General features: G+C 45.2%; 2 protein-coding genes across 5 annotated transcripts; one reads left to right on the top strand and one right to left on the bottom strand.

Moving 5' to 3' along the window:
* The first annotated feature begins 37,340 nt into the window (after positions 1-37,340).
* Positions 37,341-122,636, top strand: CNOT6 (CCR4-NOT transcription complex subunit 6). Of its 4 annotated transcripts, XM_008015550.3 has the most exons (13): positions 37,362-37,443; positions 38,309-38,413; positions 71,490-71,603; positions 93,916-94,102; positions 97,635-97,720; positions 109,155-109,259; positions 109,341-109,409; positions 110,481-110,638; positions 111,755-111,909; positions 112,507-112,661; positions 113,738-113,968; positions 116,413-116,615; positions 119,437-122,636. In XM_008015550.3, exons 3-13 carry the CDS (start codon positions 71,492-71,494, stop codon positions 119,647-119,649), a joined length of 1,674 nt encoding a protein of 557 aa, XP_008013741.1. In that variant the 5' UTR covers positions 37,362-37,443; positions 38,309-38,413; positions 71,490-71,491; the 3' UTR covers positions 119,650-122,636. The 4 variants fall into 4 exon arrangements, with proteins under 4 accessions (XP_008013742.1, XP_008013740.1, XP_008013741.1 ...); XM_008015551.3 differs by lacking the exon at positions 38,309-38,413 and having other exon boundaries at positions 37,341-37,443; positions 109,155-109,244; XM_008015549.3 differs by lacking the exon at positions 38,309-38,413 and having other exon boundaries at positions 37,341-37,443.
* A 12,920-nt stretch (positions 122,637-135,556) lies between these two features.
* On the bottom strand, positions 135,557-137,167 carry SCGB3A1 (secretoglobin family 3A member 1). The gene is made up of 3 exons (XM_008015552.3): positions 136,909-137,167; positions 136,059-136,327; positions 135,557-135,718 (listed from the first exon to the last, which is right to left on the bottom strand). The coding sequence occupies exons 1-3, from the start codon at positions 137,063-137,065 to the stop codon at positions 135,695-135,697; spliced, it is 450 nt and encodes a 149-aa protein (XP_008013743.2). The 5' UTR covers positions 137,066-137,167; the 3' UTR covers positions 135,557-135,694.
* Positions 137,168-142,601: the final 5,434 nt, after the last annotated feature.

The following is a 142,601-nucleotide window of genomic DNA, read 5'->3' as shown; positions in this document are numbered from 1 at the left end:
AAGCTAGTACCAGGCACGAGGGTCGCCTATCCAGACACGAGCAGAGCAGGAAGCCTCACGAGAGAGTTCCTCAAGAAGTTAAATCTGCAAAGGCAGCTAATGTGTTTTTATGCAACTGAAAGTAGATTTATCTAACCAGGGAAACGTTCGGGGATAAAATTAGTGATAATTGGCCCGGTGCGGTGGCTCACACCTGCAATCCCAGCACTTTGTGAGGCTGAGGCAGGTGGATCTCCTGAGGTCAGGAGTTTGAGACCAGCCTGGCCAACGGGGTGAAACCCTGTATCTATTAAAAATACAAAAATTAGCCAGGCGTCGTGGCGAGTACTGGTAATACCAGCTACAGAGAAGGCTGAGGCAGGAGAATCACTTGAACCCGGGAGGTGGAGGCTGCAGTGAGCCCAGATGGCACCACTGCACTCCAGCCTGGGCAACAGAGTGAGACTCCATCTCAAAAAAAAAAAAAAAAAATTAGAGATAAGTACATAGAGAAATAGATGACAGTCATTGCCTCTAGTACAAACAAAAGCTGTTCTAGGACATGGAAAGTAATTACAGTACCACATGGTTCAGCTGTGAATAGCATTTACATATTCACAATGCCATTACAATCTAGCCAAAATGCCATTAAAACTGCATATTCTTGGGAAGATGAGAGATTAAACGTGGGTGTGGGGGTTAGGGACAGAGAGGGAAGGAAAGAGCCTAATTTTCATCTTGGATTGTGGAAACACAATAAATGCAGCTTAAAATGAAACAATCAAGAACGAGAATAGAAGCTGCTATTTAGAGATATGGAAGTTAATGTCTAAAGAATCAAACAGAAGAATAGGAAATGAAGAGACTGCTGTTCTTGGTATAATTCTTCAACATTTTGTTTTAATTTTTAAGGATTACTTCCAAAGGGTAGGTTCTAAAAAGTGAAAGTATTGGACTAATTATGTACCCTTTTTGTTGTTGCTGTTGTTGTTTTTTGAGACGGAGTCTCGCTCTGTCGTCCATGCTGCAGTGCAGTGGCACAGTCTCAGCTCACTGCAAGCTCCACCTCCGGGGTTCACGTCGTTCTCCTGCCTCAGCCTCCGGAGTAGCTGGGACTACAGGCGCCCGCCACCATGCCCGGCTAATTTTTTGTATTTTTAGTAGAGATGGGGTTTCACCGTGTTAGCCAGGATGGTCTCGATTTTCTGACCTCGTGATCCACCCGCCTTTGCCTCCCAAAGTGCTGGGATTACAGGCGTGAGACCCCACGCTCGGCATTTTTGTTTGTTTTTAGAGACAGGGTATTACTCTGTCACCTAGATCGGAGTCCAGTGGTGGAATCACGGCTCGCTGCACTCTCAAACTCCTGGGCTCAAGCAATCCTCCTGCCTCAGCCTCCCAAATAGCTGGGGCTACAGGCGTGCATCACCATACCTGGCTAATTTTTTTGTATTTTTTTGTAGAGACAGGGTCTCACTGAGGCAGGGAACCTAAGGCCAATTTGTGCTGACTTCCTAGAATTGAATCAAAATGAAAACCCCAACTTTCCACACCCAAGTAACAAAAGGATCAGAGGCTACTCCCTTTGCAACTGCCTCCACCTTTCTGTGAGGCAGATGAAAAATGGAAAGTGCCTCTGATTGATCCCTTTCTGCAACCAATCAGACTGGTCATGGGCCCAGTCTTCAATTGCATAGGGTAAAACTTTGTAACTTAACTTCAGCCTCTGATTGGTCCCCTCCTGTAACCAATCAGACATTTGCACAGGGTATAACTCTGTAACTTCACTTCAGCCTGGGTTGCCTTTTGCAACTAGTCAGACTGGTCAGGGGCTACTCCTTCATTTACATAAGGTATAACCAAGTAACCAATGGGAAACCTCTAAAGGGTATTTAAACCCCAGAAAATTCTGTCACCAGGACTCTTGAGCCACTTACTGGAACCCACTCCCACTCTGTGCTTTCATTCAATAAATCTGAGCTTAATTCTTTCATTGCTTTGTGCATTTTGTCCAATTTCACGTTGAAAACACCAAGAACCTGGACAACTCGTAGTCAAGACCCTTCACCGGTAACATAACTATATTGCCCAGGCTGGTCTTGAGCCCCTCCTGAAGCAATCCTCCAGCATTGGCCTCCCAAAGTGTTGGGCTTACAGATGGGAGTTACTGCACCCGGGCTGGTGTACTGTTTAAAAGTTTTTGCCACATTTCAACCTATCCTCCTTTACAGAGTTGTATCAGGTCTGTTCCATGGGTAATCTGCTCTAATTTGGACTTCCATCCTACTTTCTGACTGTTAAATTAGGCTCTAGCCAGGCACTGAACATCTCTGATACAAAGGCCTGATATTTGACTGTGGGTTGCAGGACCCCAGGGAAGAGAGGGGGCCCTTTCAGAGGCCACCGGGGTAGGTTTCTGGGGAAGGTGACATTAAAGCTAGAGCTTAAAGAAGGAAGAGTTTTACATGTGTGGAGGGAAGGGAAGGGCTTTCTGGTAGGAAATGAGAGAAAACTGTTCTGTGGTTTTGTTTGTTTTTGTTTTGAAATACAGACAAGGTCTCACCTGTTGCCCAGGCCAGAGTGCAGTGGCATTCATAGGTGACGAAGTGCTAGCAGCCCTCACTCTCAGCGCCTCCTCAGCCTCAGCGTCCACTCTGGAGGCACTTGAGGGGCCCTTCAGCCCGCCAGGCACCGTGGGAGCCCCTCTCTGGGATGGCTGGGACCGGAGCCTCCTCCCTCTGCTTGCAGGGAGGTGCGGAGGGAGAGGCGCGGGTGGAAACCGGGGCTGGGCTCGCTGGCCAGTGTGAGTCTCGGCGGGCCCTGCACACGCAGCGGCCGGCCAGCACCGCCGGCCCAGGGCAGTGAGGGGCTTAGCACCTGGACCAGCAGCTGTGGCGGTTGTGCCGGGTCCCCCTGCAGTGCTGGCCTGCCGGCGCTGCACTCAAATTCTCGCGTGGTTTGGCTGCCTCCAGGCGGTGCAGGGTTCAGGACCAGCAGCCCGCCATGTCTGAGCTCCTCCCCCTGCGGTGGGCTCCCGCGAGGCCTGAGCCTCCCCGATCGGGGCTGCCCCTGCTCCGTGGCACCTGGTCCCATCCACAGCCCAAGGGCTGAGGAGTGCAGGCACCGCTCAGGACTGCCAGGCAGCTCCACCTGCAGCCCCTGTACAGAATCCACTGGGTGAAGCCAGCTGGGCTCCTGAACTGGATGGGGACTTGGAGAACTTTTATATCTAGCCAGAGGATTGTATGTGCACCAATCAGCACTCTGTATCTAGCTATCCTAGTGGAGACTTGGAGGACTAGCACTCTGTGACTCTGTGTCTAGCTCAGGGTTTGTAAATGTACCAATCAGCACTCTGTGTCTAGCTCAAGGTTTGTAAATGCACCAATTGGTACTCTGCATCTAGCTAACTCTGTGTCTAGCTAACTAGCACTCTGTGACTCTGTGTCTAGCTCAAGAAATGTAAACGTACCAATCAGCACTGTCAAAACAGACCAATCAGCTCTCTGTAAAATGGACCAGTCAGCAGGATGTGGGTGGGGCCAGATAAGGGAATAAAAGCAGGCCACCCTAGCAAGGAGTGGCAACCTGCTGGGGTCTGCTTACTGCATGTGGTCTTCGCTGTTTGCAATAAATCTTCCTGCTGCTCACTCTGCGTGCGTGTCGTATTTATGAGCTGTAACACTCACCGTGAAGGTCTGCAGCTACACTCCTGAAGTTAGTGAGACCATGAAACCACCAGAAGGAAGAAACTCCAGACACGTGTGAGCATCAGAAGAAACAAACTCCAGACACACCATCTTTAAGAACTGTGACACGGCGAGGGTACGTGGCTTCATTATTGAAGTCAGCAAGGCCAAGAACCCACCAATTCCGGACACAATGGGACTTCAAGTCCCAACCCCCCACTGGGGAGCTCTTTCCCCTTTCTCCACCATCCCAGGAGAGAAGCTAGTGGGGCCCTGGGGAAGACATGTGGTCAGTAAAGAGAAGCATGGTGGCTTTGCCTATGGGAGGCGATGGATGGCCACCAAGCTGGCCCCAGCAGGAGTCGGTGGTGAAGCACAAGGACTTTCAGCCCCATGCTGTGTCTCAGGCCTGTCTCTCTCATGGGCAGGGAACCGCTGCTTGTGACCTGACTGGGTAAGAGATCATAGTGGGGAGACATTCCCTTAGGACTTGGAGCGGCCAAGATGGAGAATCCTGAGGTGAGGCGAGCGAGCCCTGAGCACCTGGGGGAGCAGAGGCCACCTGGGTCTGCAGAGCGTGGGTGGCACCCACAGCAGATCAGTGACATTGTTCTCCGTTCTCTGCCCCTCTTGCTCCTGGCAGTGAGCTGGGCTTTCACCTCTGCTCTTCTGATGAGGGTGCAGAGGGGATCAGTCCTCCCTGACCCATCCTCAGGTGCTCAGTTCCTTGGTGATGTGGTTTTTGTCCCTTATTCACAGTGGTGTCCTGCACACACACTGCTGCCCACTCAGGCTGGAGAGAGGCTGTGGGCCTCACCCGTCTCTTCCCCGGACTCACAGGGCCTCAGGGCCAGACCTTCAGAGGAAGGAATTGCTCCGAATGTAAACAGCTCCCAGGAGACTGATTCTCAGAGGGACCCTAAGCTTGCCAGCAAAGAATGGCCTCCCAGTGGTGCCCAGGCCTCAATAGCACCCAAGTGCCAAGGAACCTTCTGGAAGTCCCAGGTTCCTGGGCCTGGGAATGTGCATCCCCAGCCATCCCCTCCTGCTTTGGGAGAGTGGGATCATGTTTTTCCAGGCGCAGCATCATGGGGAGCCACAGCCACTCTCCGGGAGCCACATAGCCCCTGCTGCCCCAGCGGTGGTTCACCAAGCTCCTGGGCTCCGCAGGCCATGTGTGGGGTGGGGGCCTGCTCAGCCCTGGAGGCTGCATATTCTGAGAGCAGTCTTTTCCCAGGAGCCCAACCATGAGTGTCTGTGGAAATAAAGGACGCTCCAGGTGAGGCTGGGTCTCCCCAGGGAGGGACAGTGGTCAGCTGAACAATGGTCCCACAGACATCAGTTCTAATCCCTGCAGCATGCAAACCTTGCCTTATATGGCATAAAGGAGCTCTGCAGGTGTGATCAAGGTGAGGATTTTTTTTTGAGACGGAGTCTCGCTCTGTCGCCCAGGCTGGAGTGAAGTGCTGTGATCTCAGCTCACTGCAAGCTCTGCCTCCCGGGTTCAAGCGATTGTCCTGCCTCAGCCTCCCAAGTAGCTGGGACTACAGGCACCCGCCACCACGCCCTGCTAAATATTTTTTGTATTTTTAGTAGAGATGGGGTTTCACCGTGGTAGCCAGGATGGTCTCGATCTCCTGACCTCATGATCCGCCTGCCTCAGCTTCCCAAAGTGCTGGGATTACAGGCCCCGGCCAGGAATTTTTTTGAGATGGAGTCTTACTCCCTTGCCCAGGTTGGAGTGAAGTAGCACGATCTCAGCTCACTGCAAACTCCACCTCCTGGATTCAAGGGATTCTCCAGCTTCACCTTCCCGAGAAGCTGGGATTACAGGCACCACCACGACTGGCTAATTTTTGTATTTTTAGTAGAGATAGGATTTCACCATGTTGGCCAGTCTGATCTCAAACTCCTGGCCTCAGTGATCCACCCGCCTTGGCTTCCCAAAGTGCTGGGATTGCAGGTGTGAGCCACTGTACTTGGCCAAGTTAAGGAACTTGGGATGGAAAGGTTGTCCTCGGTTAGCCAGGTGGGCCCTAAATGTAATCACAAGTGTCCTTACGAGAGGGAGGAAGAGAGACTATACACAGAAGAGAAGGTGGAAGAGAGATTACACAGAAGAGAACTCGATGTGACCAGGGAGGCAGAGACTGGAGGATGTGGCCATAAGCCAAGGAATGCTGGCAGCCCTTAGGAGCTGGCAGAGGCCAGGAGCAGATTCTCCTCTGGAGCCTCCAGAGGGAACCAGCCCTGCTGACACCTTGACTTTACCCCATACAACTGACTTTAGACTTGTGGCCTCCAGAACTGTAGAGAATAAACTTGTGTTAGCCACCAAGTTGTGGTAACTTGTTGCATCAGCCATGGGGCATCTCCTCCCCGTGGAAGCCGCAGCCTGGTGGAGAGGCCTAGCAGGGTCTGTCGGAGTTATCTGGGGTTTGAGCACAAAGTCAGTAGCCTTGGAAGCTGCTCTTCTCTCTCTACACGGGTTGTAGCCACGTCTGCTCAATGTGGTTTCAGTTCTCTGACAAGCCAGGGCTTCCCAGCCTGCCCCAGAGCAGGCCTTGCCTGCTGATGCAGCTGGGGCCCCGTCTGCAGCCCAGTCCAGCCCAGCCTGAGGGATTACTGAGAAGTCCAGGTGAGCTGGAGATGTGAGGTGGGGCTCACAGCTGGTGCCCAGCTTCCTCCAGCTCCTCCCACCCAGGCCCATCCTGCTGCTGCACCTTTCAGGGTCTCCACATCTGTCCCTAGACAGACTCTGTCCTTTCTGCAGGAGAGGGTAGAAACAGACCCTCACTGCAGGGTGATCAGTCCCAGCACAGCCTGGGCAGAGCAGGCTTCGAAGCCTTTGGCAGGATGCTGGGCGCCTGGTGTGAGGACCAGGCCTGCCTCCCCTTATCCTCGTGGGGTCTGGAGGGCAAGATCAGACCTGGGTCTAACCCAGGTCCCACGCCCCCCACCTCACAGGGGTGGGCACGGGTCTGAGGTTTGTTGAACAAACGACTCGCACAGCCCCCGACAAAGCTGGCTTCCTCAGAAAAGTATCAGAGCCCTCTTCCCAGGCCCCCTCCTGTCTCCAGCTCACTCCCAGCTGCAAATCTCAGCATTAGGTGTGAGGTGGAGGCTCTGGGATCTTGACTCTGGAAGACTCCCTGGCCCTTCCCAGCACCTGTCTTCTGTGCCTCAGGTCCCATCAACAACGTGGTCTTGACTCAGGCCCCCGACTCTCCCTGCCCCCGCCCCATGCACCTCCGAGGCCACCCTCTGTCCACCCTGCGTCCACCTGGAGCCCCCCATGGCCTCCTGCTGCTGCACTCCATCAGGACATCATGCTCCGGCCTCAGACTGCTGGGCTCTGAGCCTCGCTGGACTCTGCTTGGTGGGGATGGAAACCCAGTGAAAATGGGATCTGAGACAAAGGACGCCATGTGTAGACGCTGGGCATCCCTGGCCAGGGCCCCGTCCCCAACCCCAGGTGTGTGCCTCCCCTGCTCCACCACCTCCCCCAGCTCAGCTGCAGTTCGTGTTGGCTTCACCCTCGCAGGCCCCAGCACTGCTGACTTCCATGCACCCAGCTCAATAAACCTGAAGAAAACAGTCCCTCCAAAAGTCCCTGAATGGTGTCTGTCATCCTGGGTTGAACTCGTGCCCACCTCAGCAGTAGGAATTTTGTCAGGGAATGGAATGCTATGGGTCAGCCTTCAGGCCTCAGCCCCAGGCCTCGTGTGGGGCATAGAAAGGGCCATCTCGCTGGAACCCCATCTACTGAGAGTGGGACAGGAGAGAGCCCTAAGGGAGCCACCATAAGAGGGAGTGGCTACTCACCAAAGATGCCCACATCTGCGGTGTCTCCTGCAGTGCCCCTAGTGAGAGGTAAAGCCAGCCGGACTTCCTGGGTCGAGTGGGGACTTGGAGAACTTTTCTGTCTTACAAGGGGATTGTAAAATGCACCAATCAGCACTCTGTAGCTAGGATTGTAAAACACACCCATCAGTGCTCTGTGGCTAGCTAGAGGTTTGTAAAATGTGCCAATCAGCGCTCTGTAAAAATGCACCAATCAGCGCTTTGTGGCTGGCTAGAGGTTTGTAAAACGGACCAATCAGCGCCCTGTAAAATGGACCAATCAGCAGGACTTGGGCAGGGACACATAAGGGAATAAAAATGCTGGCCACCGCCCCCCACCCCTGGCCAGTAGCAGCAATTCCCTAGGGCCCCGTTCCACGCTGTGGAAGTTTTGTTGTTTCACTCTTCACAATAAATCTTGCTGTTGCTCAGTCTTTGGGTCTGTGCCACCTTTGAGAGCTGTAACACTTAGTGCGAAGGGCCGCAGCTTCATTCTTGAAGTCAATGAGACTAGGAACCGATCGGAAGGAAAAGCTCTGGACACACCACCTTTAAGAGCTTTAACACTCAACGCGAAGGTCCACAGCTTCATTCTTGAAGTCAGCGAGACTACGAACCCACCGGAAGGGACGAACTCCGGACACACTAGGTGCACCCCACTTCCCTGCTGCTGACAGGCTGCTCGCCCTGGCACCGGTGCTTCTGGCCACTGAGCGTGCCGTGTGGTCCTCTCTGCCCTATGGAGCCTGCTGGCCGGCCCAGCATCATGGCCTCGGCCCTTTGTAGGGACCAGACTGATTCCTGCCAGGAAACCCCCCTCACCTTCCCCCCCCAGAAATGACAGGGACAGGCAGCAGGGGAGTGAAGACACGTCTGCCACATAACACCCTGGAGAACCGTGTCAACCTCTGTAACCTCAGTTTCCTCATCTGCAAACTGACCTGCCCGGGCTAGGGGGAGGCTAAAAGGCCCTGTCCAAACGCGAGCTGGCCCACAGTCCAGGCAGTTGCTGTACGCGGCTGAGTCAAGAGAAGGTACCTTGGACTGGAGTGTGTCCTCAGTTCAGTAGCTCCAGGTTGGACTTGTCCATGCTAACCCGATGGTCACCTGGTAACGTTCAGTGAGGTTCACGCCCTCCAGGAAAGCTATCAGCACAGGGCACTCTGGGGACTGTGGATTGGGGCTCCGGGGTCGGGGGAGACCTGTCCAAAACTGGCTCAGGCTAGGAGCTGCAGGTCTGGCAGGCACAGCACCTTCCCCCACGGCTACTGGCTCCCTCTCCCCAGACAACACCCGTCCAGAGCCCAGTGGCTGCAGACAGCCTGCACAAAGACGCCACTATGCAGAGTCCTCTCTGCCTTGCCTCGTTCCCCAGGCAGAGTAGGGGTGCAGCATTTTCCATGGCTGCCCAGTACTCAGTTCAAGCTTCTGTATTCTGAGCTTCAGGCCTAATGCACTTCCACGGTTCCCAGACCTGTCCCTCAGCCACGCCACAGGCCCGTGTGGTTGCTCCCAGGTATGCCTGCCTGACCCTGTCCAGAAAATGAGTGGTCTAGCGCTCAGCCAGGCTTCCATTCTGTGCACAGGGAGCAGAGGGGGGGCTCATGGCAGTCCCCAAGCACTGGGCACTTGGCCAGAAACAAAGGGGAGACACTACGCTCAGCAAAGCATGAATCTATAAAAGAAGTCTGAGGCTGGGCGCGGTGGCTCACGTCTGTAATCTCAACACTTTGGGAGGCCAGGAGTGCAAGACCAGCCTGGCCAATATGGCAAACCCCGTCTCTACTAAAAATACAAAAATTAGCTGGGTTTAGTGGCATGCATCTGTAATTCCAGCTACTTGGGAGGCTGAGGTGGGAGGATGGTTTGAGCCTGTGAGGCAGAGGTTGCAGTGAGCTGAGATTGTGCCACTGCACTCCAGCCTGGGTGACAAGAGCAAGATTCTGTCTCAAAAATAAAATTTTAGAAGTTCTGCAATTCTGCATAAAGATCAATGCTACTCATTCCTGGGGGCTGGGGTCACCAGGGAGGCTTCCTGGAGGAGGAAGCAGGGCTGAGGAATGGGTGGCAGCAGACAGTATTTGTGGGTGAGGCCATGGTGCTGCTGGGGAGGCAGGGTGCGGCAGCTTGGGCTGGGGCCAGCGATGAGCTAGGAATTCCCCAGGGCTTTCCAGAAGCCAGAAGGCCGGGGTGGAGTGGGTTGTTCCTCTTGTCTTGTCCTCCTACCCTGGCCACAGCTGGGAAGCCCTGGGCAGGTGCCCGTGGACAGCTAGCACGCTCAGCCTTTGGTGGAGAACTGAGGTGAGCTGGGAGGACTAACGGGGGGAGGAGAGGTGTCCTGGGGCCCCAGGGTGAGGCCCTGCTTTGCACTCAAGATAAGAACCCAGGGCTCTAAGGGGAGGTGGTGAGGAAGGGAGCCGCCCGTCCCGCTGTATTCAAGGAGAGACACATCTGGGGTCAAATTAGAGCTGATGGGGACTGTGTTTTGGTCCTGAGTCAGCCCCGGGAGGTCCCCTCTTCTCCCTGGTCCAGAAGGTCTGAAGCAGGAAGGTGGAAAAACATTTCACATGCTCAGGGAGGAAATGTCTTCACCCCAGTTTACAGATGAGGAAACGGGCTCAGAGCGTGGCTAAAGCGCCCCAAGGGCCAGGCAGGCAGGTCAGGGTGCCCAGAGTTGCTGGCCGCTGATTCTGGCCTAGGTGGAGGAGGGGCTGACGGCCTGTGATGGGACAGGGACAGTTGTGATTACTGGCCTGTAGAATGGGGGGCTTGAAAGTCAGGAAGGCCACCGGAGTCGGGACAGAGAAGCCGTGGCTTAAAAGTGTCCCCTAGAGTTCCTGTACTGGCAGCTTAGTCCTCAGTGCAATAGCACTGAGAGGTGGGACCGTTAAGAGGTGATGAGTTGACAGGGCTGGGCCCTCCCGGGTCCATCAATGCCATCATCATGGGAGCAGGTTTGTTATCAAAGTGAGTTCAGTCCCTTCGTGCTGTGTCTGGAGCACACACACCCCGTCCTTCCACTTACTACCATAGGATGACACGTCAGCAGGGCCCTCACCAGATGCTGGCCACTTGATCTCAGACTTCCTGGCCTCCTGCGCTGCTAGCCTAATACATTTCTCTTCGTTGTAAATTACTCAGACTGTGATATTCTATGATAGCAACAGAAAACTGACGAAGATGCAAGCCGAAGTGAGCTCAGATGGGAACGGGGCCCAGTGTGAGTCAGGATATGGGCTGGCCCAGGGCGCAGAGGTCAGGAGCAGGACATCGGGGCCAGAGCTCAGGGTTACCTGGACTCTGTCAGAGGCCTCTGGGGTCTGCTGGATCTAGCCTCGCCACGCTGGTGTTTGAGGCCCTCTGCACTCCCATCCTGACCCCTGCTGTCATCCCACAGCCCCCTGCAGCCAGGTTGGTCTCTTTCATCTCCTGTGCACACGCTTCAGTCTCATCTCTCGCCCTTGACTCTGCCCAAAATAGTCTGTACTTACAAAGAGCCTGCCCCTCTTTCCAGCTTTATCTCAGGAAGGACCTTCAGGAAGCTTTTCCCAACCACTTCAGCCCCAGGGACCTGAGATTTCTCTGGATTCTGGAATGCACTGGCCAGCCACTCAACACCAGAGAGAACATGCGTGTCTGGTCCCGCTGTCCTCACCGCAGGAAGCTGATAGTTGTGGGGAGAGACGGACAGTAACCAGGGCAATGAGCCGATGCATCGCTGCAGCGCAGGTCCCTTGTGGGGGATGGTGCTGAGAATGGAAATGACACGCAAGGCCTCCTGAGGTGGGGAGGAAGGGAAGGAGCCCACTATGGAGATCTGGGGCACACAGGAAGTCCCGGGGCTGAAAAGAGCCGGCCTGGCTGGAAGCAGGTCATGGGGGAGGCTGGTGCCAGAGCCACGGGGAGAGACCCAGGCAGAGCTGGAGAGGTTGTGGCAGCAACACTGTCCTGGTGACAAGTTTGGGCTCTGTTCTGAGAGCAATGGGAAGCCACCAGAGATGCCCACATGGAAATATGTGGGAATGGATTCGCATTTTGGGACAGTCCCTCTGACTGCGGTGGTTAGAGGAGATTGTAGAGGTCAGTGCTGGATCCTGGGACAGCCCTTTGTGTCATCTGATTCAAGATGATATAGTTGGACCAGGGTGGTGGCAGTGGAATGAAGAGAAGTGGATGGATTTGGGGCACAGAATCAATGAGGCTTGGGGAAAAGGGTGACCACCCAGGATTCTGGCAGAAGCGAGCAGGTGTGGTGTGCAGTTCCCTGGTGGGGATACCTCAGACAGCAGCGACTTAGGCTGTGGGAAGAAGGCCATGCGTGCCGCTGGGGACTGCAAGCCAGTGAAGCACTGTGTGGAGGTGTCAGGTGGACAAGTTGTCACAAGGGCCAGGCAACTCTGAGGAGGGCCCTGGGCAGACCACACTAACCATGGAGTCACGGAGCTGAGCTCAGATCCACTCCGTCCATATCACTGGCCATCTGGGCACTGTCACTGCTACCCCACTTCCCAGAGAGATTTCACCTGCACTCAGGACTCCAGCCATCACAGGTGTGCCCCCAGCTCCCACTCCTGCACCTCCTGCAAGACCCTGCCCTCCCCTAGCTTCAGGCACATGCCCAGCTCCTCCCAAACACTGCACCTGGTCACCTCAGGCTCCCTCCAACTCTGGAGACTCCAGTGGAACTCAGATACCTCCCCTCCCCACCGCCCCTGGCCTTCTCCTGCTGCTCCTCCTCCTCCATCCTCTGCCATGGGTGATGTCACTGTTGCCCACTCACAACAGCCAGCATCTTAGTTGGTACTCTAGACCAGGGCTTTGCACGCTCTAGACCAGGGCTTTGCACGCTCTAGACCAGGGCTTTGCATGCTCTAGACCAGGGCTTTTGCACACTTCAAGCCACGTGCAAATCACTTGGAGGTCTTGTTAAAATGCAAGCTCTCATTCAGCAAACCTGGGAGGCCCGAGATTCTGGATTTCTTTCTCCTTTCTTCTCTATTTTTTTTCCCTTCTTTCCTTCCTTTCTTCTTTCTTCCTTGCTTCCTTCCCTCACTTCCTTCCTTCCCCCTTCCCTCCCTTCTTTCTTCCTTGCTTCCTTCCCTCACTTCCTTCCTTCCTTCCTTTTTCCTTCTTCCTCCCTTCCTCCCTCTTTCTTTTTCTCTTTCTTTCTCCTCCCTCTTTCCCTCCCTTCTTTTCTTTTAGAGACAGGGTCTCACTGAACACAAACTCCTGGGATCAAGTGATCCTCCTGCTTCAGCCTCCTATGTAGTTGGGGCTACAGACTGGATTTTGCATTTGCAAGAAGCCCAGCTACTGCTGCTGCTGGCCCTGAACCACAGTTGGAGGAGTGAGGCTTTTCTAGACCCATCCCTCTCCTCCCCGCCCCACACATCCTGAAAGCTTCTCGAGTCTTCCTCTCCTCCTTCCTTCTACCACCTGAGCTCAGGTCCCTTCATCTCTGACCTGGACCATAGCACCTCCTGGCACGCCTGCCTTTGCTTTCTGCTGCTGAGGGGTGTTCCGCGGTAGCAGTCACTTATCCAGTGGCGTTTCCCCGCAGGCTGCAGGGTCCAGGCCTCTCCTCATCGCAGATGCTGTGCAGGGATGGGGCTGGAGGATGTGCACAGAAGCGTCATGGAGGGACAGCCAAGATTAAAGTCAGGACGTGGGCTCCATCAGGGGCCATCCTATCAATCCCGGAGGCTCATTCACTCATGGAGGTCCTGTGCCAAAGCCAGGAGAGCCAAGGGCAAGAACCCATGACTCCAGAGAGCACCCTTGCCTGGCGCTCTAGATCAGCCTGTCTCAAGAGGCCGGGCACGGTGGTTCATGCCGGTAATCTCAGCACTTGGGAGGCCAAGGTGGGAGGATCATTTGAGGTCAGGCATTCAAGACCAGCCTCAGCAACACAGCAAGATCCCCATCTCTATAAAAAACAGTGGATCATAGATTTTCATAGTGTAGACTAAAACCACTTGCTAAAATACACGTTTTAGTCCCAACCCCGGAAATTGTGATTCTGTGTTCCTGGCAGAGCCATCATTTTAAAAGTAAAAACAAAACAAGCAAAACCTAAGTAGGAGATGCAGACGCCACCCAAGTCTGAGCCTGGCTGTGCTTCCTCACCGATGCCGATGGCACCACCTGGTGGCCATCATGTATATGACACCACCTTCCTGGAGGGGCGTTCTTGCATTTGGGATACGGTTGCTGCACACAGCATCTCTTCTAATCTTCCCAACTCTGCAAGAGTGATCCTCATCCCCATTTCACTGATGGAGAAGCTGAGACTCAGAGTAGAGGTGACGTCTCTAAAACCCCACTTGTGGGAAGTGGAAGAGTCTGAACCCTAGCCCTGTTGTCTGTCCTATGGCTTGTACATCTGGCTGGTAGTCAAAATCATCCAGGGAGCCTTTTTAAACTGGAGGTGAAGCCTTCAGGATCATCCGTACGCACGCGGCTCCTTGCCTTCCCACATGAGGAAGAGCTCGAAATCGCCAAAGGCAGGAAGACACTCGCCACCCAGGACAAAGTGTAGGGCACTGGGGTCTCAGGGAAAAGGCTGGGGCTATGGGGCACCTGAAGCTCAGGGAAGCTTCTGTTTACTAACCAGATATTTCAGCATTTTAACAACCGGTGTGTGTGTGTGTGTGTGTGTATGATTGTGTGTATATACATACACACACACAAAATCTTACAAGTGTGGGAATAGAATAGGGAGTAACAGCAACACAACCTTGGAAAATCTTGGAAGCTGAAAAGCAGATACTTTTTTTTTCTTTGAGACGGAGTTTTTTTGCTCTTGTTGCCCAGGCTGGAGTGCAATGGTGCGATCTCAGCTCAATGCAACCTCCATCTCCCAGGTTCAAGCGATTCTTCTGCCTCAGCCTTCCCAAGTAGCTGGGATTGTAGGCATGCGCCACCAAGCCCGGCTAATTTTGTATTTTTAGTAGAGATGGGGTTTCTCTGTGTGGGTCAGGCTGGTCTCGAACTCCTGACCTCAGGCGATCCGCCCACCTCGGTCTCCCAAAGTGCTGGGATTACAGGCGTGAGCCACTGCGCCCGGCCGAAAAGCAGAAACTTGAGTGGCAACTGACTTAGCAGTGTGCCTTGGTTGAGCGCCTATGGTTTTCTCAAAATACTGTTCAAATGACAGCAAAGGAATACAGGCCCTATGGGCCCCAAGCACAAAGGAGGGGACACTGATGGTTCACCGATAAAGGTTTCTGCAAAGAAGCAGAAAGTGGGTGAATTGCAGCTGGCAGCAACCCCTGGGGTCCTTAAGGCCACCCAGCCAGGGGCAGTTCAGGCGCCCTCCCAGCTGCCTTGCGGGGCCCAGCAGTGCCAGGCTGGCTAAGGCCAGGAGAAGTGTCTCTGCCCAGTACACTCCTGGTCTTGAGAGACAGTCAGCACTGTGGTGATGGCTGTCAGTGAACAAGTCCTGCCCCCAATATCCCAGTAGTTTCGTTTTTTTTTTTTTTTTGAGACAGAGTCTCGCTTTTTCGCCCAGGCTGGAGTGCAGTGGCCGGATCTCAGCTCACTGCAAGCTCCGTCTCCCGGTTCCCGCCATTCTCCCGCCTCAGCCTCCCGAGTAGCTGGGACTACAGGCGCCGCCACCGCGCCCGGCTAGTTTTTTGTATTTTTAGTAGAGACGGGGTTTCACCGTGTTAGCCAGGATGGTCTCGATCTCCTGACCTCATGATCTGCACGCCTCGGCCTCCCAAAGTGCTGGGATTACAGGCGGGAGCCCCCGCACCTGGCCCGGAAAATTACTTTTAACTTCACCTGGCTTCTGTTTACAGATGCTTATTTGGAAAATGAGGATAACAGTAGGAGAACCTACCACACAGGTTTGTGATGATTAAATGGATTCATAAATGTAGCCTTTAGAATAGTGCAGCGGTTCTCAGTTGGGCCTGATTTTACACCCAGAGGGCAGCTGGCAATGTCTGGAGACATTTTTGTTGAAATGACTGGCGCAGATGCTACCGGTGTCCAGTGGGGTAGAAGCCAGGGACGCTGCTAAGCCTCCTGCAATGCACAGGACATCCCCCCAGAGAACTGCCCAACCCAAATGTCAATAGGCCATGGTTGAGAAACCCCGAACAGTGCATGGCACAAAATATGAACTCAACCAATATTTGTTATTTTTTAAGAGCTGCAGTGAAAACTATTTTCCTTATCTTCGATGTACAAGTGTGAGAGTCTCTCACAGAAACTATCACTCCCTTCAAATACTCATGGAACATTTATCAAAATTGTTTTATTCAGCCACAAAGAACACCTGAGTAAATTCTAAAATGTAGAAATCGTACAGAATATTTTCTCACCATGAAGCAATAACTGAGAAATTAACTACCAACGGGAGCTTCTTCCTGCTCCACCCCACCCTCCCTTCACCTATCCAGAATTCCAAAGCCATCTGGAGGGTTTACAATTTCATAAGTAACTGTTTGTTAGAGAAGAAACACAAAGTGAAATATTAATTTATAAAGCAATATAAATAAGAATGTTATATGTTAAGAGCCACTGAGTACAAGGGAAAACTCAGGAAAATAGTCCTACGAAATTTTATAAAATAAAGAAAATTGAAAACAAATCAGCTAAGCACTTACTTCTAGAAAGTAAATGAATAATAAAATAAATACCAAGAGAGTGGGAGGAAATTCATAAAAATAAAAAAGAAATTAATGAAATAGAAAAGTAGGCTGGGCGGGTGGCTCACGCCTGTAATCCCAGCACTTTGGGAGGCTGAAGCAGGCATATCACCTGAGGTCAGAGGTTCAAGACCAGCCTGGCCAACATGGTGAAACCCTGTCTCTACTAAAAATACAAAACTTAGCCAGGCATGGTAGCGGGTGCCTGTAATCCAGCTACTTGGGAAGCTGAGGCAGAGAATTGCCTGGACCCGGGAGGCAGAGTTTACAGTGAGCCGAGATTGTGCTACTGCATTCCAGCTTGGGTGACAGAGTGAGACTCCGTCTCAAAATAATAAATAAATAAAATTAAAACTTAGCTGGGTGTGGTGGTGCACACCTGTAGTCCCAGTGATTCAGGAGGCTGAGGTGGGAGGGCCACTTGAGCCTGGGAGGTCAAGGCTATAGTGAGCCATGACTGCAGCCACTGTACTCCAGTCTGGGTGTGAGACCCTGAAAAAAAAAGGAAAGAAAGAAAGAAATACAAAAGTAGCATCCATAAATGAGTGCTTTCTAAAATGCCAATAAAATACACCAGCAAAATACTTATGTTAAGGAAAGCTCTGGCTGGGCATGGTGGCGCACACCTGTAATCCTGGCACTTTGGGAGGCTGAGGAGGGAGGATTACTTGAGGCCAGGAGTTCAGGACCAACCTGGCCAACACAGCGAGACCTCATCTCCATTAAAAAAAAAATTTGAGAGAGAAGAATTTTTTAAAGCTAATTAAAAGGATATAGTAACATAGACAAAACTCTGCCAAGTCTAACTTTAAGGGGGAAAAATAAGCAACAGATATGGGCAATGTTAGGAATGAGGAAAGAGATATAACCACAGATATACAGGAAATTAAAAACTGTAAGAAAGAACTGTTTAATATGACATATTATCTACAGCCTCTCATCCCCAAAACTCCATGAAAACTACAGTAAAGGAGTGGGGATACGCAAAGAAACCCACAAAACAAACTAGGGAGAAGAGAGGGGGAATGACAATAAAGTTTTGGAAGATGAAAAGTGGATATTTGAGTCGTAACTGACTTAAGAGTTCAGACAACGTAAACTAATCCAGAAGAGAGGAAAGCTGAGAAACAGGATGAAAATCTCAAAACCCAGCCCCTGCACCACAGCGTGGGCCCTACGATCCATCGGGATCAGCAAAGCAACAGTCCTGGCCACCCAGCCCTCACTCCACACACAGTCCTGGCCACCCCAGCCCTCACTCCACACACAGTCCTGGCCACCCAGCCCTCACTCCACACACAGGCCCTGGCCACCCCAGCCCTCACTCCACACACAGTCCTGGCCACGCAGCTCTCACTCCACACACAGGCCCTGGCCACCCAGCCCTCACTCCACACACAGGCCCTGGCCACCCAGCCCTCACTCCACACACAGTCCTGGCCACCCCAGCCCTCACTCCACACACAGTCCTGGCCACCCAGCCCTCACTCCACACACAGTCCTGGCCACCCCAGCCCTCACTCCACACACAGTCCTGGCCACCCAGCCCTCACTCCACACACAGTCCTGGCCACCCGGCTCTCACTCCACACACAGTCCTGGCCACCCAGCTCTCACTCCACACACCCTAGCACGGTGCCACCTGCCCTCGGCAGCAGCAAAGCCTGGGAGTGTCCCACACCCTGCTTTACCACCAAAGCTCTGGTGGGCTCTGCAGTGGCAGCATCTGCAAAGCCTCATGTGTCCCTGCCCCCTACCCAGTGGCGTCTGCTCCTTTTTCCCATGCAAGTCATCTAGCAGCACCAGGCCAACCAGCAGGGACCGAAAGGGTACCCCAGTGGCACCAGAACAAAGCACAGGAGACTAACATTGCGAGGGCTCAGAAAACTAAACTGCCGTCAGAACTGAAGCCCACAAGTAGACAGAACCTACATGCTAACCCGGGCAACTGACCGCTGAAACAGAAGACTGAAACAGGATTGAGGATCCCAGATCCCGCACAGTGGCTCAGGCCTGTAGTCCCAGCGCTTTAGAAGGCCAAGGTGGGCAGATCACGTGAGCCCAGGAATTTGAGACCAGCTTGGGTCACATAGCAAAAACCCCATCTCTACAAAAAAATACAAAAACAGGCTGGGCATTGTGGTGTGCGCCTGTAGTCCCAGCTACTTGGGAGACTGAGTGGGAGAATCCCTTGAGCCTGGGAGGCAAAGGTTGCAGTGAGCCAAGATTGTGCTACTGCACTCCAGCCTGGGCGACAGAGCCAGACCCTGTCTCAAAAACAAAAACAAACAAACAAGAAAACAAACAAACAAAAAACCCAGCCATGCGCAGTGGCTCACTCCTGTAATCCCAGCACTTTGGGAGGCAAAGGCAGGTGGATTACAAGGTCAGAAATTCGAGACCAGCCTGGCCAACATGGTGAAACCCTGCCTCTACTCAAGATACAAAAATTAGCTGGGCGTGGTGGGGTGCACCTGTAATTCCAGCTACTCAGGAGTCTGAGGCAGGAGAATCGCTTGGACCCAGAGGTGGAGGTTGCAGTGAGCCGAGATTGCACCACTGCACTCCAGCCTGGCGACAGAGCAAGACTCTGTCTCAAAAAAAAAACAAAAAACAAAAAACAAAAAAACGTATTCAAAGACATCGTGGCTGAAAATTTTTCATACCTGGCAAAAGATATAAACCTACAGATTCCAGAATTGGGGAGACCACAAACATATTATTTTATTAATGTTATTACTATATTATTATAGTTTTCAGAAGTTTAATTATGATGTGTCTTGGTGTGGATTTCTTTGGAGAAAGGATCCCAGAGTGCTGGGATTACAGATGTGAGCCACCATGCCCAGCTGGTTTTTTTTGTTGTTGTCTGTTTGTTTTTGAGATGGATTCTCACCTTGTAGCCCAGGCTGGAGTGCAGTGGTGCGATCTCAGTTCACTGCAATCTCTACCTCCTGCGATTCTCCTTCCTTGGCCTCCTGAGTAACTGAGATTACAGGCGTGTGCCACTATGCCTGGCTAATTTTTTGTATCTTTAGTACAGACAGGGTTTCAACATGTCGGCCAGGCTGGTCTCGAACTCCTGACCTCGCGATCCACCTGCTTTGGCCTCCCAGAGTGCTGGGATTACAGGTGTGAGCCACTGCACCTGGCCGCTTGTATCTTTTTGAGAGTGGCTCAGCATAATGTTCTTGCAGTTCGTCCCCGTTGCTGTGCGTCTTGATAGCTCCTTTCTCTTTATTTGCTGAGTGTGCTTCACGGTTTGGATGCATCACAGTCTGTTTAAGCATTTGTCTGTTGAAAGACATCTGAGTAGTTTCTAGTTTAGGGATATTATGAATGAAACTGCTATAAACATTCATGTACAATTTTCTCCACGAAAATAAGTTTTCACTTCTCTGTGACAAAGGCCAAAGAATATAATTACTGAGTTTTATGGTAACTCCATTCTTAGTTTTGAAAGCAATTGCCAATTTGTTTTCCAGATTGGCTGTATCATTTTACATTCTCACTGGCAATGTAGGAGTTAAACTGTTTCTTTGCATCCTTGCCAGCATTTGGTGTCATCGCTATTGTTTATTTTGGTCATTCTAATAGGTATATAGTGATATCTCATTGTGGTTTTAATTGGTATCTTTCTACTGACTAATGATGCTGAACTTTTTTTTTGTTTTGAGACGGAGTCTCGCTCCGTTGCCCAGGCTGGAGCTCAGTGGCACAATCTCGGCTCACTGTAAGCTCCGCCTCCCGGGTTCACGCCATTCTCCTGCCTCAGCCTCCCAAGTTAGCTGGGACTACAGGTGCCGCCACCACATCTGGCTAATTTTTTGTATTTTTAGTAGGGACGGGGTTTCACCATGTTAGCCAGGATGGTCTCGATCTCCTGACCTTGTGATCCACCTGCCTTGTCCTCCCAAAGTGCTGGGATTACAGATGTGAACCACTGTGCCCGGCTGACGCTGAACTTTTTTTCTTTATTCTTTTTTTTTTTTTTTTTTTTTTTGAGAGAGTCACCAACTTCCGCCTCCCAAGTTCAAGCGATTCTCCTGCCTCAGCCTCCCAAGTAGCTGGGACTACAGGCGCGTGCCAAAAAAAAAAAAAAAAATTTTTTTTTTGTGTTTTTAGTAGAGACGGGGTTTCACCATGTTGGCCAGGATGGTCTCCATCTCTTGACCTCATGATCCACCTGCCTCAGCCTCCCAAAGTGCTGGGATTACAGGTGTAAGCCACTGTGCCCAGCCAACGCCCAACTTTTTTTAGGTGTTTATTTGGCATCTGTATGCCCTCTTTGATGAAATTCCTGTATATACCTTTTGCATATTTTCTGATTAGATTGTTGGTTTTTTTAATGCTGAGGTCTGAGAGTTCTTTATTTTATTTATTTGAAATGGAGTCTCGCTCTGTTGCCCAGGCTGGAATGCAGTGGCACGATCTTAGTTCTCTGCAACCTCCGCCTCCCGGGTTCAAGCAATTCTCCCTCCTCAGCCTCCTGAGTAGCTGGGATGATAGGCACGCACCACTATACCTGGCTAATTTTTGTATTTTTAGTAGAGATGGGGTTTCGCCATGTTGGCCAGGCTGGTGTTAAACTCCTGACTCAGGTGATCCGCCCACCACAGCTTCACACAGTGTTAGGATTACAGAGTCCTTTATATATTTTAGATACAATTCCTTTGTCAGATATGTGACTTGCAAACATCAACTCCCAGTCTATAATTTGTCCTTTCAGACTCCTAATAGTCCTTCATTGAGCAAAAGTTAATTTTTATGAAGTCCAATTAATTGACGTTTCCTTTTATGGATGGTGCTTCTGGTGTCAAGTCTAAGAACTCTGCCTAGACTGGGTCCTCAAGATTTTCTCCTATTTTTTTTTTTTTCTAGATGTCCTGTAATTTTACGTTTAAGTCCAAGGTCCATTATAAGTTAAAAACTGTAGAAGATGGGAAGATTAGTTCAGGATTTTTTTTGTGGGATTTTTGCAAGATGAATGTATAATTGCTCCAGCACCATCTATTGAAAAGGTGACCCCTTTCTCCATTGAATTACTTTCTCCCTTCATCAAAAATTAATTGAGTAGGCCGGGTGAGGTGGGTTACGCCTGTAATCCGAGCACTTTGGGAGGTTGAGGCAAGACAATTGCTTGAGGCCAGGAGTTTGAGACCAGCCTGGCCCACATGGCAAAACTCCATCCCTACTAAAAATACAATTAGCTGGGCATGGTGGCATGCACTGGTAGTCCCAGCTACTGCGGCTGGGGAAGGGAGGCTGAGGTGGGAGGATCACTTGAGCTTCCCCGAAAGGTGGAGGTTATAGTGAGCCAAGACTGTACTCCAGCCTGGGCGACAGAGCGAGATCCTGTCTCAACAACAACAAAAAATGAATTGGGTATATTTGTATAAATCTGTTTCTGGGTTATCTGTCTCACTGATCAACGTGACGCGTCTCTCTTCCAGTACCACACTGTTTTAATTACCGCGGCTAACAGTAAAGACTTGGCATCTGCAAGAGTGATTACTCCCACTTTATTCCGTTTAAATATTGTTTGGCTATTCTACAGCCTTTCCTTTCCCATAGAAATTTTGGAACAAGTTTTTATCTATTTAGAAAATCTTGCTGAGATTTTAGTAGAAATTTTGGTACACCTATAGACCAATTTTGGGGAGAATTTACGTCTTTACTATGTTAAGTGTTTAGTCTTTCAAATTTTGTTGCTGTTGTTGTTGAGACGAGGTCTCCCTATGTTGCTCAGGCTGGCCTCGAACTCCTGGGCTCAGGCAATCATCCTGCCTTAGCCTCCTGAGTAGCAGGGTTACAGGTGCGCACCACCTTGCCCTATATCTTTGCTTAAGCCCAATAGTTTGGGACCAGCCTGGGCAACATAGCAAGACTTCATCTCTACAAAAAAATAAAAATAGGCTGGGCGCAGTGGCTCATGCCCATAATCCCAGCACTTTGGGAAGCTGAGGCGGGTGGATCACGAGGTCAGGAGTTCAAGACCAGCCTGACCAATATGGTGAAACCCTGTCTTTACTAAAATACAAACAATAGCTGGGAGTAGTGGCATGTGCCTGTAGACCCAGCTACTCGGGAGGCTGAGGTGGGAGAATCGCTTGAACCTGGGAGGCAGAGGTTGCAGTGAGCCAAGATCGCGCCACTGCGCTCCAGACTGGGCGACAGAGGGAGACTCTGTCTGAAAATAAATAAATAAATAAAAATATAAAAATAAATTAGGTGGATGTGGTGGTGCACACCTTTCGTCCCAGCTACTTAGGAGGCTGAGGGGGGAAGATCGCTTGAGCCTGGGAGGTGGAGGCTGCAGGAAGCCGTAATTGCACCACTGCATTCCAGCCAAGGCAACAGAGCGAGACCCTGTCTCAAACAAACAAAAAAACCCGTTGTTATGTTGTTAAATAAATAAAGTTTAATAAAAAAAATAAAGAAAGAAATTTAAAGAGCAATTGACCAGAGCTAGAGATGGGCGGGGGAGGGGTGGGTGTGGCTATAAACGTTGGGGTGATGACACAGGTATCTTTTCTTTTTGAGGCAGTGTCTCACTCTGTCACCCAGGCTGGAGTGCAGTGGCGTGATCATGGGTCACTGCAGCCTCAACCTCACGGGCTCAAGTGATTCTCCCACCTCAGCCTCCCGAGTGCCTGGGACTGTCGGTGCCACCGCACCCAGCTAGTCCTCAGCCTCCCGAGTGCCTGGGACTGTCGGTGCCACCGCGCCCAGCTAGTCCTCAGCCTCCCGAGTGCCTGGGACTGTCGGTGCCACCGCACCCAGCTAGACCTCAGCCTCCCGAGTGCCTGGGACTGTCAGTGCCACCGCGCTCAGCTAGTCCTCAGCCTCCCGAGTAACCGGGACTGTCGGTGCCACCGCGCCCAGCAAGTCCTCAGCCTCCCAAGTAACCGGGACTGTCGGTGCCACCGCGCCCAGCCAGTCCTCAGCCTCCCAAGTAACTGGGACTACAGGTGCCACCGCGCCCAGCTTGTCCTCAGCCTCCCGAGTAACTGGGACTATCGGTGCCACCACGCTCAGCCAGTCCTCAGCCTCCCGAGTAACTGGGACTAGTCCTCGGCCTCCCGAGTAACTGGGACTACCGGTGCCACCATGCTCAGCTAGTCCTCGGCCTCCTGAGTAACTGGGACTGTTGGTGCCACCGCGCTCAGCTAGTATTTTTTATAGTGATAGGGTCTCACTGTGATGCCCAGGTTGGTCTTCAACTCCCAGGCTCAAGTGATCCTCCTGTCTCCACCTCCAAAGTGTTGGAATTACAGGTGCGAGTCACTGTGTCCGGCCCAGGGAAGTATCTTTTTTTTTTGAGATGGAGTTTCGCTCTGTCGCCCAGGCTGGAGTGCAGTGGCACGATCTCGGCTCACTGCAAGCTCTGCCTCCTGAGTTCATGTCATTCTCCTGCCTCAGCCTCCCGAGTGGCTGGGATTACAGGCGCCCGCCACCACGCCCGGCTAATTTTTTTTTTTGTATTTTTACAAATACAAACAGTTTTGGCCTCCACTAAATTTGTATTTTTAGTAGAGATGTGTTAGCCAGGATGGTCTCGATTTCCTAACCTTGTGATCCACCCGCCTCGGCCTCCCAAAATGCTGGGATTACAGGCATAAGCCACTGCGCCCGGCCCCAGGGAAGTATCTTGATTGTGGTGGTGGACACCTGAAGCTACATGTAACAAAGTTGCACAGACAGCCCCTCTCCCCGACACACATGAATGAGTGCATGTGTAACTGGTAAAATCTGAATAAACTCTATGACTTGAACCAATGTCAACTTTCTGGGTTTGAGATTGTATTATAGTGGCCAAGTGCAGTGGTTCATGCCTGTAATCCCAGCACCTTTGGGGGCTGAGGCTGGTGGATCACTTGAGCTCGGGAATTCAAGACTAGCCTGGGCAACACAGTGAAACCCCACCTATACAAAAAAAAGAAAAACCAAGAGGCCGGGCGTGGTGGCTCACACCTGTAATCCCAACACTTTGGGAGGCCAAGGCCAGTGGATCACCTAAGGTCAGGAGTTTGAGACCAGTTTGGCCAACATGGTGAAACCCTGTCTGTACTAAAAATACAAAAATTAGCTGGGTGTAGTGGTGTGCGCCTGTAGACCCAGCAACTCGGGAGGTTGAGGCAGGAGAATAGCTTGAACCTGGGAGGCAAAAGTTGCAGTGAGCCGAGATCGCGCTACTGCACTCCAGCCCAGGCGGCAGAGCAAGACTTTGTCTCAAAAAGAAAAAAAAAAAGAGAGAGAGAGAGAGATTGTATTATAGTTATATAAGATGTTAATTTTGAGCGAGGCTCACCCTTTTTTCATATATTATCCCATTCTCACACTTTCTCCAAGGGGGTAACCCGAAGGCCTACATCCCAGTATGGCTTCTGTGGTCTAGAGCCTATGAACTAAGACTATGATTCGTGTGGGGAATAGAACAGTTGCAGCAAACAAATAAGCAGCGTAACTCAGAAGGCGGGAAGATGGTGGAGTCACAGCGGGGCTGCTCCCTGCCCGTCTGCTTTTCCTCTCCGCGGCAGCCCCTCTGCTCTGGAGGTAGAGTGAGTTACAGCTCAGCCCATCTGGGAACCCTCTGCCCACTGACCGAAAATGATCTTGTCCCTGCTTTCTAGGTTTCTTTTCTTTCATGGTCACGCTGCACTTGGGAATTTCAGCACCTGCTTCCTGCTGGTGTAGGCTTGGGGGGTTGGGCTTGCCTTTGAGGTTAATTATGGAATTGCAGGCCGTATTTGTGGTTTCTTTGGCAATACCTTTCCCTCCCAAACCTAGTAAGCATCTGGTCTGTTCTCAACCTATTAGTTCCACATGAAAGTACTCATTGCTGGCTGGGTGCGGTGGCTCATACCTGTAATCCCAGCACTTTGGGAGGCTGAGGTGGGTGAATCACCTGAGTTCGGGAGTTCGAGACCGGCCTAACCAACATGGAGAAACTCTGTCTCTACTAAAAATACAAAATTAGCCGGGTGTGGTGCTGTGCGCCTGTAATATCAGCTACTCCAAAGGCTGAGGCAGGACAATCGCTTGAACCCGGAAGGTGGAGGTTGTGGTGAGCCAAGATCGCACCATTGCACTCCAGCCTGGGTAACAAGAGCGAAACTCCTATGCAACAACAAAAAAGAAAGCACTCATTGCCAAAGATCTTGTCTGGACACAGCTTTTAAACATTAAGACTCAAGTCCTTTACCTATTTGCTTTGGTGTTCTGCTTGTTAACCAGTTTCACAATTTAACGAATCTGAGGCCATTTTTGAAATCATCCGCTTGGTTTAGAAGCCAACACCCTCAGTCCACTTTTGGTCAGCAAGCTCTGTCTGTCTCTGCACGGCAGAGCATCAGCCTTGTCTTCCGCCACACATCCACCACTGGATTCTGGTGGCATCAGCCTACAGCTACTGTGCCGTCCCTGCTTCACAAGACGCTCGGGACCCCAGCAGCCTTCCTGCAGCTCCCGTTCTTACTCTGACCTCGTGGCCCTCATTCTCATGGTCCCAGATGGCAGCCCCCCGCTCCAGGCAGCAGGATGGAAGACAGGCTCAGGCGGCGGCGGCAATAGGTGTGGCCTCCCTCGGGTACGGGAAGAGTAGGTTCCACTCATCGGAAGAGGTGTGAACGTGGATATCTGGCGATCAGGTATTTGGACCGTGTGTCTGTTCAACAAAATTCATGCCCTCTCTTCCACTGTACAGATTCATTGCCGGAAGCAGGTGCTTACACAGAATTGAGCACATGATTTCCAGGCTTGTGGAAATCTTCCCAAACCTTCTTTGCTTTTGGTGGGGAGGTATGACTGGTTTTTGTGAATGGGCCGGGAGATGAAGTGATGTGGGTGGCTTCGGGCTGAGCTGGTTAGGAAACACTTCGGCTTTCTTTCCTTTTTTTTTTTTTTGAGACAGAGTCTCCCTGTCACCCAGGCTGGAGTGCAGTGGCGGGATCTTGGCTTACTCCAAGCTCTGCCTCCTGGGTTTATGCCATTCTCCCGCCTCAGCCTCTCTAGTAGCTGGGACTACAGGTGCCCGCCACCACGTCCAGCTAATTTTTTTGTATATTTAGTAGAGATGGGGTTTCATCATGTTAGCGAGGATGGTCTTGATCTCCTGACCTCGTGATCCACCTGCCTCGGCCTCCCAAAGTGCTGGGATTTCAGGAGTGAGCCACTGCACCTGGCCCATATTTCAGGATACCCCAATATTTTTTTTTTTTTGATACGGAGTCTCGCTCTGTCGCCCAGACTGGAGTGCAGTGGCCTGATCTAGGCTCACTGCAAGCTCCGCCTCCCAGGTTCACACCATTCTCCTGCCTCAGCCTCCCGAGTAGCTGGGACTACAGGCGCCGCCACCATGCCCGGCTAATGTTTTGTATTTTTAGTAGAGACGGGGTTTCACCATGTTAACCAGGATGGTCTCGATCTCCTGACCTCGTGATCCACCCGCCTCAGCCTCCCAAAGTGCTGGGATTACAGGCATGAGCCACCGCACCCGGCCCCCAACATTTTTTTAGGGTGATGAAAATGTTTTAGAGCTAGAGAGAGGTGGTGGTTGCACGCCATTGTGAGTGTACTAAATAGTACAGAATAGTATACTTTACAATAGTTCCTTTTATATCATGTGAATTTCATCTCAAAAAAAGGAACTGGGGGTGGGGAGATCTTCCCACAACTGTGATAGGGTATGGAAGTATCTGGCTGGGGCTTCTACTGGTGATAGACAAGGGGACTGCTCATCCCACTGGGATCTGTTACCTATACTCAAAATGACAGTGCTAAATTTCTTCCCAATTGAGTTCACAGGTCCCTTTGCCTGAATTCTATCCACAGATTCCTTGGTGGTACATGGACCCCTGAGTAAGAATCCCTGCCTTAGGGGATGACAGGACCATAAGAGGAAGGGATCTGGGTCCCTGAATCACACAGGGGAAGTCACCTGCGGAATCGGAACGCCTCAATGGATAGCTAGCCCAGAAATAAACTGAGGGTGTAGCAACCCACAGATTTTGTCTGTATCTGTTTATTAGAGCAGCTAGCATTACCCTGAGCCAATAAATTCTCATTTCTGCTTAAATCACTTTAAATCAGTTTCTACTGTAGAAACCGAGTGAGTCCTAATAAATCCAGACAGTGGCCTATGAATCAAGTTCTGCATGAAGAGACCTGGGACTCCCGTCCCGGGGCTCCCAGATAAAACCCTGTGGCCCCTCCATCTCTGGGAGGACCCACATCCTCTGCATCTCTTCAGATTTTTGCCTTCGGCTCCGCTGATGTTCCTCTTGGAGACCCCGCACAGGGGTTCTAGACTAACCCACTGCCTGCAGAGGCAGGGGAGCAGATGTGGGGCCACCGTTCAGTGCACAATACCCCTTTGGGTATCCTTGAGACAAACGCCATTCCTCAGCTGGCATGTCGTGGTGTCCTGGGGACAGTCAGGTCAGTTTTTGGAAACTTTGTGTTAACTTCTGGAAGCCTTGTATTAACCTGCCAGGAACAAGAGTCACCATGCCCTCAACTTTCCAAGGGCAATATCCATAATAAATGCCTGTCCAGGCCAGGTGTGGTGGTGCACACCTGTAATCCCAGCACTTTGGGAGGCCAAGGCGGGCAAATCATCTGAGGTCAGGAGTTCAAGAGCAGCCTGGCCAACATGGCGAAACCAAAAAACACAAAAAATTTATCTGGGTATGGTAGCGCGTGCCTGTAATCCCAGCTACTTGGGAGGCTGAGGCGGGAGAATTGCTTGAACCCAGGCAGCAGAGGTTGCAGTGAGCTGAGATTGCACCACTGCACTCCAGCCTGGGTGACAGAGCAAAACTCCATCTAAAATAAATAAATACTAAAAAACAAACAAAAAAGGCCGGGCACGGTGGCTCATGCCTGTGATCCCAGCACTTTGGGAGGCTGAGGCTGGTGGATCACGAGGTCACGGAGATCGAGACCATCCTGGCTAACACAGTGAAACGGTCTCTACTAAAAATACAAAAAATTAGCCGGGCGTGGTGGCGGCGCCTGTAGTCCCAGCTACTAGGGAGGCTGAGGCAGGAGAATGGTGTCAACCTGGGAGGCGGAGCTTGCAGTGAGCCAAGTTCGTGCCACTGCACTCCAGCCTGGGTGACAGAGCGAGACTCTGTCTCAAAAAAAAAAAAAGCCTGTCCTAGGTCAGCTTCTGCTCTCAGGCCAATACGTCATATCCCATAATAAGTAGCAGGGCAACTCAAAATGTTTTTCTCCCAGGGCAGTATCAGTGATTAATCTGCCAGCAGGCATTGGCATCTTAGGACATCTCCCTGGAACTCCACCCTGGCCAGGCGCTGCAGCCAAACAGACCCACCCTCCAGCCCTCAGGCCCAAGCCCAGTGGTGCCCCAACGCCCCCTGCCTCTCGCACCACACACCCGACCACCAGAAACTCCCGTGGGGAGTACAATCAATACAATACAGACTGTCTAAACCGCCTAGAGTTTTGTTTGGTTCTTTCTTTTTTCCCCAATTGACAATCGAACCCACTGGTTTAAATTTAGAGGTTAATTCATCTGAAACAGTGTCCAACAGTTAAAAACATAGAGCGTATTATCTGAAATGTGCTCAACATGCTGTTTAAAAACAAATTTGTCCTGTTTCTAGGCCTTCTAGACACCCGTATCAAGCCTCAAGTCAAACAGCCCTAAAGGCTGCCTGTATCTGGAGTTCTCATCACAGGAGACAGTAAGTGCAACGGGTTTGTTTTTCAAGAGGCCAGCGCATGGTAATCAAGTCAAATGCTTGTCTCTGGGGAGTGTGGCTGCAATAGGGATAGGGATGAGATATCCACTTCCTTTTTCATGCCTTTCTGCTTTTTAAGTTTTACTATTTTTTATTTTATTATTTGAGACGGAGTCTCACTCTGTCGCCCAGGCTAGGGTGCAATGGCCACACGTGGTGGGTCACGCCTGTAATCCCAGCACTTTGGAAGGCCGAGGCAGGCGGATTCCACTGCATTCCAGCCCGGGTGGCAGAGTAAGACCCCATCTCTTAAAAAAACAAAAAGCGTCAGTATAGTTACGATGGTGTGTTAAAGAATAAGGAAAAGAAGTTAAGAGAGAGAAAACAAAAAGCAAAACCAGAAACAAAACCAGAGGGGCCGCCTCTTCCCCTTCCCATCAATTCTCTAAGGTAAGTTTGGGGAGTGCATCTGAGCTCTGCATGGGAAGCCCATCTCCCACATTCTGAGGCCTCAAGGCATCTTCTCAGCTCCACATACTGAGTATGAGGCCAGGAAGACAGGTGCCCAAGGAAGCAGCTGGCAGGAGGCCTGTGCCATGAAGGTGGACGCTTGGCAGAACGTGGACCGCAGGCCTCTGCCTCTTTCTTCCTTTGCTTCTATTCCTTTCTTCCAGCAACAGCATCCCTGATTTTCCTGACTACCCAACATCAATTTTTTTTTTTTTTTTTTTTTTTTTGAGAGTTTCGCTCTTGTCGCCCAGGCTGGAGTGCAATGGCGTGATCTTGGCTCACTGCAACCTCTGCCTCCCAGGTTCAACAATTCTCCTGCTTCAGCCTCCCAAGGAGCTGAGATTACAAGCATGTGCTACCACGCCTGGCTAATTTTTGTATTTTTAGTAGAGACAGGGTTTTACCACGTGGGCCAGGCTGATCTCGAACTCCTGGCGTCAAGTGATCTGCCTGCCACAGCCTCCCAAAGTGCTGGGATTACAGGTATGAGCCACTGCACCCGGCCCCCATCAACTCTTTCCACATATGCTCGAGTGCAGCTGAAGACGATCTGCCTCCACAAGCAGGCCATGTGACTTCTTCCTGACTGGTGTATGACACACCCCAGAACACGGTGTTCGATTCAGAGGTGGAAATGAGTCAGGCCTAGGACCTCTGTTCGACCATTCCGGTCATTCTCTTTCCTGCCAGGGGACATTCTCTTTCCTGCCAGGCTTGAACCTTGAAGGAGCTGGTATCCCCTTTTCTTGAATATGGCACCTGATGATAAAGTCACCATGGAGGTGAACAGAACTGAGTGGCGTTAGCTCCCAGATCAAGCCACACCTGCAGCCAGTGGACTCTTCCTGGTCTTTTAATGCTGTCTGAGCCAACTAATTCCTTTGTCCCCCTCTTAAAGCTGTTTGAGTTAGGTTTTCAACCAACTGCGGGATAATACAATGGGCTCAGGGACAAAAGATAATATGGGTAACATATGATTGGGATCCAAAACTTCATCTACGATACCAAGCCCTATCTAAGGAGAACTGTGGCCTGCAAGCCTCAAGTCCACAGAAGGGGAGACAGATGTCCAGGGTGTGTCCATGTCTCTGGCACTGCATGGCATTGGGAAATTTTTGTCACCAGTGCTGATCTTTGGCCACCAAGCCTGCAACCCTAGAGAGGAGGTGTCAGACTGTTAAGAGCTGAATGGCTCCACAGGTCTGTATGTCAGACTCACCAAACAACCTCTGAATGGCTTTGCTTCCCTCTAGAATGTGCTTTCCTACTAGAAGAGGGTTTGTCACACGGCTGTTCAAGTTTTTGTTGCAAATAAACCTTGGGACCTGCTTCATTCATCAGTCTCCTGTGAATGTGGTTCTTGTGGTCAGTCTGTTATCAACACTGCGCATCTCTGGGGGCCCTGGCAAATCCAGTTGCTGGACCCATATAGTTATGGTGCACACTTGTCTTCATTTGTTTTCTTTTGCCTATAACAGAATATCTTAAATTGGGTAATTTACATAGAAAAGGAATTTATGTCTTACAGTTCTGGAGGCTGAGAAGTCCAAGGTCAAGGGGCCACATCTGGTGGGGACTTCCTGCTGGTGGGGACTCCCTACAGTCCCAAAGCAGCACAGGGCATCACACAGCAACAGGGCTGGGTGTGCGAAGGTGCTAGCTCGGGTCTGTCTTCTCTTCCTACAAAGCCACCAGTCCCTTTCCCATGATAACCCACTAATTAATCCATGAATGAATTCATTCATTCATGTGGGTTGAACTTTACCTCAGTTAAAGAAAATAGGGTAACCTACCCTTGAGAACATGGTCAAAGAAGCTTTGAGGAATTATTTAGCTTCATATATACACACTGTGAAATTCAAATACTTATATCCGTTAGACTCTTATTCATGTAAGAGACAGAGAGAAACAGAGTAAGAGACGGAGTTTTAGTTGACTTGAAAAACAGACCTTTATACACTGTTGGTGGAAATATAAACTGGTACAGCCTTTTCAATGAGCCATTTGGCAATATCTACCAAAATCCGGCCCACTTTTTTGTATTTTTTGTAGAGATGCGGTTTTGCTATGTTGCTCAGGCTGGCCTCAACCTCCTGAGCATAAGCGATCTGCCAGCCTGGGAGAGTCCTCACGGCCCAATTACCTCTTAAAGACCCCACTGCCCAACACTGCGCCATCCCCTGAAACCATTCTGCCCTCTAGGCCTCAGAGCCTGTGACAGCAAGGGCGGCCTCAAAGACCTCCAAAATGCCCTAGAGGTCTTTCTTCCGTTCTCTTTTTTTTTTTTTTTTGAGACGAAGTTTCACTCTTGTTGCCCAGGCTGGAGTACAATGGCATGATCTTGGCTCACTGCAACCTCTACCTTCCGGGTTCAAGCGATTCTCCTGCCTCAGCCTCCCGAGTAGCTGGGATTACAGGCGACTGCCATCATGCCCGGCTAATTTTTTGTATTTTTAGTAGAGACTGTGTTTCACCGTGTTGGCCAGGCTAGTCGTGAACTCCTGACCTCAGGGGATCCACCCACCTCAGCCTCCCAAAGTGTTGGGATTACAGGCGTGAGCCACCACACCCGGCTCCGTTCTCTTTGATGATCCTTTTTCTCTGTACTCATCTTAGTGAAAGACTACTGGGCCACTCTTGGTTTCTGCTTTTGAACACGCTTTTTCATGCTACATGGCCAGGCTGAGTTTTCCAAATTTGTCTGCTTTGCTTCTCTTTTGATTGTTAATTCTGTCTTCATGAGTGCTGGAGGAGACAAATATTCAAACCACAGAACGTTCTCCACCAGTCCCGGGTTGGAATTCCAATGCTCCAGTCATGTTTGAGTGACAGACACCACAGCAACATCAACCACCATGGCCATCACCTAGGTGTCCGTTTTCATTATTCAACCGCCCACCTGAGGCCCCGCTCTGAGAGTTAACAGGAACCCTGGACAGAAATATAGTTCTAATTAAGCATTAATCAGGTGGCACTTAGACCCACTTCCTTGTAACAGAAAGTCATGTAGCTCCCAGACACTGACCATTGTGCACCCCCGCTGTTACTACAGACGGGATTTCTGACATTAGAGTCCTAAGGCTTTTGTTTAAAAATTACTTAAGCAGCTTGGCACAGTGGCGCACGCCTGTAATCCGAGCACTTTGGGAAGCTGAGGCGGGTAGATTGCTTGAGGGCAGGAGCTGGAGACCAGCCTGGGCAACATGGTGAAATCCCATCTCAACAACAACAATTAACTGGGTGTGGTGTGTGCCTGTAGTCCCAGCCACTCCAGAGGCTGAGGTGGGAGGATCACCTGAGCCCAAGAAAGTTGAGACTGCAGTGAGCTGTGATCATGCCATTGCACTGCAGTCTGGGTGACAGAGTGAGACCCTGTCTCAAAAATACAGTAAAATAAATAAATATAGGCTGGGTGCGGTGGCTCACGCCTGTAATCCCAGCACTTTGGGAAGCCAAGGCAGGTGAATCACAAAGTCAGGAGTTTGAGGCCAGCCTGGCCAACATAGTGAAACTCCGTCTCTACTAAAAATGCAAAAATTAGCCGGGTGTGGTGGTGTGCCTCTGTAATTCCAGCTACTTGGGAAACTGAAGCAGGAGAATTGCTTGAACCTGGGAGGCGGAGCTTGCAGCAAGCAGAGATTGTGCCACTGCGCTCCAGCCTGGGCGACAGAGCAAGACTCTGTCTCAGAGATAAAAATTTTAAAAAATGTAAGTAAATACATATAAAAGAAGTGCTCAAGCAGATCCTGAATTCCAGTCGAACAGCTGATGCCAACCAGCCTGAAGACCCCCCTAACCCTCACCCAAAGGAACCAAATCAGCATGAGAACACAGCTTCATCCTGCTCTCCTTGACAAACCAACAAGCTCCACTCTGTAGCTCACTCCAAAACCCTTGAAAATCCTAGCCCCAGACTCATCAGGGAGGCAGATTTGGTTTCTTCCTGTCCCCACATCCGATGGCCCTAGGACTAAAACTGTTCCTGTGCTGCAGCCTGGTGTCTTGGCGCGTTGACTTGCTGTGTACATCGGATGAGGACCCTATTCTGGTGACGCATCCATCTGTGCAATGCATTCACTGGTCAAATTAGAATTATTTTGGTTGTAAGCTACAGAAGCCAAACTCAAACTAACTTAAGCAAAAAAAAAAAAAAAAAAAGTATTGTATACCTGAAATAGGTTCTGGTATAGGTCACAGGCTAAAGGAAAAAACCACTGAAATCAAACTGTCAGGCCCTTGCTCTGAGACTCCACATCTTCATCACTGTCTCATCTCTCCACGTGGTGGGAAGATGGTGCTGGTTGCCACCAATTCATGCTGTCCTGGCTTAGCACATATCAATCCCAGATTGGTCCTGCTTTCGTACTGCCTGGCTACAGCAGAAACAAGGCCCAGGCCAGGCCAGTGAGAGCCCGCCCTGGGTCTTTGGTCATTAGGAAAGAAGCACCTTCTCTAAGCGGAGAAGCTGGTAGAATCTAAGCCTGCAGGTGGTGGCATCTTTCCGACCTGTGTGAGGCCAGCAGAGGAGAGTAGGGTGGAAGGTAGGTGAGATTGATTCTTGATGCCACCTTACAATGCTTGAATGGGTCCGCATTCCCTCTTTCAATTCAATTCCCTCTTTCTTGCAAAGAAATACAGAGTTGTGAGTTTTGTAACTTGCAACGGGAGGTCTGGCCTAACGTGAGCGGCACTTTGATCTGGATCTGAAAGGTGAGTAGGTGTTTTGCAGGGTTCTCTTCAGATATGCAGAAAGAACAGGGCACGCACAGCAGAGCCACTATTGTACCCTCCTGGTGGTAGCAAGTGTCCCCAGAGGGCTCCAATAAGTCCACCCCGCCCTGTATGTGTGCGCAGCTCCTCTACAGCTTATGTCCTCTCCTCTTGAATCTGGCTTGGGCTTGTGCCTGCTTTAATTAATGGAATATTGAGGAAGTGGCCTTCTTCAGAAGGCCTGGCAGCTTTGCTTTCCTCTTGGAGCCCCGGTTGTCACGTAAGAAGTGCAGGATCACCTCCTGCTGGAGAGAGGGGCCACACACAAAGGCTGAAGGATGAGACACTGCAGAGGGAGGCCTCGTTAGGGGGCACCGAGGTGCCAGATATTCAACACCCAGCTGCCACCTTTGGCAGAGGCATGAGGCCCCAAGGGCGAGCATCAGAATCATGAGATACAGTAAAACTGTTGCTTTATGCTACCAAGATTTTGTGCAACCTCCCCACCTCCACACAATCTTGCCAGTCACAAGGGAATTGCTCCCTCTGGTTTTTGTTTGTTTGTTTTTTGAGACAGTCTCGCCCTGTTGCCCAGGCTGGAGTGCCATGGCGCAACCTTAGCTCACTGCAACCTCTGCCTCCTGGATTCAAGCGATTCTCACGCCTCAGCCTCCCAAGTAGCTGGGATTACAGGCACCTGCCACCATACCCAGCAGATTTTTTTTGAGTATTTTTAGTAGAGATGGGGTTTTGCCGTGTTGGCCAGGCTGGTCTCGAACTCCTGGCCTCAAGTGATCTTCCCGCCTCAGCCTCCCAAAGTGCTGGGATTTCGGGCGTGAGTCCTTCTACCGGGCTGAGAGTAGCTGCCTCTGGCCATACAAATTACAAAAAGGCACCCAGGCTGGAGCACAGATGGCCAGAGCACTCACACAGGGAGGAGAGGCCCTGCAGGGTGTCTGTCCCATTGGCCTCTCAGCCTGGGATGCTCTGTACAACACAGGGCTGCACGCCCCCCTGCCTGGGGCGGGAGGAGGTTGTGGAGGGATGGCCACAGGCAGCTTGCTGGTCTGCATGTGTTCTTCCTGACTTCTGGGCTTTTGCACTGCCATCGTTGCCCAGTGTCCCATGGCCCTAGAGGCCTGGGCTGTCACTACTGATGTCATGGCAGTGCTAAGCAATGACCATCCCAAGGCCATGCTGGGGAGAGGGAGATCATCTTGATCTCTGAACAGCTTTTCCCTCATCCTTTCCTTGCCCTTCCAGCCAGGTCTCCTCCACCCCAGGCAACAGTAACCCATTTCCCACATCCCCAGCTCTCAACAGCCTTCAGTGACGCAGAAGCCTTGGTTTGTTGCTACCGTTAGTTCCTGGAACCCGTCTCACTCCCATTTCTTCAGGGTTGATTTTCCAGGAAGCAGTTAGCAGCCTATCCTACTTTGCCTCAGGTGGGCAGGCAGCTATTCCTTTTCCTTCACGCCATACCCTTCAGCATATACCTTGAATTTTTTTTTTTTTTTTTTTGAGATAGAGTTTCGCTCTTGTTGCCCAGGCCTGCGTGCCATGGTGCGATCTCGGCTCACCACAACCTCCGCCTCCCAGGTTCAAGAGATTCTCCTGCCTCAGCCTCCCGAGTAGCTGGGATTACTGGTGCCCGCCACCACACCTGGCTAATTTTTTGTATTTTCAGTAGGGAGGGGGTTTTGCCATGTTGGTCAGGCTGTTTTCAAACTCCCGACCTCAGCTGATCTGCCCGCCTGGGCCTCCCAAAGTGCTGGGATTACAGGCGTGAACCACCGCGCCAGACCAATATACCTCCAATATTAAGTCTGTTGAGTGTTCTTCTTGCCCCTAGACTGTGAGCTTACTCAGGGCTGGGTGGGGTCTGATTCATCTCTGTGCCCTGACCATCAGTCAACTAATATTTCCTGATGTAAGCATCATGAATCAGCCCAGTCATTTCTCTGCTCACCTTCAATTACCAGAGTTTGCCCCGAACACCTTTCGATCTTGAGCACAGCAGCTGTTGTCCGTTACTCAGGCTAGGAGCCCAGCACCATACTGTCCATTAATGTACTGGAATGAATTACCATTCATGGACTGAAACGGTATGTTAACTTACTCTTTTTCTGCGTCATGGAGGAAGGAATAATATTCGCCTGTTCAGGACTGATTGTCTTGTCTTTAGGCAGATCAAGATACTGGCTCCGCGCAAACACCTGTGTTTCGACGTGAATGACAGGCGAAGGCTTAAGGAAAAGGAAAAGGAGAAAAAAAAGGGAGGAGGATCAAGGAAAAGAGGGAAGAGAGGAGATAAAAGCGGACAACCCGGCCGGGCGCGGTGGCTCAGGCCTGTAATCCCAGTATCTGGGAGGCCGAGGCGGGCGGATCACGAGGTCAGGAGATCGAGACCATCTTGACTAACATGGGGAAACCCCGTCTCTACTAAAAATAAAATAAAAAAAAAATTAGCCGGGCGTGGTGGCGGCACCTGTGGTCCCAGCTACTCGGGAGGCTGAGGCAGGAGAATGGCAGGAACCCGGGAGGCGGAGCTTGCAGTCAGCCGAGATCGCGCCCCTGCACTGCAGCCTGGGCGACAGAGCAAGACTCTTGTCTCGAAAAAAAAAAAAAAAAAGTGGACCACCCGAGGCGGAAAAAGAAGTAGATGAAAAATGGAGGAGCGCCACAGAGAGGAGAAGACAGAAGTGCCAAGGCAGGAAAGGAGCGAGGAGAGCGGGAACAGAAGGAGACGAAGGATGGACGGAAACAGGACGGGAGAGGCCGGCAGCAGGGCCCGCAGCGCGCCGGACCGGACCACCGTTCCTCAGCGCGGGGGCGAGGGGCGGGGCCTAGGCCGCTGCGGGCCTCGGCGACCCCCGCGCCGAAGGCCGGATGGTTGCGCCCAGCGACGGCGGCCAATGAGCGGCCGGGATGTTGGCGTGCCGGCGGCGGTCCGGGCGCTCGCTGGCTGAGGGACGGCGGCCGCCGCCATGATGCTTGTTTGCTTTCAATGAAAACGAGGGGGGCGCGGAGAAGGCGGCGTCGGCGTCGGTGGCGGCGGCGGCGGCGGCGCGGAGGCGAAGGCAGCGGCGGGCGCAGCGAGGAGGGCGAGGCCGGGGGCCGAGAGGGCGGGAGGGCGTAGTGGCGGCCCGCCGGGGCGGCTGAGGCGGGCGGCTGAAGCGGCGGCTCTCGGAGGGGGAACAAAGAGCAGCGACTGAGGCGGAGAGGAGCGGCGGCGGCGGCGCTGCAGCAGCGGGCGGGACTGGTATGGTGGTTCCACAGGTCAGACCCCGCTGCGCTCACAGGGAGGAGGCGGCGGCAGCGGCGGAGGAAGGCGGCGCACCCCGAGAGGTGAGCGAGGCAGGCCCGAGGCCCGCCGGGGCGCCGCTTCTCTCTGCGGCCGCGCACGGACCGCCCCGTCGGCCGGCCTCGGTCGCGGGCAACTTGAGTTTCGTGGGCGGCGGGCTCGCGGCTCCCCGGGCTGGCGGCTGTGGGGGGCCCCTCGACGCGCCGCGATCCCGCCCCGCCCCGGGCCGCGCCCCCGAGCCGAGTCCCTGCCGGGGGGCGTTGATTGACGGCGGCGGGCGGAGGGGAGGGGAGGGGCCGGCGCCGGGCTCTGAGGTCCCGGCTGGTCCCGGCTGCCGTCGCCGGAGGAGGCGAGTCCGTGTCCCGGGACTCGGGGCCAAGACGGTGGCAACTTCGGAGGAGCGGCTCTGTGGGTGGCGTGTGGAACTTCGCGCTCCGTGGTCGCAACTACTGTCAAGCGGGAAACCCGCTGCTTACCGCCCCCCTAAAATGTTCTTAAAATGCAGTTTAACGCAGATTTTGGGGGAGAGGACGGGGTGGATTACAGGTTAAAGCCGCACTTAGCATGCAGTGAAGCGGTTTGTTTTAGAGTACTGCTAAGGACTCGGAGATCGCGCTGGTTTCTAGAAGCAGTTTTCTCTGGGAACCCAAATTGCACCCCTCCTTTTTGTTTTTCAACACGAATCGTTATTTTCTTTGGAAACTTCCTTTGACTCTTTACCTCCTTCGCCTTCCGCGAGGAGCCTGCTAACCAACACCTGTAACCTTCAGTGTTTAACTGTTACTGCCATTGACAACATCGTGAATGGTCATCTCGCTTGACCTTCTTGGATTTGTTGTTACTGTGTTAAGCTGATGTGTTTTAGATAATCTGCTTGAATTTGAGTTCCCATACTTACCTGTTTTCCAGGTGGATTGTCTCATTATTAGTCTTGAATCTTCTTGCCTACTTGTATCTGGGAATTTAACTTTGAAGAGGAAGAGAGTGAATGTGAATAACTGAAAAAATAAAATGGTGTGTAGTAGCACTTTGTATTTTTTACAGTGTACTAGCATTTATCACTCCAGAACAGATTTGTAGGCTGTAGGAGTAGATGTGGGCCATTGATCAAAAGGGTGGCTTTTTTGGAGAATTGCTGTTAAGACATTTATCACAATCTTTATTTAATTTATTTATTGTTTTTGAGACAGGATCTCACTCTGTCACCCAGGCTGGAGTGCAGTGGCACAGTTCTTGGCTCACTGCAGCCTTTGCCTCCTGGGTTCAAGCGATCCTTCTGCCTCACCCTCCTGACTAGCTGGGACTACCGGCAGACACCACCACGGCTGATTTCTAAAGTTTTTGTAGAGTCTTGCTTTGTTGCCCAGGCAGGTCTCCAACTCCAGAACTCAAGCGATCTTCCTTCCTTGGCCTCCCAAAGTGCTGCAATTACAGGCATGAGCCAACATGCCTAGCCATCACAGTCTTTAGAATGTCGTGACTTTTAGAGTAAAATTAGAATAAAAATGGCTTAATATCTTTAGATCTGTGATCTACTCCAGGTGTTTTGTTTTAAACAAAATATTTGAACAGCTGCTAATGAGAAAACAGACCTAGAAAGGTGGAGGTGACTTGCCCATGATACTGTAATTACGAGGGGAAGAACTGGGTTTGTGTGCATGTGAGAGCACACGAGTGTGTGACCTCATTGCTAGAGGTTTGTTCTTTTGGGAGGGTAGAGGGTATTTTAATGGTTAGAAGTTATTTCAGGTCACTTCTTAGTAGGTGAACAAGATGCTTAATGAAATGGTCAAAAAAGGTTATGTAATTGCCAAGCATGATGGCTCACCATGTAATCCCAGCACTTTGGGAGGCTGAGGAAGGAGGATGGGTTGAGCCCGGGTGTTTGAGACCAGCAACACTCTGTCTCAGAAAAATATGAAGTATTTAAAGCCTGTGATAACTGTCACAACGTAGTGAGACCCTGTCTTGATCAGTTTTTAAAAATGGTGACAAAAGACATAGATGTTCTTGTGAGACTGAAGATTTTCTCTGAAAGCCAATCATTAATTTCCATAGTGTCTTGATAGTGGTGATGCAGCCTAGGCAGCTCCTTTTGAATACGCCTGTTCAATTTGTAGGTATTTTCAGGTTTCTTAAATGTTGTTGGCAAAGTAAAACTACAATTATTGGGAAATTTCAAACTGTTTTCTTTTGAGCAGACATAAGGTTGGTTTATAGAACTTGGTCCTAACTACAAATGTGTAAAGGCATTGTAGGAATTTGCCCACTGTACCTGTAGTTTAAAAGTATGCATTTTATGCCAGGTGCGGTGACTCACACCTGTAATCCCAGCACTTTCGGAGGCCAAGATGGGTGTATCACCTGAGGTCAGGAGTTCGAGACCAGCCTGGCCAATATGGTGAAACCCTGTCTCTACTAAAAATACAAAATTAGCCAGGTGTGGTGGCGCATGCCTGTAATCCCAGCTATTCAGTAGGCTGAGGCAGGAGAATTGCTTGAACCCGGGAGGCAGAGATTGCCACTGCACTCCACCCTGGGTGACAAGAGTGAAACTCGGTCTCAAAAAAAAAAAAAAAGTATGCATTTTGGTTAATGCTTAGACATTCCAGTACCCATATTTGCCTTCTTATATTCTTTAAAGCATAAACCTTTTTCGTGGTGCAACAGAAAAGGATAATATATGTAAGACATACTGAAATAAATGGTTAAGGCAGCTCACAGCTATATTCGTTGGGCCATTAGGGGAGAGGGATCAATATGTTCAGCACATTTAGAACCCATTCCGATATGTAAGTAAGGTCCACTGATTTGGGAAGCTCTGCTTTAAAGCATTTATCACTTTGGAAAAGTCCTAATAGGCTCAGCTAAAAATGTATGTTTTACTGGGAAAACCAGAGTTGGATTTGTGGATATCTTTATACCCATTACTCAAGGTAGTCATTTTACAACAAAGTGTGATTAATAAAACACTATGTATCTGAAATTAAGAATTGCTGAGGCTGGGCGTGGTGGCTCATGCCTTTAATCCCAGCACTTTGGGGTGGCCAAGACGGGCGGATCACCTGAGGTTAGGAGTTCGAGACTAGCCTGACCAACATGGAGAGACCCTATCTCTACTAAAAATACAAAATTAGCTGGGCGTGGTGGCACATGCCTGTGATCCCAGCTACTCGGGAGGCTGAGGCAGGAGAATTGCTTGAACATGAGAGGCGGAGCCAAGAGCACACCATTGCACTCCAACCTGGGCAAAAAGAGTGAAACTCCGTCTCAAAAAAAAAAAAAATGCTGAATAAACTGTAAACATATACTGTATGCATAGCTGGGGTGCATTAGAGTATAATGGAATGTGCTGTATTTTGGTACTTGAATAAGTAGCGAGGTTGGGGGTTATTTGATCCAAGATGGGGACTCATTTAGGCTGTCTTCACTTTACCCTTCTCTGGTCTTTACCTCTCCTTCATCCATTTATATTTTCTTGGTAACTTAAGTTACATGTTAAGGTATGTACTAGTCACAGTGTTTTAACACTGAGAATTCAAAGACAAATAATACTCTAATTTTGCCCTCTCATAGCATATAGGCTTAATAGGTGCACAGAGTGCTGTGGGAGAACGCAATAGAGAATGATTAAACTTGCGGAGGGTGTGGGGGCAGTTTACGGAAAATAACACTGAATAGGAATTTGCCAAACTGGGGAGAGGGAGTCATGTTAAACAGAAGAAACTGTGGGTACACTGAGGTGTCAAGTGTTAGGGTAAGACTAGTGATAAGGTGTTATTGGAACAGTGCGCATGACTCGAGATGAGCCTGCAAAGGTGTGTCTGGTCTAGATTTTGAAGGACCATGCTTGCTAAGCTAAAAGTGAAGTTTCTACCTGTATCTTACAGCAGAAGAGAGAGCCAAAATATTTTTAGCAGGGGAGCAAGGTGATTTAGAGATCACTTTGGCATCCCTGTGGAGAATAGAGTGGAAGCCGTACAAGTATATATTTGAGGTATTATGGAGTTAGTGACTTTGGATCTATTTTTTCTTTTGGTTTTTCTTTCTTTCTTTCTTTTTTTTTTTTTTGAGATGAAGGCTGTCTCTGTCACCCAGGCTGGAGTGCAGTGGCATGATCTCGGCCCACTGCAACCTCTGCCTCCTGGGTTCAAGCCATTCTCCTGCTTCAGCCTCCCGAGTAGCTGGGATTACAGGCTCCTGCCACCATGCTGACTAATTTTTTCGTATTTTTAGTAAAGACAGGGTTTCACCATGTTGGCCAGGCTGGTTTCAAACTCCTGACCTCAAGTGATCTGCCCACCTTGGCCTCCCAAAGTGCTAGGATTACAGGCGTGAGCCACCGTGCCCAGCTTGGATCTATTTTTAACTTGGATATGGTGTCTCCTCAGTCTGTGGTCCCTTAAGGGACTTTAGGGCTATGCCCAGTTGCTCTATAATACAGGGTCATTTAAAATCAAAATGTCAGTATGTTTTGGAAGAAGTTAAAAACAGTCAAAGCAATGAAAATCATAAAATAGTACTCGTGAAAGTTCAGGTGTTGAGAACACTTGTCTTCTGAGTTAGGCTTAGGCAGGCTATAAACCTTAAGCTGGAAGATTCAACCCTATTCCCAGTTGAAATCAAAGCCACCAAGCTTAAAAAGTTATCAGTATCCTGATGGTTTGCTAGGATATGCGTTGTAAACATTTTGTGAAATTTTGGGATGACAGTTTCCTCTTTAGTAAATTATTGGAATTGGAATAGTGAGACTAACTTAAAGTCTAAGAAGTTCTCATACAACTGTTAATTTATACAGTCAGTTTGCTGTAAAGCAACATACAGGTTCCTAAAAAATCACTCCTTTGCAGAGTTGTGCAGTAGAAATGACTGACAAATGGGGTTGTCAGTGAAACATTTAAAAAAGGAAGGTTTATCAGTGAAACATTTAAAAAAGGAACCTGGTAAAAATGATAGAACAGTTTTACACGTGTTGAATGGTTAAGAAATATATAGATACTGTAATAAATGTGGCATTTTGCCTTGAAAAGGCCTGGTTTGCTTGTGGAAAGGGATGTCAGAAAGGTTGCTGCTTGTGAGTTACTGTGAAGTGGTAGAAGAATTACCTATAATCAGATGGAAGGTTGTAACACCAGAAGCGAATAGGTGTGGCCCTTAACACGTAGTGAACTGACTTAGCTGGTAGGTGTTTGAAGTGTGTTTCATGTATTTCTACACAGTTCAGTTCGACTGGGTGCAAACTTTCTCCCTTCATCTAGTGTTTACGTGACAAAATAGCACATAAATAAACAAGAGGTACGGCTTGTGCTCAAATTGTTCTCTAATTTGTGTATCAGTTACACTGGAACAAGTTCACCTTTTCCTTTCTTTTTTTTTCCTTTTTCTTTCTTTTCCTTTTCCTTTTCTTTATTGACAGGGTCTCACTCTGTCACCCAAGCTGGAGTGATGATGACTTGCTGTAGCTTTGACCTCCCAGGTTCATGCGAGCCTCCTGAGTACCTGGTATCACAGGTGTGTGCCACCATACCTGGCTGATTTTTCTTATTTTTTAGTAGAGATGAGGTCTCTCTATGTTGCCCAGTTTGGTCTCACACTCCTGGGCTCAAGCAGTCCTCCCGCCTTGGCCTCTCAATGTGCTAGGATTATAGGTGTGAGCCCCTGTACCTGGCCAAATTCACGTTTTGTTTTTCTCTTTTTTTTTTTTTTTTTGAGATGGAGTCTCGCACTGTGGCCCAGGCTGGAGTGCAGTGGCACCATCTAGGCTCACTGCAAGCCTCACCTCCTGGGTTGACACCGTTCTCCTGCCTCAGCCTCCCGAGTAACTGGGACTACAGGCACCCGCCATCACGCCCAGCTAATTCAAGTTCACGTTTTCAAAGCAAGTTTTATAGTTGATTATACTTTTTTAATACCATTTTTAAATAGTACTAAAACTCAGTTTCAAAAATCCTTGTTGAACAACCTATACGTGTGAGGTCCCATGCTACCTTTGTGGGACTTAGAGTCTTTTGTCCCAAGGAGGTTTATAGTGTGGAGAAAGACAAACGAACCAATAGAATACTCATCGGATTATATAGTAATTAAGAAAGCACAAAACATTTTGGCCGTGCTAAGGAAAGAGAAACTCATTCTGCTTGGAAAACCCAGGGAGTCATCTCAGGGGTCTTTAAGCTGGGTTTTAAAGGATGTATAGGGATTTGTTAGGTTGAGTAGGACAGGGAGAAGGAACAGCTTGTTGGGAACAACTTGGGTAGTGGAGCATAGGACACAGGGATGAGAGGGACAGGAAGAGTGGTCAGAAACAGCTTGTGAGTAGTTATAGGCTTTTTCATAAAGTGTTGGGATTTCCTGTATAGATAGAAATCCAGTGAGAGTTTAGGTGGATATGGGTAAGCAAATGGTTCATGTAACATACTTTTTCAGGAGGCACATAATGAAAATGTAGAAGCTGGATTAAAGGAGTTAGAGTTCATTTACATCCTGTGAGAGCTCAAGTACATCGGCATAGGGGATAGAAAAGCACAGGATACCAGAATTAGGAACAGAGAAGCCATAAGCTATAAAAAAAATAGGAAAGAGTTGAGTATGATTCAGAACTTGTTTAGCTTGGAGAACTGTTGGTATGATTTAACTTGGGAAATAGAAGAACAGATTTGGGGCCGGGCGCAGTGGCTCAAGCTTGTAATTCCAGCACTTTGGGAGGCCGAGACAGGCGGATCACAAGGTCAGGAGATTGAGACCATCCTGGCTAACACGGTGAAACCCTCTCTCTACTAAAAAATACAAAAACTAGCCGGACGAGGTGGCGGCGCCTGTAGTCCCAGCTACTTGGGAGGCTGAGGCAGGAGAATGGCGTAAACCCGGGAGGCGGAGCTTGCAATGAGCTGAGATCTGGCCACTGCACTCCAGCCCGGGCGACAGAGCGAGACTCTGTCTCAGAAAAAAAAAAGAAGTACAGATTTGGACAAGGAAAGTAGAATAGTTTGATTTTTGATACGGTTAAGTTTGACATACCTTCTGGATACTTAGGGGATATGTCTAACGGGTATCTGGACCAGACAGCGGTTGGGGGTTTGATAGATTTGGTCATTGTATAGTTGGTGTTGGAAGTTAGGGGATTACTCAGAAGAATGTGTGAACAAATGTTTTTCACCTTTTTGGCAGAGGTAAGATCCCCATTACTGGTGATTAAACTAGAGATACCAGCATTACTGGTGATTCTCTAGGTGCACTGAGTGATTGTATATAGTTTTGTTAGGCAGATTTTGATTATAGGGAGATAGATGTATTAGCAGTCTCTCCTAATTAAAGACCAAACAGAGATGAAGATGTGACTTGACTACATTAAATCAAAAATTGTATTGCACTCAGCCTTTTGGGAGGCAAGTATTTTTGCTCTGTAAGATTATGTATTGTTGCTAAGTAAACACTTCAGCATCATAAAACAATGTTTGATGAAGCTAACTGCCATGTTTTAGACCAGTAGTTTCCTTTGTTAATCTAAAATTATGACAATGATAACTATAGTTTATTTGAGACTTAAATCAGTTAAGAATTATGGACTGTGCTGAACAGAATGAAAGTATGCACATATGCAAGTGTGAAACTTAACTCATGGACCACAAGAGGAGAGGACTAAGGGAACCCTAAGGAACAGCTGATATTTTGTTTTGGACAGGACTGAAATGGTTAAAGAGATCAGGGCAGAACAGGAGAGAGTAGTGCTGCAGATGCCAAGAGAGGTCATAGTGCCAAGGAAGAGGGAGTTTTCAGTAGTGATCATTGTGCCTAGGTTTAGGGTGGGATGAGGAGATCTGGAAATGGGTTGATAGGATTTGGCAGGTAGGGGAATGAACGCAGGGAAAATTTGTATGGGACCAGGGGATATGTAACTCAGATAGTAGATGGGGCAGAGGAGCAAATGGCAGGTTAAGATGAAGAAGGTTATAGACTACTATTTGGAAAAATTTAAACTAGAAGAGAAGGAAAGAAGGATAATAGTTTAAAGAGGAGACAGGGTCGAGAGAAGGTAAGCACCTGTTAGTCACCAGCTTTGTTTCCTTAAGTCCAAAACTTAGGAATTAACTTTATAATACATATTGCATGTATGTTTTTCAAACGTTCCCCTGATCTGTTGGTTGAAATGATTGCATTTTTATTTGGTCACACAAAATTGTTTTGCCTGTGGAATTTTGTGTGATTTCAAAAACGAATTTTTTTCCTCATTTGAGGTAGAGATTATCTGATGTAAAATCATAATACTACAATTTTCAGCCTTCAGTTACTAGAAGAATAAGATTTGCTTTCCTGTGCCCTGTGCTAGGTTTGCACTTATGTTGTGCTCCATTACCTAAACTTTGGTTAAATATTTGATGCAGTTTTAAGTGTAAAATAGTAGCAAAGAGGAAATCATTAGACACGGTCATTTTCTTTCCAAGTTATTGCTACAAACACATAGAGACTTAATAAAACAAATTAGCCAGTGGCTCTGTATATCCAAATACAGAGCATTACTGGTGATTCTCTAGGTGCACTGAGTGATTGTATATAGTTTTGTTAGGCAGATTTTGATTATAGGGAGATAGATGTATTAGCAGTCTCTCCTAATTAAAGACCAAACAGAGATGAAGATGTAACTTGACTACATTAAATCAAAAATTGTATTGCACTCAGCCTTTTGGGAGGCAAGTATTTTTGCTCTGTAAGATTATGTATTGTTGCTAAGTAAACACTTCAGCATCATAAAACAATGTTTGATGAAGCTAACTGCCATGTTTTAGACCAGTAGTTTCCTTTGTTAATCTAAAATTATGACAATGATAACTGTAGTTTATTTGAGACTTAAAAAATTGTCATTTGGTTTTTAGTTTTGTGGAAACTAGAAACTCAAAAGATATAGGGGTTCGTAACCACTGAAGAAAAAAAATAGTGTTGAATGCCAGTGGTGCAGTGGGCTCTGCTGCTTTACATGTATCGCATTTAATCCTCACACCAAAATTGTGACATAGATATCACCAATTTATAAGTGAGGAAATTTAGGCAATAAGATGATTATAAGCCCATCATTTCAAGCCAGTACTTGATACAGGTCTGACTCCAGTTTTTTTTGTTTTTTTTTTTTTTTTTTTTGAGATGGAGTTTTCACTCTTGTCACCCAGGCTGGAATGCAGTGGAACAATCTCGGCTCACTGCAACCTCTGCCTCCTGGGTTCAAGTGATTCTTCAGCCTCAGGTTCCCGAGTAGCTGGGATTAGAGGTGCGTGCCATCATGCCCAGCTAATTTTTTTTATTTTTAGTAGAGACGGGGGTTTGCCATGTTGGCCAGGCTGGTCTCGAACTCCTGACCTGAAGTGATCTGCCCAACTTGGCACCCCAAAGTGCTGGGATTACAGGTGTGAACTACTGCGCCTGGCCCCAGTTTGTATTCTTACTAACACTGTGCCCTCCTTCCTTTTTCTGTTTTTTTTTTTTTTTTGAGACAGAGTTTCACTCTGTCACCCAGACTGGAGTGCAGTGGTGCGATCTTGGCTCACTGTAACCTCCGCATCCTGGGTTCAAGCGATTCCCCTGTGTCTGCCTCCCGAGTAGCTGGGACCACAGGTGTGCACCACACACCCGGCTAATTTTTTGTGTTTTAGGAGAGACAGAGTTTCACCATGTTAGTCAGGATGGTTTTGATCTCTTGGACCTTGTGGTCTGCCCGCCTCAGCCTCCCAAAGTGCTGGGATTACAGGCATGAGACACCACGCCTGGCCCCTTTTTCCTCTTAACACACTCTCATGGTTTTATGACTGGATTGGTCCTTTGAGGTTAATTTGATAATATAGGAAGACCCAGTTGTTGACCCAAATTTATAACCCTTTACACTTGTAGTTGATCATGTTGACATAATAGAGCTAAGTGGCAGAATCTGTGTTAATATTTATGATTCTCTTGGTTATGGATCAAAAACCTCCCGAGAGTCCACGTAAGAGTACTTTTCATGCTCGTCAAAAATTCAGTTATAAAGCCTTTCATTATTTTGGAAACGGCAGTCTGTAGTCAAAAAGCGGCGTGTAGCTTTCACGTTTTCTGAAACATTATCAGTGGCCTTAGAGTAAGATTCTAGTGTTGAAGGCTTCTTGATGCTTTGTAAGGTCAACATTTTATGAATAATTTTCTAGTTTTAAGGGGAAAAAACTAGTGGATCAAAACTGATTGCTTATACATTACAACCTCCCAAGCCATTGTGTATCTGAATTAGCAGCTAGAATAAATATTGAATGGCTCAAAAGACCAAAATTCCCACTAGATAGTAGTACTTAGAATATTATGGTTCATTGTAAGAGCAGGGGCGGTAAATAGATTTTGGAAAGTCTGGCAAAAGGTAAGAAAAATGCAAAGATTCACGTTGGCATAAATATTACGGTGCTGAAGCAATAAACTAAATGGTGGTTGCTTGTCTCATAGTAGGAGAACAGATTTAGGATTGATGACTTCCTCACTGCTTACCTTTTTAATCTTGGTGAGATTTTACTACACAAATCATGGTTTTGACTTAATACCTTACATTAGTGGGCAGACTTTAAAGGGATTTGCAAAACTGTGAGACAGTGTCAGTGTCACTCTTCTCACTAAATTTTACTTTGTTTTTTAAAATAGTTTTCATTAAAATGCCATTTAACATGTAATAGGTTTATTACTGTTACACAGTTCATAAATATTTTTAAAGTTCTCAGTTTTAATTTGGTTTTTATCGATTATTGATAACTATAACCCACATCAGCGAAAGTTCTGAGGTACTAGTTAATTTTTAAGAGTGCAAAAGGGCCCTGAGAAGGGTCCTGAGATCTGCTCAAAACACTTTGAGTGTCTTAGTGTGTTGTGGAGGGTTTGGGACTATAAAGTACAGATGAGGAGGTTAATTTGGGAAAAATGATGCATCTGAGACATAAACGAGGGGCTCATGGTCCCAGCAACATAATATTTGGATAATGAACAGAAGATTTTGGTCTTGCAAATGATAAAATTCTTGAGAGTGAGGCTGTGGTAGAATAGAAAGACTAGCTTTGGAGTTAGGTTGTCCCTGGTTCAAATCCCAGCTCTACAACTCAGTTACTTGGAGTGTGCAATCTGGGGCAAATTACATAAACTCTGGGTCTCAGTTTCCCCTTCTATAAGATGAAGGTAGAATCTACCTCGTGGGGTGCTGTGAGAATTAAATTGAGGTCATTCAGGTAAATTATTGCGTAGTAGTTGAAAGCACAAACTTGAATCAGACTTGGGTTACAAATAACAGTTGTGCCATTTAGTATCCTCGTGACCTCAGGAAAGTTATTTATTCTCCGGACCTTTTCTCTTTATACAAAGATCATAATAGTGTCTGCTTATAAGAGTACTGACGGTTAGATGAGACAATGCATGTAAAGTGCTGGATAGACCTGGCAGGTAATGAGTGCTCACAGAATAGTGGCTACTCTATGCCTAGTGCAGTGCATGGCAGACAGGTGCCCAACACCCTTTTGCCATTACACCTATCTGTTTAATGTTTGCTCTTATTGTGCCATTGTGTCCCTAAGATAGATTTTATATAGTTTAACCTTTAAGTTTGCCCCCTTACTTCTTACCTCAGGCTATCCCAGAACCAGTATTCTTAGTTCCCTTGGATATTGAAGTTCTTTCTGTTTTCTCTAGATTTTGCCTTTTAGATAATAGTTTTTCTTATTCCTAGTAAGATAGGCACTGCTTTTAAGGCTTCTTTTGCGCTTTTAACAAAATGTTTGCTTTTATACTATCATGGTTTCTCCCTTTGAATTCATGTAAGCATTACCTGAATATTTGACAAGTTCTGGAGTTATAAAAGTATTTAAGATATGTAAGTGGAAGGAGGCTGTGTTACAGAATGTGAGATAAAAAAATACTAAGGCAGGGCTAATGAATATAACAGTAGACATGTTTTCAAGGTTTAGCATAGCTCAGAGCTGGAAACAGTAAACTTATGTGTTTGGGAGGGATATGGAGGAAGGTTGTAATGGACCTTTTGAAGTTGAATGTCTGAGTTGGCATTTGAAGGATGACTAGGGGCCTTTTGGTGTCGGGGGCATTTCAGACCGAAGACATAGCATCGCTAAAGCATGAAAGTTTGTAAAGGGTAAGTGGGAATTAGGGAGATCCCAGATGATACTAAGGAGGTTTATAGAGATCAAGTCAGACTCAACTTACATGTTTTGTAAATGAGCCTGGGTTTCCTGTTTCCAAGGGTGTTGAGATGAACAAGATATAGTTTTAGGGGCCCAGTGTGGTGGCTCATGCCTGTAATCCCAACATGTTGGGAGGCTCAGGCGGGCAGATCACCTAAGGTCAGAAGTTCAAGACCAGCCTGGCCAACATGGTGAAACCCCGTCTCTACTAAAAATACAAAACATTTAGCCCGGCGTGGTGGTGGGTGCCTGTAATCACAGCTACTCTGGAGACTGAGGCAGGAGAATCACTTGAACTGAGGAGGCAGAGGTTGCAGTGAATTGAGGTCACGCCACTGCACTCCCACCTGGGCAACAAGAGCGAGACTCTGTTTTAAAAACAAAACAAAACAAAAGATAACAGTTTTAGGAACATGATGTACTTGTGTTTCTAGGACTGTCACTTTGGACAGTGTATTTAGTACTTTCTTGCACTGCTATAAAGAAATGCTTGAGATTAGGTAATTTTTGAAGAAAAGGTTTAATTGGCTTATGGTTCCACAGGCTGTGCAGGAAACGTGGCTGGGGAGGCCTCAGAAAACTTAAAACCATGGAGGAAGGTGAAGGGGAAGCAGGTAGTCTTCACATGGCCAGAGCTGGAGGAAGTTGGGGTGGAGATGCTACATGGTTTTAAACAACCAGATCTTGCAATAACTCACTTTCTGAGACAGCACCAAAGTGGAAAAGCTACCCCTGTAATCCAGTCACCTCCCACTAGGCCCCACCTCCAACGGTGGAAATACAGTTTGACATGAAATTTGGGTAGGAACACAGACCCAGACCATATCAGACAGTATCTAGGATAGATGAGAGACGGGGAGAGTGGTGGAAGAAAGAACATGGGTCTGAGACTGAATAGCCCAGGTAAGAGCTGAGGGGATTAAGGCAGAGTGGATGGGAGATTTAGGAAGTAAAATGGGTTAGAGTTGGAGACTGAATATGAAGCCTGTGATTAGGTGAGGAGGGGTCAAGGATATACTCATATTTTTGGCTTGGAAAACTGGGTAGTAAGCATAGGAGAAAGGGCAGGGTTGAAGACCAAGATGATAATTTGTTTTTTTAGTTTGAGACGGAGTCTAGCTCTGTCACCAAGGCTGGAATGCAGTGGTGCAATTTTTGCTCACTGCAACCTCTGCTACCCAGGCTCAAGCGATTTACCTGTCTCAGCCTCCTGAGTGGCTGGGACTACAGGCGCACACCACCATGCCCAGCTAATTTTTGTATTTTTGGTAGAGACGGGATTTCACCATGTTGGCCAGGATGGTTTCGATCTCCTGACCTTGTGATCCACCTGCCTCAGCCTCCCAAAGTGCTGGGATTACAAGTGTGAGCCACCACGCCCAGGCTAGTAAATTTTTTTATGTTTTTATTTTTTCAAGGCAAGGTCTCACGGTCACCCAGGCTAGAGTGCACAGGTGCCATCATGGCTCACTGCAGCCTCAATCTCTAGAGCTCAAGCAGTCCTTCCACCTCATTCTCCCAAATAGCTGAGACTACGTGTGTGCCAACATGCCGAGCTAATGTATCTTATTTTAATTAATTTTATTTATTTATTTATTTATTTATTTATTTGAGAGGGAGTCTCGATCTGTCGCCCAGGCTGGAGTGCAGTGGCGCGATCTTGGCTCGATGTAACCCCTGCCTCCTGTGTTCAAGCGATTCTCCTGCCTCAGCCTCCCGAGTAGCTGAGACTGCAGGCACGTACCACCATGCTCGGCTAAGTTTTGTATTTTTAGTAGAGATGGGGTTTCACCATATTGATCAGGCTGGTCTCAAACTCCTGACCTCGTGATCCACCTGCATCGGCCTCCCAAAGTGCTGTGATTACAGGCTTGAGCCACCATGCCCAGACTATTTTATTTTATTTTAATTTTTTTGAGACATGGTCTGGTTCTGTCACCCAGGCTGGAATGCAGTGGTGCCATCTTGGCTCACTGCAACCTCTGCCTCCTGGGCTCAAGCCATCCTCCTACCTCAGGCTCCCAAGTAGCTGGAACTGTAGGGGCACGCCACCACACCTGGCTGATTTTGGTATTTTTTCTACACACCAGGTTTTGCCATGTCACTGGTCTTGAACTCCTGGGCTCAAGTGATCCTCCGGCCTTGGCTTCCCAAAATGCTGGGATCACAACTTGTGAGCCACTATGCCTGTTTTTTTTTGTTTTTGCTTTTCTTTTTTTGAGATGGAGTTTCGCTCTTGTTTCCCCGCCTGGAGTGTGATGGCAGATTCTCGTCTCAGTGAACCTCTGCCTCCGGGTTCAAGTGATTCTCCTGCCTCAGCCTCCCAAGTAGTTGAGATTACAGGCATGTGTTACCACGGCCAGCTAATTTTTTTTGTGTGTGTTTAATAGAGACGGGGTTTCATCATGTTGGTCTAACTCCTGACCTCAGGTGATCCACTCGCCTTGGCCTCCCAAGGTGCTGGGATTACAGGCGTGAGCTGCCACATCCAGCCTGATTTTTTACTTTTATGTAGAGACAGGATCTCCCTACACTGCCCAGTCTTGAACTCCTGGGCTCAAGTGATCCTCCTATCGTGGCTTAGTAAGACCTTTTTGATATCTTGGTTTTTTGGGTTTTTTTTTTCACTAGCTTCTCTTTGTTAAATTCCTCCTACGCAACTCATATAGTTGGCTTTGGGAGATTATCACAGGGTTCTAAGACCAAGATACCTGCCATAGTGTCATCACCAGTTTGTAGAAGTAGTCTCAAAATGTGTAGTTATGATTTAAGCTTTGCCTGTTGGACAAGAGTAGTTATCTTTTGCAGAAGCTTTCTGTTGTTGCTGTTTTTTGTTTGTTTGTTTTCCCACAAGGAAAGACTGATGATAGACATTTGCCACTAAGGATAGCTTCTAAATGAGGTTTATCATCTGTAAACTTTTTTTTTTTTTTAAGAGCTGTCGTTTTACTGTGTTGCCCAGGCTGGAGTGCAGTGGCTGTTCACAGGTGCAGTCATAGCATGCCATAGCCTCAAACTCCTAGACTCACCCTGTCCGCTGGCCTCAGCCTTCCGAGTAGCCAGGACTTCTATCTGTAAATTTTAACTGGCCAATATGTGAAGGAAGCCTGACTAGAAAGAGAAGGAAACAAATGTGATGACATTGGGAGGCAGCAGATTTTGGGTTTGAAGTGGGAGTAGAAGTGCTGAATTGAGGCTGTGAGAAAGGCTTGCAGCTGCAGCCTGATGGAGCCAGGTGGGCTTCTTTATACTGGAGGCACATGATTTAATTTGTAGAATTCAAATAATACACTCATCAAAAACAGCAGGCGAATGTATTAAACAATGTGGTAGGCCTGCCATCTCAGTCATAATTGTAATTTGAAATTCCAGAGTGTAGATATTAAAAAAATAGCATTTATTAAATTATTGTCTTTATATGACATTTTAAATGTTCATTATCTGAAAGTTTTTAATGTACCTATAAATGAATTGTCATTTAGATTGTATTCATAGAGGGATTAATTTTTGGGTGAGTGTCTTTTGAGTAGTGACTTGGGGCTTTTTGTTTTATAATAATGGAAAATAGGACAGTTACTTTTTTTTTTTTTTTTTGAGACAGAGTCTTACTCTTGTCACCCAGGTTGGAGTGCAGTGGTGCCATCTCAGCTTACTGCAACCTCCACCTCCTGGGTTCAAGCTGTTCTCCTGCCTCAGCCTCCTGAGTAACTGGGACTACAGGCACCTGCCACCATGCCCGGCTAATTTTTATGCTTTTAGTAGAGATGGGGTTTCACCATGTTGGCCAGGCTGGTCTCGAATTCCTGATGTCAGGTGATCTGCCTGCCTTGGCCTTCCAAAGTGTTGGAATTACAGGAGTGAGCCACCGCGTCCGGACAGGAAGGTTATTTTTTTGGCATATGTTTGTAATTTGATTTCCTTTCTTTGGATAATTCCTTTTCCATTTTTAAATATAATTAAATTTTGGGGGGGCCAGGCACAGTGACTCACGTCTGTAATCCCACCACTTTGGGAGGCCGAGGCGGGGAAATCGCTTGAATCCAGGAGTTCAAGACCAGCCTGGGCAACATGGCAAAACCTTGTCTCTACAAAATACCAAAAAAAGGACCGGGCGTGGTGGCTCACGCTTGCAATGCCAGCACTGTGGAAGGCCGAGGCGGGTGGATCACGAGGTCAGGAGATCGAGACCATCCTAGCAAACACGGTGAAACCCCATTTCTACTGAAAATACAAAAAATTAGCCGGGTTTGGTGGCGGGCACCTGTAGTCCTAGCTGCTGGGGAGGCTGAGGCAGGAGAAGCGCTTGAACCTGGGAGGCAGAGGTTGCAGTGAGCCAAGATCACACTACTGCACTCCAGTCTGAGTGACAGAGCAAGACTGTCTCAAAAAAAAAAAAAAAAAAAAAAAGCTGGGTCTGCACCTGTAGTTCAGCTACTTGGGAGGCTGAGATGGGAGGATCGCTTGAGCCTGAGGAGGTTGAGGCTTCAGTGAGGCATGATCGTGCTACTATGCTCCAGCCTGGGCAACAGAGTGAGACCCTGTATCTGAAAAAAAAATAAACAATTTTAAAATTAAAAAACATTTTTTTTTGCTCAACAAGGTGTCTCTCTGTTGCCCAGGCTGGCCTTGAACTCCTGGGCTCAAGGAATCTTCCCACCTCAGCCTGCTGAGTAACTTGGATTACAGGCGTATGCCACTACTGGCTCCATTTTTAACATACCACTCTTTTCCTTCTTCCCTTTCCACCAAAAGCATGGCTTGGAACTCATTGCTCTTAATCTGTTTAGAAATTTGTAGAGTTTCATTCAGCTCTCTTCTCACTGTAATGTGTGAAAATAATGGACTGTAATAAAGACAGGATCTTTGGAAAGATGAGTTGTATTTTAGTCTTCTGAAAGCTGTGGATTTCAGAATGGTCTTTGAAGAATACTTAGCAAAATTTCGTTTTTGTTTTGTCTAATCTTGCTTTGTGTAAGGCGTTCATGGTTCTGGTTTTGTGAGAAAACAGCTTGTGAGCAGACCCACTGTGGAGGCTAGGTGGGAAGGATAGGGTAACATTTAACTTAACCTGGAATTACGGGTAGAATTTCAGTGTGAAAATGGTATCACTAAATGCTTGGAGATAGGGAAGAGTGGAGCATATCTGAAGGATGGCAGTTTGTCTGCCAGTTGCATCAAAAGATATAGAAGGAAGTATTGGGACAGAAATTTGGAAAGGTGGAATATTTTGAATTCTCGATGAATTTTTCTCAGCAGTAGAGATCTTAAAGGGGAAGAGAAGGGATGATATAGAATCATCATTTTAAGTGGGTATAGGACCAGAAATCATTCCAGCTAAACATTCAAATTTTATTATTATTTTTATTTATTTATTTTTAAGACAGTCTCAGTCTGTTGTCAGGCTGGAGCGCAGTGGCGCAGTCTCGGCTCACTACAACCTCTGCCTCCCGGGTTCAAGCGATTCTCCTGCCTCAGCCTCCCAAGTAAGTGGGATTACAGGCATGAACCACCATGGCCGGCTAATCTTTGTATTTTTTTAGTAGAGACGGTATTTCTCCATATTCGTCAGGCTGGTCTCGAACTCCCGACCTCAGGTGATCCGTCCGCCTCAGCCTCCCAAAGTGCTGGGATTACAGGCGTAAGCCACGGCGCCCGGCCATTTATTTATTTATTTATTTGAGACGGAGTCTTGCTCTGTCGCCCAGGCTGGAGTGCAGTGGCGCAGTCTCGGCTCACTGCAAGCTCTGCCTCCTGGGTTCACGCCATTCTCCTGCCTCAGCCTCCCGAGTAGCTGGGACTACAGGTGCTCGCCACCAATGCCCGGCTAATTTTTTTGTATTTTTAGTGGAGACGGCATGTCACCGTGTTAGCTAGGATGGTCTCAATCTCCTGTCCTCGTGCTCCACCCACCTTGGCCTCCCAAAGTGCTGGGATTACAGGCTTGAGCCACCGCACCCGACCATTTATTTATTTTTTGAGACAGGGTCTCTGTCGCTCAAGCTGGAGTGCAGTGGCACAATCAAGGTTCACTGCAGCCTTCTCCCCAGGCTCCAGTGATTTTCCCGCCTCGGCCTCCTGAGTAGCTGGGACCATAGGCGTGTCCCATCACGCCTGGCTTTTTTTTTAATTTTTATTTTTTATTTTTAATTATTATTTTGAGACAGAGTCTTGCTCTGTCGCCCAGGCTGTAGTCAGTGGCACAATCTTGGCTCACTGCAAGCTCCACCTCCCAAGTTCAGGCGATTCTCCTGCCTCAGCCTCCCTACTCTCAGAGTAGCTGGGATACAGGTACAGGTATGCGCCACCACGCTGAGCTGATTTTTGTACTTTTAGTAGAGACGGGGTTTCACCATATTGCCCAGGCTGGTCTTGAACTCCTGACCTCGTGATCCACCCGCCTCTGCCTCCCAAAGTGCTGGGATTACAGTTATGAGCCACCGCGCCTGGCCCTTTTTTTAATTTTTAGTTTTTGTAGAAACAGGGGTTTCCCTGTGTTGCCCAGGCTGGTTTCCTCCCGCCTCGGCCTCCAAATGTGCTGGGCTTACAGGTTTGAGCCACACCATATGTCTGAAACTTCTCAATTTTATAGTCGGAAGTCAGCTTCACTGTAATCACAGCACTTTGGGAGGCCAAGGTGGGTGGATCATGAGGTCAGGAGTTCGAGACCAGCCTGGCCAACATGGTGAAACCCCATCTCTACTAAGAATACAAAAATTAGCCGTGCGTATTGGCGGGCGCCTGTAATCCCAGCTGCTTGGGAGGCTAAGGCAGGAGAATCGCTTGAACCTAGAAGGCAGAGCTTGCAGTGAACCGAGATAGCGCCACTGCACTCCAGCCTGGGTGAAAGAGCGAAACTCCATCTCAAAAAAAAAAAAAGTCTGCTTCACAAAGAGCTTGTTTTACTGAATTTTGCAGTGTAATTAGGACTTGGCTTTAGGTAGAATAATCTAAGTGGTATTTAGGTTAGTTGTAATCCTAAAAGCATAAATACCAATTAGAAGAGGCCATTGTAATGGTTGAGGAAACAAGAATTAAAGTCCTAAATTCGAGTGGTGGTAACAAAAATAAGAGAATGGTAGTGTGAGTGCATGGTTGTGAGGTTTTTGTTGCTTTCTAGTTGCTTAAGCTGTAAGATCATGCATTTCTTATTAATTCTTTATTCATAGTACCTGGCAGAGTGCTTGTCACGTTGAAGGTGCTCAGTGAATATTTGTTGAATAAATGATTCTGTAAAGAAAACTTCCTTAAGAAAGCATGGTTCCACTGTATTGAATGACTTTTGGATTTTTTTTCTATGGAAACCTGATTTTGGTCATGAAGGAAAAAATAGAACAGTTCATTAGTGTAATTTGCTAGGTATTACACAAGACATTGGGAGATACAAACTGTCTGGAGGTGACATATGCTGTGGTAAATGTATGGTGTGCATGCAGAGTGGGGAGTACTGAACTTGTTCTCGTGTTGAGGAGGGCTTACAGAGGCTGTAACATGTCGTCTGAGTTCCTGTGAAGAGAAAGTAGGAGTTTAGGATGAAGGTTGTCTTTAGTAAAGAGATTAGCATATGTTGAAAGACTTATATTTTAGGCTGGGTGCAGTGGCTCACATCTATAAACGCAGCACTTTGGGAGGCTGAGGCAGGAGGATCCCTTGAGGCCAGGAGTTCAAGACCAGCCTGGCAATGTAGTGATGCCCCCCCCCCATCTCTACAAAAAACTGGAAAATACTAGCTGGGTGTGTTGGTGCCTGAGCCCAGGAGCCTGTGATTGCACCACTGCACTCTGGCCTAGGTGACAGCGAGACCTTGTGTCAAAAAAAGTCTTAGAACTAGGTTTCCTCTGATTAGGACATTATAGGGTAGCATGTGTCAAAGGGCTGTAGCTAAGTGAGAAAATAGCTAAGTTGAGGTAGTAGAGGACTTTGAGGTTTGAACTTTATGTAGGCAGGCAGGCAGGGCCATTTAAAGTTTTAATAGGAGAGTGGCATGAGCAGGTGCATATGAGGAAGGTAATCAATGGCAGTGTGGGGAGGATCTGTAATACTTTAAGTTGAGAAATGAGGAGGGTCTGTATTAACTTCAGTGGAAGTAGATTGGCATGAAGGTTAGTGTCATTGCCTTTTCAGATGTGCCCTAACTTACAGTAGCTCTAAGGAGCCTGATTACTCAAAAAAAGGGTCTTTCTGCACATGAGTTTATTTCTTCCTGCTTACCTCCCTTCCTTTCCTCTGTTGCCCTTTGTTTTCTCCTTTATGGTTGGGAAAAGAAGTAAAGCACAAAGAATGGAGAAGAAGAAAATGTGAAAAGCATAGTAGAAGAAAAGAGAGATGTTAAATTCAAGATTAAAAAATTTTTTTTTTCTGAGATCAGGGTCTCACTGTGTTACCCAGGCTGGTGGAGTGCAGTGGCTTGATCTCATCTCACTGCAACCTCCACTTCTGGGCTCAAGCCATTCTCCCACTTCAGCCTCTCAAGTAGCTGGGACTATAGGCACACACCACCACGCCTGGCTAATTTTTGAATAGACGGGATCTTCCATGTTGCCCAGGTTGGTCTTGAACTCCTGGACTCAAGTGATTGGCCTGCCCAGACCTCCCAAAGAGCTGGGAAAATTCAGGAATTTTTTTTTTTTTTTTTTTTTTTTTTTGAGACAGAGTCTTGCTCTGTCGCCAGGCTGGAGTGCAGTGGCACCATCTTGGCTCACTGAAACCTCCGACTCCCTGGTTCAAGCAATTCTTCTGCCTCAGCCTCCGGAGTAGCTGAGACTACAAGCATGTGCCACCACGCCCAGCTAATTTTTGTATTTTTAGTAGAGGCGGAGTTTCACCATGTTGGCGAGGATGGTCTCTATCTCCTGACCTTGTGATCCAACTGCCTTGACCTCCCAAAGTGCTGGGATTACAGACGTGAGCTACCACACCCGGCCCCAAAGTGCTGGGAAAATTCAGAATTTTATCTTGTCAGTTAAGATTGCCTGTAACTCAGTCTCATTTCCCTTGAAGAAAATCTGGCCCACTAAAATAAATGGTTTAACATCTGAGAGGCTTTTAACAAAAAACCACATTTGTATACCTGGTCAGAGTAACATCATGCAAATCATTAATGTAAACATGAACTAGGTATTACATGTCTTCTCTCACTGTCCATACAATTTTTTTAGTGCTGGTTTATGGGTCCAACGTAGGGACTGTTCATTGCGTCTGAATATATTCCTTAAGTCTCTTCAAATCTAGAATAGTGCGGACACCAGTTTGTTGAAGGCAACAGGCCGGTTTACCTGCAGAAAGTCCCACTTTCTCATTTTGTCTGATTTCTCCTTTGATGTCATTTGGCCAGTTCCTCTAGTTTTCAAATCAAGGTGTAAACATTATTGACGTGTATTTCATACTGCGCCACAGCAAGAGACCCCAGTACCTGGTTCTGCCTCCATAGTGTTGGTAAGACTGGTGAAGGGAGTGACAATTTATTCCTCCGTTAAACGCTTTCTACCTTATGATCAGAAAGTAGTCTGTGTAGAATCTGTGTACTGGTGGCTTTTAGCATTTCATTAGTGCCAATATTCATCTAATGCTTTTAACCCAGTATAATGCTTTTTTTTTTTTTCCCTAAGGGTTTCACTCCTTTTGCCCAGGCTGGGGTAGAGTGGCATGATCTCTGCCCACTGTTGCCCCATTCCTGGCTCTGGTGATTCTCCCATCTCAGCCTCCCGAGTAGCTGCGATGTACCACCATGCCCAGCTAATTTTTGTATTTTTACTAGAGACAGGGTTTTGCTGTGTTTCCCAGGCTTATCTTGAACTCGTGGGCTCAAGCTATCTGCTCACCTCAGCCTCCTACAGTGCTGAGATCACAGGCATGAGCCACTGCACCCGGCTGTTTTTATAATCTTTGATTAATGTCGAATAGGAATTATAAAATGATGTCGTCTTAAACAATTCTTTCATCATTTATTAACTGTCATTGTTTTGTAAAGTGGGGCTTTTCTTTTCTTTCTTTTTTAGAGACAAGATCTCTCTCTGTCGCCAGGCTGGAGTGCAGTGGTGCAATATCGGCTCACTGCAACCTCTGCCTCCCGGGTTCAAGTGATTCTTCTGCCTCAGCCTCCCGAGTAGCTGGGATTACAGGCACGTAGTTCTGTAGAAGCTTACAGGCACCACGCCCAGCTAGTTTTTGTATTTTTAGTGGAGATGGGATTTCACCATGCTGACCAGTCTGGTCTTGATCTCTTGACCTCGTGATCCGCCCACCTTGGCCTCCCAAAGTGCTGGGATTACAGGCGCGAGCCACTGCGCCTGGCCAGGTAGGGCTTTTCTTAAACTGGGGCTGTTTGATGACTCTGAATCCAGTTCTTGCTGAGGCATAACCACTTACATCTTTCTCTTTAGTTACCTATCTCCATATTGTAATAGCTGCCTCAGATAGTGGCTGACTTGCAGTCCATGTCCCATCTCTTCCCCCGTCTCCCCGTCTCCCCGTCTCTCCTCCTTGCCTTGATTACTATGGTAGTTTATCTTTTACATCACTGCCAGCTCTTTTTTTTGCAGCACAGAAAGGATTATGTTATCTCTCTTTTGTTTTGGCTTTGTTTATTGAGGTTCTCATAGATTTGTATTGATTCAGTGTGTTTCATTCCATTGTAATTATGATTCTTACTGCTCAAATGGTCATAGTTTGTCCAGTGACGACCGCTTCTAGCTGGCTTCTGTATCATGTTGACTCGATGACTCCATTAGACTTTAGCTTTTTGGCACTGAAAGATGTCCCAGGCTCATTTTATACATTTCTTGCCCATCTTTTAATTGACCATTTTACAAAGAACTTTGCTTTCTTGGTATTAGAGCTTGAAATTGAGAATTTAGGAGTGCCATTATTTCAGAGGTAATATTGCTTCTACAACACTTCAGTAGATAGAAATAAATTAAATCATAAGTTTATATTGATATTCTCAAGCCAGTTTTAGTATTTGTGTGTGTTGAGGGGGTGTTGGTGATGGCGGGGGAGAGACAAGGTCTTACTCTGTCACCCAGGCTGGAGTGCAGTGGTGTGATCATAGCTCTCTGTAAACTTGACCTTCCAGGCTCAGGCAGTCCTCCTGCCTCTACAGGCATGTGCCACCACACCTGGGTGATTTCTTTTTAGTTTTTGTAGAGATGAGGGATCTCCCTTTGTTGCTCAGTCTGGTCTCGAACTTCTGGGCTCAAGCAGGCCTCCCGCCTTGGCCTCCCAAAGTGCTGGGATTACTGGTATGAGCCTGGCCAGTGTTTCCATTTAATTTCCTTGATTTATAAATATACCCTTTCTCTGAAAATCTTGGTTCCTTTTAATTTAACTTAATTTAGCTGTTTAAAAAAATTTTTTGTAGAGACGTCTCATGTTGCCCGGGCTGATTTTGAACTCCTGGGCTCAAGTGATCTGCCTACCTTGGCCTACCAAAGTTCTGGGATTATAGGCATGAGCCACCTTGTCCAGGTTATCTTGGGTTCCTAAGAGGAAGCTAAAATGAGCTACTGAGAGACCAACTTTCCAGAGTTTATTCGGGAATAGCAGGGGATTATAATCAGGGACACGTGCTTTAAGGAATCTTAGGTGCATCCAAAGAGGTTGGGGTAAGAGGAAGCTTTTAAAGACAAAGAGGAAGTCCAAGTAAGTTGTTTTGAAACAAAGACTGTTGGTTACAAGGGCTTATTGTAGGAGTTGGTGGTGTTTCATTGGTTCATCGGTAGAGACAGCTGTGTCAGGCAGTTGTACAGGCAGGTTATCTGGGACACTGCCATTTTGAGGAATTCCTTGCATAGTAAGGTCTCCATTTGGTTAGAGCTTGACATTAGTCACTCCATTTTGATACTGATAACTTTCGCACTAATGTCATTAATAATGTCGTAATGAGTACTTAGCAAAAGTTTGTGGGTTGTTTGTTTCCTTAGTAATTGCTCATCTGGAAAAAGTCTTTTCACCTGGCCAAGTGTTAGAATATAGAATATTTTTTAGTTCAGGTAAAATTTACATAAAATGCAATGTACATGTGGACCTTAACTGTATAATTTGAGTCTTGATAAATATATATATCCATATAAACCATGCACCAATTAATATATTGAATATTTCCATCACTGTAGAGGCAAAATGTTCTGATTTTTTTCGCCACAAATTCATATAAATGGAATCTCTTGGGTCTCTTATTTAATGTTTGAGATTGATTCGTATTTGTGTGTATCAGTTCATCCATTCATTGTTTTTTATTGTTCAGTAGTATTTAGTGGTGTCAGTATGTTAAAATTTGGTTATCCATTTGCTTTTTTTTTTTTTTTCCTGAAAAGGAATCTCGCTCTGTTGCCTAGCTGGAGCACAGTGGCTCGATCTCGGCTCACCACAACCTGCACCTCCTGGGTTCGAGGGATTCTCCTGCCTCAGCCCCCCGAGTAGCTGGACTTATAGGCATGTGCCACCATACCCAGCTAATTTTTGTGTTTTTGGTAGAGATGGGGTTTCACCCTGTTGACCAGGCTGGTCTTGAACTCCTGATCTCCAGTAATCTGCCCGCCTCGGCCTCCCAAAGTGCTGGGATTATAGGCGTGAGCCACCACGTCCAGCCTATCCATTTACTATTATTGAACATTTGGGTTTTCAGTTTTTGGCAATTATGAATAAAGTTGTGATGAACAACTGTATTGTCAACCTGAAATAATTGAAATGAGCAGAATCCAGTTTCAAAGAGTTTTTAAATAAGAGTTTTAAGTGAAAATCTGGGGAATATGGACTCCAGAGCACTGGGATCTGGGCTTCAAAGTTAAACGTTAAGGGCCTGGGCCGGGCATGGTGGCTCACACCTGTAGTCCCAGCACTTTGAGAGGCCAAGGCGGGCGGATCACGAGGTCAGGAGATCGAGACCATCCTGGCCAACATGGTAAAACCCCTGTCTCTACTAAAAATACAAAAATTAGCCAGGCGTGGTGGCGCCTGCCTGTAGTCCCAGCTACTCAGGAGGCTGGGGCAGGAGAATCACTTGAACTAGGGAGTCAGAGGTTGCAGTGAGCCAAGATTGCGCCACTGTACTCCAGCCTGGCAACAGATCGTGACTCCATCTCAAAAATAAAATAAAATACATAAAAAAGTTAAGGTGCTGCTTATATAGGCAGGAAACAAAGACATTTAACAGGATTACAATATTTTCTCTGCAAGGTTCGTTTATGAGTTACAACAGTTTAGTTATAGATTGTTTTCTTTTCCATATAACTTGTTTTTAAATTTTTTTTCTTTCGAAGAGTGTGTTTAACATTCTATCTTTTTTTTTTTTTTCTTTTTTTTTGAGATGGAGTCTTGCTCTGTTGCCCAGGCTGGAGCGCAGTGGTGTAATATCAGCACTGCAACTTCTGCCCCTTGAGTTCAAGCAGTTCTCCTGCCTCAGCCTCCCGAGTAATTGGGACAACAAGCGCATACCACCACGCCCAGCTAATTTTTGTGTTTTTAGTACAGATGGAGTTTCATCGTGTTGCTGGTCACGAACTCCTGAACTCAGACAGTCTGCACGCCTTGGCCTCCTGAAGTGTTCGGATTACAGGCATGAGACACTGCGCCCTTCCACATTCCATCTTGAATGATGTGGTGGTCATGAAGTCTGTGTGTGAGAGAGGAAAGAGGGAAATTAATCTGTAATGAATATCAGCAGCTAATAGGAAGAGGCACGACATCTTCCCTGGCACTCATTGGTTAGTCATTTACAACAGTTTACAGAACAATGTAGGTAAGAAATAAGGCTAATGTATAATCAGAGAAACAAAAGCTACAGCTTCCTAGGTTCCAGTTGCCTGTTTAAGCGACTCAGGTTTCATAATCACATTCTCTTAAGGCTCAAAATATTTAACAAGTTCCAACAACCTAGATTTTTGAATTACTTATTTTTGCAATACACATATATTTTGGGGTATGTGTATTTTCATTTCTTTTGGGTAAATACTCAAAGGTGTATGTGCTGAGTTACAGATTGAGTAATAATTTTTTTTTTAATAATTTCAGGTTTTATTTTAGATCCAAGGGGTACATGTGCAGTTTTGTTACATGGGTATATTGTGTGACATTGAGGTTTGGGACATAAATGATCCCATCACACAGGTAGTCAGTCGATTTTTAGCCCTTACAGTCCTTCCCCTGTCCTCCTTCTAATAGTCCCAGTTTTATTGTTCCCATGTTTATGTCCATATGTACCCAGTGTTTAGCTCCCACTTATACAGTATTTGGTTTTCTTTTCCTACATTAATTCACTTAGGATAATGGCCTCCAGCTACAGCCATGTTGCTGCAAAGGATATGATTTCTTTCTTTTTTTGTGGCCATGTAATATTCCATGATGTATATGTGCCACCTTTTCTTTATCCAGCCCACTGTTGATGGCAGCTAGGTTGGTTCCATGTTTTTACTATTGTGAATAGTGCTCAGTGAATATACCAGTGCATGTACCTTTTTTGTAGAAAGATTTATTTTCCTTTGGGTATAGAACCAGTAATGGAATTGCTGGGTCAAACTGGTGGTTCTGTTTGTTATTTATTTATTTCTATCTATCAATCAATCAATTTATCTCTCAAGACAGAGTTTGACTCTTATCACCCAGGCTGGAGTGCAGTGGTGTGATCTCAGCTCCCTGCAAACTCCACGTCCTAGGCTCAGACGGTCCTCCCACCTCAGCCTCCCAAGTAACTGGGACCACAGGTACATGCCACCATGCTGGCTAATTTTTGTATGCTTTTTTTTTGTAGAGATGGGGTTTTGTGGTCTTGATTTCTAATTTTTGTATTTTTTTTGTAGAGATGGGGTTTTACCTTGTTGCCCAGGCTGGTCTCCAATTCTTGGCTCAGATGATCCGCCCTCCTCAGCCCCCCAAAATGCTAGGATTATAGGTATGAGCCACTGGGCCTGGTTTAGTTCTATTTTTAGTTCTTTGAGAAATCTCCAAACTGCTTTTCACAATGGCTAAACTAATTACATTCCCACCAACAGTGTATAAGTATTCCCTTTTTTGGGCAGCCTCGCCAGCATCTGTTAGTTTTTGTCTTTTTAGTAATAGCCATTCTGAGTGGTGTGAGATGGTATCTCATTGTGGTTTTGATTTGCATTTTTCTGTTTCGTTATGTTGAGCATTTTTTCGTGTTTGTTGGCAGCTTGTATGTCTTGTTTTTTGAGACAGGGTCTCACTCTTGCCTAGCCTGGAGTGCAGTGATGCTATCTCTGCTCACTGTGGCCTCGACCTCCTGGAGCTCAGGTGATCCTTCCGCCTCAGGTCCCAAAGTAGGCTGAGGTGGGAGAGGGCATGGAAGCTCTGTCCCCCTACACTGTTCCTCACCCTGTATACAATTTCATCTGTCTGTTCATCCATGTACTTTACCATATCCTTATAACGAACCGGTTAATGTGTTTGCCCGTGTTCTGTGAGTCCTAGCAAATTAATCCAACTCCAGGAGGGAGTGTTGGGAACCCAGCCTTATAGCCGGTCATCAGAAGTGTGGGTGATGACCTTACTTGTGTCTGAAGAAGACCGGGACAGTATTGTGGGACTAAGCCCATAATCTCAGTGGGATCTAACTCCGGGTAGATACTGTCAGGATTGAATTGACCTATAGGACACTCAGTGGGTATATGCTGGAGAATTGCTTGGTGTGTGGGGAAAAACCTTCACACATCTGGTCATAGAAGCATTCGTGTTAAGTGTGAGCGTGGAGGAAAACCGGTTTACGTTTTCTTTCACAGTAGATTCTCAGGCACCCCTATTATTTCCCCCTTAGATGTTCATTTTGAAGGTTAAGTATAGATGGCTTTTTTTTTTTTTTTGCTTACTGTGGTTGGGAGGGGGGTTGTGGCATATCTGCTGGCTAGGGACTGTTAGGATGGGTGGATTTCGGCTCTGGTTTTTATTATTTTGTAACTACCAATCCTTTTCCCAGGGGGAACACTCAAATGTTTGATTGCCCCTAATTTTCACTGGACATGTTTAATTCCTGACTGAAAAATAGACTAGAGGCTCTCCCCCTTTCTTAGGTTTCTCTTTTCAGCAGCTATTTCTTTTCACCTCTCTCCTAACCAGAGGAGGTTCAAATATATTTAAGTGCTTTAAATGTAACTTTTTCTACTTTGCCTTTGTGGGTATCTTCATTCCAGTTGGTTTTCTTAACTTTCATTTCTTTTCACTTTACTTCATATTCTGCTAAGTCTCTTATAACCCCTCACTGTGATTCCCATCCCCAGCTCCCCCTGGGCCCCAGCATTTCTGAGAGTGTGAAGTAGGCTGGATTCCTGAAGGGTTTTTCCTCCCTCTAGATTCTGGCAGACATTCAAAGTTTGTGGTATACATGTAGGCCGCTCTTTAAATGTTTCCGGATAGTCTTTTAATGGTTTGTAATTGTTCTTTGCACCACTAACTTTCCGTAGTTAGATGGCCGTAGGTTTTGTGTGTTTAAGCTGTTTCATAAACAAATATGAAAGCATATCTTTCTAATGTTTTGTGTTTGAGTGAAGTAATTATTCTAAGATCATGAAAAAGTGCTCTGAGGTCTGAAACAGGTAGAGATTTTTGTTTGATTATGCCAGGATCAGTAGCGATGTCTGGCATTTAATTGGTAAGATGTTAACTACTTAGGTGCTATATGCCTGCTGACTCTGACTCTGGCCTAGCTATTAAAAAAAAAATTCTTTTGTAATTCTCCTTGAAAGTTTTCAGGTGTTTTTTGGGATACTTTTGTTATTTTACGTAGTAATCTTTGGTGACATACTGTACTTTTTAGAGAGCAAGAACTACTTGTTGATTTCAGAGCCTTGGGAAAGATCCTAAACTGCATGTATTCCTATATCCTTTCCTTTATCTAGTCTTCAGTGCTATACTTTGTCAGACTCCCAGAAAAATGGATTGGGTTTTTCAGTGCCTTGGGACTTAAAATGATGAGTACCTTAAATTTTAAGACTGCCAATCTCATAATACAAAAAACCAAGAAAGGGAATGGTTGGCTGCCCAGGCAGAAATCAAGACTGTTTGGCCACAGGTACAGGGCATGGTTTTCAGATTCCTTAGTCCAGTAACACTTCCTGAAGTGTGATCAAACTGAACATTGATTCACACTAAGCTTACATGAGATTGATAAATCAGACTTCTGAACTTTCATCAATAATTCAAATGATTAATAGGACTAAAATACTAATCTCAGCTGGTCAAAGCAATTTCTTACCATTATAAAATTCTATTTGGGAAAGCTGATGAAGATCAGATAGTTACTTTGTAAGTGGAATCTGGTCGGAATAGTGCCATTTAGGTGATCTTAAGGGATGCTGTCATCAAGCTCTGGTAGCACAGAACAGCATTATACTGATACATGCATGTCATTCAGAAAGAGCACTTTCCTTACCACCTTGTCCTCTAGACAGAATGAACACTTCTTCATGTTTGTTCTTTTGTATTGGGTATTTTGTATCAGTCTAAAAACAGCAGTTATTATATTTCTATATTGAATAAACTAAGGTATAAGACCAGTTTATTTTATCTCACCATTTATGTTCTAAAGCAGCTTTTTAGGATTGCTTACCTCCTTCTGTGCTTTGAGTAAACAGTCAAAACCCATTTCTGTGTTTGAAAAGTAGGCTGGGTGCAGTGGCTTATGCCTCTAATCTCAGCACTTTGGAAGGCTGAGGCAGGTGGAACGCATGAGCCCAGGAGTTCGAGACCAGCTTTGGCAACGTGGCGAAAATCTATCCCTACCAAAAAACACAAAGATTGGCCTGGCGTGGTGACGCATGCCTGTAGTCCCAACTACACGGGAGGCTGAGGGGAGGATGGCTTTTGAGCCTGGGAGGTGAAGGCTGCAGTGAGCAGAGATCGCACCATCGCACTCCAGCCTGGGTGACAAAGTAAGACCCTATCTCAAAAAAAAAAAAAAGGAGGTCTACTTCCTGTCAGCAGGGAGGCAGCATAGCATGAAGTAGCTTTAACTTGTATAATAAAAAAAAAAAAAAAAAAAAAAAAAATCAGACTCATTCAAACCTGACTCTGCTGTTTCCCAGCCTGGTAACACCGGGCAAATTGCTTATACTATTTTGAGTTTCTGTTTTCTGGTAAAATGGAGATAATTGCAACTCTGCAGGAAGAACTAGTGAAAAAACTAAATCTAGAGAGATAGGAGGAAAACCAAGAAAACAGATATTCTGGAAAGCAAGCAGTGTGTTTCTGGGAGGTTGATCATCTATATCAAATACTGATCATAACCAAAAAGAGGTCGGAGAAATGACCATTGGAAATAAGAATATAAGATCACTGGGTTTCTTCTTTAAAAAAAAAAAAAAAAATTAAAAAGAGTGTTTTTAGAGACAGGGTTGTGCTTTGTTACCCAGACTGTAGTGCAGTGGCATGATTGTGGTTCACTGCAGCTTTGAACTCCTGGGCTCAAGTGATCCTCAGTCTGCAGCATCTCAAAGCCGTTGGTGTCATAGGCATGAGCCATTGTGCCTGGCTACTGGGTTTCTTTTGATAGTTTTTGATGAAAGGTTGAAAACACTTACTAACTTGAATGGGTTTAACTGGGAACAGGAGAATAGAAGATAGAGAACATACACAATTCCTGAGGATTGTTTTTGCTATAGAGAGAATGAGAGAAGGGAAGTAGCTGGAGCAAGAAATGAAGTTAAGCCTTTTTTTTTAATAGAGGAAGGAATAGCATGTATATGTGTGCTGAAAGTAAAGATCCAGGAGGGAGGCAGAATGTGACGAGAGGAAGGAAGGGATTGCCAGAGTCCTATCCTTGAATAGGCAGAACGAAGGGGTGGATCGAATTGCACAAATGGCTTACGTGCTAAGGGCAGGGATAGATGGGCATAGGTGGGAGATCTTAGAAAGGGCCCTTCTGACATTCTGTTTCATTGTGAAAATAGAAGTAAGGTCATCAGGCCGGGCGTGGTGGCTCACGCCTGTAATCCCAGCACTTTGGGAGGCCGAGGTGGGTGGATCACGAAGTCAGGAGATCGAGACCATCCTGGCTAACACGGTGAAACCCCATCTCTACTATAAATGCAAAAAAATTAGCCGGGCGTGGCAGCGGACGCCTGTAGTCCCAGCTGCTTGGGAGGCTGAGGCAGGAGAATGGCGTGAACCCGGGAGGCGGAGCTTGCAGTAAGCCAACATCCACTGAGCGAGACTGTTTCAAAAAAAAAAAAAAAAAGGTCATCAGCTGAGAGGGAGGATGGAGGAGCAGGTGTTAAGAGGTTTGAAGACGGAAGACAACTAGGAGAAGGGGATAGACTAGGAATTTACGTATTATTTCTGGGCAGTGTACAGAGTCTGAGGAATAATTGCGGACTGACTCTTTAAACTTACGTGGTCATAGGTTTTTCTCCAGCTATGTTTAGCTGCGTGGGTATGCAGAGTAGGTGAACAATTGGTTAAACCAGGGTTATGATTTATCCAAAAGAATAAAAGCAAGACAAGAACAAGGGCTTTGAGGGAATGTACATGGGAGTGATGTTTTATTTCACCTAAATAGTTTAGAATGTATCTGTAATGGACAAGAATTTTTAAAAATCACATACAACCATAATACTTTTTTTTTTTTTTTTGAGACAGGGTTCACTGTCGCCCAGACTAGAGTGCAGGGGCACAGTCACATCTTACTGCAGCCTCAACCTCCTGGGTTCACGCGATCCTCCCACCTCAGCCTCCTATGTTGCTGGGACTATAGGTGTATACCACGATGCTTGGCTAATTTTTAATTTTTTTGATAAGAGATGGGGCCCAGGCTGGTGCTGGTCTGGAATTCCTGGGCCCAAGCCTCACAAAAGTGCTGGGATTACAGGCATGAGCCACTGTGCCTGAATCACAATACTTCTTTAATATTAACTAATATTTAGTCTATCTTCAGGTTTCTGTTTTTCAAAATCAGAAAACCAGATTTGTTCAAGTTGGGACTAAACAAGGTCTGTACATTGCATTTGATTGCTGTGCCTCTTAAGTCATTTATTCCATATGTTTCTGCTTACTCCTCTTTTTCAGACCATTGATGTGTTCAAGAAATTTGGTCTTTTGTCATCTAGAACTTTTATATTCTGCATCTGACTGGCTGGCTGTATTCTTGTATTATTTTTACTTTAAAAAATTTTAATTGTGGTAAAATTCACAACATGGTAGTTACTATCATAACCAAGTGTACCGTTTTGTAGTATTAAATATATTCACATGGTTTTGTCCTGTGGTGTTATTTTAAACGTGTTCCTCTAGATCCCTTACTTTGTGTAAACTAATATCAGATCTAGAGAGGCTTGATTTGATTCAGGTTCAGTTTTTAACTTTGTTGGTGAGGGGTCAAGGACATAGGTGGTTTGTGTGTACTTCTCATAGTGTCTTATTGGGAAGCAAGTAATGTCTGGTTGTCCTAACAATGAGACTGATCATTGGGTTTAGGTTTTGTAGCCCAGGGGTCCTCAACCCTGGTACTTGTCCATGTCCTGTTAGGAACCAGGCCACACAGCAGGAGGTGAGTGGCAGGTGAGCAAGGATTACTGCCCAAGTTCCGCCCCGTCAGATCAGCAGCAGCGTTAGATTCTCACGGGAGCACCAGCCCTTTTGTGAACTGGGCATGCGAGGGATCTAGGCTGTGCGCTCCCCGTGGTGCGATCTAACTAATGCATGATGAAACCACCAGCCTCCCCAAATCCTTGGAAAAGTGTCTTCCATGAAACTGGTCCATGGTGCCAAAAAGGTTGGGAATCACTGTTGTAGCCTGATCTATCCATTTAAAAATTTTCCATTGATATTTTTTTCCACTTAATGGTTTTATTAACCATTGATGATCATTGCCTAGATCCATTGTTTTCTTAGAGATGGTAAACTATTTTCTAATTACGTAACTCTTTTTGGATTTATTAGCTAGAATTCTGTTAAAAACAGTCACCTAGTTTCTGCCAGAAATGCAGGATAAATGTTTGTGTCTTTTATTATTTATTTATGTATTTATTTTTCAAGACGAAGTCTTGCTCTGTTGCCCAGGCTGGAGTGCAGTAGCGCAATCTTGGCTCACCACAAGCTCCGCCTCCTGGGTTCACATCATTCTCCTGCCTCAGCCTCCCAAGTAGCTGGGATTACAGGCACCTGCCACCACGCCCGGCTAATTTTTTTGTGTTTTTGAGTAGAGACGGGGTTTCACCGTGTTAGCCTGGATGGTCTCGATCGCCTGACCTCGAGATCCACCTGCCTTGGCCTCCCAAAGGGCTGGGATTACAGGCATAAGCCACCATGCCCTGCCGATTTTTTTATTTTCTAATTTCTGGTGACTGAGTTTTTTGATTTTTAGATAAAAGTATGAACTCATGAAGTTCATAATGACTCAGTTGCAGTCATTCGTCTGATGTTCAGATTGTCTCATATTTGGTCAGTGGAAGCTTCTTCAAGCTGGCTTCTGTGTCCGCCACAGCTGCTGCAGCCTTGGTAGCCTCACAGCTTGTTTGTATCTGTCTTGTCCTGCACTTGAAATAATCATTTTCTGCAAGAAGCTCCTAGTTTCTTTCAGTGGGAAATGGTAGAGATTGTAATATGGGTGTCCACTTTTAAAAGGTGTGGGTCGGGCGTGCTGGCTCACTCCTGTAATCCCAGCACTTTGGGAGGCCGAGGCGGGCGGATCATGAGGTCAGGAGTTAGAGATCAGCCTAGCCTATATGGTGAAACCCCATCTCTTATTAAAAATACAAAAATGAGCCTGGCATGGTGGTGCACGCCTATAGTCCCAGCTACTTGGGAGGCTGAGGCAGAAGAATTGCTTGAAGAGGTTGGAATGAGCCAAGATTGTGCCACCGCACTCCAGCCTGGGTGACAGAGTCAGACTTTGTCTCAAAAAAAAGAGGTGTTGTGGCTTTTGTTTATTTGATTTGTTTAGAATACTGATTGGTTTCTTTTTTTAACAGGCATGCCCAAAGAACAGTACGAGCCCCCTGACCCTCGGAGGATGTATACAATTATGTCTTCTGAGGAAGCAGCAAATGGAAAGAAATCCCATTGGGCAGAGCTTGAAATAAGTGGTAAGACATGGAAGCATGAATTTATGGTATGGAAATTAAGATATGGTAGTAAACTGAGTTTTCTAATGCCAATACAGGAAAGAAACGATTATATTTTACAAATATAATGTGTTTATAAATGATTGTATTTTAGTAGCTTATCTTAGAAGCAGGAAGGTTCAATGAAAAGAATATGATTGAGTCAAAGTTCAAAACCCATTCTTTGTATATTTTCTCAGTATCAGTGTCCTCTTACAAAATACATAAATGTAAAATAATAACAAGGATGAAATGAAAATAACACATGTTAAATACTAGTGCCTAGTCAAGTATTTGTTCTGGTATTTGATTCTCTGATAAAGTAGGATTGAGCTTTTGCATTAGCAATGATGGATTTCTAGTGGGCTAGGAATGGCTGATCTGTATAGGTTTTGGGGTAGATTTGTTTCTCCTTATTTTCTTCATTGGCTTCTGAGTCTGAGTCACTGAGGACAGCCCTATTCAGAAACACAAAATCTTAGGCGTTTGAAGCGGACCTCAAATTTTCCTTCCCCTTTTAATGCAATCTGGACATACTCAAAGAAATATATGACCCTTCAGATGTGAAGGATATCCTTTCCCCAGCATCTCTGCCAGTGGGCACACAGCCTCTTTTTAAATATTTTGAAGATGGTGAAGGGACATTACTTCTCAGGGCAACCAGTGCTAATGAAGTTTGGTGTTACTGTTGGCCTAATATGCTTCCCCTTTCCTTTCAGTTTGTTCTGATTTTTGCCTTCTGAAATAGTACAAAACAAATTTTGTCTTGTTTCTTGTGACTGCCCTTGATTTTTTAAAATTTAATGCAGCAGACATACTGAGCATATGCTGTGTGTAAAACGTTTTACCTGGCGCTGGCCCACGTGCATGAAAGATATATAAAGTCCCTCTTTTTATGGAGCTTATGACATTAGGGAGTGAGAGGAAGGGACTGCACACGTATAAATAACAGACAAAACATAACAAATCTAGGTATAAAAGTGCTATATAACAGTAAGTAAAAAGGAAATAAGGATAATGTCATTCCTCCTTTGTCAGCTCAAAATTTCTGGTTAACCTATTGAGTAAACTGAAATGCCTGCTTTTGCAGACATAGAGGTCAGTACACACATGGGTCTCTCCTGTTTTCCTCCTGATTTCTAGAGTGCTGGACTTTACGAAACCAAGTTCAGCTCAGTAAGTAGGTGTAGTCATGGAGAGTGAAATTTCTCTTCCTCTCTCCTGTCAGATTTGGCTTTCTGTGCCAGGGGAGCCCAAAGAGAAATATGCATTCTCATTTTGTAGTTATTCTCAAAGCACAGGCTGTCACCACTCCTAGCTTTCCCTTTTAATTTTTTCAGGATTGGCATTTAACTATATTTACCTCTCCTTTTTTCAGCCCTTATTAGCAGTTTTTGAATTACAATTCCTTTGCTTGTAAGGAAGTTCCCCCTATCTTACAGCATTAGGATATGCTAGAAATCACTCAGGTCATTGAGATACATCTCTGAGGCTAACGAGAGGAGAATCTCCTCCACCTTCTCCTCCTTCCACCACGTACTGTGAACTCCTTGGTGATTCTGAGTCACTGTTGTCTGCTTACCCTGAACTTTGGGAAGAAGTTCTGGATACACATATAGGGAAAAACTCTCAAACCATGTTTTTTCTTTGCTCCCACACCACCACAATCATCAACACAAAGGAAGACTTCTGTGACTAAAGGTGTGGGTTTCTTTTCCCCACACACCAAGCAGCAGACACCAGTTATGTGCCCTCCAATTCAATTCCAACGCTATCTACCTGGAGGGAGCGTCACATCCCACAGTTTATGGACTCAGTCCCCAAGACTGCCCTCTCCCCCTTCTATCACCAGTCCCGTGTTTGGGCCTCTAGAACTTTGACCAGCTTCAAGTTTGGGTTCCCACGACCCCCTCTTTGAGTTCAATTAATTTGCTTCAGTGGTTCACAGAACTCAGAGAAACATCTGCTTACATTTACCAGTTTATTATAAAGGATATTACAAAGGGTACAGATGAAAAGATGCACAAGACAAGGTGTAGAGGAAAAAGTGCAGTGTCCATGCCCTCCCTGGGCACACCACCCTTCAGGAGGAATCTCCTGCATTCAGCTATCTAGAAGCTCTCTGAACCCTGTTCTTTTGGGTTTTTATGAAGGCTTCATTACATAGGCATGGTTGAAAGCTGTAGAAATGTGATTATTGGACAAGCAAGGCACATCTGCTCAGACTTCTCTTGGGCTCTCTGTGTAGCATTCCTTCCTCTAAGGTATGGGGCAGGACCCTCTCCGGAATGAGGGTCTTCTGACCCCCTAGTGAGATTAGAGTCCTGCCTTGGGCAGGGGAAAGAAGGATAGGAAAAGGTCATAGAGAGATCCTGTTTCCCGAGGCCTTAAGCACTCTAACGTTATAACAAAGACTATGGGAGTTAGGAACCAGGAACCATGGATGAAAACATGAATATATTATACCGTAATACAACATAGGAAGGAAGAGGGGATACTCCTCTAAAGTAACCTTTCTTCATTTATTATTATTATTTAGAGATGAGGTCTTGTAATTCATATTAGTGAATTATTAGAAGGCCAAAAGCCTTGTAATCACCACCCAGGTCAAAAATTAGAACTTTTTCACTTTCCCCTGAACCCTCTCTATATGCCCCAGCCTGTCACAGCCCCCACCGTGCTCCCAAAATTAACCATTATCCTGACTTCTATAGTTGTTACTTTCTTGTCTACAAGGAAGTAGCTTTAACACCAAATTATGTATACAGGGAAGATACTTGGGGGTGACAAAACAACTACATATTTTAATTGTGGTGGTTATGTAACTATGCATTTGTAAAGGAATCATAAGACAGTAAGAGTGAATTTTACCATATGTAGATTATACTTTGACATTTTTTTAAAAATAAATTTTTTTTAAAGATTCAAGGGAGAGTGACAAATAAGCAACATGCAGAGAAATAAGCCTCTGAAGCAAATCAATGCACGTGATCAGAACGAATACTAAAAATGATAATTCAAGGAAACTTTCCTGAATTAAAAAAAAATTCAAACTACCGACTGAAAGAACACACAGTATACCTGAGAATATCAATGTAGAAAAACCAACACCAGGATATATTCGGATAAAATTACTGAGTTTACAGAAAAAGCATATGTTTTGGGCATCTAGCAAAAAGAGCAAGTGACTAGTAAGAAAATCAGAGTGTCATTAGACCTGCAGCAAGGCTTTATGCCATACCAAAAAAAGTTTTTGGAGTAACATATTTAAGATACTTTAAGATTGTGTGAGCCGAGGATCTAGAATTCAGCAAAACTGGCTTTGAAATATGAAGGGCACAAACTGTTACCAAAATACAGGAAACATAGGACATACTGTTGCTGTGAACACTTTTTAAAGAATCATCTAGAGGACAAGCTTCTAGACAAAGTGATTGGCGTATGAACTAGTAGGGGGCATTTAATATACAGTGACTTGAAGAACTAAGTCTGAAAATAGGAGTGTATGCAGGTTAAATGGGAAAGCTGATAGTATGTAGTGGGTACGTACTCTGACAATGTAGACCGACCGCAGTTATGTAAAGGGGGACAGGGCGGGTAAATGATATGCACATACAGTTTTATCTGCTCTCAGTAATCATATTGGTAGGATGAAGCAAATAAATAAATATTCTATCATCCCATGTCCCTGAAGAACCAGGACTGTCAGTATTAAAGAAGATGCAGATATAATTATAAAAGAGGGGAACTAAAAGCCCTGTTATCCTGAATTTGAATTAAAAGTTCAGTATGTTTTCATAAGATTTTAGCTTGTATATTTGATATTTTGTCATACATCATATAAAACTTAAATATATTCATACCTTGTATTTATAAATGCATATGGTTACATATATATGTCCTAGATCTGTCCATTGAAACCTTAGAAATAATGAGTGACTCTAGCTAGAAATATCCCTAGCACTGGCTAATTTTTATTTTTCATAGAGGTGAGATCTCATTATGTTGCTCAGGCTGGTCTTGAACTCCTGGCCTCAAGCAGTCCTCCCGTGTTGGCCTCCCAAAGTGCTGGGCTTGCAGACATAAGCCAACTTACTCAGCCCAGACTGGCTTCTTTATTTGTTTCATTTTCACAGATTTAGGAGGAAGTACAGTTTTCTTTTTTATATTTTAACAGTCTGTTTATTATTTATTTATCCCTCCATAGAACCACCACCCACACCAAGTAGATTATTTGGAGTGGATCACCTCCTAGAGCCTGGACTCTGACATCTAAGGCTTCCTACTCCCTCATTTTATGGCTTAGGTGGGGGATATGGTTCAGGCAAAACTGGTGTCTCGTTTTGGATACTGCAGAAGCAGGACCTAAGCATACCCATAAAGGTGGCCACACCCATCAAGAGTTGATTGGCAGGCTGGAAGACAATATTCTCCCAGTGAAGGCACTTTTACCTCTATAGGGGGATGGGAATTGGTTCGCTGGGAGTGTTGTTGTTGGGATAGGGAAGAGTTATTTCCACGGAAAACTTACTTGCCGGTTACAGAGAGAAATGAGGGGAGTTTGCCTACACTGGCCATCTGTGGGGCCAGTGGGGGCTGCAGTATATCTTTGCTACTGAAAGAGGAAGGTTGACGTAGGCATTAAAGCCAAAGAGGCCCTTAGCAATTAGGCCCAGTACCCCTGCGATGATTTTGGAGTGGTTTCCTCTCAGCAAGGTCGATAATGGAGGTGATTAGGTAGAGGATCACTGTTAAGAGGGTTTGGAAGAAATTACTCTAGGGCCAATTGATGAATGGTATTTTGGTGTGCAGATCACACATGTAGCTGACAAAATAGCAGCAAGGATCATTTCAGCCACCAACAGGGAGGAATACTCTGGTGTGGAGGCACTTGAAGCAGATCAGGATCACCAGGCACAATGTAATCTTAGCAAACCTGGAGGATTCCCTTTTGGGTGCACAAGAAGTTGGCCTCAGCAGCGGGGGAGCAGAGAGGCACTCCGAATCCACCATGGCATGGGCTGGAGTCCCTGGGGACGCAGAAGATGTGCTCACTTGTTCATGGGGTCGAGGACACTGCGCACCCAGCCATCTGGCTAGGAAGGGGGCCCCTGGTGCGCAGGGAGTCACAAGTACAGTTTTCTTTTTTTTTTTTTTTTTTTTTTTGAGACGGAGTCTCGCTCTGTCGCCCAGGCTAGAGTGCAGTAGCCGGATCTCGGCTCACTGCAAGCTCCGCCTCCCGGGTTCCCACCATTCTCCTGCCTCAGCCTCCTAAGTAGCTGGGACTACAGGCGCCCGCCACCTCGCCCGGCTAGTTTTTTGTATTTTTTTAGTAGAGACGGGGTTTCACCGGGTTAGCCAGGATGGTCTCGATCTCCTGACCTCGTGATCCGCCCGTCTCGGCCTCCCAAAGTGCTGGGATTACAGGCTTGAGCCACCGCGCCTGGCCAAGTACAGTTTTCTTACCTGGATATATTGTGTAGTGGTGAAGTCTGTCCTTCTAGTGTACTCATTGCTCTAATAGTGAACATTGTACCCAAAAGGTAACTTTTTCACCTTTTCGCCGTCCCATGTTTTGGAGTCTTCAGTGTCTTGTTTTTCCACTCTGTATGTGCACATGTACCCATTGTTTAGCTCCCATTTGTAAGAAAGAATGTCGGTATTTGACTGTTTCTGAGTTGTTTTGCTTAGGATAACAGCCTCCAGTTCTCTTCAGGTTGCTGCCCAAGATGTGCTTTCATTGTTTTTTATAGCTGAGTAGTATTCCTTGGTGTATAGATACACTACATTTTCTTTATCCAGCCATCCATTGTTGGACACTTGGTTGATGCTATCTTTGCTATTGTGAATAGTGCTACAATACACGAGTGCAGGTTGTCTTTTTGACATGATGATTTCTTTCCCTTTGGGTATACCCAGTAGTGGGATTGCTGGATAGAATGGCAGTTCTATTTTTTGTTCTGTGAGAAATCTCCATACAGTTTTCTATACAGGTTGTACTAATTTACATTTCCACCAACAGTGTTTAAGCATTCCTTTTTCTTCACCTCCTTGCCAGCATCTGTTGGTTTTGACTTTTTAATGGTAGCCTTTCTGACTGGTGTAAGATGATATTTCATTGTGGTTTTAATTTGCATTTCTCTGATGATTATTGATGTTGAACATTTTTTTCATGTTTGTTGGCAATTTGTATGTCTTTTGAAAAATATCATTTCATGTTCTTTGCCCACTTATTATTAGGGTTGTTTTTTTCATGTTGAGTTGAGTTTCTTGTAGATTCTGTATATTAACCCCTTGTCAGATGCGTAGTTTGCCAATATTTTCTCTCATTCTCTAGATTGTTAATTATCATTATTTTTGTGGTGCAGAAACTTCTTAATGTAATTAAGTCTCATTTATCTATTTGTTTTGAGATAGGATATCATTGTTCTGTGGCCCAGGCTGGATGGAGTAGTGTAATCTCGAACTTCTGAGCTCTAGTGATCCTCCTGCCTCAGCCTCCCGGGTAGCTAGATGCACACAACCATGCCTGGCTTTTTTTTTTTTTTTTTTTCGGAAATAGGATCTCACTTTGTCACCCAGGCTGGAGTGCAGTGATGCCATCTCGGCTTCACTGCAGCCTCGACCTCCTGGGTTCAAGCGATCTTCCTGCCTCAGCCCCTCAAGTAGCTGTGATGATTGGGAAGGCGCACGTCATGGTGAGTTCTTCCGTGCTGCTCTGTGGCCTTCTGGCATGCATTGTTTCTGAGGAAAGGTCATACTTATCCTTGTTTCTTTTATGTATGTCTGTTTTCTGTGGCTGCTTTAAGAGTCTCTCCTCATTACTCATTTTATGCAGTGTGATAATGATGTGTCTTGTTGTAGTTTTGTTTCGTTCTTTCGTTTTTCTTGTGCTGCTTAGGTTTTCTTGAGCTTGTTGGCTCTAGGTTTCTGGTTTAGGCTACCATTTTTTCAAGTAATTTTTTCTGCCTCCCTACCTTCCCTCCTTGGGGAGTACAGTTGCCTGTATTTTAGGCTACTTGAAGTTGTCTTACAGCTACCTAATGCTATGTTTAATTTATTCTTGCCTTTATTTTCTTTTTTAAAAATATTTTAGGCAGTTTTTATTGCCGTTTCTTCAATTTTACTAATATTTTTATTTGCAGTATCTAATCTGCCATTGATTCCATCTAGTAATAGTATAGTTTTCATCACAAGTTGAGCCAGGGATGTTTTTTATATCATTCATGCTGTTACTGAACATTTTCCCTACTTTTTTGCGTATATTTAATACAAGTACCTTTTAATGCCCTTATCTGCTGATTCATCTTTTTCATTTCTGGGTTGGTTTTAATTTATTTCTGTCTTCTACTTTGTGTACCTGGTAATGTTTTATCGGACACAGTGTACTGTGCATTTTACCTTCTTTGGTGGCCAGATATCGTATCCCTAGAAGTACTCTTGAGCTTTCTTCTGAGATACAGTTAGACCGAATACTCTGTGAATAGGTTTCACATGCCGACTGGTGGAATACAAATTGTTCCTGACCCGCGTGATCCCCAAGGATTGTTCCCTCGGACTGCTTCGGAGTTTTGCTCTTGTCGCCCAGGCTGGAGTGCACTGGTGCAGTCTCAGCTCACTGCAACCTCCGCCTCCCGGTTCAAGTGATTCTCCTGCCTCAGCCTCCTGAGTAGCTGGGAGTACAGGCACCCGCCACCATGCCCAGCTCATATTTTGTATTTTTAGCAGTGACGGGGTTTTACTATGGTGGCCAGGCTTTTCTTGAACTCCTCTCCTCCGGTGATCCGACTGCCTCGGCCTCTCCAAGTGCTGGGATTACAGGCATGAGCTACCGCACCCAGCCCACTCTGCTGTTTTCAGTTTTTCTGCACCCCATCCTTGGTCCCTGGCCTCAGGTTATTTCTCACATGTATTTGCGATGATTGTGCAGTCGAAGACTCAGGGGCCAGGGCCCCATCCTTTTCAGATCTCCAGAGCTTTGTATCTGTGTAGCTCTCTCCTCTTTGGCAGTCTGTCCTGTGGACTCGAGCCACCTTGGCCTCTCCAGACTCCTAGCTTCATTTCCTCAACTTGTGTATTACACAGACTACCTGCGTTCTGTCCCTTTGCACTACTATCAGGAAAGTTCCAGTAAGCTGGAACTGTGATAACTGCTCACTTTGTGGTTTCCTATCTATTACTCATCACTGTCCTGTGCTGTGCGGTATCTAGTGTCTAAAAAATGATTTTCTAATATATTTTGTCTGGTTTCTTTGTTGTAGGTAGGAGGATAAATTAAGTTCCTGTTACTCTATCTTATCCAAAAGTTTAGTAAGCCTATCATATATTTTTTTTAAAAGACCGTGTCTGATAACTTCAGTATCTGAATCTTCTGGGAGTTCCTTTGGTCTGTAAATTTGTTGAATGCTGGAAATAGTAGAATGTCTTGATGGTATTTTCTTCCTTAGGAGTGAATTTACTTTTGTGTTTCCCAGGCAGTTGTAGAGGGGTAGATGGCCTTAATCTTACTAGGGTTTTGGCAGGACACAATGGCTCATGCCTGTAATTCCAGCACTTTAGGAGGTCTTGGTGGGCAGATCACCTGAGATCAGGAGTTCGAGACCAGCCTGGCCATCACGGTGAAACCCCGTCTCTACTAAAAATACAAAAAATTAGCTGGGCGTGGTGGCGGGCACCTCCCAGCTACTTGGGAGGCTGAGGCAGGAGAATCGCTTGAACCTGGGAGGCAGTGGTTACAGTGAGCCAAGATCATGCCATTGCACTCCAGCCTGGATGACAGAGCGAGACTCCGTCTCAAAAAAAAATAAAAAAGAAAAAGAAAAAAGTAATAATAATTACAGTTTCATTGAATTTGAATCAGATGTTCAGTGCTTGTGAGGGTTGGCCTATTGCTGGGTCACCTTATTCCGTTTGTAGCTCCCAGCTGAAATTCAGTGGGTTTTTTTGTTTGTTTGTTTGTTTGTTTGTTTGAATCGGAGTCTCTGTCACCCAGACTCCAGTGCAGTGGCGCAATCTTGGCTCACTGCAACCTCTGCCTCTCGGGTTCAAGCAATTCTTCTGAATGAGCCTTCTGAGTAGCTGGGACTACAGACGCCTGTCACCACTCTCGGCAAATTTTTATATTTTTAGTAGAGACAGGGTTTCACTATATTGGCCAGGCTGGTCTCGAACTTCTGACCTTGTGATCCACCCAACTCAGCCTCCCAAGTGTAATCCCAAAGTACTGGGATTACTGGTGTGAGCCACCGCACCCAGCCAACTTGGTGGTTTAAGAGAGTCTTCTTCCCAGCTGTGTAAGATGACTAGTTCTGCTGAGTGCCTCATTCTCTCATTTCCAGCTTTTGGCTCATTGGCTTGCCTCTTAACTGCTGCTTGTGATTCTGTTCCTCTAGAGAGGTAAAGTGGTGGGACATGTCCTCCTATTACCTGTCGGTACTTCCCTTCTCTCCAGGTTCTTTGTCACACCTTTGCTGCCGTTGTAGTTCTCCTGTGCTTTTGAAGTTGTGCTTTTGTGGGGTTTTTTAAAATCTAGTTTTTCTTTCCCTCAGTGGGATGGTTGGTCAACACAAACTACTCTTGTTACAGGAAGCTGAAATCAGACATGAACAAACTTTAAAATACTGCCTGAAGATCTGAAAATACCAAACAACTCTTATGTTTGTTTTGTTTCTGTTACATGGGTACGGCACTGTGGTTGCCTGCTCTTGAGGGACACCTGTAGCCCACAACAGCTGTACTTGTCCTAGGCCCTTGAGGTGGCAGTGCAGGGCAGAGAAATGTACTAACCAGAGCCACACTGAGGAAGCTTCCAGAAAATCCACTTGGGTCTGAACTCCTCGTAGTCACTAAATGATCTTTGAGTCAGATGCCTACAGGCTCCACCTTCGCCACCTTCACCTTGGTTTACTTTATGGCATTCTCCAACATTTTGAAGCCTTGAAACAGCGAGAATGTTGGCTCTATTCATACTTATTTTTCCATGAAGGAATGATAGACCATATCTCTCAAATTCTAGATTATGCTCTTCCGAGGTTGTGGTTTGTTGTTTTGTTTTGTTTTTGAGACAGAGTCTCACTCTGTTGCCCAGACTGGAGTACAGTGGTGCAATCTCTGCTCACTGCAAACTCCGCCTCCCCGTTCACACCATTCTCCTGCCTCAGCCTCCCGAGTAGCTGGGACTACAGGCGCCCACCACCACGCCCGGCTACTTTCTTTTGTATTTTTAATAGAGACAGGGTTTTCACTGTGTTAGCCAGGATGGTCTCAATCTCCTGACCTCATGATCCGCCCACCTCGGCCTCCCAAAGTGCTGTGATTACAGGTGTGAGCCACCATGCCTGGCCCCGAGGTTATTTTAAAAAGAGAATATTACATGTAGCTCTATTTTTTTTTTTAAGATGGAGTCTTGCTATCACCCCCATGGTGGAGTTCAGTGGCACAATCTCGACTCACCACAGCCTCCACCTCCTGGGTTCATGCGATTCTCCTGCCTCAGCCTCCCCAGTAGCTGGAGCTACAGGCCTGTGCCACCACACACGGCTAATTTTTTGTATTTTTAGTAGAGACGGGGTTTCACCATGTTGACCAGGCTGGTTTCAAACTCCTGACCTCCAGTGATCCACCCGCCTTGGCCTCCCAAAGTGCTGGGATTACAGGCGTGAGCCACTGCACCCAGCTGCTTGTTAGTTTTTTTCTGTATCTGCAAATGCATAGTTATTTTGATTTCCTGGTAGGGTATACTAATTACATCTAGTTCTTTTAGTGTTTGCTAATCACCTGCCTGATTTCAGAACACACAGATTGATTTCTCTTGTCCCTTGGCATTTAGCAATAAAGGGTGCTGGGTATTTTAGAATGAAATCACTTATCAAAACAGGGCTCTTAACGTAGGTCAGGATAATCCCAGCCTTCCTCCAGTCACTAAACTGCTTAAAAGTAAATGCAAGTTTTGGGGTACTTATGAGTATGTATAATTTTGTGGTGAAGAAGTAGATAAGTATCATGAGATTATCAAACGGTGACTTCATTTTTGTTCATTGACCTCTTCCAGAAAATTAGGATCCTTAATGTCTTGTATTGCATAGTTCCGTGGTAGAGATTTATCTTTCTCCAGTACATTATGTTCTTTTACTTCTGTTACTAATCTTTTAAACTCTGAATTTTTTTTTTTTTTTTTTTTTTTGAGACGGAGTCTTGCTCTGTCGCCCAGGCTGGAGTGCAGTGGCGCGATCTCCCCTCACTGCAAGCTCCGCCTCCCAGGTTCACGCCATTCTCCTGCCTCAGCCTCCCAAGTAGCTGGGACTACAGGCACCCGCCACCACGCCCAGCTAATTTTTTTGTATTTTTAGTAGAGACGGAGTTTCACCGTGTTAGCCAGATGGTCTTCTCAATCTCCTGACCTCGTGATCTGCCTGTCTCGGCCTCCCAAAGTGCTGGGATTACAGGCGTGAGCCACCGCACCCAGCATAAACTGATTTTTTAAACGAAAATGAAGTACCTACCACATTTTGAAATTTGTTTTTTTTTGCTTCATTTGTTGTGAACCTGTTTCCACATCAGGGTACATAACTATTTCATTCTAAAAGACAATGGCTAAGGAATATTATATGAATGAAACATAATTAAGTATGCTCTATTAATGATCATTTATATTTCTCATTTTCCCCAACTACCAACAATATTATTATCTTAGCATACCTGAACAAGTGTCTTCATAAGGTAAATCACAAATTGTGGAATTGATGGGGCAAAGAATACTCAGGTTTAACATTTTAGTAGATATTACCAGATTGGCTTCCAAATAGTTGCATCTTTCCCATATTGAAAGAATGTGTCTGTTTCCCCTTTCGCCTTGTCAATGTTGGATATTAGTCTTTTTAATTTTGCTATCGTAAACATTTTTTATTACTGAGTATGAAAATTTGTTTTTAATATGCTTTGTTTTTTTAGTGGCCTATTCTTACCCGTTGTTCATTTTCCTGTTGATTTCTTCATCTGTTTTCTTTTTTCTCATTATACAACTCACAGGAAATCATGAGGGCAGGGACATGATATTATTTACCATTCTGTCCCCATACCAGCATGGTGGATACTGAAAATTGACTAATGGTTAGCTTCCGTACACGTTGGTGTCTTCCCCATGTAGAAAGAAGTTTTACATTTTAATGAATTCAAACCTGACAACTGTTTTCATGTTTGGATTCTAGGATTTGAGTTATGCTGAGATTCTGTTTCATTTCTTTCCTGGTTTTTTGGTACTTAGAAATTTATTCCAAAATTATGTGTGTGTATGGTAGAGATCTGAGTTCTCCTTGTCTTCCTGCCTTTACCTCATATAGGATTTATGCTTTTACTTGACTTTTTTCCTTTCCCTTATTCACAGACTTTGTGGTTTTCTTTCTGGCTACCTTCTGCCTTCTTGAAATGTCAGCTTATTTTTCTGGCAGATAGAATTATGATCACCCTCTATGGGAAAATGAGGTATACAAGTTGGCAGACTTTTAAAATGAACTCCATAAATCCATAGAAGTTGTATGTCTCCATTCAGGAGCTCTGTTTGCTGCTTTAGGCATACGCTTCCCCTCTCTTGAGTGAAGCGGGCAAAGACCCAGAAAACATGGCAGGGAACCAGGCACAGGGGCTCACGCCTCTAGTTCCAGCTACTTGGGAAGCTGAGGCAGGAGGATCCTGTGAGTCCAGGAGTTAAAGGCTGCAGTGAGCTATGAGCAAGCACAACACTGCACTCCAGCCTGGGTGACGGAATGAGACCCTGTCTCAAAAAAACAACAAATTGTTTTATATTAAATGCCTTATTCATATTGACTGTCAGCTGTGTGTTTTCAGTTTGTGGTATGGTGTCTCTTCTGTTTACAGCAAAGTAAGGGAAATACCGTCTTGGATTAAGATAGATTTTATTATACAGTTTTACTGAAGTATAGTTGACATTCAAAAATTGGCATGTATAAAGTGAATAATGTGTATATTTTGACTGTGTACACCTGTGAAACCATCACCACAATCAAGAATGATCATATTCATTGATCCTGGAAGTTTGTGATCCTTCCTTCCCCACCTCTCCTGTTTCTCCATTCCTTCCCCCATTTCTAAGCAACCGCTGTTCTGCTTTCTATAACCATAGATTAGTTTACATTTTTGTGGAATTTTTGTATAAATGATGTTTTTTAGTATGTACACATTTTTCTTTTTTTCATGCAAATGGACACCTTGCATTTTTTTGTTGTTGTTTTTGGTGATTTTGTTCTGCTCTTACCCTCTGTACTTACTCAGTAGTTTGTCCATAGTGTTTTGCTGGTCTTTAGTAGTGCATTCTTTTTTATTACTGAATAGTAGTTCATTGTATGGCTATGCCAGCATTTATTTGTTCTCCTGTTGAACACACTTGGGTTGTTTTCAATATTTGACTATTACAAATAAAGCTGCCATGAACATTCCCCTTTGTGTGGGCATAACTTTTATTTCCTAAAAATGGAATCAATCGTATGGTAAGCGTATGTTTAACTTTCTAAAAAACTGAAACTGGTTTGCAAAGACGTCTTGTTTTATATTCCTACTAGATGTCTTTGATCCATGCCCTCACCAACACAAGTCTTAAATTTAGCCATTCTTCTGGGTATGTAGTACTATCTCAGAGTGGTTTAAATTTGCATTTCCCTAATGACTCCCAATTTTGAGCATCTTTTCATGTGATTATTTGCCATCTGTTTATATCTTCTTTGGTGAAGTATCTGTTAGATCTTTCACTTGGTTTGAAAATTATGTTTTATTTCTTTCTCTCCTTTTTTTTTAGACAGAGTCTCGCTCGGCTAATTTTTGTATTTTTATTAGAGATGGGAGTTTCACCATATTGGCCAGGCTGCTCTTGAATCACCCTGACCTTCAGTGATCTGTCTGTCTCGGCCACCCAAAGTGCCCGGATTACAGGTGTGAGCCACCGCACCTCGCCCCTCTTTTTCTGTCTCTGTCACTCTCTTTCTCTCCCTTTTTCTTTCTTTCTGTCTCTCTTTTTCTTTTCTTTCTTTTTTTCTTTTGACACGGGGTCTTGCTCTCTCTCCCAGGGTGGAGTACAGTGTCACAGCCTTAGCTCACTGTAACCTTGAACTCCTGGGCTCAAGTGAGCCTCACTCCTCAGCCTCCTGAGTAGCTTGGGACTATGGGTGTGTGCCACCATGTCTGGCTAATTTTAATCTTTTTTTAGAGACTGAAATCAGCCTAGGCAACATAGTGAGACCCAAACTCCTGGCCTCCCGCGATCCTCCCGCCTCAGCATTCCAAAGTGCTAGGATTAAAGGTGTGAGCCACCATGCCCTGCTTTGTTTTCTTAATATTGAATTTTGAGAGTTTTATATAATAAGCCCTGAAATTAGGTAATGTTAGCCCTATAGCTGTGTTCTTTTTCAACATTGTTTAGATGTTTTCTTTTTTTTTTTTTTTGAAACAGAGTCTCATTCTGTCGCCCAGGCTGGAGTGCAGTGGCTCAGTCTCGGCTCACTGCAAGCTCCTCCTCCCTGATTCACCATTCTCCTGCCTCAGCCTCCCAAGTAGCTGGGACTACAGGCGCCCACCACCACGCCCAGCTAATTTTTTGTATTTTAAGTAGAGACAGGGTTTCACTGTGTTAGCCAGGATGGTCTGGATGGTCTCAGTCTCCTGACCTCGTGATCCACCCACCTTGGCTTCCCAAAGTGCTAGGGTTACAGGTGTGAGCCACCGCACCTGGCCTCAACATTGTTTAGATGTTTTCTAAGTCCTTTGAATTTCCATATGAATTTTAGGATCGGTTTACAAATTTCAAACTTGGCATTTTTGGGGGAATTGTGTGTTAACTCTGTAGACCAGTTTGGGGAGAGCTAACCTCTTGATACTGAGTTTTCTCACCTGTGAACTCCATGTATCTCTTCATTTATTTTGGACTTCCTTACTTTCTGTTAGCATTGTTTTGTAGTTTTGACTGTACATTTTTTTGGTCAGATAGTTTTGATGCTGTTGTAAATTGTGTTATTTTAAATTTCAGTTTCTGATTGTTCATTATACAGAAATATACACTTTTTTGGTATATTGACCTTGCTAAATTTTCTTGTTAGTGACATTTTTGTAAATACCATAGGATTAGTTGCATAAATATGTATATAGATACATGGGATTAATTACATACATATGCTGTTTGTAAATAAAGACAGTTTTACTTCTGCCTTCCAAATCCTTTGTTTTTCTTGCTTTATCGTATTGGCTAGAACCTCCAGTATAACGCTGAATGGGCATAGTGAGAGTGGACATTCTTGCTTTGTTTCTCATGTTAGGAGGAAACCATTAATTCCTTTACCACTAAGCTTTTTGTAGATGTCTTTTAACAGGGTTAAGAAGTTCTATATTTATTTATTTATTTATTTATTATTTTGAGATGGAGTTTCACTCTTGTTGCCCAGGCTAGAGTGCAGTGGCATGATTTCGGCTCACTGCAACCTCCACCTCCCAGGTTCAGGGGATTCCCCTCCCGAGTAATTGGAACTACAGGTGTGCCCCACCACGCCTGGCTAAGTTTTTGTATTTTTAGTAGAGACGGGGTTTCGCTGTGTTGGTCAGGCTGGTCTTGAACTCCTGACCTCAGGTGATTCCCCACACGTCGGCCTCTCACAGTGCTGGGATTACAGGCGTGAGCCACTGTGCCCAGCCAAGAAGTTCTGTTTTTAATTTAGTGCGTTCTCTTTTTTTAAAATCAGGAATGGGTATTATATTTTCATCAGTCTTTTTTTTTTGTTTTTTAAAGTGCATCTATTTAGATGATTCTGAGGCTTCAATTTTTTAGTCTGCTAAGATAATGAATTTACATTGATTTTGGAATGTTAAACCTTTAATTTCTGAAATAACCTTGGTGGTTATCTTTTCAGTATACTGCTGGATTTGATTTGCTAAGATTTTGTTAAGAATTTTTGCATTTATATTCATAAGGTTTTTTTGTGCTTTTCTTGTACTGTTTTTGCCTGGGTGGTATCAGGGTGATACTTCAGAACAATGTGGAAAGTGCCTTCTCATCTTTAGCTTTCTGGACGGAGTTGAGTAGAATCGGCGTTATGTTGTCTTTAAATGTTTGCTGGTGGTTACCAGTGAACCAGTGTGGTTGTAGAATTTTGTGTAGGCAGGTTTTTCAGTATAAATTCAATTTTTGTAATGTATTATTGGTCTATTTAGGTTCCTGTTTCTTTTTTTGAGTATGGTTTGGTACCCTCTGTGTATGAAATAGTCCGTTTTATGTGGTTTGTTGTTATTTATTGGAATAATATTCAAAATATTTTTATAATCTTTTAATAATTTATTAAGGTATAGTTACCTATAGGCGACTTCACCCTTTTTAGTGTATAGTTATAAAAGTTTTGGCAAACCTACAGTTGTGTAACTAGCACTAAAATCAAGATAGAAGCCAGGCCCAGTGGCTCACACCTGTAATCCTACCACTTTGGGAGGCTGAGGCAGACAGATTGCCTGAGCTCAGGAGTTCGAGACCACTCTGGGCAACACAGTAAAACCCTGTCTTCTACTAAAATACAAAAGAATTATCCAGGCATAGCAGCATGCTCCTGTAGTCACAGCTACTCGGGAGGCTGAGGCAGGAGAATTGCTTGAACCCCGGAAGCGGAGATTACAGTGAGCTGAGATCACATCACTGCACTCCAGCCTGGGCGACAAAGGAAGACTCTGCCTCCAAAAAAAAAAAAAAAAAGAGAGAATAGTTCTGTTGTCCCTAGTCCCAACCACTAGGGAGGCTGAGGTGGGAGTGTCACTTAAGCCTATGAGTTCAAGTGCAGCTTGGTCAACATTGTGAGACCTTGTCTGTATTTAAAAAAAAAAAAAAAAAAAAAGTTCTGTTGTTTCCCCAAATCTCCAGTGACTGTAGTCAGCCTCCTTCCTTCACCCAGAGCCTCTGATCTTTTTTCTATCTTATAGTTTTTTTCTTTGTAAGAATGCCATATATATGGCACAATAGAGTATGTAGCCTTTTACATTTCATAGAAGTTGTATGAGTGAGTAGCTCATTACTCAGTAGCATTTCATTGTCTTCATGTATCATTATGTGTTCCTTTCCCAGTTGAAGATTTTTTTTTTAGTTGTTTACTATTTCTGGAAATCATGAATAAAGCCACTGTAAACATTTGAACAGATTTTTATGACCTGTATCTTTTTTTTTTTTTTTTTTTTTTTTTTTTTTTGAGACGGAGTCTTGCTCTGTCGCCCAGGCTGGAGTGCAGTGGCCAGATCTCAGCTCACTGCAAGCTCCGCCTCCCAGGTTTACGCCATTCTCCTGCCTCAGCCTCCTGAGTAGCTGGGACTACAGGCGCCCGCCACTACGCCCGGCTAGTTTTTTGTATTTTTAGTAGAGACGGGGTTTCACCGTGTTAGCCAGGATGGTCTCGATCTCCTGACCTCGTGATCCGCCCGTCTCGGCCTCCCAAAGTGCTGGGATTACAGGCTTGAGCCACCGCGCCCGGCCGACCTGTATCTTTTTAATACTTAAAAATATATAGTGGTTTTGATCTTTCATTCCAGATCATAGTAATTTGTATCTTTTCTCTTTTTCTCCTGATCAGTGTGGCTAGAGGTTTATCAGTTTTACTCTACCTCTCAAAGAACCAGCTTTTGGGTTATTGGATTAGTTGGTTTTCCCTTACATATTTCATTGATCTCTGATCTTAGACTTATCTCCTTTCTTCTGCTTAGTTTGCATTTAAATTTTTTCCCCCTAGTTTGTTAAGCTAGAAGCCAAGGTCATTGATTTGAGACTTTACTTCTTTTCTACTGCTTTAGCTACATCCCACAAAATGTGGTGTCTTTTTATGTTTTCATTTTCTTTCAGTTCAAAATACTTCTCTTTACTCTTTTGATTGCTTCTGACCAGGGAGTTATTTAATTTCCAATATTTGGGTATTCTCCAGATATCTTTGTTGATTTCTAATTTAATTCCAACATATTTTTGTCAGAAAATGTACTGTTTGATATTTTAATCTTTTCATTTTTCAGCTTGTTTAATGACCCAGCATGTGATTTGTCTTGGTAAATATTCTTTGTGTACTTGAAAAGAATGTGTATTCTGGCCTGGCACAGCCGCTCACACCTGTAATCCTGGCACTTTGGGAGGCCGAGGTGGGTGTACCACAAGGTCAGGAGTTCGAGACCAGCCTGGCCAATAATGGTGAAACCCAGTGTCTAGTAAAAATACAAAAATTAGCGGGGCGTAGTTGTGGGCGCCTGTAATGCCAGCTACTCGGGAGGCTGAGGCAGGAGAATCGCTTGAACTCAGGAGGTGGAAGACGTCGTGAGCCGAGATCACGCCACTGCACAGAGTGAGCGTTTGTCTCAAAAAAAAAAAAAAAAAAAGAAGTGTATCCCACTGTTATTGGGTAAAGTATTATAGAAATATTAATGAGGTCAAGTTTATTGATAGTTTTGTTGAGGTCTTCTATATCCCTTCTGATTTTCTTTCTTGTTAATTGAGAGAAAGGTTCTGAAATCTCTGTGGATTTGTCTTTTTCTTCCTGCAGTTCTGTCATGTTTTGCTCATACTTTGTTACTAGTTGCATAAACATTTAGGATTGTATGTCCTTTTGATGAGCTAACTGATTTATCATTGTGACTCATCATTATGAAGTGACCTTCTTTCTCCCTGGGAATATTCTTTGCTCTAAAATCTACTTTGCTATTAGTATAGCTGTTTCTTTTTCTTTTTTTTTTTTTTACTAATATTAGCATTATGTATATTTATTCATACTCAGATTCTATTTGTCTTTATATTTGAAGTGTGTTTCTTGCAGGCATTGCAGAATTTGGTCTTTTTTAAAAATGCTGATTGGCAGTCCATTTTATGTGGGTTCTTTCAACCATTTTTTTTTTTTTTTTTTTCTTAAGATGGAATCTTGCTCTGTCGCCCAGGCTGGAGTGCCGTGGCCGGATCTCAGCTCACTGCAAGCTCTGCCTCCCGGGTTCACGCCATTCTCCTGCCTCAGCCTTTCAAGTAGCTGGGACTACAGGCGTCCGCCACCATGCCCGGCTAATTTTTTGTATTTTTAGTAAAGATGGGGTTTCACCGTGTTAGCCAGAATAGTCTCGATCTCCTGATCTCGTGATCCACCAGCCTCGGCCTCCCTAAGTGCTGGGATTACAGGCGTGAGCCACCACACCCAGTCCAACCATTTGATTTTAATATGGTTATTCCTATCGTTAGATTTAAAATTCCCCATCTTGCTATTTGTTTTTTATTCATATCATTTATTCTTTGTTCTATTTTTTCTTCACTGTCTTGTTTTGAAATAAAGCTTCTTTGTTTTTTCTTAACATCTTGCTTTGAAATAATAGAACTTTTTAAAAATCATTCCATTTTACCTCCTTTGTTTGGCTTTTTTGGCTGTAACGCTTTATTAGTTAGGGCTCATGGTGTCTCCTGTCAGGTAGATGAGCTGGCAGTGAATCATTTCACCTTTTCTTTACAGGTTGGGTATCTCTTAACTAGAATATCCCTTGGGATCAAAAGTGATTTGGATTTCAGATTTTTTTTTAAATTTTTGAATATTTACATGTATGTGTGTAATGAGATATCTTGGGGATGCAACCCAAGTCTAAAACTTGAAATTCATTTATGGTTCATATATACTTTATACATAGCCTGAAGGTGATTTTATCCAAGATTTTAAATTTTGTACATGAAACCAAGCTCATCTACACTGAACCATGGGAAAGCAAGGAAGTCTCTATTTCATGTCATTGTTCCAAAAGTTGCAGGTTTTGGAGCATTTTGGATTTTGGATTAGGGATGCTCAGGCTTTGTCAGAAGTTAATTTGCCTTCATTTTTGGAAGCTATTTTTGGTAGTTTGCTAGGTTGACAGGATTTTTTTTTTCCTTAGAGTACATTAAAGTTTTTACTCCTGGCTGGGCGCGTGGCTCACACCTGTAATCCCAGCACTTTGGGAAGCCAAAGTGGGCAAATCACCTGAGGTCAGGTGCTCGAGACCAGCCTGGCCAACATGGTGAAATCCCGTCTTTCCTAAAAATACAAAACTTAGCTGGGCGTGGTGGTATGGGCTTGTAATCCCAGCTACCCAGGAGGCTGAGCAGGAGAATCGCTGGAACCTGGGAGGCAGAGGCTGCAGTAAGCTGAGATCCTGCCATTGCACTCCAGCCTGGGCGAAAGAGCGAGACTCCGTCAAAAAAAAAAAAAAAGATTTTGCTCATCTGTCAGTCTCTCTTACTGTTTACAGCTGGGAGTCTGCTGCATTTTATCTTTGCTCCTCCTATATGAAATGTTTTTCCCCTCCTTTGGTGGCTTTTTAGATTTTCTCTTTTAAGCCATTTGATTAAGATGTACATGTAATTTTCTTTTCTTGCTTTTTATGAAAATTTCATATGTTTCATATGTTATGGAGTTGTCTGTCTGTTTTGAGCTGGAGTCTCACTCTGTCACCCAGACTGGAGTGCAGTGGCGCCAGCTCAGCCCACTGCAACCTCCACCTCCCGGGTTCAAGTGATTCTCCTGTGTCAGTCTCCCTAGAAGCTGGGATTACAGGCGCCCACCAGCATACCTGGCTAATTTTTGTATTTTTACGGTGTTGGCCAGGCTGGTCTTGAACTCCTGACTTCAGGTGATCTACCCATCTCAGCTTCCCAAAGTGCTGGGATTACAGGCATGAGCCACTGCATCCTGCCCTCATTGAGCTTTTTGTATCTGTGAGTTTAGAGTTTTCGTCAAACATAGACATTTTCTGCTGTTTTTTCTCTTGTGTAACAACTTGAGATACAATTCACACGTTGTACAGTTCACCCATTTAAAGTGCAAATCTAGTGGGTTTATATATTCACAGAGTTGTGCCACATTTACCACAATCAGAACATTTTCATCATCCCAAAAAGGAACCCTGCACCCGTTAGCAGTCCTTCCTCTGACATTGAGGAACAAAGTCTAGCCTCAGTTCCGTGTGAACTTGGGAGTTGCTGCCTCCACAATCCTTTCAGGTGTTTTTTTCCCCCTGGCTCAGGCAGTTTCTCACATGCATGTGCCGATCAATACTCTGTTGACAACAAGCCAGGGAGTTGGGGGCCGCTTCAGATCTCTGGACTTCTCTCTGTTCTCTTCTCTTCTCTCTAATGTTCTGCCTCTTGATTTCTAATTACCTTGACTTCTCCGGACTCTCTGTCTCTGGAACTCAGGGAGGATCACTATCCTCTACCTGGGATTTCCCTCCTTGGGCTGCCTCCTGTAAGTGCTGTCCAAGGAGTAAGCTGAGACAGTTATAGGGTCTACCTTGTTTGCTTCCCATCCTTCAGGAATGACTCTCCTGCACTGGTTGGTGTCTCATCTTAGAAATTTGCTGATTCGTGTATATTATCTGATATGTTAGTTGTCACAGGTGGCATGGTAAATTTAATTCTTGTTACTCTATCTTGGTAAGAAGTCTCAAGGTTGCATTTTCTTCAACCAATAGAAAATTAATCAGTTCTGAAAGATGGGTATGTTTTCGTTACATTTGTTTCATTCTCTCTCAGATTAGATCCTGAACCAGTAAGGAGATTATGGGGAACATTCTTAGATTGTAGAAACCATTGACAATTTATCAAGAAGTACCAAAGTACAGATTTATTATTGCATTGAAAGATTTTATCATTCTATTCTTAGTCACTGAATCTTATGCCTACTACTATTTGATTAGAAAGGTGTGACTTAATATTTGAAGTGTTTCTGGGCAAGTGTTTTTACTTGCTAACACATAATACAAATGCTGCTTAGCTCTGTGGTTCTTCATGCAGTTATCACTTGGGTACTCTGGTCTTAAAACTCAACTAAGAATACCTTGTGTTCCTTTTTGTTTTTAGGCAACATTCTTGTTTTCTGGAGATAATGAACAGCCTCTGAGATAGTAGAATTTGTGTTATTTTGCATAAGTCCAAACCAGTCATGATGTTCAGATATTGGATTTATCATTACTATAAATTAATCATATTTCCCTCTCATATCTGAGATAATTTTAAAGGATAAATTCTTTTTGTGCTCCAAAGATGCAATCTAAGTAGTGTTGGCACATTTACTTTTTATTTTAACCTGCTAAGTGAGGAGCTTATAACTTAATCATAGCAATGAATTGTTATAGAATAAGTAAGATTTCCTGTTAACCCTTTCTCACAAGTTTTTTGGATAAAATTTAAGTTACTCATAACAACATCTAAATCTTACTGAATCTACAGAACAAATTGTAGAGAAAACTATATAATCCGTTCCTGTATTTTTTTCTCTTACAGGAAAAGTAAGAAGCTTAAGTGCATCTTTGTGGTCACTGACTCACCTGACAGCTTTGCATTTGAGTGACAATTCCCTGTCCCGAATTCCTTCAGACATTGCCAAGCTTCACAATCTGGTGTATTTGGACCTGTCATCTAATAAAATTCGTAGCTTACCCGCAGAACTCGGAAACATGGTATCACTCAGGTATGCAGATACAACTTAATACATACTAACTATATGACCCCTAAAACAAAATATAGGCCGGACATAGTGGCTCACACCTGTAATCCCAGCATTTTGGGAGGCTGTGGTGGGAGGATCATGAGGTCAGGAGATCGAGACCATTCTGGCCAACATGGTGAAACCCCATCTCTACTAAAAATACAAAAAATTAGCCATGTGTGGTGGTGGGCGCCTGTAGTCCCAGCTACTCAGGAGGCTGAGGCAGGAGAATGGCGTGAACCCGGGAGGCGGAGCTTGCAGTGAGCTGAGATTACGCCATGGCACTCCAGCCTGGGTGACAGCGCAAGACTCCATCTCAAAAAAAAAAAAAAAAAAAAAAAAAAAAAAAAAATTTGTGTTAGGAACCAAAACTATTCATTTAATGGTATTTGAATAAAAGGAAACATAACTATATCCTTTATAACTTTATAGTTTTGTTTTTGGGAAAACTGAATGTCAGCTAATAATAAATTACGTAGATGATTGGCTGAATTTTTTAATTACTGTATTTTGTGTAATATACTTTATTTTTGAATGAAAAAGTTTGGACAGAGAGGGGCTGGACTGTAAGACACTTACGGTATCCCACATACTTCCCCATGACAAACGGCACCATGCCATCCTTAACACGGGGTTCAGGAAACCATTGCCAATTGGTAAAACCTTTTTTGCCATCCCAGGGCTTGTATGTTTGATAGTAGTAAAGCCTGGACTTGAAAGAGCTAGAATTAATTATTAAATTTGGGGGTGTATAGCATGAAATATGTAGCATTTGGAGTCACATGTGTAAGTTCAGGTTGGAATCTTAACTTTTCCATTTATGAGTTGTGTGATCTTGGACAACCTTCTTGACCCAGGATAAGGGATATTTGAGATAATGGGTAAAAAAACATTAGTATGTTGCCTGGCATAGACTGTATTGCAAGAAATGGTAATTGCAGGCTGCATGCAGTGGTTCACATCTGTAATCCCAATACTTTGCGGGGCTGAGGCAGGCTGATTGCTTAAGCCCAGGTGTTTCAGACCAGTCTTGTCAACATAGTGAGAATCTGGTCTCTAAAAAAAAAAAAAATCCCCAGATAATTAGCTGGGCGTGCACCTGTAGTCCCTGCTACCCGGGAGGCTGAGGCACAGGGATGACTTGAGCCCAGGAGGTCAAGGTTGCAGTGAGCAGAGATCATGCCACTGCACTCCTTCCTGGGTGACAGAGCAAGACAGACCCTGTCTCCACCCTCCTGCCCTCTAGAAAAAAAGAAAGAGAAGAAATGCTCATTGCTGTTTTTATTTTGATAGAGATGAGGGTCTCACTGTGTTGCCCAGGCAGGTCTTAAACTCCTAACCTCAAAAGATCCTCCCATCTTGGCCTCCCAGAAAACTGGGATTTCAGGCATGAGCCACTGTGGCTGGCCCGTTATTATTATTACTATTTTACTTCTGTTTTATAAGGTAGATAAGATCTAACCAAGTTAAATATAAGGCTAAATTCCAGGTATTACGTTAACCCTAATGGAATAGTTTGTACTATTTCATATTAACTGACTTCTTGACATGGTTCCACTGGCTTTTCTGCTGCCTTCTGCCATTAGCCATGTAGTAAAAAGGAATAGGACCTTTTGAAAGGTATTTGCCTCTGTTGCTCCTACTCCAGCCTTTTGACTTTTTTTTAGGCTTAATTATTGAGTTTATTCTATGACTGTTTTTAGTCCTCTGAAACAAATTTACTTGAAGGACCTCCTTTTTTTTTTATTGGAGACAGAGGAAGGGCCTCCTTTTTTTTCTTTTTTTTTGGAGATGGAGTTTCACTCTTGTCGCCCAGGCTGGAGTGCAATAGTGTGACCTCAGCTCACTGCAACCTCTGACTCTGGGTTCAAGCATTTCTCCTGCCTCGGCCTTTTGAGTGGCTGGGATTACAGGTGTGTGCCACCATGCCTGGCTAATTTTTGTATTTTTAGTGGAGACAGGGTTTCACCATGTTGACCAGGCTGGTCTCAAACTCATGACCTCAAGTGATCTGCCTGCCTCAGCCTCCCAAAGTGCTGGGATTACAGGCGTGGGCCACTGCGGCCAGCCGAGGGACTTCCTTTTTTCTGTGTGTTGTGTTTGGAAATAAACAGGAGCCAGATATCAGAACTAGCTCTTCTTGTTCAGTTTACAGCCACACAGACCTTCTGGCTTGCTCAGTAACCAAGATTCATTTAAATGTCAAAAACCAAAGATTATAGAAATATATATCCTGCACATTTAAAAATTGACAAATAGGGCTGGGCCCGGTGGCTCATGCCTGTTAACCCAGCACTTTGGGAGGCTGAGGCGGGCGGATCACGAGGTCAGGAGATGGAGACCATCCTGGCTAACACGGTGAAATTCCGTCTCTACTAAAAATACAAAAAATTATCCGGACATGGTGACGGGCACCTGTAGTCCCAGCTACTTGGGAGGCTGAGGCAGGAGAATGTCTCAAAAAAAAAAAAAAAAAAAAAAAAGAAAAAGACAAATAAAACTGCCACTGTATCAGTATTGGGTCTCTGGTGGTTCTTTCCCTGAATGTTCCCCCCTCTCTGCTGCAACCCTTGAAGATTCCTTTGATATTTATATTATGGTTATCTCTGCAAAACAAATTATTAAGAATAATAATGAATAGTTAATACAGCTACTGTTATTTTTTAAATGCAACTTTTTAGTTAATAGCAATCATAAGCTTAATTGTGCAGCTGTTACAAGCTCTTTTGAGTCGTAAATGATTATTTTAGTTCTCTTTTAAGAATTCACATGGTAGGCTAGTTTATCATTTCCACTTTCTTAAACGTGTAGTAGACCCCACGTGTGCTAGACCAGTGATACTCAGTGTGGTCTGTGACCTGGGGCCAGTTTGCAAACTGTCTTGCCAGTCTGCAGTGAGATTAATATAGCAATTGAGTAATTTTATATGTCTGTTAAATCTAATACTTTTTAAAAATTGGGGCTTGTATTTTGTCCTTTTCCCCCATTATTTCATTTTTCTAGTAATTTGTTTCTTGTATACGCTGGCAGTTTTTTTTTTTTTTTTTTTTTTAACCACATGTAGTTTAAGAAATACTGTACTGGACATTGAAATATAATGTAACGGGGTTTCACCGTGTTAGCCAGGATGGTCTCGATCTCCTGACCTCGTGATCCGCCCGTCTCGGCCTCCCAAAGTGCTGGGATTACAGGCTTGAGCCACTGCGCCCGGCTACTAAAAAATACAAGAAACTAGCCGGGCGTGGTGGCGGCGCCTGTAGTCCCAGCTACTCGGGAGGCTGAGGCAGGAGAATGGCATAAACCCGGGAGGCGGAGCTTGCAGTGAGCTGAGAACCGGCCACTGCACTCCAGCCTGGGCGACAGAGCCAGACTCCGTCTCAAAAAAAAAAAAAAAGAAATATAATGTAACATTTTTTCATTGTTAGGTGCTTATATTCCTAGAAACTATGTTGTTGATTTTAACTGTTAAAGGCTAACATATTGTTCTGACTTCCTGGAATTTTTACATCAACAGGGAGCTCCATTTAAATAACAACCTGTTACGAGTTCTACCTTTTGAGCTGGGAAAACTGTTTCAGTTACAGACTTTAGGCCTGAAAGGTATGACTTCCATATTTGTACTTCTTATGGTTTGTATATATGTCTTTGAATCTAAAGAAGGCAAGAATCTTTCTGCTAGGGGATTCTTTAAAGACTCATTTTCCCCCAGACTTCATCAGTTTCTTAGCTATATCGCAGTGATTTTATTCTTCTCTGCTCAGCTGTAGACTATCTACTAGTCTTTGTTTTCTTTTTTTTGCTCCGGGCCCAGCCCTTCTTTTCTAGACTGTTTTAATGAACCGTGTGTTCTGGGGATACTTCCCTGAGGCTATACTTTCTTTATTTCATCATGTTATAAACAGCTGTTTTTCTTAGATTCAAATCTCAAAAAAATAGAGCCTGTCATATAGTACAGAAAACAGTAAGTAGAAAATTTTGACCGTTTGAACCTGCTGATGATCAAGATTTAAGCATATTTTTCTTGATTTATGAGGACTTGATTATAGAGCCATAACTGATCCAGCAAGAACTATTAGAAAATAAATATTTTTTAAGCCAACAATATTAAAAGTTATATTTTGACAATACATCAATGCCTGTAAATTTTTTATCATGTTAAGCGGCTCTTCACCAGCCTTAGGTAGGTATGTCTAGCCTGCTGTACAATTGCTTCTTCAAAAAAGTCACTGGATGAAGGCTTCAAGATTTGCAGCTGTAGGCCGGCCTCAGTCGCTCACACCTGTAATCACAACACTTTGGGAGGCTCAGGTGGGCAGGTATCTTGAGGCCAGGAGTTCAAAACCAGCATGAGCCACATGGCAAAACCCCATCTCTACCAAAACTACAAAAGTCAGCTGGGCCTGGTGGTTCCCACCTATAGTACCACCTACTTGGGAGGCTGTGGCATGAGGATTGCTTGAACCTGGGAAGCAGAGGTTGAAGTGAGCTGACATTGTGGCACTGCATTCCAGCCTGCACGACAGAGTGAGACACTGTCTTTAAAAAAAAGGAATTGCACTCTTAGTTTATTAAAAATAGTTATATAAAAGGTTTTAGTCCTATAAATATATATCACAAAATAACAGTTTTTTAAAAAAATACAAATATATGTTTTAAAATGTATGGAAAATCATACTCAACAAACATCAGCATTGTGAATGGTTTGGAATGTTTTTTTCTGTGTGGGCTGAACTAGCTAAGGCTTCTAAAAATAAAGGCCGGTGAAATGCAAGATGAAGATGCCCTTTTCTGTTATATTTCCCAGTCTAGCTGTTTCTAAATTTGAAGAACAGAAAAGTACTATGTGGCAAAGTGTCCATATACTGACTGCCAGAATTAACAGTGAATACTTTATCATTTTTGTGTATAATTTTTTTAATGCAAAAGAAATGGAACATTACAGAATGTTGAGACCCTCTTTGTTTTTCCAGTCTTCCTCATGGCAGAGGTATGTTTCTCCAATTCAAGGTTTTCATAATCTTACAGTATATGTTTTACAAACTGTAATTCGTACTCACTAAGGATTTTCACAAACTTTATTTGAAGTTAGGGTCACCAGTCACAAATTTGCTTTTCTTTTTTTTTTTTTTTGAGATGGAGTCTCTGTCACCCAGGCTGGATTGCAGTGGCGCAATCTCAGCTCACTGCAACCTCCTCCTCCCAGGTTCAAGCGATTCTTCTGCTTCAGCCTCCTGAGTAGCTGAGATTACAGGCACCCACCACCATGCCCAGCTAAGTTTTTGTATTTTTAGCAGAGACGAGGTTTCACCATGTTGGCTAGGCTGGTCTCAAACTCCTGACCTCAAGTGATTCATCCTCCTCTGCCTCCCAAATTGCTGGGATTACAGGTGTGAGCCACTGCACCTAGCTGTAAATTTTCATACTGATTTAATGTATATGAGAGCCTCTAAGTGTAAATGCCTGCAGCGGTAGGGGCAGTTCTTTATGCCTCCTTCATTTTTGATGATCCCTTGCTTTTCTGTTTCAGATGCTTTACTTTATCACCTCTAGACGTCTGTGTTTCTTTCTTGGAAGTGCAGTTTCAAAGAGACATTTGTTTATCTCACATATCCTGTTGGACAGCATTACGCATCCGTAATAGCACTCTTCTTTTACTGGTTTATACCTCCTTTGGACAAATTCTTTTATTTTTCTGAGCTTTTGCAGTTTACGCTTTAATTCTAATGTTGTGTTGGAACATTGGGTGGAATGATCCGTTTTGGGGTAGATCTGCTGCTTTACTTCTTTTTTTTTTTTTTTTTTTTTGAGACGGAGTCTCGCTGTATCGCCCAGGCTGGAGTGCAGTGACCGGATCTCAGCTCACTGCAAGCTCCGCCTCCCGGGTTTTTACGCCATTCTCCTGCCTCAGCCTCCCGAGTAGCCGGGACTACAGGCGCCCGCCACCTCGCCCGGCTAGTTTTTTGTATTTTTTAGTAGAGACGGGGTTTCACCGTGTTAGCCAGGATGGTCTCGAACTCCTGACCTCGTGATCCGCCCGTCTCGGCCTCCCAAAGTGCTGGGATTATACTTCTTAAAGCAATTGTGTCATCTTTGCCTTCTGAAAACTATCATTGATTTCTCCTGGCATCCGCTTGGAAGAGAGAAAACATATCACTTAGTTCAGAGTCATGTTTGTTTGCTATTATACATCATACATTCTTGCAGAACCAAAGTATTTCTGCCTCATGAATCAGTTCATACCATTTTCTTTGAAGTTGTTGCAGGATGGCTGGCAGCCTTCACCTTTTCCTCTACGTTTTTAAATGCTCTTCAAAATTGTTGCTACAGTGAAAGGCAGGACTGTGACCTTAGGTACCCATTCACTTTTTTTTTTTTCTCTTAAACTGTTTATTTTGAGATACTTGTAGATTCACATGAACTTACAAGAAATAATGCAGAACAATCCTATCCCCTTCACCCAGCTCCCTCTAATAATAGCATCTTTCAAAACTATAGTTTCACAGCATCGTACACAGAATAGTCGAGATACAGAATATTTTGTGAAATAGGCCAGACACAGACAAAAACAAACATGATCTCATTTATGTGTGAAGTCTTTAGAAGTCAGACTCATAGAAGTAGCGTGTAGAACGGTTGTTCCCAGAGGCTTGGGGACAGGGGACAGAGTGGAAAGGAGAGATGTTGGTCAGAGAGTGCGCAGTTTCATTTACACAGGAGTAATAGGTCTGGTCATCTGTTGCATAGCGTAGTGACTGTAGTTAATAATAATTTGTATTTTTAAACAGCTAAAAGAATGGATATTAAATATTTTCACCACAGAGAAATAAGTATTTGAGGTGATGGATATGTTGATTAGTCTGATTTGATCGTTCCACAGTGAATAACTGTGTGGAAACACCACACCGTTCCCCATAAACATAAACAATTATATGTCCATTTAGAAAAGGATTGTAGAACATTTCTATCACCAGAAGATCCTTTTGTTGCACTCTTATAGCCATACCTACTTTGTTCCTGCCCCAGCTCACTCCTTCTAAGTTTTGCTCTTTTAAGAATGCTACTGGACCGGACGCAGTGGCTGACGTCTATAATCCCAGCACTTGGGGAGGCCGAGGCAGGCAGCTCATGAGGTCAGGAGATCGAGACCATCCTGGCCAACATGGTGAAACCCCATCACTACTAAAAATACAAAAACAAAATTAGCCGGGCATGGTGGCAGGCTCCTGTAGTCCTGGCTACTTGGGAGGCTGAGGGGGGAGAATGGCATGAACCCGGAGGCAGAGGATGCAGTGAGCCGAGATCGCGCCACTGCACTCCAGCCTGGGCGACAGAGCGAGACTCTGTCTCAAAAAAAAAGAATGCCACTGAATGGAATCATACTGTATGCAGTCTTTTGAGATGGGCTTTTCCACTCAGGTTAATTATTTGGATATTTGTCCTGGTTGCATGTATTGACAATTTGTTCCTTTACATAGAAGAGAGTAGTATTCTATGATAGAAATGCCTCGTGGTTAGTTTAACCATTTACCTGCTGAAGGAAATCTGAATGACTTCTTATTTGGAGCTGTTACAAATAAGAGCTGCTGGGAACATTCAGTGTGCAGGTTATTGTGTGAGTTACTCAGTTCTCTAGGGGAAATGTCCCGGAGGGCAGTGGCTGGGTCATTTGAGGGTTGTATATTTCATTTTTTAAGAGATTGCTAAATGGTTTTCTGTAGTGTCAGTACTGTTTTACATTCTAACCAGCAGTGCACGAGTGATTCACTTTCTCTGCATCCTCACCAGCATTTGGTGGTGTCACTATTTTTGTGTTAGCCTTTCTGGTAGGTGTGTAGTCATCTCATGGTTTTGATTTACATTTCCCCAATGACTAAAGATATTCAGCATCTTTACAGGTGCTTATTTGTCATCTGTAATGTTTTTCTTCGGTGACATTTCTTCTTGTCATTGTCCCATGTTCTAATTAGATTGTTTGCTTTTTTACTGGGAGTCCTTTATATATTCGAGATATTAGTCATTGGTGGAATATGTGGTTTGCACATATTTCTCTCAGTATGTAGCTTTTTACAAGGTCATTGCACAGCAAAAGTTTTTAATTTTAATGAAGCCCAGTTTATCAGTTTTTTCTTCTATGGATCCTGATTTTTGTTTTGAGTCTAAGAACTCTTTGAATAGCTCTAAGTCCCAAAGATTTTTCCCTTAGGTTTTCTTTTAAAAGCTTTGTGGTCTTACGTTTTTCATTTAAGTCTATGATCCATTTTGACTTAAGGTTGAGTTAAAAGATGTGAGGAGTAGCTCAAGGTTCTTTTTGTGTGCGTGTGTGGCCTGTGGATGTCCAGTTGCTCCAGCAGCGTTATTGAAAGATGATCTTACCTCCACTGAATTGTTTTGCACCTTTGGCAAAAATCAGTTGAGCATATCTGTGTGAATCTGTTTCTGGATTTTTTATTCTGTTTCATTGATCTAAGTGTCCATCCTTCCGCCAACATCTGCAGAACCAGTTCTGAAGCCCCAGGAAGGAACTGGCTCTCAGACTGAGCGTCACAACGGTGCAGCTGTGTGTGGCCACAGGGAACACACTCCAGGCTTCTGGGGTCTAGTGACCTGGCACTTTTATCAGGACATGGTCCACAGAGAGGAGAAAAGAAGTGTTCTTTAGTCTCAGAGGCCAAGACAGACGCATGGGAGGAGAGGGAGATGGCAATGACCTGGATAACTGGAGGTGTGATGAGTGGAGAGCCTGGTGCAGGATCCATGCCATGGGAGGAGGGCCCTGTGGAGAGTGAGACCTTGGGCGGTTGGGGCTGGCCAGGCTGGGCCCCCTGCTCCTCACAGTGTGACCTAAAGCCGGCCTGGTAGCTGGTGCTTTCTAGCGTGGCCCAGGAAGGCGCGCCCTCCTTCGGCAGAAGCAACTTTAAAAAAAAAAAAACTGCTATTGCTTTTTAGATAAAAACAATATGGAGACTTTTATTTCATTGAGTTCTGCTCTTTAGTATTTCCTTCCTTCTTGCATTTGCTCTTTTTTTTTTTTTTTTCCCCTAGCTTCTTGAGGCGATAGCTTAGATTATTGAATTGAGACTTCTGTCTTTATTTAGACTTTTGTCTTTATGCATTTTCCTCCCAACCCTGCTTTAGAAGCTATGTCCAGCAACAAATTTTGATATTTGTATTTTCGTTTTCACTAGCTCAGTATATTTTATTTGTTTATTTATTATTTTGGGACGAGGTCTGGCTGTGTTACCCAGGTTGGCTTCCGACTCTTGAGGCCCAAGCAATCCCCCCCACCTCAGCCTCTGAAGTAGGTGGGACTACAAGCACTTTACTCCCAGCTCGGTTATTGATTTTTGATATGATTTCATTGTGTTCAGAAATTGAACATTCTGTATGATTTCAGTTCTTTTTAACTTGTTGAAGTTTGTTTGATGGCCTAGGATATGGTCCATCCTGGCATATGTTTCTTGAGTACTGGAAAAGAATGTGTTTTCTGTTTTTGGATGGAATGTTCTATAAATATCTATTAGCTCCTATATATTAACTGAATGTCTTTTAGGTCGATGGTAGTGGGGTTTTTGTCATGTTCTGTCAGTTGTGGAGAGAGAGGTGTTCAAGTCTCCAACTGTAATTGTAGACTCTGTTTTCCTTTCAGTTCTGTCAGTTCTTGCATAGAAGATTTTGCACTTCTGTTGTTTGGAAGCACACATAGAATTGCTGTGTCATCTTACGGGATTGACCCTTTGTTATTACATAATGTGATCTTCTGTCTCTGGCAGTTTTATTTCCTCTGAAGTCCACTTTATCTGGTACTAATATAACCACTCCTGCTTTCCTTTGATCAACTTTTGCATTATATTATATATCTCTTACCATTCCTTTCCTGCCTCTCTTATTACATTTGAAGTGAGTTTCTGTGGACAGTATATAGTTGGGTCATATTTTTAAATCCATTCTACCAGTCTTTTAATTGGTATATTTAGACCATTTACATTTAAAGTTAGTTAAGTTAGGGTGTAAGTCTGCCATTTTATTTTTTTGCTTTCTGTTTCTTCATCTTTTGTCTTTTTCTCTTTGCTTCTGCCTGCCTGTGGGTTACTTAAACAGTTTTTAGATTCCATTTTGATTCTTCTGTAGTGTTTTTGAGTGTGTCTATTTGTATAGATGTTTCATGGTTCCTCTAGGTATCACACTATATGTATAACTTACCACGGTCTAAGTGGCTGTTATTTTACCTGTTCAAGGGAAGTATCAAACCTTAACTCTCTTTACATCCTTTTATTCACTTTCATTCACTGCCATTGATAACAGTTCAGAATATTTTCTTTACATAAATTTAGAATCACATTAGTTTTATGATTTTTTGTTTTTTTGAGACGGAGTCTCGCTCTGTCACCTATGCTGGAGTGCAGTGGCACGATCTCAGCTCACTGCAACCTCTGCCTCCCGGGTTCAGACTATTCTTCTGCCTCAGCCTCCCGAGTAACTGGAATTACAGGCACGTGCCACCATACCTAGCTGATTTTTCAATTTTAATAGAGACGAGGTTTCACCATGTTGGTCAGGCTGGTCTCGAACTCCTGACCTCATGATCCACCCAGCTTGGCCTCCCAAAGTGCTGGGATTACAGGTTTGAGCCACCGTGTTGGGCCACAATTTTTTAAACTGTCAAACATGACTTAGAAAACCTAAGGAAATCTCGTATTTGCCCATATTTTTTTGTTTACCTATATTGTTTTCTTTCCTAATGTTCCAAAGTCCTTCTTTTATCATTTCCTTTGTATTTAGAGAAATTTTTTTAGTGGTTCCCTTTGGGTAGATCTGCTGGCAACAGATTCTTAGTTTTTTTGTGATCTGAGATTGTCTTTATTTCCCCTTCATTCCTGAAGGATATTTTCACTGGATATAAGATTCTGGGTTTGACAGTTCTTTCAACACTTGAAAAATATTTTGCTACTTCCTTCTGGTCTCCATGACTTATGATGAGAAATCTGTTGTCATTCAGATTTGTTTTTCTCCTGCAGGTAAGGTGTTATTTTTCTCCGGCTGCTTTCAAGATGTTTTTTCTTTGTCTTTAGTTTTCAGAAGTTTAATTATGATGTGTCTTGTTGTGGATTCCTTTGGGTTTTTCCTGTTTAGGGGTTCACTGTGCTTCTTGAATCTGTTGGTTTATATTTATTGCCATATTGTGAGAATCTTCAGCCATTATTTCTTTGAGTACTTTTTCAGCCCTGTCCTTCGTGTCCTCAGCATCCAAGCCTCTGATGACATGAATGTTAGATCCTTTGTTATAGTCCCGCAAGTCCCAGAGACTTTGTTCTTTTTTATTGTTGTTGGTCTGTGTTCTGATCAATCAGTCAGTCAAGCAGGAGCTCGGGTCTTGGGCTGGAGTGCAGTGGCACTGTCTTTGGCTCACTGCAGCCTTGACCTCCCAGGCTCAAGCAGCCCTCCCACCTCAGCCTCCCAAGCAGCTGGGGCCACAGGCACGCGCCACCATGCGTGGCTAGTTTGGTTTGGTGGTTTGTAGAGACGAGGTTTTGCCGTGTTAACAAGGCTGGTCTCGAACTCCTGGCCTCACGTGATCCTCCTGCCTCAGCCTCCAAAGTGCTGGGATTACAGGCATGAGCCACCATGCTTAGCCTTCATTTATTTTATTTTCAATTCTAACATTTCCATTTGGTTTTAAATGTTTTATTTGCCTGAACCTTCTTTTTCTTTGCTCAGTCTTCCTGGTTTTTTTTATTATTTGAAGCATGTTTGTAATTTCTCATTGAAGCATTTTTGTCATGATTCCTTTGTCTTGGTTGGGTAATTCTGTTTCTGTCATCTCAGGGTTGGAAGCTGTTTATCGTTTGCATTTGGTATCTTCATGTTTTGGTGTGATTAGCTATTTTCATTTGAAACTGGACTCACTCATATTATGAGACTCTAGATCTCATTAAACTCTTTAGTTTGGTTTTCTTTCCCTAGCACTGCCGTGGCAAGGGAACCAGGGCATTGTCTCCTTCCTGCCAGTGAAGGTAGAAGTTCAGGTCCCACTTAGCTTTCCTTGACACCTGGGAGTAGGGACTCCTCGTTACTGCTGGTGGAGGTGGTAGTTTTGGCTCTTCATGCGGTCTCCACAGACACCGCATTGGCGTGTCCTCTTTATTGCAGAGAGATGGTGAAAGTCTTGACTCTACTTGGCCTCCTCTGACACCACCTCAGAGGGAGGAGAGGGAGCTCCATATCACCTCCTTTCTTTCTCTTGCACTAGAAGTCTGCCAGGCTGTCTCTACTTGCTCATGCTGGTGTGGGTAGAGATGGGACCACATTTTTTTCCTTAGTGTTAAGCTTGAGTAGAGTGGTTCTTCTCTAAAACTTTTGTCTTTTTAGGCAGCCCTTCCCTTGTCCTTTGGCTTTTGTTGGGATTTTTTTGGGTCTGTACCCATTGGTGTTTCCATGTTACTGACTTCTTAGCTGCATGTCTCGAATATCTGAGGCAAAAAGTAAACACGGGAACTCACCCCCGTGCCATTCGTCAGGTCCTGCAGTCTCTGGCTATTCTGCCTTCTCTCCTTGTTTCAAAGTTTTATGTTTGTTTTACACATAATATACAGTGCTTTTAGTTGTACCTATCGGGATGAATAGGGAAAAGTGTTTTTACTCCATCTACCCTAACTTCTCATTTACTTTTGTTTCTTTCTCAGGACTCAGTGTAATGTTTTAATTCCAGAATTTTATTGTTGTTGACGTTATTCATGTATATTGTTTTCTTTTTCCAGGTAGTGAAGAGCAGATTAATTTTCAATTTAAAAGAAGTCCCGGCCGGGCGCAGTGGTTCACGCCTGTAATCCCAGCACTTTGGGAGGCCGAGGCGAGCAGATCACGAGGTCAGGAGATGAGACCATCCTGGCTAACATGGTGAAACCCCGTCTCTACTAAAAATACAAAAAATTAGCCGGGCGTGGTGGCGGCGCCTGTAGTCCCAGCTACTTGGGAGGCTGAGGCAGGAGAACGGCGCGAACCCTGGAGGTGGAGCTTGCAGTGAGCCGAGATCGCGCCACTGCACTCCAGCCTGGGTAGTAGAGCGAGACTCTGTCTCAAAAAAAAAAAAAAAAAAAAAAAAAAAAATTCCCAAAAGCAGGCAGATGTAGGTGACATCCACCACACCATTGGGCTTCAAGTGGGTTTATTAGAGTCATAAGTAGGTCTTTGTATTTGGAGATGCTTTTTAGTTTATAAAGCAAGATCTTACAAGGGGGGATCACATAGGTAGAAGCAGTCACCTGTCAATATTCTTTGCACTAGAAAGTAGTATAAAGACAGCATCGGCCTGGCGTGGTGGCTCACGCCTGTAATCCCAGCACTTTGGGAGGCCAAGACGGGCAGATAAGAAGGTCAGAACGTCGACACCGTCCTGGCTAACACGGTGAAACCCCGTCTCTACTAAAAATACAAAAAAAAAAAAAAAAAACAATTAGCCGGGCGTGGTGGTGGGCGCCTGTGGTCCCAGCTACTCGGGAGGCTGAGGCAGGAGAATGGCGTGAACCCGGGAGGCGGAGCTTGCAGTGAGCCGAGATCACACCACTGCACTCCAGCCTGGGCGACAGAGCGAGATTCCGTCTCAAAAAAAAAACCACTGTCACTGTAGGTCTGGTTAGAATGAGTTGTTTACCTGATACTGAGAAGTTTTCGGTTGACTTCGTTTTCTCAAGATGTGTTTCACAAAGGGTCCTGATAAGCTTCAGGTTGTAGCTGCCTATCTCACAGGATTGTGACTCAGTGAAAACATGAAAAGACTGATGGGTATAAAGAACCACACATGTGAGAGATTGGTGCTCTTGTAATTGTCTTCCTGCAAATACCTACTTTGCACTTAGAGCAGCACATTTTTACTTTTTATAATTCTTAGAATCCTAGAATCTTAAAACTGAAAGAGATCTTAAAGGTAAATGAACTTTGCCATTTTTCCCATCCATGCAACTCAGCTTCTTTGAAGGATACTCCACTGCCTCACAGCACAGGGCGTTTCAAATAGCTAACAGTGTTTGCCAACCTCTTCTATTCTGCCTTGGCCTTTCCTGTTAGATCTTATCTCTCAGTCTTCCTTCTGCTGTTTGAGTCCAGTCTTTTATGAGAGAATAGGAAAAAACACTTCCTTTAGGTTGTGATCATTCTTATCTACCATATCCTTTAGTTTGTCTTCATTTGGTATGGTTAAGATCTTTGACCATTTTATCTGCCTTCTTCAAACTGCAGAATTTGTCTGATTTTCTTAAAATGGCGCTGTGGCGTCCAGAATAATACACAACGCTTGTGTAGAATGGATAGGAACTTTGCTCCATGAAACCCTGCACTGTACTGTTGTTATTTGTACTTTTGTTTCTCACGTACATAAGAAAACCTTCTGAGAGGATTTGAGGCTCTTGTAGGTATATGTAAATCATTGTATTTGCTCTCATTTTGGTACAAAGCAGTTATTGAATTTACAGATGGCTCATGGCCCTGGGATTTTTTTTCCGCTCCTTAGTGAGTTAATTCTTAAGCCAAGTCAGCCCCATGTTGTTGCTTTATTCAGTATGACTTTAAAAGATCTAAGTGCAAGTGTATATTTGTCATTAGGATGTTTTGTTAGCTTTGTGACATCGTAGAGTTTTGATTCTCTGATGCATTACGCTGGCTTTCATCCTTCCCTTCACTGTTTCCTCTGCCCACCCACTCCCCCAGTCACCTGGCTGCCCTGTTTCTGTTTTACTCGCTCTTGTTTGTTATAACCGTCTGTGTTATTGAAAATGTTGGCAAGGCAGGTCAGATACAGAGCACTGCTAGAGCATTTCTGATTGACATCAGCCCATTAATATTATGTTTTGAATGTGTATATAGAACATAGTATGAATCATTTTTACTCTTATATCAAAAACTGAAAAAACATTTTCTGTAGTTTGACATCTTACTAGTAACTATAACATTGTTATAGATGATCTGATAATTTTGGTACATAATAAAATTTTGAAACATTTTAGTGCTTAGTTTCATTTTACTTTTTTAAAATTATTTCCAGGAAATCCCCTTACCCAGGATATATTGAACCTTTATCAGGAACCAGATGGAACAAGACGGCTGCTGAACTATTTGCTTGATAATTTGTCAGGTACTGCAAAAAGAAGTAAGTGGTTATTTGTTTAAACCTTTTTATTAGGAAGATATGTAAGAATATTGCTTAATTCTGTATTTTCTATTCAACTAGTTACAACAGAACAACCACCTCCAAGGTCTTGGATTATGTTACAAGAACCAGATAGAACAAGGCCAACTGGTTGGTAGTCTTTTATTTTTTAACTGTTGTGCTCAGTCTCTATTATAAGCCTAACAGTATTGTTGGCATGCTTAGATTACAGGTAGCGTTAAGATAGAATGTTTAAGGTTGATTTGGTTTGGGAGGTAATGAAAAAGAATTCTTGCTCACATGACCTCTGTGTATATTACATTGTGCTATATAGAAAGTGTACTATAAAGCAGTGCTTTTCAAATGGGCCGTTTATCCCCCAGAGGGCATTTGGCAATGTCTGGAGACAACTTTGATGGTCATAACCGGGGAGAAGTGCTGCTGGCATCTAGTGGATGGAGGCCAGGGATGCTGCTCAGCATTCTGTAGTACATGGCACAGGCCCCCGCAACAGACTTCACCAAAATGTCAGTAGTGCCACTCTTGTTGAGAAACCCTTCTGTAATGTACTGATGAAATTCACTTAAAATGAATACACCCAAATCTTTCTCTGTTAGAAGTTTCCAAATCCTAGCATGTTCCAAATGGATTTGACACTACCGAGTTATAAGAGAGCTAAACCCTTACTTAAGAGGAAAGTGGAACTAATGACTGCTCATCTCCTTTTAACCTAAATTCTATGAAAATAGTTTGGGAGTTTTCATGGCACGTGTAACAAAATTTGGTCTATGATACCGTTTTCATTTTGCATGAAATAATAATAGTTGTGCTGTAGAAGAAAATGAGGCATGCCTATTAAGGACTACCTATCCAGTTTCCACGTCTTACATGAACAATTGGTAGCATGGTAGGAGTATAAAAATGAGGAATGTTAGACTCAGAGACCGAAGGGCTCACAAGCTTAGACTTTTTACTTCCAAACCTCTGTGCCTGCCTCTGTAGCAGGTAGTACATTGTATTCTAATTTGTTCACTTATCCTATCCTGCTTGTGTTATCCGTCTTTTATTTATCCCCCATGTGTGGCATATGGTAGCTTTTCAGTGACTATAGATTGAATGAATACAGTCAAACTTAACATTTAAGTGAAAACCATTACTGAAATTAATTATATATTTTTTTTCTGCCACGTGTGTGAATAAGTAAAGTTATCTTTCCTACAGCCTTGTTTTCTGTCATGTGCTATAATGTTCTTTGTGATAAATATGCGACCCGGCAGTTATACGGCTACTGTCCATCATGGGCACTAAACTGGGACTACAGGAAAAAGGCCATTATTCAAGAAATCTTGAGCTGCAATGCTGATATCGTAAGTCTTCAGGTAAGTCAGAGAGAAGAGAGTCGACCTAGCATTGATAAAGCAAGGAGCAAACTAGGAATACATTACACTGACACATTTGAAGTTTCAGCTTCGGTAGTTCTTAAAGTACTGCTTTTTGCTGTTATTAGTGAATCCTGGGAGTACTGCCTGCCTTGCTTTGCAGTGCTGTGTTGCAAAATAAGCAAATGAGCTAAGCTGGGTTTTATGCATTTGCCATGACCGCTAAATACTCACCTTCCTCCTTCCTCCTTCCTCCAGTGTCCCTGCACTGTTTTTGAATTGGATGGCAAAGTTACTGAAGTTCTGGCATGGTCAAGCTATAACTTTGCATTGCTGACCATGTTACTAGAACAATTAAGGCACCATGTAAAAAGGACTGACCTGGTACACGATCATTTTGGGTTCTCAGTCCAGCTGTCCTAGTCACTTGCATGATCTTGGACATGTTACTTTCTCCCCACGGGTCTGAAGTTATGATTTGTAAAGTTCTTCGACCTCTGTGATTCTTGTTCCACATCAGTTCTAAGACATAAGGAAATATACATGCATAGAAGTATGTGTCTTTCATTCATTGTTCCTAAACAACAATGAATTGTCCTTGGCACCTGGTACCTGTAAAATGACAAGTAGTTCCAGTTGGTTTCAGATAAAGAGCGTTGAAAAGATGTTACCCTTTTTTTTTTTTTTTTCCTTTTTTGGTTGGGGAGACAGGTTCTTGCTCTATCTCCCCCAGGCTGGAGTGGAGTGGCATGATCTCAGCTCACTGCAACCTCCGCCTCCTGGGTTCAAGTAATTCTCAGCCTCCCTAGTAGCTGGGATTACAGACATGCACCACCACGCCTGGCTAATTTTTATATTTTTAGCAGAGATGAGTTTTCGCCATGTTGGCCAGGCTTGTTCTGGAACTCCTGGCCTCAAGTGATCCGCCCGCCTCAGCCTCCCAAAGTGCTGGGATCACAGACATGAGCCACCAAGCCTGGTGTGAAAAGATGTTACATTCTTTAATCTTCAGACGAGTCCTTTGAAATTATTTCAAGCTCTCAAACTGTACATGAAAGTTAATATGCAGACTAATTTTTTTCTTATGAAATGACTGTGCTGTTTACAATTTTTCAGGAGGTTGAAACGGAACAGTATTACAGTTTTTTTCTGGTAGAACTGAAAGAACGTGGCTATAATGGATTCTTCAGTCCTAAGTCTAGAGCTAGGACAATGTCAGAACAAGAAAGGAAACATGTTGATGGCTGTGCAATATTCTTCAAGACAGAAAAGTAAGTCATCTTATTTTTGAAAAAGAACATTTTCTCAGTATTTGCAGGGTGGGGGCCAAGGGTGTGGAAATGAATTGGCAAATGAGAGAATGAGGCACTATATTATTACTCAAGAAAATAATACTGTTTGACCTAGGGGATTGTTTGTTTTTAATCATCTGAAATAACCTTGTTTTGGAGACATGCTTAAAGTACTGCTGTTTCTTCAGGTGTTTACTAGAGTTTAACTCCAATTGTTAATTGAAATACCAGGTACTTAAAATTCCCTCTAGGACGGTACAGGGATTCTTACACCCATACTTTAGAAAAGAATTGTTTAAAAATTACAAGGTAGAATATTCCAACATAAAACCTAAACAGAAGATTACTACATTTTCTTCAGTTGTAAAAGAATTTCAAGTTGTTATTTGTATCAATAACAGACTGAGAGCAACTTTAAATGGATGTGGGAACCTTGGTGCTAACCGTGGAGGATTTTCCATCATGTGATTTAAGTGCCATCGTGTCTGTGAAGGAAGCTTGGGAAAACTACATCCCACAAAGCTAACCTCTTGGTGTTCCCAACTCTGTGTGTGTTGTGTGTCGTTTTTGTTTTAGATTCACTTTGGTTCAGAAACACACTGTTGAATTTAATCAGCTAGCCATGGCAAATTCTGAGGGGTCTGAAGCTATGCTGAACAGAGTCATGACAAAAGATAACATTGGGGTTGCAGTACTGCTAGAACTTCGGAAGGAATCGATTGAAATGCCGTGTGAGTGCCCTTCACTTCCTGTAAAATTGACTAGCTCTGACTAGAAATCTTCAAAAGAGTAGAAAACAGAAATTTCATTGTGTGTTCATGGTTTTGTCTAACACCTGAAGAAACTCAGTGAGAAGTTGTCTTTCCTGAAATGTATCTCTTTTTCTCTACCACAAAACAGCATGAGAAAGCATTGCCCGTTAAAGTATTAGAAGCCTTGAAAAGCATTAAGAAACTTGTTTTTTTTGCGCTTAAGAATTTTTCATATAAAAAAGAAATGTTGAAGTAAATATAAATTAAAATAACTGCTCAGGGGTAAGAACTCCATACACGTTTATAATTTTTTGGCAGCAAGGATATCCTGTAAGATGACTTCTTTTCCTGATCTATTTAAAATAATCATTTTATTAGCTGGCTGTGGTGGTAGGTGCCTGTAATCCCAGCTACTCGGGAGGCTGAGGGAGAGAATTGCTTGAACCTGGGAGGCAGAGGTTGCAGTGAGCTGAGATTGCCCCACTGCACTCCAGCCTGGGTGACAGAGTGAGACTGCTTCTCAAAAAAATAAAGAAAAATATAAAATAAAATAATTATTTTAAAGGTCCTGAGTTTGGGATAAATGGACCACTTCAAATTGAAAGTATATTTCAAGTGACCGTTATGCTGGGAGCTGAAACTTGTGTCCCTTGAGGAACAGTTGGAACTGCAGATATTTAATGTGAAGTACAGAAAAAATGGAAATAGGACTTACATCTAAGAAAGCGGGTTTAGATGTAATTTTGTGAGGCTTGATTTAGGACATCCAAACTAAGACCAAAAGTTTCAAGGAGACAGAATTTTAAAAATCAAACTGTCCCAAATAGGGCTGTTTTTGGACAAGTAGTGAATGCTCTGTGCTGGAAGCGTCAACCCAGGTTTAGACGTGTATTTCTCGGATTTGTTGTAGGGCACGTTCAGTCATCCAGTGGAAATTTTAGGTGTCTTTTCTATTCTGGGACTCTGAGAGATTATTTGCTTTCAGACGCTGTAAGAATATATGGGCTGATGGGTGGGTTTTGTCTCTTTCTTTGTTTCGTTTTTATCTAATGTAGCTGGAAAGCCACATCTTGGAACAGAAAAACAGCTCATTCTCGTGGCCAATGCGCACATGCATTGGGACCCTGAGTACTCTGATGTGAAGTTGGTGCAGACTATGATGTTCCTCTCAGAAGTGAAGAACATTATTGATAAAGCCTCTCGCAACCTCAAATCCAGTGTTTTGGGAGAATTTGGAACTATTCCACTTGTGTTATGTGCAGATCTTAATTCTTTGCCAGACTCTGGTAAGAAAATAATGTGATTTTATGTAGAATATTTTTTGACATAAAATGATTTAGTAATGTTTTGTTTCTGGTCATTCCAAATTAAGTCCAAATAAAAATTCAGTTTGTAATGGCAGCTATGAGCAGGTTTTAAACGTCACGTTGGGGTGGAGGGGCCATTTTGAGGAGAAGGATGTTAATCATTTTGAATAAACACATAACCAATAACGTGAAATAACTCTTTAAAGAATGTATGTAGTTCGTTTTATTACCCCCAAGTCAGAGATAATTATGGTTATTGAGACAACCCCTTTGGGATTCCAGCATCTGGTAATATAATCATAGTTTAAATTTGAGTTAAAATTATGGAATCTCAATTTTGCACGTATTTGTAACTTGATTAGAAAAGTACACCTCAATGGCCGGGCGCAGTGGCTCAAGCCTGTAATCCCAGCACTTTGGGAGGCCGAGACGGGTGGATCACGAGGTCAGGAGATCGAGACCATCCTGGCTAACATGGTGAAACCCTGTCTCTACTAAAAAATACAAAAAACTAGCTGGGCGAGGTGGCGGACAACTGTAGTCCCAGCTACTCGGGAGGCTGAGGCAGGAGAATGGCGTAAACCCGGGAGGCGGAGCTTGCAGTGAGCTGAGATCTGGCCACTGCACTCCAGCCTGGGCCATAAAGCGAGACTCAGTCTCAAAAAAATAAAAAATAAAAAAAAAAAATAAAAATACACCTCAAGTAGAAATTGAGCTCCTTTATTTACACACACATCAGTCAAGCGATTTTAACAAAGAGCAAGGATCTTGATTATTAAAGTGTAGAATACAGAAAGCCTGATCTGGAATGCTCTTTCCATAGATAGTATGCAATAAACAATAGCCCTTGTAATAACAAACTATTTCTTCCTTTTCATGTTCCCACTCATTTGTACACACAGGAATACTTCTCCTTGGACTTGAGTGTATGTGTGAACACACACACATGCGCATTGGGAAACACATTATTGACATCACAATAGATAGAGCCGTTAGGAAGAAAGAAAACCCCAGCACGTTGGGAAGCCGAGGTGGGCGAATCACTTGAGGCCAGCAGTTCGAGACCAGGCTGGCCAACATGGTGAAACCCCGTCTCTGCTGGAAATACAAAAATTAGGCAGGCGTGGTGGTGCAGGCCTGTAATCCCAGCTACACGAAGGTTGAGGCACAAGAATGACTGGAACCCCGGAGGCAGAAGTTGCAGTGAGCCAAGATCGTCCCACTGCACTCCAGCCTGGGTGACAGTGAGAGTGTCTCCAAAAAAAAGAAGAAAAGAAAGAAAGAAACTGAGTTAAAATTCGATTTCAGGCCGGGCGCGGTGGCTCACGCCTGTAATCCCAGCACTTTGGGAGGCCGAGACGGGCGGATCACGAGGTCAGGAGATCGAGACCATCCTGGCTAACGCGGTGAAACCTTTTCCGTCTCTACTAAAAATACAAAAAATTAGCCAGGCGTGGTGGCGGGCACCTGTAGTCCCAGCTGCTCGGGAGGCTGAGGCAGGAGAATGGCATGAACCCGGGAGGCGGAGCTTGCAGTGAGCCAAGATCACGCCACTGCACTCCAGCCTGGGAGACAGAGCGAGACTCCGTTTCAAAAAAAAAAAATTCGATTTCAGGGAAAATCAAAGCTATCTAAAATCTGTAATTATTTCATCAGGTTGTCTGGGGATTACTGCTGCTGAAGCAGTTGAGTAGTAGTCTCTGACAATTTCTCTACATGCTTTCTACTTTCTGTGTAGCTACAAAGTATCTGAGGGGTAAAGAGAAAATCTAGTCACACATTAATACCCAAGACCCATTTCAGCATTGAGAAATACAATATTGTAACAGCAGGCAGGTCAGAAAATGTCCAGCCTTGCTAATTTGTGAATAAAATGCAAATGGAAGTTTATTTTCAGAGCCCATCTATGCTTAGTAAATTGGGAAAGTACTTGACTAGGGATGTGGACGCTTGCTCTGTAACTAGCTGGTGGTATTCTGTTCCATAGCTGGCAGTATCGTAAAATGGCACATTCAGTCCTGATCTTGGGATTTTATACCAAGTAAATAATTGAGCATAAGCAGGAAGTCTGCATACTAAGATGTTGATTGTGGTGTTATCTTTAATTCTTTGTAAAAAGTGGAAACTACCTGCGTTTTACAAAATAAGTAACCATAAATATTATCCACCAGCCCAGTTGCATTGTGCATTAAAGAATGATAATTGGGAAGATACATGTTCATAAAACATAGTATAAACTATTCAGTATTCTGTGATTACAGCTGTGTAAAAATAGATTTGGACAAGTCCTGGCAAATGTAAAAGGAAACATTTTGGAATGTGGGAATATGTATAGTTTAAAACTTTTTACTATTGCGTGATCTTTTAAAATTACTTTTTGTTTATATCGTATTTGACAGTAAAAAAATTTGTCTTCATTGTAGGTGTTGTAGAATATTTGAGCACGGGTGGAGTAGAAACAAATCACAAAGACTTTAAGGAGTTGAGGTATAATGAAAGTCTTACCAACTTCAGCTGTCACGGGAAGAATGGAACCACCAATGGAAGGATCACTCATGGTTTCAAGTTAAAGAGTGCCTATGAGAGTGGCCTGATGCCTTACACAAATTACACATTTGATTTCAAGGTGTGTCTTGAGACTGATAAGTTTTTCAAACCTCTATTTTACTGGCAAGTCTTCTGATGCATCATTATGTCTTTAAAACTATGGCTATGTGTTCAGACTGCAATGAAGCAATCTTGAATTGATTGACAGCAATATTCTTTGTTTTTTGTTTGAGACAAGGTCTCACTCTGTTACCCAGGCTGGAGTGCAGTGGTATAATGATGGCTCACTGCAGCTTCAACCATGCAGGCTCCAATGATCCTCTCACCTCGGCCTCACTGGTAGCTGGGACTACAGGCGCCTACTACCATGCCTGGCTAATTCTTGTATTTTTTGTAGAGATGGGGGTCTCACTATGCCCAGGCTGATCTTGAACTCCTGGCCTGAAATGATTCTTGCACGTCAGCCTCCCAGCATGCTGGGATTACAGGCGTGAACCACTGTGCTCAGCCAGTGACATTCTTTTCTTACCTTCTTTAGAAGTCCGCGTGATTGCTGTCACATCCTTACTTTGTAGATACTTATTCTAATATTTTTCAGGATAAGAAGTCAGATGAAATAATCTGTAAAATTCCTGATTGACTTTTTCACCTTTTGGGGACAATTATGTTTTTGTTTTTTTTGAGATGGAGTCTCGCTCTGTCACCCAGGCTGGAGTGCAGTGGCCGGATCTCAGCTCACTGCAAGCTCTGCCTCCCGGGTTCACGCCATTCTCCTGCCTCTGCCTCTTGAGTAGCTGGGACTACAGGTGCCGCCAACACGCCCGGCTAGTTTTTTGTATTTTTAGTAGAGACGGGATTTCACCGTGTTAGCCAGGATGGTCTCGATCTCCTGACCTCGTGATCCGCCCGTCTTGACCTCCCAAAGTGCTGGGATTACAGACGTGAGCCGCCACGCCTGGCAGCAATTATGTTTCTTATATTCTCCTTACTAATAGCTAGATATACAGCACCATAGTAACTAATTTGGGTGACATTTGGGGTAAGACATTCCGTCTCTTAACATTTTAATTGAAACTAAACTCTTGCATGCCAAAATGTGGTTTATGTTAGCCTTTTATAAGTGTTTCTAAGATACATCTTTTTTTTACCCCCCAGAGAATCTTACTCTGTTGCCCAGGCTGGAGTGCAGTGGCACGATCTCAGCTCAGTGCAACCTCCACCCAGGTTCAAGTGATTATTATACCTCAGCCTCCCAAGTAGCTGAGATTACAGGCGCCTGCCACCACACCTGGCTAATTTTTGTACTTTTAGTAGAGACGGAGTTTCACCATGTTGGCCAGGCTGGTCTCGAACTCCTGGCCTCATGCGATTCACCCATCTTAGTCTCCCAAAGTGCTGGGATCACAGGCGTGAGCCACCGCCCCTGGTCAGACTGTCATCCCTTTTAACGTTAGCGATTGTTTAGGGCTGTCACTTTCTTGTGTTCAGCTGTCCTTTTTCTAAAAAGAGGTGTCTCACTCTGTTGCCTAGGCTGAAGTACAGTAATGTGATGATAACACACTACAACCTCGAACTCCTGGGCTCAGACAACCCTCTTGCCTCAGCTTCCCCACTAACTAGGACTACAGGTGTGCGCTACCATACCCAAATTGTTTTTTTTGGGTAATTTTTTGTAAAGACAGGGTCTTGCTGTATTGCGCAGCCTGATCTTGAACCCCTGGCCTCAAGCAATCCTCCTGCCTTCGCCTCCCAAAGTGCTGGGATTATAGACGGGAGCTACCGCATCTGACTCAGCTGCCTTTTAAACTACTTGTTGCATTTCTGCTTTCTCAACTCCCAGCTTTCTGTTTCTAAGCTGCTGGAAAAGTAGTCATTTAGATTAGATTGTCAGAGTGTAAATAAGAGTTTAGACAGTATCTCAGGAGCTCTTGCACCTTAGAGCATAGAAAGTAAACCCCTGTTGATCCTCAAGTGCCCCTTCCTTTCAGATTCTTCAGGAGACATTGAAGAGAAGGCATGGGTAGTAACCGAAGGGTGGGAAAGTTTAGGGTTTTCTTTCTCTTTCTGTTGCTGATACAGAGGCAGGAAGAAGGTACTTGACTGTCCTTCAGGACATTTGGCCAAGAGCATGTCGAGGAGAGGAGCAGAACCATCAGATGGGAACAGTTTATTAGATGCCATGGCGGGGTGCTGCTGAGAGAAAAGGGGTTCAGGTAGAGACAGTCCTGCCCTCGTGGAACTGAGGTGTGATGAGAGACAAGTCTCAGCCACACAAATGAATAGATAATTACACCTTGAGATGGCCATTAGCAAGGGAAGTGAATCAGTGGTGGGAGGTAGGGTAGCTAAGTAGGTAGGAGCAGGATTCAGGAAGGTCTTTGGAAAGCAGTTGAACTTGACATTGAAAGATTAAGAAGGAATTGACCTCATAACAAGTAGAAGAAAGTGTTCCAGGCAGAATGGCGGCGGGGGGGAGAGAGAGAGAGAGAGTGTGTGTGTGTGTGTCTGTCCTGGGGCAGGAAAGAGCTGGGTGGAGTGTGTGGGGTGTGTGTGTGTCCTGGGGCAGGAAAGAACTTGGTACCTATAGGTTCCCCTCCCATCCTCACCCCTTTCTAACTCCAAAGGCTAGTGTGGCAGCAGGGAAAGTGGCACAAATTAGTCTAGGAAAGAGAAGCAGAGGCTGCATCCTGAAGGGTCTTTTAGGTCTTATTAAAGATCCAGATAAGAAGAATGCTTCATTCTGCTAGATTTGACATTTTGCAAGGGGACCATTTGGTGTATGTAGTACACACCTCATCCCTTTGCAAGCTAGTAAGTTTCAGTTGTTTTGTTCTGTTCACCAAACATGACAGTAAAGACATGTCTTGAAAGCACTCAGGATTTTTTCTGTTGTTTTTCAGGGTATAATCGACTACATTTTCTATTCTAAACCTCAGCTGAACACCTTAGGCATCCTGGGCCCTCTGGACCACCACTGGCTGGTTGAGAATAACATCAGTGGCTGCCCGCACCCCCTCATTCCCTCTGACCACTTCTCACTTTTTGCACAACTGGAGCTCTTACTGCCTTTCCTGCCCCAAGTCAACGGCATCCACCTTCCTGGCAGGAGGTAGTCAAGCACCTTCAGAGGACAGCCTTGATTCACTTGTAAACTTGTGAAAATCTGAACATAGGGGAGTGAGGTATGGCCACTGAGGATTTTTGTTTGCTTAGGAATGATTTGGATTTTCAATCTGATTATTTGATAAGGATATAGTATGAAAGCCAGGTGCTAGCAACAGACAAATTCTGAGCCCAATATGCTTTCTACTGCTAGACAGGGATTGGTGTGTTTGCACCTATCTTTAATTTGTTATAAGAAATTTTCCTATTTCTTCTATCCAATATAATATTTTCATGCCTTGAAATAGGAAAATGTTTGAACAGCATATTCTCTTTGCACAGAAATCTGTAGCACTACTTTTTTGAGGCCAGTAGTAACATCTAGAGACCATTCTTCCATACTTTACTCCCTCCTTTTTCAGACTTGTTTGTAAAATATAGAATCTGAATTTAGCCTTTATGATTGTATATGATCCACAGAAGACCTGATTTATGAAATTTTGTACTAAAAAAAAAATCATTTGGAAATGATTGTATTGTAAACTAAGGCTAAATTTTTTTTAAAGAAAAAGAACCTGTTTCATGTGTTACAAAGGCCAGCTTGTAAAAGAAGCTGCAACAGACTTTCTCTGCTCGTGGTTTGCACTCTTAGGGTTTTGTTAGCCCTTTTGTACTACTTTATTTTTAAATTGAGAACATGGTTCTTTACATACAAATCTGCTTAAACCTTAGGATGTTTTCAGACCAGAGGCAACTTATTCATGAATTTTTATGAAAACTATCTACCAGGACAGATAAGCTGAAGAGTGATGATCTGTAGACATTTATGGACTGAATGTAATGGTTGATATATGTACATTCTGATATTTTTAAATCTAACTTTTTTAAGTTAAAAAACTACAGCTGCTTAGGTACAGCTTCTTAACTCTTTTTTGAGACACTTCCTGTCCAATCTCCACTGTGCCTGCCTAAATTTGTTCTCACCAAGCACTGCCTGTGCATGCAGAGAAAATCTGTGCATCCTCTTTTATATTTTTAAAATACTGTTTAACATTTGTGAGAATTTTATGAAAATGCTTTTGTATGAGCTGTGGCTTTTTCCCATTGTGAAGCATTGAATATCACATTTTGGAACATGTTATAGGGTGAGTCCCTGGATCTTTGCTCACCAGATCCAAGCACTGCTTCTCGGTGTCATTGCAGTGTGCTGCTTGTCACCCGGAATACTACTATCATGTGAATTCTTTTTGTTGTCCGTGTATTCCTTAGTCTTTTTGTTATTTTTTTTTAATCCTTTTTTAAGAAGAAGTAATTTTCCATTTATAAAGCAGTATGAATTAGATGTATTTTCAAAACAGGTCCCTAAGACAATTCTTCAGATCATTTTTTAAATGACTAAGTCATTTTAGTGTGTCAACCAAGATAAAAGTTACATCACACCCTCTATTTTGCCCGTAGTGCCATTAGTAGAATAGAGATGAAAACCAGCTTTAACTTTGCAAAGTGAACGTGTACATGGTCTGTTCTCATTTATTAATTCTTCTCTCAAAAGTCAAATGAATTCCGAGGGAGTTTGGTCAAACTGCTTTTGTTTCAACTGCAGGCAGGGGAGCAAAAGGACGCCATGTGAGCATTAGGGAAAAAAAATATTGACTGTTACTAACAATTTTTATATAGAGAATGAATCGTTTGGGAAATGATTTTTTTTTTTTTTCCTTTTAGAAAATTCTCCAAAAGGTTTTGATGTTGAATCTTTGTCTTGGACCTGTTTTTTTCCTTTGAGGGTTTTTCGTTTTTTGTTTTTCTCTAGGATTTCGTTGTGATGTTTTGGTTTTGTTTTTTGCTTTTTGTTTAAGTTGTGCTGACACCAAACACATCCAGTTTATAATCAGAACATTGGAAAGCTCGTATTGATGTAGAACCAGTACATAACTTTGTATGGGGTTTTGTTATTGGTTTTTTTGTAGCGTGTGAATAAAAGGTATGTTTACTCATTTTTCCTGAACACTGTGTTGGTAATGTGCATCATGACAATTTCCAGTGAAGGTGAGCTGGAGCTGGTTGGACTAATGAGGCTGAGGAAGCAGCTTTTCCTACGATCTGCATTATGTAATCACAGGTCCAGAGAGCTTTACGGAAGCGGGAGAGAAGGAGCACTTACTCATTTTGTGTTTGTTAATGGAGGATGTCATCTTTTCATAGATGCTGGAACTAGAGTGCACTTGTTAGATGCTAAAGGTTTGAGCTTTACACAAAATGTATTCATCTGTATTTGTTACTGTCTACAATATATTTGAATTTGGGGCAGCATATTAAGATATAATGGCCTGTTATGTCTTGAAAATACTTGTTTTGCCTCTTCCAGGCATACTGCATTCTGTGGATCAGTTTGAACAGCTTCTCCACCTTATTTGGACAGTGATAAATTGAACCAAGAGTGTAGATTTACAACTGTAACCTTCAAAAGAGGAAGAAATATTTGGGGTCTGTAGGGAATAAACAGTCACACCAAAATAGACAATGATGCTTTTGTTAAGAAAGGTTTCATGTTTTAGGCATTTTCTGTGTCCTAAATAATTTTCAATAATCTATACTCCCTAAAATGCAATAAAAACTAGTATGTTTTCATGGTGTAGATTTTTTTTCAAAAATTCTGTAACAAATATATTTAATGTGTTGCCATAATGTAATTTCAGTGTTTTTGCTGGATAAATCCATTTTAGAAATGTTTTACAAAAAATTTAGGGCATGTTTTCTGTTTTAAAGATCAGAAGTTTGGAGGCACTCAAGTCCTTGTTGCAAATCTCTTGAAGTACAGCTTCACCATATTAATGGTAATTATTTATACTTTGAGAATTTAAATTAATTTATGGCATAATTTAAGCTAAAGTTGTAGAAATGAATTGTTGAGTGCAACTTTAATAGTCCCAAAGATAGGCAGAGAACATCTCCAAAAATGTGGGGTTTTTGTGTGTGTGTGTGTTTTTTTAATATGATTTAGTGACAACCAGGAAAACTTACTTGGGGTTATTAGCACTTTCAAACTTAGGGACATTATTAAATTGGATGGAATGCACTTCTAAATGTTTAAATTAAAATTTCAAAGCTCTTTTGAGATTCAGGTTCTCAATAATAATATTCAAGTTTTAGAGTTTCACTTTGTACTATTTAAATTTATGGAACTAGTTTCCATACTGACTTCTAAGGTTTTGGGGTCATACATAAGGACTAAAACCAAGCTAGGCAAAACAATTACAGCATTGTTTTTTTAATAAAGCTATCAGAATATCCAGTACAAATGTTGCAGATAATTCCAAGAACTCCTTTAGCAGATGTTCTTCACCATTCATAAACAGTATTTTAAGATGTTCACTTTGCTCTTCTTTTTGGTTACATAAATTTTAGTAACTGGTATGTTGAAGTAGTGTCTAAAATAAAGTATCTAGTCTTTCTTCACAGTACATTATATTGTGTAATGCACTGGACTAACTCTTGTTTACCATTCATGTAACAAAACCCAGCACATTATCTGCACTATAAGCTCAAAGAATGTCCCATTCGCCCAGGCAGCTCTTTGATGAGGGTGGTGGGAAACTGAATATACCATATGGACTGGCGGTAACAAGGGCTTGTACTGTTCTTTTCAGTGGAACCTTCTTGGTCAAATTGTAACTAGCTAGTATTATATTTATATACAGGGTCTTTTTTCTTTACCGATGTATTTTCCTACTCATAGCCAACCAATAAATTCAATATCTGTTTCAAATATTTTAGAAGTGTACTTTGTATAGCTGTAGTACTGAGGTTTGAGGAAAGATAGATGTTAATCAGCAGACCACGTATTTAAAATTCTGAATCATCTGGGACAGGGTTGTAACTCACCCTTCCAAAGGGAAGAGTGCAGGGGGACAGGGCCATGATGTGGGGAAATAGTGTAAACTAATGTCTTTCTTTATTGGCTGTTATTCTGTATAACACTTATATCTTTGCCAAAGTTCAATTTTATATTTAGGCAACTGATGGTCCTTTTGCATTTAGGATTTTCGTTGTTGTTACCTTATACCTCATGATATAAGAAATGGGCTCATGTGTCTTCCGTCTTTTGGAAGGAGGTTGACATATTTTAAATAAATGCTTTTAAATACAGTAGCAAACGTTGTGTTGGGGTTATAATAATTCATTAAATGTTTTACTTGTTGCCTCTATTTTGTTGTATATGTAAACTTTAAAAACGTGTGACTTCGTAAGTCTTCAGATGTCAGCTTACAATTGAGAAAACATGAGTTCCTTTGCTTTTAGAAACTACTTCTGGCCGGGCGCGGTGGCTCAAGCCTGTAATCCCAGCACTTTGGGAGGCCGAGACGGGCGGATCACGAGGTCAGGAGATCGAGACCATCCTGGCTAACATGGTGAAACCCCGTCTCTACTAAAAATACAAAAAACAAGCCGGGCGAGGTGGCGGGCGCCTGTAGTCCCAGCTGCTCGGGAGGCTGAGGCAGGAGAATGGCGTGAACCTGGGAGGCGGAGCTTGCAGTGAGCTGAGATCCGGCCACCGCACTCCAGGCTGGGCGACACAGCGAGACTCCGTCCGAAAAAAAAAAAAAAAAAAAAAAAAAGAAACTACTTCTATAGCAAATGTAAATTTTTATGTACATGTGGGAAAAATTCAAAATCTGGACAGTTTAGATAAAATGAATATTTGCTTTGATCTCCAATTTTTAAAGTAGGCATATTCTACTTAATACAGTGATGCACATTAGGGGGATATATTCTGAGAAATGCATCCTTAGGTGATTTTGCCATTGTGTGAACATCAGATTGTATTTACACAAACCTAAATGGTGTAGCCTGTTACATATCTCGGCTTTGTGGTTTAGCCTGTTGCTCCTAGGCTGGAAACCTGTACAGCATGGTACTGTAGTGAACATTGTAAGCAGTTGTAAGACAATGGTAAAGACAGAGTAGGCCGGGAAACATGGAAAAGACACGAACATGGAAAAGACAGAGTAGACTGGGCGTGGCGGCTCACGCCTGTAATCCCAGCACTTTGGGAGGCCAAGACCATCCTGGCTAACTTGGTGAAACCCCGTCTCTACTAAAAAATAAATAAAATTTTTTTAAAAGTTAGGCGTGGTGGCGGGCACCTGTAGTCCCAGCTACTCAGGAGACTGACGCAGGAGAATGGCGTGAACCCGGGAGGCAGAACTTGCAGTGAGCCGAGATCACACCACTGCACTCCAGCCTGGGCGACAAAGTCAAAAAAATGGTATATCTGAGGCTGGGTGCAGTGGATCATGCCTGTAATCTCATTTTGGGAGGCTGAGGTGGGCGGATCACTTGAGGCCAGGAGTTCAAGACCAGACTGGGCAACATGGTGAAACCCCATCTCTATAAAATAGAAAAATTAGCCGGGCATGGTGGTGCGTGCCTATTGTTCCAGCCACTCGGGAAGCTGAGACGGGAGGATTGCTTGAGCCCGGGAGGCTAAGGTTGCAGTGAGCCCGGATGGCACCACTGCACCCCATGGGTGACAGAGCAAGACCCTGTCTTAAAAAAAACAAAAAAGTTAATGAAGTGTGTGCCATGTTACTTGATAAATTCCAGTTAATGTTCTTTTTTTTTTTTTTTTTTTTTTTTTTTGAGATGGAGTCTGGCTCTGTCGCCCAGGCTGGAGTGCAGTGGCCGGATCTCAGCTCACTGCAAGCTCCGCCTCCCGGGTTTACGCCATTCTCCTGCCTCAGCCTCCCAAGTAGCTGGGACTACAGGCGCCCGCCACCTCACCCGGCTAGTTTTTTTTGTATTTTTTAGTAGCGACGGGGTTTCACCGTGTTCGCCAGGATGGTCTCGATCTCCTGACCTCGTGATCCGCCCGTCTCGGCCTCCCAAAGTGCTAGGATTACAGGCTTGAGCCACCGCGCCCGGCCCAGTTAATGTTCTTTAAAGGAACAAGTACCTAAAGAAACATGAACTGAAGTATATTTAGAATAAAGTTTTTAGGTTTTAGATAACAATGTTATATACTGAGAGTTTTAGTCCCTTTTTAGACTATTATTTAGGTATTCAAATTGATTTTAAAATAAGCTTTTACAGGTATTATAAAGATAATTTTAACATAATGAGTGGTTATGTATTAGAAGAAACTTGTAGAAGATAGTTTTCTACTAGAATTTTATGAGAATTTGAGAAATGTTTTTGTAAGTAGATTTCCCCTGAATAATATTTTAAATAGATTGTTACATAAATGAGTCTAACCAGCTAGTCTAGCTAGGGTTTGGGAGGACAGCTGGATTGCAAAGTAGCATGAAAACCAGTTTCTACAGTTTTAGCACATTTAACATTTTTAATCAAATGAACGAGGAGATGTCAGTTTTTTCATTTTCTTTGAATCACAAACTTGAGATCACCCTAATCTTCCCAAAAGCTGTTAAAGGAGTTTGGGTCCGTTACAGGAAACTTGGCTTGCTCTGTCAAGCCTGACCTGAGGCCAGCTTCAAGAGCTTTAATTGCTGGATACCTTCCAGCTTACCAGCAAAGTGAATCAAAGCTTCTGGGCTTACAGCGTTGCCCGGTAGTAAGTTGCCTAAGCTTACTTAAAATTGAGAGATTTGCAATTGTCAGACTCTGTGCTTAGTTTGGAAATAAAGATTTACAGGCATCATCCTTCCAGTTGTTCGTCGACCATAAATCTAGTGCACTGGGTGCTGCAGATACGATAGGTGTGGAGGAAGAAACGGGCCCAGTGGCGCTGTGCAGGGTGCGTTAAAAGGGGAGACGGATGCGTGGTGTCAGACTAGTTAGCTGGTTTCTGGTGTGGTCCAGTTGACAGCTAAGCCGAGGCGGGCTTGTAGAGCAGTAAGCCTAGAAAGGAAAGGAAATTTTGAAATATTTAGGAAATGGAAGTAATAATCTCAATTCCTGCCTCACATGTGGGTGAAAAGACAGATAAATGAGTTTTGTCCAGGCATTGTCATTATGTAAACCCTGACTCAAAATCTGTGTCTGCCACCAAGGCCCCCATTTTTCCTTTACCCATCTGACAAAAGTATTTAGTTGAAGAATCTTGTTTCTCAAGCTGGATTTTACTTCATTCCCCATTATCATTTATTCAGATTTTAGTCTGCAAGAGAAATCCATGGTGCCGCTACTAAACAGCTTAGTAATTCCAGAAAATGATAAAAGGTAGCATTTCATGCTAAATTAATTCTTTTAGCCTGTTTCCCTTTGACTTTTTGTATTCCTGAAAATAGTTTAAATGTAAAAAGACTGCCTTTCTGGTAAGGCAGTCGTTGCTGGTAAGACCCAGCATTGGAAGATGTGTAGGCAGAGCAGCGCACAGCCGGTGAAGGCAGGGATCCAAGAATCCTCAGCTCTGCCAAACTCCGCTCATGTACGTTGTTCAGCGTGGTGGCCTCTAGCCACGTGTGGCTTCTGGGCATTTGAAATATGGCTGTTGTGACTGGTACTGAAAAATAGTCTTTTTTGTTAAGCAAAACGATTTTTATAGGATCACATGTTTATAGGATCACATTTATCTTTTAATTGTTGCATTGTTTAAGATAGAGAACCGTTGCATTGTTTGTTTGTATGACACATAAACACATTGCCAGATGGTATCAAAGAATTGACTTCATTCTAACAGTATTTTACTACTAACCAAAGTAACATTATAGTGTATTTATCTAAATGTTATATGCAGACAGTTACTGTGCCTGTGTAAATCCTAATTAGTAGTTAAAGTGAGATGTATGTTCATATTTTTCTAGCTTAAAAAATATACATGAGGCCAGGTGTGGTGGCTCACGCCTGTAATCCCAGCACTTTGGGAGGCCGAGGCGGGCAGATCATGAGGCCAGGAGATCGAGACCATCCTGCCCAACATGGTGAAACCCCATCTCTACTAAAAATACAAAAATTAGCCAGGCATGGTGGTGTGTGCCTGTCGTCCCAGCTACTCGGGAGGCTGAGGCAGGAGAATCACGTGAACCTAAGAGGCAGAGGTTGTAGTGAGCCGATACCACGCCAGTGCCCTCCAGACTGGCAACAGAGGGAGACTCCGTCTCAAATATTTATATATATACACACACACATAGAGATATATACATGTACACACATATATACACACAAATATATATACATAGGAATTATTAAATTTAAAATCAGTGGTGGCTCACGCCTGTAATCCCAGCACTTTGGGAGGCTGAGGTGAGTGGATCTCCTGAGGTCAGCAGTTCAAGACCAGCCTGGCCAACCTGGTGAAACCCCGTCTCTACTAATAGCCGGGCATGCTGGCAGGCACCTGTAATCCCAGCTGCTCGGGAGATGGAGGCAGGAAAATTGCTTGAATCCAGGAGGCGGAGGTTGCGGTGAGCCGGGATCATGCCACTGCACTCCAGCCTGGGCGACAAGAGTGAGACTTTATCTCAAAAAATAATAATAAATAAGTTTAAAGATCATGTCTTTGCTAATTATTATTTGCTGAATTCTGAAGGAGTTTTAGTGATTCATTGTTCTGTTGATTCCAATTTAAGATTCTTTTGCAACAAAAGGAATGCTATCATGTATGCAATAATCTAAAGCAAAATACGTCAGTCTATGGTGCAGATCTTCTCACCAATATCACACTGACAATGAATGAACTAAAGGTGAAGCTCCAAGGAAAGGAGAAGCTTATTTGTGATGTTCACAGACAGGTACAAGAATTTATGTTGAAATTGAAACTTTATAATGCAAATCAAGAATATGAATTTGACGCATTTTCTGACATTTAAAATTTTAATTGTAGTTTAACATTTTATAAGTTGCAAAAACTACAAGTAAAATTTGAAGCACACACTGTTGATACATTTACTTAGAGTAGCTGCCAAGCATGGTGGCTCACATCTGTAATCCCAGCACTCGGGAAGGTCAAGGCAGAAGGACTGCTCGAGGTTGGGAGTTTAAGACCAGCCTGAGCAATACAGGGAGACCCTGTCTCAAAAAAATAAAATTTAGAGTTTTTTAAATTATGCATTACTGCTTTGAATTTGATGTTCATCTTCTAGAGTCAACGCAAGAATTCGTGAGTACTTAGAAACAAATACTTTTGCTACAAAGTTCAATAGATTCCCGTAAAACGGAAATAGCAGGTTGGTTGATGTGGGTCCAAAAAAACTTTTTTAATGATTTTGGGGATTTTATTCAGTTATAAACAAGTATATTTGGTACAACTTTGGTATGTGAATCAATTTTTAAGATTCAGCTATATGATATTTATAGGAGATGCACTTTAGATGTAAAGGTTACACATAGGCTGAGAGTACAAGGATGGAAGAAGATATGCAAACAGGAACTATAAAAATTGGAGCTATACTAATGTCAGGCAAAATAGACTAGGAAACAAAATGTTCCTAGAGATAAAGAAGGATATCTTCTAATGATAAGCAACAACAAACAACAAAGCTCCAAACTACAGGAAGCAAAAGCTAACAGAATGGAAGGGAGAAATTGACAATTCAGCAATAATAAATGGAAATTTCAGTACCTTTATCTCAATAGAACAGCTAGGCATTAATCGATGTGAATAGGAAACACCAACTGAACCTGATAGACAAGTAAAACAATACCAGAATATACATTTCTCCCGGGTGTACATGAAATATTCTCTAGGACAGATCATATGCGATGCTATAAAACAAGCCATAATAAGCTCAAAAGGATTGAAATCATACCAAATATATTATCCAATCGAAGTGAAACCAGGGAAGTTTGAAAATACTTTGAAATAAATGAAAAGACAATATACGAAAACATGGGATGCAGTGAAAGCAATACTTAAATTTATAAACATTTTAAAAGATTTTGGGGCCACGCACGGTGGCTCCCAGCACTTTGGGAGGCCGAGGCGGGCGGATCACGAGGTCAGGAGATCGAGACCATCGTGGCTAACATGGTGAAATCCCATCTCTACTAAAAATACAAAAAAAAAAAAAAAAAAATTAACCAGGTGTGGTGACAGGCACCTGTAGTCCCAGCTACTCGGGAGGCTGAGGCAGGAGAATGGTGTGAACCCGGGAGGCCGAGAGATCACACCACTGCACTCCATCCTGGGTGACAGAGGAAGACTCCATCTCAAAAATTGAAAAAAGATCTTAAATCCTCTTTTCAACTTAAGACACTGGAAAATGGTAAACCAAACCCAAAGCAAGCAGAAAGAAGGAAGTAATTAGAACTAGAGCAAAAAATCATGAATTAGAGAATAGAAAAACAGTATAGGGCCAGGCGTGGTGGCTCACGCCTATAATCCCAACACTTTGGGAGGCCGAGGTGGGCAGATCACGAGGTCGGGAGCTGGAGACCAGCCTGGCCAACATGGTGAAACCCCGTCTCTACTAAAAATAGAAAAATTAGCTGGGTGTGGTGGTGCACGCCTGTAGTCCCAGCTACTCAGGAAGCTAAGGCAGGAGAATTGCTTGAACCCGGGAGGCAGAGGTTGCAGTGAGCCGAGATCGCGCCACTGCACTCCAGCCTGGCGAGAGAGGGAGACTGCCTCAAACAAACAAACTAAGCAAAACAAACAAACAAACAAAAAACAGTAGAGAATCAAAGACTGATTCTTTGGAAAGATCAGCAAAATTAATGAGCCTTTAAGTAGTCTGAACATAAAAAACTGCTTAAATTACTAAAATCAAGAATGAAAGGGAGACATTACTACCAACCTTTATAGAATAAAAAGGATTACTATGGAATGCTATGGACAATTGTATGCCAATGAATTAGACAATGTAGATGACATGGATAGATTCCTAGAAAGATACTACCAAAACTGACTCAAGAAGAAAAGAAAATCTGAATAGATGTACAGCAATAAAAAGATTGAATTAGTAATGGAAAAAACTACAAAATGAAAAGCATAGGCCCTGATGGCTTCACTGGTGAATGCTATCAAGTTGATACCAATTCCTCACAAACTTCAAAAAGTAGAAGAGGGAACACTTTTTAACTCTTTCTATGAGGTCAGTATTACCCTGATATCAAAACCAGACAAAGATATCTCAAAGAAAACTACATACCAATCACTTAAATATAGATCCAAAAATCCTCAAAAACATACTAGCAAAATAGGATTCAGCGACATATAAAAAAGGATTTTGCACCATGACCAAGTGGGATTTATCCAATTAATGTGATGCATTGTATCAGTAAAATAAAGGACAAAAGCATAGGATCATTGACAAAACTTACTCTCCATTCAAAAACAAAAAACCGAGAACTTCCTCAATCTGAACCTACAGTTGATATTATAGTTAATGGTGAAAGACTAAGACTTTCTCCCAAGAAAGCAAGGAATTCATGTTCTTGGACTGGAGGATAATATTAAGATGGCAATATTCCCTAAATTGATCTACAGATTCAATGCAGTCTCTATCAGAATCCCAGCTGACTTTTTGTTTGTTGCAGAAATTGACAATCTAATCTTTAAAGTCATATGGAAATCCAAGGGACCTCCAAAATAGCCAAACAGTCTTGAAGAGGGTCAAAGTTGGAGGACTAAAACATCCTGATTTTAAAACTAATTACAAAGCTACAGTAATCAAGACAGTGTGGTTCTAGCATAAGGATAGCATATTGGTCAATAGAATAGAATTTAAATCCCAAGAAATAAGCCCTTACATTTCTGGTCAATTGATCTGTGACAAACTTGCCAAGATATCTCATAGCATCCTCAATGAAGAGTGCTGGGACAGCTGAATTCAGGCGTACCTCAGAGATATTGAGGGCTTTGTTTCTGGCCACTGCAGTAAAGCAAGTTGTGAACTTTTTGGTTTCTCAGTGCATGTAAAAGTTATGTTTACACGATAGTGTGGTCTATTCAGTATGCAATAGCTTTATGTCTTAAGGAACATGCCTTAATTTTAAAATACTTTATTGCCTACAAATCTGAGCCTTCAGTGAGTGATAATCGTTTTGCTGGTAGAGGATCTTGTCTCAATGTTGATGGCTGCTGACTGATCAGGGTGGTGGTTGCAGAAAGTTGGGGCGGCTGTGGCAACTTCTTAAAATAAGACAATGAAGTTTGCAGCATTGACTCTTCCTTTCACAAAAGATTTCTCTATGTTGCATGCAATGCTGTTTGATAGAATTTTACTCACAGTAGAACTTCTTTCAAAATTGGAGTTAATCCCCTCAAAACCGGCTGCTGCTTTGTCAACTAAGTTTGTGTACTCTTCTAAAAACCTCCTATGTGGTCATTTCAGTGAAGTTCGCAGCCTCTTCACTGGGAGGAGATTCCATCTCAATAAACCACTTTCTTTGCTCATCCATAAGGAGTAACTCCTCACTCCACTCCTCACCTGTTCAAGTTTTATCATGCGGTTGCAGCAGTGCAGCCACATCTTCAGTCAGGATTCACTTCTGATTCAAGTTCTCTTGTTATTTCTACCACATCTGCAGTTACTACCTGAAGCCTTGAACCCCTTGGTTATCCATTAGACTGGAATCAGCTTCTTCCAAACTCCTGTTAATGCTGGGGTGTTTTTTTTTGGGGGGGGTGGGACAGGGGCTTGCTTTGTCACCCAGAGAAGGAGTCTCACTCTGTCACCCAGGCTGGAGTACAGTGGCACAATCACAGCTCGCTTTCTGGGCTCAAGTGATCCTCTCACCTAAGCCTCCCAAGTAGCTGGGACTACAGACATGCGCCACCACACCCAGCTAATTTTTAAAATATTCTGTACAAAGTCTTACCTTGTTGCCCTTGTTCAAGGGTGATCTTGAACTCCTGGGCTCAAGGGATCCTCTTGCCTCGACCTCCCAAAGTGCTGGGTTTAGCCACCATGCCAGCCATAAATTAAAAAAAAAAAAAAAAAAAAAAGCTGGGTACAGTGGTTCAGACCTATAGTACCAGCTACTTGGGAGGCTGAGGTGGGAGGATCACCTGAGCCCAGGAGTTCAAGGCTGCGGTGAGCTGTGATCGCATCATTACACTCCAGCCTGGGTGACAGAGTGAGACTCCACGTCTAAAAACATCAGGCATTTACAATTATACTTCCAAGTGTGATCTCGAGCCTTAAGGTTTTACTTACTCTTACATCATCAGCATCTTCTTTTAACTTTGCCAGAAATCTGACTTCAATGACGGTAACTTGATTACACATCTGAGTTGTCACAGAATATGCACAGAAGGGCCTCAGTAGAGCAATGCCGCCAATAAGAGAAGTTTAAAATTATTTTCACAGTTCCTCTTGTCCTTGGGGTGGACCCATCCCAGGGCGTAAATTAAATTACTACATTTTTACATTACTTAGAATAGTTCCTTGGTGGTTAGGCCCCCATTAGAAACCAAGTTAAGTTTATTTGTTGTCCTAACTTCCACTTTTAGAGGCTGCTTTAAAGAATTTGCGTTTGGTCTTTTGTGGCAATATAAAATATTTTTCAAATAGTAACCATTTTAAAACATTTTATCCTTGGGCTGGGCGCCATAGGTCATGCCTCAGTCCCAGCACTTTGGCCATAGCGCTCTTGCCTTTGAGGGGTCGACTTTTGTTGTCTCACACATCCCTGCTGAAGCATGTGTACCTTTTCCCCGTGATACACACCCTGCGGCTGGGAGTCGACCGCGGGGGATGCACCACCACAAGTCCACCCGAGACATGGCTTCTGGTTTTAAGTCCCTATTAAATGTTTATTTATGAGAAACTGAACTTGTCAGACTCTTTCTTCAGCCCCTTAGCTCCCTGGGTCTTTGGGAGCAGGTCTGCATATACCTGCTCACTGACGAACAGTATCTTTGGGACCAGCACCTCCAGGGTTATGTTGGTCTCTCCTCCAGGAATCTACAGAAGGAAGGAAGCTAGACGTTGCAGCTGGTCTTGGAACTTCAACTGGTATTCGCAGTTTCCCTTTTTTACTAAGCACTTTGCTTTCCCCCTGTCGTTTTCCTGGAAAGATTCCAGGGGTGGAGGGTAGCAGGGCCATCTCGGGATAGTACCACAGCCCACCCACCGTCAGTTCCAACAAGCTCTACCATGTTCTCATAATGATTTACCTGGATGTTTTAATCCAGTTAGTTAAGGAATTGTTAGCAGACAACCTGCAAAAAGCCTGGATATATAATACTAGGGGAGGTGGGCCTGGGGTCATGGTGGGGTCAGTGTCCCCATGACCTTGTGATTCTCACTCTTGGTTCACTGTTGTCCAGACAAAAGCCTTCCCCACCCCGTGAAGATTCACAGCCCTGCAGGGCCTTGGGGGCAATGCGTGGATGAGATTTCATGGCATCTGGATCCAGGTGGCTTCTTCCCTGTTGTGGTTTGCTTGTAAACTCATCAAAATAGCCAAACTTTTTATTTTACTGTATTATGTATGTATTTTGAGATGGGGTATCTCTCTGCTGACCAGGCTGGAGTGCAGTGGTGCAATCACGGCTCACTGCAGCCTGACCTCTCTGGTTCAAGTGATCCTCCCACCTCAGCCTCCCGAGTAGCTGGGATTACAGGCACAGGCCACCATGCCCGGAAAACTTTGGTATTTTTGTTTTGTTTTGTTTTAGACGGAGTCTCACTCTGTCACCAGGCTGGAGTGCAGTGACACGATCTTGTTTTGTTTTGTTTTGTTTTTACATGGAGTTTCACTCTTGTTGCCCAGGCTGGAGTGCAGTGGCGCAATCTCCAGCTCACCGCAACCTCCACCTCCTGGGTTCAAGTAATTCTCCTGCCTCAGTCTCCCGAGCAGCTGGGATTACAGGCGTGTGCCACTACACCCGGCTAATTTTGTATTTTTAGTAGAGATGGGGTTTTCCCATGTTGGTCAGGGTTGGTCTCAAACTCCCAACCTCAAGTGATCCGCCCACCTCGGCCTCCCAAAGTGCTGGGATTACAGGTGTGAGCCACTGCGCCCAGCTACCATCTTGGCTCACTACAATATCCGCCTCCCAGGTTCAAGTGATTCTTCTGCCTCTACCTCCTGAGTAGCTGGGACTACAGGCTCGAGCCACCATGCCCAGCTAATTTTTGTATTTTTAGTAGAGAGGAGGTTTCATCATGTTGGTGAGGATGGTCTCGATCTCTTGACCTCGTGACCCACCCTCCTCAGCCTCCCAAAATGCTGGGATTACACGCATGAGCCACCGCGCCCCCCCAGTTTTTGTATTTTTTGTAGAGACGGAGTTTCCTCATGTTGCCCAGGCCGGTTTCAAACTCCTGGACTCAAGTGATCCACCTGCCTCGGCTTCTCAAAGTACTGGGATTACAGGTGTGCGCCACTGTGCCCAACCAAAAAAATTTTTTAAATCTTGTGTGAATATTCACGATGGTGGGGGGGAGAAGCCCTGCTCAAGTCACCTGGAGCAGAGTCATTTTTCCCGGCAAGGAAGTTTACTGGGAAGCTTCCCCTGAAATGGACGTGGATGTCTGGGTTCCCTGGGCACCTTCCCAGCAGCACTCGGATCAGTGGAGAAAAGGTGGTCTCTCTGGTAGAGCAGAAGGAATCAAAGCCGCTAGATTATGTGAACAAAACCAGCAGAAACCACAGGGAAAACAAGCCCAGCAGCGAATTTCCTGAAGCCCTCATTCCTTCCCCATTTCCGAGGAAGAAATCTACAATTACAGAGGGAAAAAAAATAAAAACTTTCAAATTTTAGCAACAAATGGGTTTGGCGCGTTTGCATTCTCGCCAGTCTTCAAGGAGTAGATAATTTTTATGCTTCTTCAACAGTTACTTTATTATTAGTTATTCTAAATTAGTTATTTAGTTATTTTATTCCTTCTTCAACAGGAAGAAAGACGTCCGTTTTGCTTCCAAATCCAGTTGACCTCTGACGCTGGCCCCCTCTCTGTGCCACCCGCAGACTCTCGCACCCTCCCTCTCTCCCTCTCTCCCTCCCTCACAAAATCTGGGACTTGGCACCCTCGGTCCCCCACAGGCATCAGCATTTGGGTGAGAAAATATCAGGCTCAGGCTGCTCTTAACCACGTTTATTGAGAGGGGCCGGGGAAGGGGACGGGACGGTCCGCCCCGCAGTGGGGTTTTCAGCCCCCGCGGATGGGCAGCGGCTTGTCCTCAGGTGTAGCTGCTCCAGTCGGCTCAGCCAAACATCGTCAGGACCCCCTGGAAAGCAGAGGCCGAGCTTGAGGGCCCCAACCCTGCCCCCAAGAACTCAGGCGAGGGCGCGGCAGCGGCCGGCTCTGCCGGGAGTGGGAGCGGGGCGGGTCCGCTGGCGTCTCCCGGGACGCGCACCCGCGCGGGGCCACCTCGGCCTTCCCCGCCCCTGCAGCTCGGATGCGCCCCACCCAGTTCCCACCGGGAGACCCAGGCTTATCCCAGGGACAGGGCTTGGAGGGCCGGACAGGAAACAGCCGTGACTAGGGCCTGGACACCCCTGGTGCAATTTTGAGGCTGGCCGGGAAGGGACGCCGGTGCAGGAAGGTTCCCGGGGTGCCCACGTTACCAGCAGCGTCTTCAGTGCCCCCATGGCCTCGGGGCCCAGCTCAGCCACACACTTCTGGGAGCCCTCTACGAGGTGGTTCACGGGGATGCCCAGGCTTGCCAGCAGGAGTTTCAGCAGGTTGAGGGTGCCGAGGGGGTTGAGGGCGCCGAGGGTGTCGGCCGCGGTGCCCAGGGGGTTGGCCAGGGTCCCGGCCGCGGCCTCTGCTCCCGACTCCAGCTCATTGACAGGCTGGGCCACATGCTTGGCCGAACCCACAAAGAAAGCAGCAGCTGCAAGCAAACAGGGAGGGGTCACCGCCTGCGCGCGGGGGTCCCCAGAAGGCGGGCCCAGGACGCGCCCCCGCGGAGGGCGCCCAGGAACCGTCGCGCCCTGCCCGGCTCCCTGACCGCCCTCTCCGTCCTGCGCCGAGCCCGGGACACAGGGGGCCTGGGGAGGCGGCCCCGCGAGGACACGCTGCAGGGACACCGGAGTGGCCTGAGGGTGGCCGGAGGACCGGTGAACTCTGTGCAGGCTCCAGGGCGGGCCCCCAAGGAGGGGACACTCGCGCTGCACCTTGCAGGATGAGGGGACGGTGGCCAGACAGGGGACAGACGGCCGTCCCCAGGCCACGGGCGGCCCCTGTCCTGGCTGGAGGCTGGAGAGAGCCCTGAGAGGAGGGAGGCCTAGGGCTGCAGGCGCGGGGAGCGCAGGCGCGGGGCCCCGGGACCGGCCGCGGGGTGGCGGAGCCCTCCGGGCGCTGGGCGAGGCTGGAAGGACCCTGGGATCCAGGATCCGCGCAGGCAGGGGCGGGGCACAGCGGGCGCCGAGGCCTCAGGCCCCACCGTGCGGGCCAGGAGCCCAGGGCGCTCACCGGAGCCGCAGGACAGGGCCACGCAGAGCCCCAGGAGGGCGGCGGCGAGCTTCATGGCGCAGGGGCTCGGGGCGCGCTGGGGACCTGCGGATGCCCGGGCCTGGCCACGAGGCTTCATATACCCGGTCCTCGCCCCTCCAGGGCCGGCCTCGCCCATGCTCCGGAGAAGCCCTCCCCGCTCCGCTCATGGCCGAGCCCTGGCCAACTTCCTGCTGCGGCCGGCGGGCCCTGGGAAGCCAGTGACCCCTTCCCTGCCTGGGGTACTTCCTCTTGGCAGGGGCTGGGACCCAGAGCTGGGCCTTCTGCGAGCAGGCGGGCCTGGCCTTTGTCTCCCCGAGGCCCACCCGGCCCGCACCTTCACTTTGCGGTCTGACCCCATGGGCCTCACTGCAGGGCTGGGCCCTGGTAAGGCGGAGGTTCCCTCGCGCCAGAGCAGGTGCGCGGGCGGCACAGGTCGGTGATCCCAGACCGTGGCAATGTCAGGCAATGAGGGTCCTCGTGGGTGCCTTCTGGGCTTGGGGAGGCCGAGGTGGAGGCGCCAGAGACGGTCAGGCCTCACGCCTGGCCACCTCGCTGGCGGGGCCACAGGCAGCCATCGTGCAAACAGAACTGGGGCGTTTTTCTGTCTTCGAAACTAGCCTGGACACCAGTGGATGGGCCTGGTTTATTCCAGAGTCTCTCTAAATGTCCTCACTTGTCTGTCACTGCAGAAGTATGACAGATGGAGAGCAAAACACTTTTTGAAAAGTTTTGTAAATGATACATACATTAATTTACTTTTAGCCCTTTTTTTCCCCGTCTATTTTTTGACCCCAGGCATCGAGCATTGAGTGACTCACTTTTTGGTTCATGGCTGATCTCAGCATTCGTTGGTGCAAAGCCTCTCTTTTATTTTGTAAAGCGTAGCTGGCATGCATGGTAAACCGGCTCCTGGGTGGGAAGACCTGACTCTTCAGGCAGTGTCCTGGGATTCCTTTGCCATGGCTGATAGCATGTCTTATCCCTCAGCCACCCGGAGCTACTGCGGCCTCCTCCGCACCTGCAGACAGTGTGGCTTGCTGACTGTCATGAACAGGTGCACGCATTCACATTGTTCTGTTCATTTACACTTTTTTTTTTTTTTTCCGAGACAGAGTCTCACTCTGTCGCCCAGGCTGGAGTGCAGAGGTGTGATCTCAGCTCACTGCAAGCTCCGCCTCGCTGGTTCACACCATTCTCCTGCCTCAGCCTCCCGAGTAGCTGGGACTACAGGCGCCGCCACCTCGTCCGGCTAATTTTTTGTATTTTTAGTAGAGATGGGGTTTCACCGTGTTAGCCAGGATGGTCTTGATCTCCTGACCTTGTGATCCACCTGCCTTGGCCTCCCAAAGTGCTGGGATTACAGGCGTGTCGCTTACACTTTTTCTTGACTATTTTGTTTGGGGGATTTTTGCATTATAAATCTGGAGTTTGGTTGTGTTGTGTTTTGTTGGTCATCATGGAAGTAATTTTAATGGGAAATACATTTTCTTTTTAAAAAAATTTTGAAATTAATTCCTTTTTTGGTGGCGGTAAAGACACTGTCTTGCCATGTTGCCCAGGCTGGTCTCGAACTCCTGAGCTCACACAATCCTCCCACCTCAGACTCCCAAGCAGCTGGGACTAGAGGTGAGAGCCACCACACTCAGCGGATTTTGATTTTTTGTTTGTTTGCTTGTTGAGACAGAGTCTCACTCTGTCGCCCAGGCTGGAGTGTAGTGATGTGATGTTGGTTCCCTGCAGCCTCCACCTCCCAGGCTCAAGTGCTTCTCCCACCTCCACCTCCCAGGAAGCTAGGGCTCCAGGTGCACACCACTATATCCAGCTAATTTTCTTACTTTTTGTAGAGACAAAGTCTCACTATGTTGCCCAGACTGGTCTTGAACTCCTAGCCTCAAGCAATACTCTTGCCTCAGCCTCCCAAAGTGCTGGGATTACAGGTGTGAGCCACCACACCTGGCTTGATTTATTTTTATTTTTTGTAGAGATGGAGTCTCACTATATTGACCACGCTGGTCTCAAAATCCTGGCCTGAAGCAATCCTCCCGCCTCAGACTCCCAAGGTGCTGCGATTACAGGTGTGAGCCGCCCCGCATGCCCCATCTCCACCATCTTAAGGGTACGTGCCATTAGCATTAAGCAGATTCACGGTGTTGTGCAAACGTCACCACAGTCCATTTCCAGAACTCTTTTCCTCCTGTAAAACTGAAACTCTGAGCCCATGAAACAACTCCCCAACCCCCTCCCCCAGCCCCTGGCACCACCATTCTGCTTTCTGTCTCTGAATTTGGCAACGCCCAGCACCTCGTGAGTGGAATCGGGCAGTGTTTGTCTTTTATGTCTGGCTTATTTCACTTAGCATGATATCCTCAAGGTTCATTCACGACCTTCAGAGTTTCCTTCCTGTTTAGGGTAGGATACTACTCATTTTCTTCACCCATTCGCTTCACCTGTGGGTGGACGCATAGGTGCTTGCGTGTTTTAACTGCTGCTGTAACGCGGCCATGAACACGGCTGTACAAATGCCTCTTTGAAACCCTGCTGTTGGCTCTTCTGGGTGGCTCCTGACAGGTAGAATGGCTGGAGCCTGTGGTACTTGCATGTGTCATTTGGCGAGGATCTGCCATCTCTCCCACAGCAGCGGCACCACGTTGCCTTCCCAGCAACAACGCACAAGGGTCCCAGTGTCTCCACATCCTCATGATGCTTGTTCTTCTCCTGAGCAGGGTCTGGCGCCTTGGCCCAAGCAATCACAGTGGACGCATCTTGGGAGCTGACTTTGGGGCCACCTCTCCCCGCGCTGCCTGGGGACCGGAGAACACTGACTGTGGGAAAGACAGGTGATGCGGAAGCCAAGAGGAGGGGAGGCGGTCATCCGTGGGTCCCCAGCAGCGCTTGGGGTCCTGGCCACTCCAGCGGCCCCTTGCACCTGCCTCCAGGGATTCTTTGTCTTCAAAATAGCCTTGTTCCCCCTTCCGGCTCACGGTGCCTGGGGTGGATCTGTTCCCATTTCCCACAAGCCGGCAGGGTGGTGACAGGCCCTCGTTCTCATGTGCCCCAAGATTTCGGATTCCAAAAATCCATCCCCCAGCTCCCCAGAGAAGTGTGTCCCCGTTTCACCACTGACAGGGCCAAAGGATGGGCTCTCCTCTCCTGAGCTTCCGTGGTCACCCCAGGCTGGGCCAGCCCCTCACCCCACACTGGCTCTGGGGACCACGCCTGGCGAAGCCTCTGCAGCAGCTGGGGGTCAGGCAGGCCGAGGGTCTGGCCTGCATCTAGACCTGCACAGCTGGGTCGGCGGCTGCTTCTGTATTCGTTTCCTGAGGCTGCTGTGACAAGTCACCTCATACCTGGTGGCTGAAAACAACACATTTACGCCGCTCACAGGTCTGGAGCCCAGACGTGCAACGTCACAGGGGTGAAGGCGAGGTGTCTGCAGGGCTGGAGGAGCTGATCCACTCCTGGCCTCGCCCTGCTTATGGGGGCTGCCAGGGCCCCTTGGCTGGTGACCGCATCACTCCAGTCTCTGCCTCCCTGCTCACACGGCCTTCTCCTCTTGTGTGTGTGTGGGTGTGTTTGAATGTGCATGGGAGTGTGTGTGTGTGAATGTGAGTGTGTGCATGTGTGAGAGATGGACAGTGAATGAGAATGAGAGTGTGCATGTGAAGGGGAGTGTGAGTGTGAGGGTGTGTTTCTGTGAATGTGTGTACAAGTGTGTGTGGATGTGAGTCTGTGTGTGGGAGGGAGAGTGTGGGAGGGAGGATAGGTGTGGATATATGTGTGTGTGTTTGAATTGTGTGCAAGTGTGTGTGAATGTGTGTGTGTATGGGTGGGTGTGAGTGTGAAACCTCTGCCGCCATCTTGTGAGTGTGTGTGGTGTTGCAGTTAGGGCTCACCTGGGTAATCCAGGACAGTCGTCTCCTCTCACTATGATGCCCCCAGTCAGGCTGCTGAGACTGTCCCTGCTGAGCTTAACATTCTGAGGTCCCAGGAGTTGGGGAGTGGATGGACCCGGGGCCCGCCGTGCCCTCTAATCGCTGCCCTTTGAAGGCCAGGCCAGGTGAGGCTTCCAGGGTGGGTGTCAGAGTCCACCCAGCATGGGACGGGGCAGGTGCGCAGCGTCGTCACATCAGCCTGGCCTTCCCTGCCACTCCTGCCCGCAGCCCCTGTGGGCACAGCTCTGCCGAGGCACTGGGAAAGTGCTTGGCACTGTCTGCAGATGACACGGTCAGCCTGTCCTGGGCGGTGTTTGCAGGGCATCTTTTGGGCCAAAACAAACACGCACACCTTGCTCACTCCCATGAAATGCAGGAAGAGCTGGAAGGTAAACAAGCACTTTGCGGTTCTGGGAAAGGGGCCAGATACTGAATTCGGGGCCTGCTGAAGGACCTCAGGGCCTTGGAGCAGGGTACTCAGCCCCTGGGTGCCCCTGCTCGGGGAGCCTAGAGGCTCACGGTGCCTCCGCCCGGCCCACTGTGGTGGTGCTTCCACAGACACCTGTGGAGGGCTGTCCAGGCGGCAGATGCCCACTCTGGTGCCCCCCTCCCTGATGCCCCCTCTCTCTCTGATGCCCCCACTCTCTGTGATTCCCCCTCCCTTTGATATCGCTTTTTCTCTGGTGCCCTCTCTTCCTAATGCCTTCAGTACATAAATTATTAAGCAAACTGGGTTGAACTCCGGACACCCATGCCTCTCTGATGTGCTCACCTGGGCAGGTGAGTGCAGCTTCCCCCCAGAGCAGGCATCTTGGTGACTGTTCACTGCTGTAGTTTTCTGGGGCCCCTCCATGCCCACCTCTGCCCTCCTGGGACAGCTGGCTGTCACGTGGTGTCCTGGCGGCTGGGCCCTGGCTAGGTTAGCCCTCCATGCTGTAATGATTTTGGGCTTTGTGAGGAGTCTGTGGTGCTGTTCCAGTGGAAACTGCTCTTTGTTCTATGTCTGCGGGCGCTGGACCCCGGCCCTGAGACTCTCCTCCTCACTCCTTCTGAGCAAACTTTCCTGCCCGAAGGTGGGGACTGATGGGCAGCCCTGGTGTCATCAGCTGGCACCCTGTGTTTCCCGATGGTCCTGGGACCCTTTTTCAAGGGACTTGTGGGGGCTCCTGGCCATAGCCTGGTCTCGGCCCCCAGCCCCGGCCAGCACAACCCCCAAGTCCCCCCCGGGGAAGTCCTCCTGGCCAGGGTCACCACAGCGGCCAGCGCAGACCCCCCTCACACTGCCCTGAGCAGGCCCCAAGGACAGGCGGCCTGTTCCAGCAGGGACTCCGGGGCCAGGCTTCTCCTGTGCCAGTGGGAAGTGGTTTGGTGGGGAGCAGGCTGGGGTGTGGCAATGCCTGGCAGGTAAGGCCAGAGCAGGGAGTGCTGCTGGGCTCTCCCAGGCACCCTGGCTCACCTGCTGGGTACACAGAGGTGTGGAGCCCTGCCCAGGGTTGCCCCATGAATCCCTGCCAGCACCCCCTGCACAACCCCCGTCCTCCTTCCTCATAGCTCGGCCCTGTGGGCCCTGGGGTGCTGGGCAGTGTCGTGAGCACATCCTGAGTGCCCCACTGTGGCACCGTCCCGGGGGTCAATACTGATCTGGCTCTCAACCACTTCCTTTTCCCCTTCCCTGTCCGGGGCCCTCCCACCCACAGGGCCCCGCTGTGGGGAGGGGGAGTAGGTTCCTGCCTTGTGGGT

This window comes from Chlorocebus sabaeus, chromosome 23, assembly GCF_047675955.1.
Source record: "Chlorocebus sabaeus isolate Y175 chromosome 23, mChlSab1.0.hap1, whole genome shotgun sequence".
NCBI lineage: Eukaryota > Metazoa > Chordata > Mammalia > Primates > Cercopithecidae > Chlorocebus > Chlorocebus sabaeus.
The sequence above is the reverse complement of the archived record's forward strand: the minus strand, read 5'-3'. Positions and strand labels throughout refer to the sequence as shown.

What these genes read in the sequence shown, in the direction of transcription:
- SCGB3A1 (XM_008015552.3), bottom strand. Translation starts at nt 137,065, where the DNA reads ATGGGCGAGGCCGGCCCTGGAGGGGCGAGGACCGGGTATATGAAGCCT. An exon ending in GGCCCTGTCCTGCGGCTCCG is followed by an intron (nt 136,328 to 136,908) that starts GTGAGCGCCCTG and finishes GTTTGCTTGCAG; the next exon opens with CTGCTGCTTTCTTTGTGGGT. An exon ending in GGGCACTGAAGACGCTGCTG is followed by an intron (nt 135,719 to 136,058) that starts GTAACGTGGGCA and finishes TCTGCTTTCCAG; the next exon opens with GGGGTCCTGACGATGTTTGG.
- CNOT6 (XM_008015549.3), top strand. Translation starts at nt 71,492, where the DNA reads ATGCCCAAAGAACAGTACGAGCCCCCTGACCCTCGGAGGATGTATACA. An exon ending in GGCAGAGCTTGAAATAAGTG is followed by an intron (nt 71,604 to 93,915) that starts GTAAGACATGGA and finishes TTTCTCTTACAG; the next exon opens with GAAAAGTAAGAAGCTTAAGT. An exon ending in ATATTCTTCAAGACAGAAAA is followed by an intron (nt 111,910 to 112,506) that starts GTAAGTCATCTT and finishes TTTTTGTTTTAG; the next exon opens with ATTCACTTTGGTTCAGAAAC.